Below are 141,186 nucleotides of genomic sequence, written 5' to 3'. Positions count from 1 at the left end.
CCCCCTACCAGCCTAGGAGTAGGTAACCCAGTTCTTTCCGGTCCTTTCCTCCCCATGTGCAGATGAGGAAGCTGAGGCAGCAGGAGCCAAGACATGGTCTCTGGTCATAGTAGACCAGGATTCTGTGTGGGAGAGCCAGGTGGTCCTGGGAGCAATGGCATAGCACAGCTTCCGTGGAGTCGGCATTCCAGGAGACATCAGACAGGGGCGAATGGCACACCTGAACTCCAAGTCAAGGCTGTAGACAGTGAAGCTTCCAACGTCCTCCAACACAGAGCAGAGAGCAAAGCAAATGAAATCACACACAAAACCCTAAACACAAGGAACGCACACATACATACACAGAGCTAGTATCAATACACTAGGAGTTCTTGAATGAGAAACTAGCAGAGATGCAGGAGATGGAGTAATAATGGGAATGGATGTCTCTGGGGTACCCTCAAGATGCAAATTTTGACCAAATGTGGCCTGGATAAAGCTTCCTTTCAGAGTGAGATTTCCTGTGTTTGGTATCTCAGAATTCCAGATGTGCGGAGAAATCCCCAAAGCTGCCAGAGAGAACCAGCAAGCGACCAGAGAAGGATGAAGGCTGGGTTCGAGCCAGTCCAGGGTCCCAGAGTGTCCTGAAAGAGACACGGAAGGATGTGCTCCAGGCCAACAAGAAACAATCCAGGAGGAAGGGAGGCCTGAGAACTGAGAACTCAGGAACTACCCACCAAACCCAGGGGGCCTTGCGGGGGAATAACCCACAGGATAACAAGGAGCAGACGCAAATCCAATCAGGACTTTAGAAGGTTCTGAAGAGTGCCTCCAAAAGGAATGGCATGTCTGTCTTTTATAAGAACCATAATGAAGAAGCTGGAGAGTATTGGTGATGAGGAGGATTCGGGCCGGCGTGGCTGTGCTGCACAATCAGCTGCTGCTCAGACGTGTGCGTTCCATGTCCGAGCACCAGTTTGAGTTCCGGTGGTTCCACTTCCAATCCAGCATCTTGCTAATGCACTTGGGAAGGAAACAGAAGAGGGACCAAGTCCTTGGGCCCCTGCATTCACATGGAAGACCAAGAAGCTCCTTGATCTGGTCCAGCCCTGGCTACTGTGACCATCTGGGGAGTGAATCAACAAATAGAAGGTCTTTCTCTATCGCTCCCTCTTCCTCTCTAACACTGTGCTTTCAAATAAATCTTAAAAAAAATTTCTACAACTTTGTAGGAATTGTCCACTGTCTGCTTTGCCCCAGCCTCAGATCCAATCTCCTCCATGTCTATAACGACACAGTTAAACCATCATAATAGTTAAATAATTGCAATACTCAAAATGCTGGGTTTGGGCTTAAATTTGTTTAGGATCAGCTGATTATCAAAGCACAGAAATAGCTATCCTCACGGAACGGAGTGTGCATGTTTTAAAGCTTGGTAATGTACCAAGCCCTTCAGAAAGTTCACGGAAAATGGAATTAAAAGATAGGCTTATTTTGGTGCCAAAAAAAGGAAATGTAGAGGTTTTTTGTGAATTTTTTGAAGGTCTTTCTGTAAGCCTGCAGAAACAAAAACAGTTTTAAGTGCAAATGAAGGGGTCCAGAGACTGCATATACGGGGCTGAGAGACAGCAGTGGAAGTCAGGGGTCCTGTGCTAGGGTTGGCCTGCTCTGACAGGAGGGTGTGAGTTGAGAAGCGGCGAAAGATTTAAAGATTTAAGCAGAGACTGGTTGACAGTGGGGAGCTGTAGCAAGGGCGGCTCCTGCCTTCCTTCCTCACATAGCAGGTGATTTATGGAGCACCTGCAGTGCACCAACATGTGACACTCCGGGGCCCATGGGGAACAAACGCCCAGTCCTCCTCCCCAGGGAGCTGGCAGTCTGGCACAGGTGTTTGGCACAGAGGTTAGGGCACTGCCTGGGATGCCTTCTCCCATGCTAAGTGCCTGGTTCAGGTCCCAACATCCACTTTCTGCCAGTGCCTGCCCCAAGAGGAGACAGGCGAGTAGTTGGGTCCCTGCCAGCAACAAGGGAAGGCTGGCTGGGGTTCTGGGCGGCTGGTCCTCACCTGTTCCAGTCCTGCCTGTTGCAAGTGTTTGAGCAATGAACCAGCAGACGTGAGCTCTCTGCCTGCCTCCCTCCCCATCTCTGGCTTCCAAATAAAGCAAATCCATACATGGAATTAAAAAAGATAAGCTTCCAGGCAAGGGTCTTAGACTGATATTAACTAATTTTGTAAAGGAAACTAGCACTGTCAACAGAAGTGTTGGCAAAGAGGCACATGGCACAGGTGAGTGTTCCTCTCAGGAAAAAGAGAATGCTTAAGCTGAACTCTAAAGGAGGTGAGGAGAAAGCAACAGAGAGAACAATCCCGTGGAGGGGATGGCATTGCAAAAGTCCTGTGGCACCAGAGAATCTGGCACAGAAAGAAAACTCAGACAGGAGGTTTGCCAAGAGGGAACCAATGGCAGAGACAGCAGACAAGCTCACAGGGAGGGTTAGGGAGTCGAGTCTGAACGTGCTGGGGTTGAGACCATCCAGGCCTGCTGAAATCTTGGCCACACCTTCAAGTGGCTGGCATGAGAACTGCCCAGCCACTTCCTAACTGGTTAAGAGACCACCAGTGGGGAACATCTTACCTGTAGGTTCCCGCCCAACAAGGAGGGGGCAGGGAATGCTTAAAATCCCAAGACCCTTCCTCCAACGTTTGGTGTCTCTCCTCTCCTTCTCTCAAGAGGCATCCTCCTCCTGGCTCTCTCTCGGGAGGCGTTCTCCCTTCCCTCTCCTTTCCCTGCTCACCTGGTCCCTTGACAAACAAAACTTCTCTGTCTGAAACCGATCCCAGCTTTTTATTTCTGTGTTAAGCTGAGGAAAGAACCCACCAGCCTTTTCTGGTAACAGAGGTCATTGTCACGTTCTGACGCAGCCTGGAATAAGAAAGTTTTCCTGCTCAGTCTGTGAGGCTGCTGTAACACCCCAACCTCTGAAAAAGTCCAGCACAAAACTAGAAAACTACAAGCCAACCTTGCTCTCAGTACTTAGGTGACAGTCGCAGCTAATACCTCAGCAGGTGGCATGTGGCTGTGCTTGAAAGAGAACGCCTTTGGACCACATGGGTTTCCTTTTAAGGAGGCAAGAGCGTGAAAACATTCAGAAGTCGCTTAATCAGTCCACCTCCTTAGGAACCCAGTAAAGAAACACAGAATATAGGGAAGCGGATGGTTATGGTAGCGACTCAAGAAGAGTTTAACAGCATTTAAATGCTCAAGCCTGACTCTTAAAAACCTTTCAGAACCAGACAAGCGGAGACTCCCATAGCGGGCAAGACACATTGCTGGCTCTGCGGATTCTGTGAGCACAAAGTCAGGTGCTGGTTCCTGCAGATCCGTGAGTCAGGATGTGGTTCCAACGTGTAGTTTGTGGACCAGGAAGATCAGCATCCTTGGAACTTGCTGGAAATGCCAAGGCTCTGGCCAGCCTGGGGCCTGCAGGCCAGGAACACGGACACCAGGCCTGGTGACTAGTCAGTGTGTGGGAGGCACGAGGGAGCAGCCACCTCCAGGTGGCATGGGATGAGAAAAGCAATGACCTCACTTGAAAACCGCAAGTAAGCCACAGGAAGTAATTTGAAAAATTCAGTTTCCACTTGCGCCACAAGGACTATTACAGGAAATGTTCACACCAAGTGGGACAGGTGTGCAGTGCCCCCTGGGACACCCATATTCCCATCAGGGGGGTCTGGCTTCAGCCCCAGCTCCTCCTGCAATCCAGCAGCAGATTTTTGCATGCAGGTGACAGACCTGGCCTGAGTCCAGCCTGCTGCCTTCAACCTGGCTCAGCTCTGGCTGTTATGGGCATCTAGGATTTGAAACAGCAATCAAAATCTATCTGCTTTTCAAATAAAATAAAAACCAAATGCATATTTTTAATTAAACCAAAACTTGCACTGTAAGTTGTGTGTGTGACGGGTGGCGGGGGACAGCTTTGTAGAGATAGAAGGCACACACTGCATTCTCACCCACTTAGACAGGAGGTCCCAGTGAGTCCTCGTGCATTGTGGGTAACTGATGCTATCACCACCATCACTGTTAGCACCTTGTCATCTCCCAGAATCCCTCACACACCCCTACTCCAGCCCAGACAACCCCTCATGTGCTTCTATCCAGAGATGTGCCCGCTCCCCACGCTCCTCTCTGTGCTCAGTGTGGCACGCCCGTGCCTGTGCCCATAGTGGCAGGTGCTCTGGCCAGGCACTAGATCACAACCAGCCCATCCATTCAGGACTGATGTTTGTTTGTTTTTGTAGCCAAAACAGGTGGCTGGGAGTGAGTGAACTCAGGCTCCTCTGGGCCCTGCTGCTACTTACTTCTTAGAGAACTGGCTTCCCCCACCGCAGAAGGTGACAAACACGCCTGCCTTGCTGGTCCTCTGGGGAACCTCGATTCAGGGTGCCCAGGGGGGAATATATGTTCCCAGTCAGGCAGAGGAATATGTGCTCCTAGCTAGGGCAGGGGCCCAGCGTGTGAGGGACGGGTGAAGGAGATGGGGAGGGAAGCATCACAAGACATGTGAATTTGCCCCCCAGGGACTCACATTCAACTGGAGACAGTTGCAGCCAGGAGCCAAGTTGGGGGTGGGAAGAGGGTCAGATGACACCACTGGCAACTGTGAGAAGAGGCTAAGAGGTCACCAGGCAGGGGCACCCCTGAGGGCCCTTGCCTCAGCGCCCCTGGGCAGGGTAGAGAGACGCAGGCTATTCCCACAAGCACCTGGCACTCACCATGTGCCAGGCACTGTTCGGGTCCAGGAGCCTCTTCCCAGTTCCTGCCACAGCTCACATAACTGCCCCACACTGATCCAGGCACAGGTCATGCAGGCAATCAGGGACCCGGGCCGGCCACTCTGCCATGCACTGGCAGCAGCCAGGACAAGTTAGGCTATGGTCTGAGTTATCTGGCAAATGTGCCCAATGGATGGGACAGCGCTGGCTACGGGGAGAGCTTGGTTCACACCAACCAGTGAGCTATGAGGGATTTGCGGGGCAGAGGGTGCCCGTCACCCACATCCCAGGCCCATCTGGCCATTGGAGACCCTGATGTAGGCTGCAGGAGGATCTATCCACAGGCCCTGCACTGGGGGAGGGGAGCTATTCCAGAACCCACCTGGGTCCCTGTACAGAAGGCAAGACTGACATGCACTTGCGTGTGGGGGTGCAGAGCCAGGGACAAAGGCCCATGACTTCAGTCCTGCCCTGGTCAGGGTCTATTTCCTCCATGCCAGGACCCCCGTCACACTGTGCTGCCCCTACAGCATCCCATCAGCCTGTGCCAGCAATAGTACCCCTGCCAGGGGGTGGGGCAGGTGGAGGGAGGAACCAAAGCTCAGGGGGAACCTCAGGACCAGCTCCAGGGAGCTGTGCTTGCAAACTTGCCCACCGCACTCTGCCTGGACGCAAAGGAAGACTGATCCAGCTGGCACCTCCCACACCAACTGGGAGCCGGGCGTGGACAGCCACTGCTACTCCCGAAGCTCCAGTCACCCCGCACTAGGCTGCCTGTGCTTCCCCTGGAGCCTGGGTCCCAAGGCCCTGTCAGGCACAGTCAGGAGGTGCAGCCCCAGGCCTGGAGTCTGACAGCACAGCCAGCATCTGCCCCAGCAGCACCCCTCTAGCCTGGCCTGCACCAGTAGCGGTTACTACCTCCTAGGTCTGGGCTGCCCCCAAGACATGCCCTGCCCCCCATGTCTCAGCTATACCCTGGACAGTCAGGCACCAGGGCAGATGTGCAGCTGTTGGCAGGTGCCGTCAGGGCCTGTCCTTTGCCTACAGGCATGTGTGTTGCTGAGATGTGAGCCAGGGGCCCTGTAGGACTAGGGACTCACTGCTCCAGCCAGCAGAGGGGGTGCACAGGGCTGCAGCATCCCCAGCCCAGACCAAGCTGTAGTGCATGCTGGTTCATTGCAGACTTGGGACCACAGGCTCCAACGACCCCAAGGGACAATCACGCCATCCTGGCTGCGGGTTGTGGAGAGTGGGAAGTAGTGAGCTGGGCCAGCTGACAACGACCATCTATGAACCAGAGGTAGGACAAGGAACAGAGAGCAGGCCCTCACCTGGTGCCTCTCGAAGCTGAGACAGCCTGTGGCAGCTGCTCCTGCCTGAGGCTGTGACTGTGAGACAGGTTCAAGTCCACAGGGAGAAGGTATTGTCAGACACTAGTGTGGAGCTGTCAACCCCAGAGCAGGTGGGCGGCCTCTCTGGATCTCATGGACAGACTCTGCTGCTGGGGCCTCTGTAGCATCCCAGGGTGGAAGAGATGGGAAGAGCTGGTGGCCCCTTCCCAGTAGGTCAAGGGAGGCAGGTGCAAGCCTCACAGGTACTCCACACTGGGTCTGACCTCTTGCAGAGCCATCCCTACCCCATGAGTGTAATTGGGGCCAACCCTATGCCTCCTGGGCTGAGTACATGGGTGAATGTGTGTGTTCAGTCCAGAGCTTGGTGTTTTCTTGTGTCTTCTACAATTTCCCTTGATTTATGTGCTGTCTCCAGACCCCTCCCATGGCTGTGAAGACAGACATTGAGTTCCACACAGCCAGCAAGTGCATAGTCACCCGCTGTGAGCCCCAGCTCCCCAGCCTGTGAGTCTGGGGTAAGTAGTTCACCGCACGTTGTGGCTTTGAGGCTAAATTGAAAATGTCAGCCCAAGTCCCTGCATTCAGAAGTCAGGAGTGTCCAGACACACACACATGGGCAAACACAACATATTAATATGTATATGTAAACACACAGCCTGCAAACACACACAACCACCCATGCAAACACATACAAACACACACACATGCAAATACACACACAGCCTTGGACTCACCCTGCCAGTTTTTGAAACAGCATTCACTGTGTGTGTTCCTAACACTGTGGCAAGTGTGGACCAAGGGTCCGGGACCAGGGCTGCAGTTGTCCCATCAGTGTGTGCGGTGCAGTTCCTTTAGCCTGGGCACTCTGCATGGCCCAGATTTGCCTTCTCTCTCTCGATGGACATGAACAAGTTACACGAAGCCTGTGAAATGTGTTCAAGCTGCACACACGAGGGTCCCCAAGTGGGGGCTCACACAGATGGCCAGAAGGAGGACATGAAGCTAGCTGAGACAGGGACACACAGGACCTGCCATGGGAAGCAGGGGTGAGGCTTCTCGGGTACAGCATTTAGAGGCCATGCACCCCGGCACTGATGCCTCTCTGGAGGCTGTGTTCCCGCTGTTTCCCCTCAGGCACAGCCCCAGGCTCACCTGTCTGGCCAGCCTGAGGTACCCTTTCCCACAGGTCCTCGGTCTCAGCCCTGCAGCACTGCCTGGCACAGCGACCACCAACCCCCAAGGACCTCACTGGTCTGTTCCAGCAGGACTGTCCCCACCTACACTGACCTTTACAGGTGTAACAAAGGGCTATTCTTCCTTCAAAAGCTTCTGATCACCTCCAAACAGAAAACCACCTGAATCCATGGCATGCACACACCGACACCCCCAGGACCCGACGCTGCTCACAGCCGCTCCCTGTGGGAATGGGGTGGGGGCAGGGAGCAGAGCACGGGGCCCATCCAGAGCATGTCGGAAATGCACAGTGCCAGACCTACCAGCTCCAAATCCACATATTAACCGGCTCTCCACATAACTCATGGCACTTAAACTAAAAAGAGAGAAAATACCACCGATGCCTGGGTGCTGTCCCAGAAATGGTGATCGAACAGCCACGGGTTCTGGCTGGAGTCAGGCAGGTTTGAAATCTCCCTCGATGGCAGTGATAAACAGCGAAATTTCAAGTGCGTATATCTTACTCCCTGTGGCTCTGAAAACCCCTGTCTGCCATCCATGGCAGAGCCTGTCACTCTAGGAAGACTGTTCGTCACACACTGAGCTCCTGTGTGACCTGGGTCCTGTCTAGGCTTAATGACATCACCCCTCTCTGAGCCTCAGTCTTCCCCTCCTTAAGATGGGCAGATGTGACCAGCACCAAGATGATGCACTCTCTGCCAACCACTCCTCCCCACAGCCCTAGGGGAGACCAGCAGGCCACCTTGGGACCCAGGGCTACCCTAGTCTCTTCCCAGTCCCTGAGTCTCCCTCTCCTTCCCACAGCTCACAGCCTTCTGCTGGCCAACACAGGACCCCACGGGCAAGAACAGCAGATGAAGGAATGCCTACTGTCACACCACCCAGGGACACAGAGACCTCTCCCCTCTTGGCCGTTCCCTGGGTCCCCTCTCTGGACTTAGGCCCAACCTCTCCGGCCCCACCCCTTCCTTGGCTTTGGGACCAGCGTTTCCTGGGAGAAACATGTGGAGGAGGGGCACACAGCATCAGCCAAGGCTGTACCAAGGCCCCTGCTCAGCCCCCGGGGGCCCTGGAGGGTGGCCAGCAACACGCTTGCTACACCCCACACCTGGTCACCAGCCCCATCCACCCTGCCTGGGCACCCTGCAGCCTGGGCACTGCATGCACACCTTCCAGTAGCGGGGGCAGAGCAGAAGACAGTGAGCTGTGGTGGACTCCACCCCATCTGCCGGCCGAGAGCTCTGGGGACAGCCAGAGCCTGCTGAGCAAGGAGTCAGTGCCAAGTGCTCCGTGCTGGGAGCCCTAGGTTCCACAAAGCTGAACAAGGCTCAGAGAGGTTGGCCAGAATGACCAGCAAGGTGTGCCTGGGTCTCCTGCTCTGTTAATTGTTGCCTTGGTAGTGAGCCCCTGGGTGGGAGGCATGTTCAGGTCTGCCTTGCACAGACCACCCCCACCCTCCTGTCCAGGCCTCGGACCTCAAGGCAGTCAGCCCTGGAGCACAAACACCCCCTTCCCCTGTGCTGCAGACCCCACCCAAGCAGAAGCTCCTGTCAGGCCTAGGAGCAAATCCCTGCTGTGTGCAACCCTGGCCTCAGCTTTGTCACCTGGAAAAGCAGCACAGCTATCTAGTGTCTGTCACCAGTTTTCAGAGAAAAAAGTGAAATGGGTCCTGGGGAGGCTGAGCGCTGAGCAGAGGTCGCGCTGCTCCCCCCCCCCCCCCCCCCCCCGTGGCTCAGGAATTAACTCGATCCTGGGAGTGCTGGGGTAGCAGGCTCCCCCCCCCCCCCCGCCAGGACACAGAAGGAGGGAGTCATCTGCCAGAGCCTCCCGGGACATGGCACAGTGCTGCCTCCAGGCTGCACTCCGCCTGGCACTAGGCTTCCGTCAGCTTCCCACCAAGACAGCTGCCCCAGGGTACACACCTCACTCTGGTACCCGCTAGAGGGCACCAGCCAGCCAAGACAGCACCCAGGACACACAGGGTAGGAGATTTTATTGAAGGAGATACAGAGCCAAGCTGGCGACTCTTGCCAGCCAGGCCCCTTGGCCCACCCAGGTTGCCTTCCCAGCCCCTGGACACATGGAGGCAGAATATTACCCAGCCTGGTCAGAGGGGCCAGGGGGACCTGCGGAGAATGTTCCAGGGGGTGCTGGGACGGGGAGAGGCCGGGATCAGGGAGACCCGGGGCAGCCCCACTCACACTTGTCAAGGGCCCTCATGTCCACAGCCCCGCCCCCCATCTGCTGGGAATCCCTCCATCACTTGCAGCTCTGCAACCGGGTCCTGTGGTGCTTCTCCTCCGTCAGAAGGGGGATGAAGGTATCGCTGTGTGAGAGTTTCAGGCGGCTGCCCCAGCTTGGCCCCTCCTTCCCGGCAGGTTCCGGCAGGGCTGGGATGTCCAGGTCGCTGCGGGAGCCGCCTGCCTTGCCTTCAGACGCCCCAGCTGCGCTGCTGGAGTTGAGCTCCATGAGCTCCAGCTCGTGCTTGGCCGCCGTCTCCAGGACACGCTGCTTGTTGTAGTAGCGGACAAAATTGTTGATGATGGGGTGAATGGGCAGCGCGATGGCGATGACGCCGCACAGGAAGCTGATGGCAGCATTGAGCTTGCCTAACGTGGTCTTGGGGTAGATGTCCCCGTAGCCCACAGTGGTCATGGTGATGATGGCCCACCAGAAGGACTGGGGGATGCTCTTGAACAGCGTCTCCGGGTGGCTCTGCTCCATGGTGTAGCCCAGCGCCGAGAAGACGAAGATGCCCACGGCCAGGTACATGAGCAGCAGCCCCAGCTCCTTGAAGCTGCGCTTGAGCGCATAGGTGAGGGTCTGCAGGCCTGAGGAGTGGCGCGCCAGCTTGAAGATGCGGGCGATGCGCATGATACGCAGCGCCTGCACCGCCTGCTGCACGTTGGTGAGCTCCATCATGCGCGCGCCGAGGTGCGTGAGAGTGAGGCTCACATAGAAGGGCAGGATGGCCAGCACGTCCACGATGTTCATGAAGGACAGCACAAAATGCAGCTTGTTGGGTGACGAGAAGAGGCGCAGCAGGTACTCGAGTGTGAACCAGCCGATGCATGCTGTCTCCACGTTCTCCAGCGTGGGGTGCTCCACGCGGTTGCCATCGGCGTCTAGCACCTGCAGTTCAGGGATGGTGCCCACACACATAACCACTGACGACACGAGAATGAGCAAGAAGGATAGCACGGCCACCACCCGCGCTGGCCGCGACGACTCGGGCTTCTCCAGGAATTTCCACACACGCTTCTGGCAGCCGCGCCAGCGACCCTCGGCCGCGTCCACGCCCAGGTCGTCCAAGATGAGGCGCACGCGGCGCGCGATCTCCTCCAGCTCCTCACGCCGCTCGCTCAGGTGGCTCTTGCAACAGTCGTCCAGGAAGCGCAGGTCTACCTTCCAGAAGTCCATCTCGCTCTTGAAGCAGATCGGGCAGATGCCCTTCTTCATGTGCACCTCCCCGAAGTAGTAGACCTCGATGACGCACTTGAACGCGTCCGGGTCCCGGTCAAAGTAGAACTCGCGCTTGCCGGGGTCGTAGTCGTCGCACAGCGAGAAGATGGTGTCGTAGCCGCCAGCCAAGCAGTTCACCAGCTCGGCCAGCCGCGTCTCGGGATATTGGCTGAGCAGATCTCCGTACAGCACCTGTCGCACGCCCCCCACGTTGACCACGATCTCCATGTCACTGCCCGCCGCTGCCGAGTCCTGGCTGCCAGGCTCCGGGAGGCTGCGCTCTCCGGACCCATCCATCCTCCTGTGGCGCGAGCCCTCACAGCCGGGGCTCCGCGCCCCTTGACGCTGCTGCCGCCGGGGGTTGGGGGTCGGGCGGTTGCAGCGGTGCGCGACTGCGCTCGGAGAAGCCCACTGCGGGAAGGGTGGTCAGAGCGGGCAGTCGCCGGCGGGTGCGCGCTGCGGGGGAGGCATGCGCTCGGCTGCCGAGGGGCTGCGGGTGGGCGGGCGGGCCTAGGGCGCGTCCCGGGGTGAACGCGGGGATGGGGTGCTCTCGCCCAGAGGCACTCACCCCAGACTCCCAGGCGGTGTGATCCTCCGCTGCTGCTTGGCTGCGTGCGGCAACCGGGTCCGCTCGTGGGCTGTGGGAGCCGGCTTCAGCTCTGGGGCGCGCAGGCAGGCAGGTCTGGGAGCCGCCGGACCAGCGCCGTCTGCCGAGGCGTGCGGAGAGAACTTGATTGAGCTCGCCTTGCTGAGCGGTGTCTAAACACAATAGGGATTCCAGCCTGACGTCAGGAGCGTAGCAAACTGTACCCTCTTCTGGTGAGAGTCTGCGCGGCACGCGCCCTGGTTGCCTCCGGGCCCCTTGCACACAGTCTGCCGCTGCCCTCTCCCTGGCTGCAGCAGGACACGTGGACCCCGGAGTCGGGGTCCTGGACTTGCCGGGACCGCCGACTTGCCCTCTTACGACTGCTTGGAGGAGGATGGGGACGAAAGGACTCGGCCGCCTGTTGCTGGGGGGTAGGATATGGTGCCCGATCTCGCCCTCACGCTCCCTTAAGCTGCCCTATTGGGCACTTCTCCCACGTGCTCCTGACCCTGTGAGGCGAGCATTTGAAGTCCATCCACCTCCAAGGGCAGGGGAAGCCACACAGCTAAAGACAAGAAGCGTCAGCCTGGCCACTCTCCTCCAGCACCCTGCCACCCTCATCACACACACTTTGTGACCAAGATCTGGCTGTGGCTTCCGGTCCCAGGCTGGCTTTTCTGCCCCACCCGCCTGGACCCTGGCTTGCTGGAAGCGCTCTCTGCTTCCTGCTTAGGTTGGGTCAGAGCAGGTGCATCAGCCGCGCGGTTTGTGCACTGGACACCAAGTGCTCCCCAGGGTGCTCTGGCTTGTCCTCAGCAAGTGTCTGGGAAACAAGAAGTCAGGTAACCTGTCAAGGTCACCCCAGGGAGCTGAAAGACGGGGGTCCCAGCCCAGCCCAGCAAGGGACACCTGTGAGTGGTGGCTTCTCCCCCATCACCAAGGTCACAATTACTAGAAAAGCAAGAATAAAGAAAATGAGGAATCCTAATGCGATAGTAGACCTGGAGTGCAAATACTGAAAAGGCAAATCCAGAACCCAAGCAGCAATGAGGCTCAGGTTGTGAGGGAGCATCTCCCCAGGTACCTGCCCCATTACTTGGTGGGTGTAGAGTTTACCACCCAATGGCCTGAAGCACAGCTTCCAGGCTTACCTGTGGAGTGTGACCTCCAACACGGCTAGAAGGCCGAGGGGAATACATGTGGAACATGAGCAGAAAGTCAAGGGAAATAGATGTGTCATACGGCCAATTACAGTGTCTTGGGGCGGGGATTCAGAAGAAGCCCTGCTGCCCTCTCCTTTCTTATCCTTTAAAACCTGTAAGCTGTGCATAATAACCCGGACATCCCTCACCAACTTGTCTCCAGTGGTTCTCGTGCTGGAAGGACACCATCTGCCTCACCCTTGGAGACCTCTGGACCTGGTGGCAGGCCTAAACCCCAAGACTGTGGCAGGTGGTGCTGGGTGGGAGCCTGGAGGTCAGGTGTAAGCTGCTTGCCTTGGCAGGGGATGGGCACCCAGTCAGGGGTGGAACTGGCCATCCCAAGAGCCCAGTGGGTCCAGGGCATCTGAACTGTATCTACCATCACCACTCAGTGGTTGCTAGTAAAATCTGTAGTGGATAATAGCAAATGTTTTGTCAGTGAAATTGTATAGGACAGAAAACTTCAGAGAGTATCAGACATGAGAAAAATCAGTGAGGTTCGAATCCACTCAGCCGGTGGCTGACTCTGGCTGCAGCAAGTGCTTTCAGCAAATCATGGCCCCAGCGGCAGCCGAGGCAAAGCGCAGTAGGAGATGCCAGCTGCTGTCCACAGCAGGTGCCTGTCGATGGGACACCAAAGACATGGTAAGCAGCAGGGTCTACACAGGATGGGCCACCGTGGCTGTAGGGAGGGGAGAGGTGCTCTACAATCACAGGGGAGAGAAGGCTGGGTCTCTCGTACCCTTCGAGTTCCCTGGTTATAAAATGTGTGACGTGCATGTTGTGTTTTCGTGCGTGCTTACTGATTGATGGAAGACAATAGTTGTGAATGGAGGCTTCGCCAAGCTCTCACATTCGCCGGTGGTGAGACCCTTTCCATCCCCCGCAGAAACACAAGTTTGAAGCCAGTGTTGTGGTACTATCAGGTTAAACCACTGTCTGTGACATTGGCATCTCATTTATTGAGTCCTGGCCACTCCACTTTCCACGCAGCGCCCTACTAATGCTCCTGGGAAAGCAGCATAAGATGGCCCAGGTGCTTGGGTTGCTGCACCCACGTGGGAGACCTGGCAGAAGCTCCTGGCTCCTGGGTTCAGGCTGGCCCAGTCCTGTCATCTGGGGAGTAAACCAAAGGATGAAAGATCTATCTTTCTCCTCTATGTAACTCTGTCTTTCAAATACATAAAATAAATCTTTCAGGAAAAAAAAAGGCAGGTTCAAAGTTCTCACCCCAGTGCTTGCGAATGTAAGCTATTTGGAAATTGGGTCTTTGCGGTTATAAGAGAAGATGAGTCATTCTAGGGTAGGATGTGCCCTAAATCCAATCACTGGGGCCTGTATGAGAGTCATGCATGAGAGGACACGAGACGACAGAGGTTGCAGTGATGTGGGCATGCATCTGAACATGGTGAGGATGTCAAGTCACCACCACAAGACAGGAGCCAAGTCCCAAGTTCCCAAGAGGGGCCCTGCCCAGGGGCACCTTGATGTTGGCCCTGAACCCTGGGAGCATCTGCCATTGCTGTTTGGAATCACCCAATGTGGGGCATGTGGCCACGGCAGCCCTGAAGTACTAATGCAGGGGACCCCTGCAGGGAGCTGCCTTCCTTACACTTCCCGATTTCCATCTGCAGAGTGAGTGCTGCCAGAGTGTTGCCAGTGGGTGCTGGCAACAGCTGGAGGGTATGGTGGGGACTGGGTGCCAGCCTGCACGAGAGTGGGGCTGATGCAGCTGGCAGTGTGGAGAAAGCTACGGAGATGAGGCCCACGCATTCCTCTAACCAGCAAATGTTACCAGTCCTTAGTGAGACCATGCCCCATCTTGCTTGCTGAGGCAGAGGCCACGCTCGCAGGGTGCAGCCCCATGACAGAGGTGGATGCAGGGCTGGGAGCAGACAGCAGGAGGCCTAAACAAGGGGCCCTTACCCAGCAGAGACCAAGCACTCCACCTGGGCATGTCTCACAGCAGTCTTGGCTAGCTGGCTGCGAGAGGCTCTTTGGGCTTTGAGATGTTGCTGGTGCCACAGAGGGCCAGAGATCTGATTTATGCCAGGTATACAGAGGTAGAATGCACATTCACACAAAAGGGCCACTTGGGTGAACAGTCCGGTGACTCTGGGCTATGTGCAGAGCCATGTAACATTAGCATCAAACCCCATGCCGTTTAGCCTTGGCCTCCCAAGCTCTCCCAGTAGCCCCTGGTCTAGTTCCTGTCCGCAGGTCTGTCTGTTATGGATCTTCTCGTAGGTGATGCTTGGAGCTGGATCCCACTTGTGGTTGGCAATTCCACCAAGCCAGGGTGTGCACCAGAACTTCCTTCCTTTTCATAACTGAATAGACCACCTCTGGCAGCACGTAGTCAGCATGGGCAGGTCCTGTAGAAGTGGGCAGGATGCTGAGCAGGGCAGCAGCCCACACCTGGGCTAGCAGCATCCTGGCCTCCAAGTGCTCCTCAGGGAAGTGCCCACAGACTACAGAGCAGCCCCGCCCCAGGCATCCTCTCCCCACTCCTCCACACTCAGCCTCTGCTGCCCTGCAGCGCAGAGTCAGCCTCCTCTCGGTTCCACCCCACGTGCTCCGGACTATCGCTGTCACTGTGCCCAGCTTCTGGCCCAGGTGGGAGGGGGCAGCCTGCTATACTCTGCACCATTGGAACCCAGCATCTGCAGCCCTTGGCCATCTCACGGAGCTGCACTCTGCCAGCTGCTGATGCTGGGAGCTGTGGGCTAGGCCCTCAGCAAGGGTCAGGCCAACAGAGGGAAGGTGACCTGCAAGCTGAGCAGGACTGGGCAAGGGCCACAGGGAAGTCAGTCTCCCTTCCACAGTGAGGACACAGGAATCTCCCCTTTTTGTGGGCGTGTTGTGCCCAGCCTCTGCTGAGTCTGGCAGTCTCTAAGCTGGGTCTACTGGGATTCCTGAGCCTGGAGGGATCCTCACTTGTTGCCTACCAAACCCCACTCATCCTCTTAGGCCCTGTCCATTCCAAGTGACCTGAGGTCTTTTGTCCAGTACTGTCCCCTGGCCCTATTCCAGATAGAATGTTCTTGTCTCTGTTCCCCACATTCACCCATTGAACCTCCCATAGAAATTATATTTAGAACCAAGGAGTTTAGCTCCATGGTTAGGAGAGGAGGAAGAGAGAGAATTTGGGTTCTCTCCACCAAGGAGCACCCCGAAAGAAGTGACACCTGAAACTAAGGAGCCAGCTCACAAGAACCTTCCCCGCCAGCACCTTCATCCTGGACACGCGCCTCCTGCGCCATGCGAAGACAAGCCTTCATCCTGGGCACGCGCCTCCTGCGCCATGCGAAGACAAGCCTTCATCCTGGGCACGCGCCTCCTGCACCATGCGAAGACAAGGGGTGTTGCTTCTGAAGCCGGTTCTCAACCTTGGCCTGCAGCAGCCCTGGCACACGGCAACACCGCAACACTACCCTCTCTCTTGCAACTGGGACCTCAATGCTCCTGGACACTCCCTTATGTTCCTATTCTAAAAGCCTCATTTTTTGGATGTGGGGAGGATTAAGCTGGGATTCCAGAAGGTAAAATCAACAAACAAACAAACAAACACCACATGTCCTCTGCTGGCTGAAAGTCCTGGATGTAAAACTGAAGCCTGCAGTCTGGATCCTTCTAGAATTTCCCCAAGGGTTAAACCTACAAAGAAAGTCTGGCCTTTCTGAGTGAAAACGGAAGGTGTCTTGCTGTGATGCCTTCAGCCTTTTGTCTGACGTCTATGAAATTATACCATCCCTGGCACCGTGGGGGAGGGGTGGGAGCACAGAGGCTTCTAGAAGCCAGAAAAGCTGCAGTGATTTTGCCTCCTGCGGGTTTTTCATTTAAAGACTGTTGGAAACCTTGCCCCAGTGAACTCAGTGCTATGGGAGGCTGGTTGCTGGAGCTGTGTGCCTCTTCATTGCGTGTGGCTGTTGTTCTATTTGTTGAATGATAACATTTGGGGCTCCAGAACTCTCCATTTCCATGGTGCTAATTAAAACCAGTACATGTGTGTCTAACTGGTCTGTCTAGACAGCAGGGAGATGCAAGCTGTAATCTAGTCTCTTTTTATGGACTCATCAGTTCTGCTCAGTCAAAATGTCCTTGTGTTTTGCTGATTTTAATAATGCCTTTCATTACTACTCATTTCTGCACTGTAATGGAAATTCACACTTCATTATGTGTTACGTGTACCAGGGAGCATGCAGGAGATGCCCGTGCCCAGCCTTGCCCTTGCTCCTGCCACTCCCAAGGAGGGGAACTGGTGAGCATGGTGGCTCAGTGTAGCTGCTGCCGGGGTAGACCAGTTCCCTGGACGTCCAGGGCAGCGGTGGGACAATGGGTGATGTTGGGTAGGAAATGGGGTAGATAGGAGGAGAACCTAGAAAGGAACAATCTGGAAAATTTGGGTAAAAGAAATGCCAGTTCCTAAGCTTCCTTTTGCTTTTTCAAGCCTCGGTTTTTGTCATTAGATAAAAAGAATGTGTGACCCTCCTGCTCAGTGGTGAGTTATAACCTGGGTCGTGGGTGGAGGACCGTGCATGTGACAGGGCTGCCACTGGCCCTGGATGGGTAGCAAGGTACCATGTCGGAGAATTTGACGGTGGCCACTCTTCTGGGGCCTGAGGCTGAACTGCCTGAACTTCAAACTCAACAGCCAGAGAGCAGAACAAAGGGGGGGAAGAAAAGCAAGGGCCCCTACTTGCCCCCTGGAGGGCAAATAAATAGCTGGGTGGAGGAATACTCTCTAAAACAAGTCTGTTAGCATTTTCCTTTAATTTGGTTGGAAAATTAACATATACAGTGGGTTTGCTATAGCCAGCCTTTTGTATCCATTTGTATCCGTGGATGCCACCAATACCAGAAGGAAAATATTCAGAAAAAAACAATAAGCCATGCCAAGCAAGGGCAGTTCCTTCCTGTCATTATACCCCAGATGATACAATAGAGCAAATATTTGCAGAGCATTTATCATTGTGTCCCGGGTAAGTAATCTAGAGACTGTGCAAACGCGGTGCTGTTTTCCCCAAGGTGCTTAAGACTGTGTGAGCCTTGACAGCCTCAGCAGGCCCCGAGCTGCTGTCCACTAGATGCCAAGGGGTGACCAGGATGAGCCCAGACATTCTGAAGATGTGACAGCAAGCCCTGTGTTGGTGTTGCTCCATCCCCATCATCCGAAGGCGGCATGAGTTTCGTGTAGCTATGCAACAAATCTCCACAAATGAAGCTGCTTCAACACACACACCGGCTGGTGCGATGGCTCAACAGTTCAGTCCTCGTGTTGCATGCTCCAGGATCCCATATGGGCGTTAGTTCCTCTCCTGGCCACTTCACTTCCCATCCAGCTTCCTGTTTGTGGCCCAAGAAGACAGCAGAGGATGACCCTGTACCCACAAGTGAGACCTGGAAGAAGCTTCTGGCTCCTGGCTTTGGATCAGCTCAGCTCCGGCCATTGCAGCCACCTGGGGAGTGAACCAGAGGACCAAAGGTCTTTGTCTTTCCTTCTCTGTGAATCTGATCTACCTTTCCAATAAAAATAATCTCTTTTTTTTCCTTTCTTTCATTTTTAAAAACATTATTTTTTATTTATGATGATTTTTACAGATTTTTTTGATTAGGGTGATAGGGTGAGACCATAGCTTCCACATTCTCTTTTTTCCTTCCTGTGTCTGGGGACAGGGGAAGATAAGGGGAGAAGCCACACCCAGCTTCCCCAACCACCCCAGCGTCCCCAGTGTGAAGCATGCTCCAAGGGTACTGTTCAAGAGGCTTTGATAGTTCAACAGTTCTGAATTGTTGCCGATCTTGCCACTCCAAGAATGATGAAATCTCTCCAGAATCCACTGGTTGACATAGTCCACCTTAGAGTCTCCATTTGCCCAGATATTCACTGTCAACTCTTGGCTGGGGTAGTTGATCAATTTATTCTGTCCTCCATCCTCTGTTATGGTACCAGGTATCCTCTGCAGGCTCCAATGTACTGACATATCATCCATGTCCACTGCTCCATCTAAGCCACTGAGGAGGCCCAGCTCTGACACATGCAATCCACTGTCAGACCATGGAACTCGCAATTATTTCCATGGTTGGGGTTCTGAGTCCAACAGTTCAGTTAGGGGGGATCCACAAAGAGACTTCACCTGAGGTGATCCCAGACCTGATTCTTATGTGTGCTTGCCAATGCAGGGTCTGGCATCAAATGTTGCCCCAATCAGCTTACTCACATCCTGGTGGGTGCAATTGCTGGGCCAGTTCTGTCTCCAGCCCAATCTTCTACACAGATCAGTGGGTGTTGGAGCCCAGCCTGGTCCTGCCTGCCATATACATGGCCCTCTCGCAAGCCAGTGGGAGCTGCAGCCTAGTCAGAGCAACCCATAATAACCCCCACCAGGCCTGCCCCCTCCCCTGGTTCCTGTGCTTGCCAGTATGCACAGCAGACTGGTCCAGTCTGTCCCACATTCCATTCAGCTCTCATACATGTCACTGGGCATTGAAGTCTAGTTCAATCCAACCAGCCCCACTATCACGCCCACACATGTGCTGACGGGTGTCACTCTCTGTCTAATCATGCCTGCCCCAGTCCTGGTTCTCATGCTCACCAGTCAGAGTGGCAACCCAAGAAGGAGAGGCCCACTATTTCCCTACTAGGTCCACTCCCACTCCCAGATCTTACATTCTCTAGGTGGTTCTGCAGTTTATCTTGGCAGAATTTGCGCCCCATGCCAACATCTGCCAGCCCAACCAACCCACACCCACTCTGGCATATGCATGCACCAGTAAGAACAGTCAACCCAGCCTGGCCTTTCCCTGGCCTAACTCACATGAGGTCACCAGGTGCTGTATTCCTGCCAGGTCTGGTCTGCCCCCATTCCAACTCTCTTGCTCACCACTGGGAGTGGTGGTCCAGCAGGGGAATCCCATGCAGCCCTCCTACCAGGTTTACCCTTTTCCTCTTGGGTCTCATGTATTTTGGTTGGGTGCTGTGGCCCAATCTGCCTCACCTTGGCATCTGCCAGTGGGTACTGTAGCCTGGCCCAGCCCGGCCCACCCTTAATTTCAGTTCACACTGGTGAGGGCTACAGCCTATCCCAGCCTAGCCAGCCCCCATTCCCAGCCCTCATGTGGACTGGCTTGTGTCTCAGCCCAACCCAGCCTGACCCACATTCCATTCTGGTGCTCAGATTCACCAGTGGGTGATACGAACGGGCCCAGCCTGCTTTGCCCCTGATCTGAGCCAAATGTATGTTTGTAGGTACCATTCCCTGACCTGGTTTGGGCTTCTTCCTGTTGTGGTCTTGCACTCACCTGCAGGGACTGTGTCCCAACAAAGGAGTTGTCCGAGTTCCTCCATCAGAAACTCTCCCAATGCCAGGTCTCATGCCCATCGGTGGGTCCACGGGCCAGCCCTACTTAGTTCACCTGCTGTCCTAGCTGAAACAGTGGCCTTTCCTGACCAGCCTTCACCCATTCTGGTTTTTACTGTTGGGTGCTACAGCCCAGCCAAATCTGGCCCACACCCAGACACAACTCTATATGGCTTAGCAGGGGCAGAGACCTAGCCCAGCCTGTCATACACTTACCCAGGTTCTCACAAACCCAGTCTGGCACACCATGGACCAGTCCACACTTGCACCAAGGGATACTGCAGCCATGTCCAGACCAGATAGCAGCCCCAACTTCAGCCCTTGCACTCACCAGTCAGAACCACATCCAGCCAAGGCATCCCCTTTGTTCCCCAACCAGGCGTGTTCCAAGCCATAGATCTTGTGCCTGCCAGTGTTTGCTGTGACCCAGTTTGACATAGTTCCTCACCTGTCTTGACCTTTGCCTTTGGATGCTGCAGGCTGATCTGACCCAGCCTGTCCCAGTCCCAACTCTCACTGGCGGGTGCTGGAACCTGGCCCTGCTCAGTCTACTCCCATCTCATGCAAACTAGTAGGTGTGACAGCTGAACCCCACATGATCTATGCTCCAGCCTGGTTTCTGCACTTACTGGTGATCTAGGGTTTGCTCTGCCCTGCCTGATCTGCCCCCTTTCAAAACCAACCCACATATTAGCCAACAGTTGGAGTTACCTTGCCCAGCCTGCCCAACCCCCAGACCTGGACTACATGCTCACCAACAGGAGTTATGACCCACTAGAGGAATTTCCCAAGTTCCCCCACTCGGCCCACTCCCAGACCCAGATCTCATGCATGCCAGTGGATGCTAGACTCTTGCTTAGCCTGCCCTTCCATCTTGGCCTAGTATGAGCTAGTGAATATTGCGCCCTGGCCTTCCCCACACCCTGTTTTAGGATGCACATGCAGGTGCTGCAGCCTTGACCTGCACAGACTATTCTTGGCCCCCGTACACGTGAGTGTTGGGAAGTTCCATGGTAACACCTAGTTCAGCCCATCACCAGCCCAACCCTTAAGTTAACCAGTAGGATTTATATTTTCACAGGGTTGGGCCCACACATCCCCCACAGAATCTACCCCTGAACCTGGTTCTCTTGTGTTGTTGGTTAGTGTCATGACCCTGCCTAATGTGACCCTGTTCTGACATTCAGGCAGGTACTGGCATCTAGCCCTGCTAGACAGGCCCCCAGCCTTAGCTTTTGGGTGGACTGGAGTGTGGTGGTCAGCAATGTTCCATGCTAACAAGCCCAACTCAGGACTCCCATGTGGGTTTGTGCATGAGTTTGACCCTTACAGATTTTACAGTCTCTCCCCTCTAAACCACCAGGTCTCATTCCCCTCACCAGCAAATACAGTGGCCCTGTCATTGGGTGTCCCTCAGGTTTCATTCCTCACCTATACGTACAGTGGCCTTATCCATGGATGTCCCTAGGCAGCAATTCCACACCCCCAAGACCCCAAAGCTCATTGCCAAGTGGTCAGCAGGTGAAGCCCGGTGAGGTTAGTGCTCTGTCCTCCTGCAAGCCCAGGATTCACCCGCTACTTGGCAGCAGTGGGCAGGAAACTAGCGTCCCCAGTGGAAAGCCTGACCCAGCAGATTTCAGACATCTGCCCCTTCTGAACAGACTTATCTGGACTCCTAATAAAGAAATCTTACTGAGTAGATAAATAAATAAATAAGATCCACTTCTATTAGAATGACCAAGATCCAGGTGTTGACATCATCAAATGTAGGGGAATGTGGGACCACTGGCACCCTCATTCATTGGTGGTGGGGAGGCAAAGTGGGAAAGTCACTACAGGGGACACTTTGGTGGCTTCTTACAAAACCAAGAAGATTTTTACCATAGGATCCAGCAGCCATGCTCCTTAGAATTTATTTAAATGAGTGAATAGCTATTTGCACACAAAATCCTGAATGTGGATATTTCTATCAGTTTTGTTCACAATTGTCAAAACTTGGAAGCAACAAAGGCGTCCTTCAGTGAGTGAATGAGTATGTTGATGCATCAGACAGGGGATATCACTCAATGTTATCAAGTCACGAATGAAAGTGGAGGAAGCTGAGACACGTTCTACTGAGCTGACACGCCAATCTGAGAAGCACGCAGTCTGTATGTGACTTCCTGGACGAGGCAAACCTGTGGGGTCTACGTAGAGAGCCCCTTCCATGGTTAGGGAGAAGAAGGGGGTGACAAGCAGGGCGCCAGGGACTTCCTAGGGCTGTGAGATTTCTCTTTATGATATTTAACATCCAGGGCAAATGGAATTTAAAGAAGCATTTTGGTGCAATGCTCTTGGTTGATTTTGAAGCAAGAGCAGTTCCCACCCTCAGGCATGGGTGAGGAAGCATGTTTCCTTGGCACCCATCTGACAACTGGCAGGAGAACTGGCCCTCAGGTGAAACACAGCCCTTGCAGCCATGAAGCAGGAGCTTCAGTGGGGTCCATGGTTCCCCCAGGATACAAGTTTGCCGCCAAAGATGGCAACAGCAGCGAACCCAGGACAGGAATGTCACCAAGGCACCCTGCAGCTGCTTCCTGCTGCAGATCCTACAAGAGAAGCTGAGGGCTTAGGGACACCCCTTCCAAGGGTAGAAAGCAAGAAAGAAGCAGGGTCTACACTGTTTTTTTTTTTTTAAATGAAAGCACGCATTCTGCTCCCTTCACAGAACTTGATGGCTAGTCTAGGAAGTCTGAGACCCAGAAACCAGACCTTCGGTCCAGGCGCCTCCGGGAGCACACTGCAGGGTATCCCTGAGTACAGCAGAGATCAGGAAGTACAAGAAAGACTCCAAACAGGGAAATCCTAAGGCTAGAAAGTAATTCATCCCTGCCCAATTTGCCCCCAATTCCAACCCGGGGTAGCCTGTGCCAAAGAATGTAGTTCTCTCCGCTGAAGCTGGAAAGTGACGAGCTCGCCCCTAGTGCAGAGCCTGCTATTTTCAAGGCTATTATTGCCTGTTCTCACCAGAAGGCAGGCAGGTTAGGAACACCATTCATGGGGCACTAGGCCTCACCCGGGCAGCTACAGGATGCACACCATCCTGGGGTCCAGTACACTCATTGAAGGCTCCCCATGGCCAGGCAGAAGGCAGGAAAACTCAGACGGGCTGTGGAGAGCCAGGAGTTGGGTGGCGTGACCTAGGAGAGATGGGTGTAGCTGCAACCATGCCAGGGGGAGCTGAAGGTCCAGAGAGGACAGCCACAGAAGGAGGGCAGGAGCAGTAGTTTGCGAGGGTGGATCAAGCAGAGCAGGTGTTGAGCAGATGTTAGAGGACTGCTGAACCCCTCCAGGGGCTCTTATTTCTGCCACACTTTCCTGGGGTTCTATAACGTCCAGGAGCACAGGTGAGGGGAGAATGGTGAGTGCAGGGTCCTTGTCCCGGTGTTAGGGTTAATGGAGCCAGGCTGTATCACAGGAAGGACGATGCTCCATTAACTGCAGTGCTCTTGGTTGTAGCTCTATCCACCTCCCTGGCCCTCATCCAGCCAGGGCCTTCACAAAGCCCATTTTCTAGCAGCAAATACACAGATCTCAGCCTTGGCTGCCGTCTGCCGCTTGCGCGTGAGCCACAGAGAAAGCTTCAATGTGCATCAAGAGTACCTAAGTGGCTGTGGATGGGGCTGTTGGAAGAGATGTGGATAGGAAAGGCCACTTTGCTCAGGGCGCAGCTGCAAGAAAGGATGCGTTATTGGAAACTTCAGGAAGGGCCATCTTTGTCATTAAGGGGCAAGGAACTTGGTCATATCCTGCTTAGATCCTGAGATTTTGTGAGGGATGAAATTGGATACTCACCTGAAGCTCTTTCTACAAAATGCCTTGAAGGTGTGGCCTGGCTCCTCTTGACTGCTTAAAGTGCAAGGGAAGAGCAATGGCTTCAAGCTGGAATTGTTTCTCAAAAGGGAAGCAGGGTTTGCAGGAGAGAGTAGGAGGTAGCCAATTTTGATGAGGACTTGGTATGGCTGGGTCACCTCAGGAAAAGCCTGGAGTCACTTTAGAACAGTGAGGGAGATTTGGCATCCATCCAGGACCTGCTGGCTAAGACCAAGATCCCCTCAGAGAAAGAAGTGACCTGTACAGCAGAGCAACTTCCAAGGAGGGGCCACCAGCGCCTGCACTGCCTCGGGTCACAGCGCCTGCACTCCCAGCTGCTCTGGGTGAAGCCCTGCCAGGGCCTGGGGCAGTGTGCACAGCTGGGCAGCTGTGGATGCTCCCATTGGGTTTTCAAAGGGGCTCAGGCCAAACATTGCCTCTGAATCAGAGAGAACCAGTGAAGGCAGTGCCTAGCAAGGCCATGCAGAGCCACGCCTGCAATGTCAGACTCCACACTACTTTTGTTTGGGAGCACCATGGCCATGGAGCTCCAACCAGTGAGAACTGCTGTGTGGGCTGCAGCTGGCGAAGCCAGAGGGACAGGCAGAGCTAAGGAGCTGGGTACCCTCCACCCCCGCCCACACTCCCACCATTCTGGAGGACAGAGTATCCAGGCAACGCTGAGTACAGCTGACCCATTGCCTGTGACGCTGGCATCCCATGTAGAAATGCTGGTTCAAGTCCTAGCTGTTCTGCTGGTGATCCAGCTCCCAGCTGATGTCCCTTGGAGATCAAGTGCTTGGGCTTCTGCCACCCACAGAGAAAACTTAGATGAGGTTCCAGGCTCCTGACTTTGGCCTGGAACAACCCCAGTGCTTATGGTCACTTGGGAAATGAACCAGCAGATGAAAGCTTTTTTTAATTCTCTCTCCCTCTCTCTCACTTTCTCTCCTTTCCTCCCTCCCTTTCAAATAAATAAATCAATCTTAGCAGAAAACAAAGCTGCAGTACTTGGGCTCCCTCAGTTTCGACCTGCACATCTTTCTTCACTTTCTTCACCATGCCCTGTGATTCCCTGTCAACCTGCAACCTTAAATGCCACCATCTCCAGGGAAATTGTTGCAGACACATCCAGGGCACCTCCCACCCCACCCCCCGGCAGGTGTCTGGCGTGGCTCTTTGAACTCTTGTCTGATTTGCAGACAAGCCTGTCTCCCTCTTCAGATGGTGAGCTCTTTGAGGGCAGATATCTGCTTCATCTGGCTCCTCAGCATCTAACACAGGACTCATCAGTGGATGGATGGATGATGGATGATGGGCAGATGGATGGAGAGTTGGCTGGGTGAGTATAGATGGATAGGAGGGCAGTTGGGTGACCCATGGCAAACACAATCACCGCTTACCTCCCCTTGGGCTGGCTTTATTTGCAGCAACTATGGAGATAAAGGCCACTGGGTTGTTTTTTACGGAAAATGTATTTGCCTAATTAGAAGTCAGAGTTAGAGAGGAGGAGAGAGTTTTGCTGCTTCTCCCCGCAAAAGGCCACAACTGCTGGGCCTGGCAGAAGCCAGGGGCCTGAAACTCCACCTGGGTCTCCCGCTTGGGTGGCAGGGGCCCAAGCAGGGACCCACACCATCTTCCAGTGCCTTCCCAGGAACAACATCAGGGAGCTGGATTGGAACCAGGGCAGCCGGGACTTGGTACTAGTATGAGGTGCTGGTGTTGCAGGTGGCAGTCCACACATCTGAGCAACCACACAGACCCCCAAAGCCAGTGTTTATCCATAAGCTCCTTCCACCTTAGAAGACCCACAGGAGGCGAGGGGAGCAAGATGCAAGTCCTCCCCAGAATGGGCACTGCTGTGTGGGACTTGTGGGGCTGTGGGGCTCTGACTGAAGACAACAGGGCTTCCTGGTTACCCAGGGTTCCGGCAGGCTGTTCAGAGGCCTTTGCCCAAACACAGGGCACCTGCCCTTTCCTTTCATAACCTCACTTGCTTGTTACAACCTCCAGATCATAAATTTTCTTCTGAGAAGTTAAATGTTTCCTTGAGAAACAATTTTTGCAAAGAAAGTACAGTTTCATCCCATCCGGCCAGGACTGTCAGTGACACCCTGGATCAGAGAGAAACAGCTGGGTGGGGCTCAGCGGGTGGCCGTGCAGGGACAGGGTGGTCCCTGTGGTTCCTCACCCTTGGCCAGCAGGCTCTGCTATGCCTGAGGGACACCCACACCCGCATAGGAGCAGGCTATGCAGGATGCCCCAGACTCACCAGCCTCCTACCCTCCCGCCACCACATGACGTCTGCTGAAGTATGAGAGTGCACAGCCCCCTGCAGCAATGACCACAGTCCTCATGACCTGCTCTGACCAGCCACGACTCTCTGCTGGACTCGGGGAGCATCGAACTGACCAGCAACAGTGCTCCTGGCAGGCTTCCTGCATGCCAGTTCCTGAGGACACACTGGCTGTAACTTCCACTGGACATCCCCATGTGGGATTCAGCTTCCCCAAATCTCAGATGAGGACCTTGACTTCTAACATCTAACCCCCGTGTGCTGTTGGGTCCCAAAGCATCAATTGTGCATCCCAGCAGGTGGAGAGTCTGTGTTTTCCCAAACACTTACACATTGAGGCCTGCAGTCTCTCTATGGTTGAATTCATGGGAAGGTTAGCTAAGGAAGTCCTTCAGGTTAACCTGGCAGCACAGATGTCCTTGTAAGCAGTGGCAGGAAGACGCAAGTGCAGGGACAAGCTGTGTGAGGACAATGAGAGGGAAGAGAGCAAATCAGCCAGTGCCATGATCGTGGTCCTACAGGCCCAGAACGTGTCTGTTCTAGAAGGCCCCAAGTCTGTGTTGGGGGATGGCAGGTGGGCTGACAACCCGATCCAATGTGCTTGCCTTCCAAAGGAAACCACATGGTGAAAACCCAACCAACAAACTCTGGGATTGGATTTAATATAAACTATCTGTCTTTACTGGCAGGAGGCAAATAAACTTTCAATGGAATGTAAGTCCAGGAGAGAGGCAGCACTCTCGGGTTGGACGGCAGTGGGCACGGTGTCCCCATAGCACTTGGGACACGGCAGGGAGCTCTTTCTACCAGTGTCAGCCTGGGTACTGGACCATTCTCCACAGAGCTTCCTGTGTTGGAGAAGTGGGTTAGCAGAAATTACAGCCAGCAGAAAGGCTGGAAGAAGGGAGCTGCAGCTGCAGAAGTGGCTGCGTCCATGCCCTGCTGGCATTGTCACCCATCCCCCTACTGTGTGGGTCACCCCCCATCAGCCCTTTCTTGTTCCTAGTATCCCTGGAACCAATATTGGAAGGGATATCTCTCCTTCCATGTGACCAAGTCTCTCTTTCTCTAGACAACCACGGCAAGAATCTTGAGTTTGGGGATCAGGAGAAAATGTTATCTGGGCAGATTCCCCGAGAGTCCCATTATAAAAAAATCCCCTCTGTGATCATTGCTGACTCTGTCCTGTAATCAGCCACCCACACCACCCCCAAACAGCTGGGCTTACAAATCGTTGGCTGCTTGCCTGCCTGGACGGGCTCCTTGACTCCTCAGTCATGTCACGTACGTGCTTCTAGCACGCACATGCACACACGCACACACAAATCCTAAAACCACTGGCTCCTACAAAACACTACAGGGCAGGCTTGGAAACTGTAATACCTGACCTCTGCCCTCCAGCAGGTAGGAAGGGGGTGTGGAGCATCTTGAATCCATGAAAAAGCAGCTTGAATCTGAGCAGTGCCAATGGAAGGGAGTCCATGGGAGCTCAATGAGAGCTCATCTTTCATGAGACTACGCCAAAGGCTGTGGGCGCAACAGGGAGGGCGGGGATTCAGCTAAGGGGTTGCTTAACAGGGAGAAGGAAGTTGAGCTTCTCAAAGCCATCAGCAAACCAGACTACCGAGCGAGCTCAGAGCATTCACAGTCTCCGCAGCTTGTCTGCACCAGATAAACAGCTTAACAAAGAGACCCTGATTTGGATCATTTTTAAATGGGACTGAGGTTGATTTAGCCAGTGTCTGGCTTTTGCAAAAATTACACCAATTGAGCTTTCGAGCACTCTGCTCCCCATCTCCTGGGGTAAATTGACTTTTAAATGAACGCAGCTAAATACTCAAATCTCTGTAACCAGGACGAAGACAAAAAAAAAAAAAAAAAAAAGAAAGAAAGAAAGAAAAAAAAAAGAAAAAAGAAAAAAGTGCACCTCCCTCCTACACAAGCCTTGTCAGCTTCAGAAAGAGATTTCTCTGCAGCAATTTTCAGACCAAGTGTACTGAGCTTGCTGCTGCCAGCAAGCCTGAGGCAGAGCCAGGCAGCCAGAGCCTGGCAGGGCTGGGCAAGAGGCAGTTACCAAGGAAGCCCTCCTCCAAGTCATCCTCTTTCCCAGTTCCACCCATCGTCTGCACTTGTCAAGGGAAGAGGGTTTGGTTTTTGGGTCAGAGGCCCCAGCCCATGGCTTGGGACTCCTGGTAGCTCTTCGGGATGCCAGCAGGCCACGTTATCTGTTCATCAGCCCATCCCATCACTCCCAACCGCTCCACCAGACACTGGATAAGCACTTTGTACTCTGCAGGACAACACCACAAAAGACCTGACTGCATCTGATGAGGCCCTCAAACATACACACATGAGGAGACAGCACAGGCACCTCACCGAGCAGCGGGCTGGGAGCAGAAGCTGGCCCACTGGCTCCAGAGCACCAGGAAGTCAGACCCAGGTTCACATTCAGCAGCCTGGTCTCCTCTTTAGATTTCTCACCAGCAAACTCCCAAGTCAAGTGAATGACACAGAAAATGTGTGAAATGGCTGAGCCTATTAGGCATGGACACGGAAGACATGGAGCAGGGTCAGTCCCATCCCCCTTCCCATGGGCTTCATCACCTGGGAGCCCCACACTGGCCCATATGGGCAAAAGTGGAAATCAGGGTGAAAACGCCTAGACAGAATCGAAAGTGCTTTTACTTCACATTTTACCCAAGAAGTTCATTTGTTATATGAAAGAAGCCACCGACCCCCTCCTGTCCCAATCATCCTGGCTTCCCGCTCTCTGCTGTCTTTGCCGCATGGCCTCAGCACCTGGACCCACAGTGGACATCAGTGAGAAGTCATCCACATGCACTCCTTCTAGTGTCTGCCAGGTCAGAAGAGGCCCTGCCTCCAACGTTGTGAGATTCTTCTCTCAACAATTGCCAGGTGCTATTGAGGACAGAGGTTTACCTGCTGCGCTAGATCCAAACACCAGAGAGAAAAACAAACAAAAAACGCCTTGCCTCTGGACCACACAGAGAAGAAGGGCCATGGGATTTCTTCAGCCTTATTTGTGATAGCCAATGTAATGATGCTGCGAAGGTGACAATGATGCTGGATTTGCAGAGAAGGAGACAGAGTTAGAAGGGGATGTGACCATACACCCAAGACCAAGGGTGTGATAGATTGAATTTGTCTCCCAAATAAGATGTGCTGAAGTCCTGACTCCTAATCCCCCAAAGAGTGGCCCTATTTGCATATGAGTCTTTGCGACTGAGTCAAGTTGAGTGGGATGATTAGGGTGGGCCATGATGCAACAGGATCAGTGTCCTTAAGGCCAGGAAAAATGCAGACCAGAGCCTGGCAACCAGATACAAGACAACGTGAAAATTGAGAAGAGGCCTCAACAGGTGTTTCCCTAGCACTTTCAGGAAGAGCAAACACCTTGAAATCAGACATCTGTCCCTGACCTAGGAAGCAATACATGTTTGGTATTGAACTCACTTTGTTCACAGTCTCCTGTGACAGCTGTTCAAGGAGACAACCAAGGAAGAATTCACAGTGTCATATCAGTAGAGGTAGAAAAAGAATTTGACAAAATGTAACACTCTTGATGAAAATGCTCGGCTAGGAACGGAGGGCCGCTTCCTCAGGTTAAAGAAGATCTACGAAAAAACCCTGAATCAGAATAGCTAACACTATGTTAAAGGGAAGGAACAAAGTTTGAGGACTGATGTTCCTAACTTAAGACTTACTATGTTGGGCCTGGTGTGATAGCCTAGAGGCTGAAACCCTTGCATTGCATGCACCAGGATCCCCTGTGGGTGCCAGTTCATATCCTGGCCACTACACTTCCCATCCAGCTCCCTGTTTATGGCCTGGGAAAACAGCAGAGGATGGCTCAAAGCCTTGGGACCCTGCATCTGTGTGGGAGGCCCGGAAGAAGCTCTTAGCTCCTGATTTTGGATCATTTCAGCTCCAACCATTGTGGCCACTTGGGGAGTAAACCAGCAGATGGAAGATCTTTGTCTCTCCACCTCTAAGTAAATCTGTTTTTCCAATAAAAATAAATAAATATTCTTAAAGACTTACTATAAAGCCCCAGGAATAAGACAGTGGTATTGGTGCAAAACTAGACCAGTGGAGAACTAAGACCGACAAGACAGCATTACAAAAGAACAAAGTTTGGGTATATTGATCCCTGTTCTGCCATTGTAACAAAAAGCTTGTGGTTGGGTAATTGAAGTTTGTAATGTCAAGAGATTGTTTGGTGGCCCATGGAAGTCTAAGGCTGATGGCCCACATCCGGTAAGGGTATTCTCACTGGCAGACACCCGTGGCAGCGCAGGGCATCACAAGGAAGGGACAGGAATGTGTGTGTTTCTGTCCCTTCTCCCAAAGCCTCTAGCATCCAGTGCTGCGGATCTCTCCCCCACATGGCCTCATGCAATGACACTCACCTCCCATAGCCCCCTCCTCTAAACACTGTTTCGGGCTCCCTTTCCTCCCTTGCATGGCAAGTAAACTCCAACATGACTCTCAGAAGGGACAGACCATAATCAAGCTAGGAGATGCCAGCCACCGTTTAGAATTTTAAGACTTACATACAGCATGGATGTGAAGACAGCATCAATTGATGGAATCAAACAAAGAATTCAGAAATAGAACCATGTTTCTCATACATGATATGTTGAATTTTAACTAAAAATACAAAGGAAATTTAAGGTAAAGGATAAATCTTTTCAACAGATGATGCAAAAACAATTGTCTACACACACACAAAAAGAAAACTTCAACTCCACACCTCATACCATATACAAAAACTAAATGCATCACAGGCCTTAGTATAAACCTAGATCCACAAAATTCTGTCAAAACAGAGAAAATGTTTCTGACTTGAGAATCAGGCAAAATTTTAATTAAGATGCAAAAATCAGTAATTGAATTAGGAAATAAAAACTGAATTTTATACAAATTAAAAACTTCTCACGGATGGTGTGTGGTATAGTAGGTTAGGCTGCCGTCTTTAACACCAGCATCTCATATGGGCCCCGGTTCATGTCCCAAGGGCTTCTCTTCTGACCCAGCTCCTTGATCACGGCCTGGAAAGGGCAGAGGGGCTTGGGCCCCTGTTGTGCATCTGAGAGACCCAGGAGATACTACTGGGTCCAACTTAGAATGGCTCAGTCATGGTCATTGCAACCATCTGGGGAGTAAACCAGTGGATGGAAGACCTCTATCTTTCCCTTTCTCTTTAACTCTACCTTTCAAATAAATCAATAAATCTTAAAAAAAAAAAAAAAAGAGGGAAAGAGAAGGGAAGAAAGCAACAAGTTCTTTCAAAAGCAAATAAGAAAATGAAAATTCACACACTGGGAGAAAAAATTAATAAAGATGTGTCTGATCTACAATTACATCCAAAATACTTTCTAATATTGAAATTCAAGAAGTCGAGCTAACTTTGAAAAGACGCTTTACTGAACAGGAGTCACATAGGGCCATCTTCAGTGAAACCCCATGGCCCGACAAGAAGCATGGCTAGAAATGAAGTCAAGAGAGGAAATGCTGACAGGTGGAACACTCAGACCACCCTGGGAGACAGCCAGCAGCTATGAGAACCCTAACCTCAGCGCAGCCCGCCCCGCAAGCCACCCACTCCACCGGCAGAGAAAACAGGCATCGTGAGAGCCGCGAGAGACCACCTCGAGCAGTGCCTGGCAAATGGGATGAAAGGATTTTATTTTGGTGCAAAAATACTGAAATCTGTTCACTGGTTTTTCATAACCTGCATTTCCCACAAACCTTTTGAAGGCTTCCAGGATGTGGAAACAGCTGGGATGCCCTTCTGCAGTGTACAGATGAGTACCGCATAGGGCATACTACCCAGCAATAACACATGAACTGCCGACATGCACAACCCAAGCCCTGCTTGCGAACGCATGATGCTAAGTGAAAGGCATGAGACATGGGAAGCTACCACGTAATCTCACTGGTCTGCCACGCAGAGAACAGCAAAGCAGGGGCAACAGAAATCCAACCCCTGGTAGCCAGACGAACTTCCAGGCACTGAGAGAAACTTCTGGGGCTCCTCAGACTAGTCTGTCTGGGCCTGGGGGCACTTCCCAAGTATCTGTCTTCACTAAGTTTTATCAAGCTATGCTCCTACATTTTGTGATATATGTCACATTTCGACGGTTTTCTGACTTTGAAACTTTTAAGTATTGTCATCACTGTATTCAGAGCCTGTTTCCTACCTTGTTTTTTAAACAGGAGCTCACCATTAAAATGAGAGAAAAGGAAGATTATTTATACCAATTTATTTTTATTAAGACATGACTAAACAGTATATTTTGGTATGGAGAAAGCTATAAATACAGACACTCCCATAGCACATGATGCACATTGGAGTTGCCGGGGAATTTTTAGAGTCCCTTCCTCCATAACAGCCCCTGGTGCAGACTGAGGAATTGGAAAGCTACAGCTGTTGTGAGCAAGATCCTGTTGTGTGTCACCGCAGCCGCAGGAGGTGGCCCGGCCCAGGCTGCTTTTCCTACAGATGACTGTGTCTGTCCTAAAAGGAGCAGACAGAGTTCAAGAGCTTGCTGAGGGTCACACAGCACGACCGTGGCAAACCCCTCTTCCTGGTTGGAGGAAGCTGTGAACTGTTCTGAGCCCGCTCTCCAAAAATGGCAAAGTGGAGAGCACAGGCGGGAGGAGGGTGCCTTGCCATGTGCCCAGGTGAGGAAGAATGGAGCAGCGGGCAGAACGGCTGTTTGCAGACCTGTGCTCTATTCCGGGTGCTCTCCACAGCCCACAGGAGCTGAGGGGCCATCTCCAGCTTGACTGTGCCTGTGAGGGAGCGAGGGCTCAGGTGGGACTGCCCTGAGGACAAAGCTGGGCGGGCGACGAACAGGACAAAGCCCCAGGGAGGCAGACATGGCTGGACCACCCTCACTCACCGAGCTTCAGGGCCAGTCAGAACAGCCAGGGAAGGGGGAGGCCAGGAACTGGAGCCCTGTGGACGCTGCCCTGCTCAGGAGCCAGCCCTTCCCCCAGGCAGCTGGGAGATAAAACCCACTCCCCGTGGGCCTCCCTGCCAGGGAGGTGCCAGGCTCCTTCCAGGCTGCAAGGCCCTCACCGGCCACCTTGCTCCCCCAGGCTCTGAGCACCCAGTCTGCAGCCCTCGGGGTCAGGGACCATTTCTGACAAGAATTCCTAGGAGCAGAACAAGCTCTGGGGGGAATCTTGGGTTCAATAAACTGCTAAGGACTGAATGGTGTCCCAGTCCGAGTGCTTAGGTTCTGACCCCAGTACCTCTGACTGCTAGAAGCTGTAATTAGTGAAATTAACATGATGTCACTGTGGCCTAGACAGTTAAGCAGTTTTCTGCAGGGCCAGCATCCCATATGAATGTCCATTGGCATCTGGGCTGCTCCACTTGTGACCCAGCTCCCTGCTAATGTGCCTGGATAAGCAGCAGGGGATGGTTCAAGTCCTTGGGCCCCTGCACTCACATGGGAGAACTGGAAGCAGCTCTGGGTTCCTGGCGTCAGCATGGCACAGCCCAGGTCATTGTAGTCATTTGGTGAGTGATTCAGTAGATGCAAATTCTTTCTGTCTTTCAAATACATAAATAAATCTTGAGAGAAACACAAAGAAAAGGTGGCATCCCAGGAGTAGGGTGGGCCCTGCAGGTGAGTCCACCGGGAACAGAGGCAGAAGCATGCCTGCATTGCTGGTTCAGTCTGGCCTCCGCCCTTCGATCCTGGGCAATGTGCTGGGGCTGTGCAAGTCTGTCTGCTTGTCTACACACAAGACATACTGGGAAGACTTTTGTGAAAACAAAGTCATGCAAAACAGATGCCAGACATCTGATGGGGAAATGGAATTGTGTCAATAGTGCTGTTTTGATTGGTGTTTGGGGGAGTATCTTGCCAACTGGACTGAGGGCTGGGTGAGGGCCAGGAGGGTGCGCCGTTGAGTGGGTGGGCAGTTGTGTCTGGGTCTGCTTGCTAGCTTCTGCAGGGAGCCCAGCAGATGCTGATGTGCCTTGCAGCAGCTGCCACTTACCCCACTCCACCCCACACCCAGAGCAGCTCCACCTGGCTGCTGAGCCCTGTGGTGGGCTTTTCCACACCATGCTGAGACAACAGCGATGAGTCTGGGACCTTGAGCTGGGTTCTGAGTCAGGAGGAAGCAAGCACACGGGCAGCATCCCCCCAAAGCACTCTACTCACTATGCACCCTTACATGGGTGCCCAGGAGCTCAGCAGGTAGCATTTCCTGTCTCAGAAAGTCCTTGTCACTTGTTTCAGCATGTTGCAGACTCCTGCACCAGAGCCCCTTAAAAGGGCACAGTGGGAGGTCAGGCAGGTGGGGAGGGCTGAGAGCCATGGGGGAGGGACTCCCCCCCTTGCACTCTGTATCTCTTCCCTGCCCCAACGTGCTGGCAGAACCCCTTTACAAAGCCTCGCATCCTCCATCCTAGGTGGGCACAGAGCACGTACCACTCAAACAAGCTCTGGAACACAACAGGACAGCATGGAGAATACATGCTGCACTAGGGAACCTACAATAGCACCAGCTAAGTGACCAGGACAAAGACGTAAATATGACAGCCAAAGCTGACTTTTCTAACAGCCAGAGATGACTTCTATTCCATGTGGTTATTCAGGGAACTGGGTTCCTTCTGCCTTGTTCTTTCCTAACTGAGCTGCAGCTTGTTTGTAAAGTACAGAATCCTGAAGGATGGCCTGATCAGATTTTAGATCTGTGTGTATTGTGTTTATTTATCTACAATATGTAAATGTAGATAAACACACGTGCTGCTGTAACCACATCCATGCCTGAGCAGCCACCATGCAGATCAAGACACTGAGCTCTCCCAGCACTTAATTCCTCTTGGACCCAGGGCTGGCTTTGTGGTGCAGTGAGCTAAGCTGATGCCTGCAGTGCCGGCACATTTCATATCAGAGGGCCAGGGTGAGTCTCTATGGGTCTCCTTCTGATTCAGCTTCCTGTTGATGTGCCTGGGAGTGCAGCAGATGACGGCCCAAGTGTTTGGAAGAGGAGAGGGAGGACACAGGAAGTGGCCCAACTTCCTGATAAACGATGAGCTCTTCACATTGTACATCTTGTGTCTGCCACACTCCATGAGTCAGCTCTTGTCATGTGGTACTAGGGCTGTGAGGGCAGTTAATGCAAATGGTCTCTTCCGGGCAACTGCGTGTGCTGAAAGTATTCACAAGGCTCTACTAGAAGAAGAAGTAGGAGAGAAGGGATTCCTGTGGCATCGCATTCACAGAGCCAGCCACCACCCCTGCCATGCTCTTGCTTCCTCAGTGGGCAGGCTGCCGCCCACTGCGTGCCAGGTCCCCTGCATCTGGCGGGCTCAGGCCACAGAAGCCAGGAGAGTGACGGGATGAGCCCTGATCCTTCAACATGTTAATGCTGCCTGCCAAGGGGCACGTGCTGCAGGGCGCCATGGTGGGATCTACTCTCCAACTCAGCCCTGCCAACCCGGCACATTTGATTAGGTGCCCAGCAGGCCCTCTCCTGCCAACACCAGGGATTGCAGGTGAAGCTCTCCTATCACAGACTTTAGTACATGGTCACTCAGGAATCTACCAAAATTGATTGTCTGACTTTAGCCGGTCTCCATGGAGCACTGCAAGAGACCAACTGGACAAGTTAATCCTAAACAAACTCACCCTTCCCCTAAAGGGACAATTATTAGTAAGCACCATGTGAGCTTACTTTCTGTAGTGAAGGCAGCCAGACCCAGCGCAGTAGCCTAGCAGCTAAAGTCCTTGCCTTGCAGGTGCTGGATCTCATATGGACACTGGTTCTAATCCCAGCAGGCCTGCTTCCCATCCAGCTCTCTGCTTGTGACCTGGGAAGGCAGTTGAGGATGGCTCAAAGCCTTGGGACCCTGTACCTGCATGAGAGACATGGAAGAAGTTTCTGGCGGCTTTGGATCAGCTCAGCTCTGACCGTTGTGGCCACTTGGGGAGTGAATCAATGGACGAAAGATCTTCCTCTCCATATCTCCTCCTTTCTGTATATCTAACCTTCCAACAAATAGCAGCTTATAGTGAGGACAGTCAAGAAAATAAGCCACATGGGGCACAATCTCTGACAGAAGTGTGAAGGCAATGCTCTGGACCTGGGGTTTCCATGCACTAAAAGCACTCGAAGGGACCCGGAAAGAAGGGAGGGGCTCTTCAGTGCTGGGACTAGGGCACAGACCGGAGGGAGAGCTGGGGACGGCCTGAGCTTGACACGATAGGGGCAATACATCCCTTAACAAACAAACATGATATGGGCAGAGTAGAAACGCACTTCTTAAAACATCTCTGATGCAGGTTTCTCCTCATCAGTACGACATACAGCTCAACCACCTGCCTCCAGAGTTCAAGCATAAAGGCCGACTCCTGGGTTACAGCATCTTCACCATCTGATATCATGAAGACCCAAGTTGGTCAAGAACGCTATCTTCCAAAAGTGCTACATGGCAAATACTTGGTTTTAAAATTAAAAGGAGTGGTAGGTGTTTGGCTTAGTAGTTAAGACTTTGCTTAGGATGCCTACACCCTGTATCAGAATACCTGGGCTTGAGTTATACAGCCGTGCTCCCGGTCCCATCGTGGAGAGGCCCATCCTGGAGAGCAGCAGGTGATGCCTCAAGTGACCGCAGCCCTGCCTCCCATGTAGCAGACCCCATTTGAGACCCCAGCTCTCTCAGCTTTAAGTAGGCCCAGCCCTAGCACCAGGAATGAACCAGCAGATAAGACTTCTCTATTAGTTATTTAAAACAGTTAAAGGTCTAGTTCTTACATTATCACACACAGCTAATTCCTGTAGCCTGTTCTCTTACCGTGAGCTGAAAACACCAGACGCAACAAGGTGCTTTAGAAGGTTTATTCCGGCGGGGCAGGAATGGGATGGAGGTGGTGGGAAGGCGAAGAAGGGGGAGAAAGGGAGCGGGCCGGAAGGAGAAGAGAGAGAGGCAGAGCTGCACCTGGGGCCTTTATGCCATTCAGGTGAGCCCATAAAGTGTGGGGAGCAGGGACTGGGAGGGATTGAGGGCAGGCCCAAGGGGATTGGTGCCCGAGACTGTCACAGGTGATTGCCTAAGGATGATTGGTAAGTGAACAGAATTGGGGACCTGACCCAGGAGAGACTGGGGGTGGGATTCTCAGGTGGAATGCCTGACTGGTGGACGGCTGGACTGGCGCGAATTTCGTGAGCTGTGAGGAAGAGGAAATGGCTTGGGTCCAGGGTGGGATATTCAAATAATTCCTCACATTCCTCCCTTTTGTTATATTTAAAGGAAAAGGGGCATTGTTCTCTATGGCTTCTTCAAGCTGAGTTTTCTCTTGGCAGTGCTTTGCAGCCTTGTGGGAGGAATGGAAGGTGGAGGGATGCTCCTAGTCCTGCAAAAGAAACTGGTTAATGGTTTGATTAGAAAAAAATTTTTTTTTTTTACATTTGAGTGGATGACACAGGAATGAAGGGAAAGATGGCTTTTGAAAAGATGGCCTTGTTGTACTTCGGTCATTGATTATTCACTACCTCCACGTGGTCAACATCGACAAGGTAGCTTCACCAGGAACCAGAGACCCCGGCTGCCTATATCCTATCTAACTCCTCACATTTCCAAACAGAGGAATGGACCCCCAACTGCTGGTAGGGAAAAGGGCGGCGACCTCTCTAGCTGCCTGACGTCACACTTTCCAGAACGTGTCCCTGTTGTTTAACGATGCCTGACTATGCCTCCCCAGTGGAACATGCATCTGGGTAAAGGCAGTGTGGGATGCCTGCTCCCACACTGGAGGGCCTAAGCTGGAGTCCTGGCTCAGCTCCCAATCACGGCTTCCTGATCATTCCTGGCCTGGGAGGCAGCTCACTTATGTCCCTGCTTCCTCCTGGCTCAGCTCTGACTGGCATAGGCACTTAGAGTCAACCTGCAAATGGAAGATCTAGGTTTTCCTGCCCCCTGGAAAAGAAAAAACTTTATTTCAATTTTACTAAAATACATTTTAATTACATATATAAGTAGGATCACTGAAAATGGAAGGATTAGATGATGCTGTGAAAATACAGCAATTTCACTTTGACTCCAGGCCAAGCTGCCTGTAGGCAAGACTTCAGGCACAGAGGCAAGAAAGCCCGCAGGCTGGCTCCCAGGAGCAGGGCACAGGAGGTGTTGACGCCATTAGCTGCCACTCACAGACCACCTGCCTCAGTCTCCCTGTCAGTAAAATGGGCCCAAGAGAAAAAGGCTCAGGAAAGGCCCTTTCAGCTCTGTTCTCAAGAGGCCCAATTTTTCTCTACATTTCCCATGCGCTCCTCTGATCCCTCATGTGTGGGCCAGCATGTGCCCACCAAGTGTCTCCCCATCACTCAGTCCACTTACAATCCAGCACTGAAGCTGACATCACTCTAAAAGGTCCTGAGTGTAAGGGATGCAGGATGGCTGGTGGTTGCCCAGGCTGCCACGACAAATCCCCATCAATAGCAGAATGGAGGACCTTGTGGCTCTGGGCTGGTGGCCCCTCGTAGAGTGCGGGGAGGCCACACCAGGCCTGCAGAAGCTGGGAATCCCTGAGTGGCCTCCATCTCCGCCTCTGTCCTCATGCGGCCTGCTCTCCTGTGTGTGCCTCCCGTTCCCTCTGCCCTTATAAGGACCTGCCAGTCGCTGGATGGAGGGCCACCTGAACCCAGGAACATCCATCTTGGCCTGGCCATGTCTGCCCTGTGCTATTCCAAATAAGGTGCTGGAGGTTGGGGCTTCCTTCAGTTCCTGGGGTGCATGGTTCAACTCACAGCAGGCAGCGGACAGAGGGAGAGAAGAAAAGAAATGGGGCCTTGGCCACGGCCCAGGCGCTGGGCTTAGCACACACTGGGCTTAGCACACACTGCCTATTCCTATGAGATTCCAGCAACGCTGTGGCATGGAGATTATCACCCTTGGTTTGGAGGTGAGCAAACCAAGGCTCCAACAGATCAGGTGACCTTCCCAAGTCCACAGAACGATTGAGGGACACAGGTAAAATTCTACCCTGGGCCAGCCAGACCTGAGGGATGTTCAACCCAACCAGGCTGCTTCGCCCCACCATGTGACGTGCCAACAAGTTCCCGCTGCCCAGCCAGGCCTGAGAAGCTGGGCCCTGAAGATGCCTCTCCCAGCCCCTGGCCCCAAGCACCTGCCCTCCTGGTGCAGAGTTAGAGCAGCCAAGGGGCCCCCGATTCTTGCAGAGGTGTCTGTTGTCAATGGAATTCTGCCACTCGCTGGGAGCAGCACGAGGGGTTCAGAAGTAGCTCCATGACTCACGGGGACCTGGAATGGCCGCCCGGAGGACACCAAAACAGGGCATGATCATGAGCAGATGCATAGCTGGACGCTGAGCTGGCATCAGATGAGGCGCCAGGGACTTAGTGCAGGAATTCCAGCACCCCCCCACCTGGGGCAGCTCTCCCGGATGGGTGAGCCAGCCAGGCCCAGCAGGGCTGCCTCCTGGGATCACCTTCTGTGCAGCAGCAGAAGCTGTGAGACCCCTCTCCAGGGAGCATGGACTCAAGATCGTAAATATGAACCCAAGCTGCAGGCAGTAACCCCCTCCCCGCCACCTCTCTCCTATAAGCTCCAAAGCCAGGGAGTGGGGAGAGCCAAGCACACCCTGGAAATCCACTGGCAAGCATGCACCTGCTAGTATATATCATTGAGCACATTCGAGCCTGCAGACAGGGACCAAGGGCAGGGTTTTTTTCAAGGGTGAACTGAGCAAGGCCAAGCCTTGAACAGGGCAGGGTACCCGGCAGAGCAGGCAGACAGCAAACAGCAGCATCGTCACCCACCCCCAGAGGCCCCACCTGCTCCTTTCAGAGCCTGCCAAGTGCACAGCAGGCCCAAGACCCGGGTGACCCCTGCCTAGGCCCAGTCTAGCCCACAAGGCAAAGAAAACCTGGGAACCAACATTTCTTGAACACTCTAGACAGGCACCCTTCTTCCCACCCTGTGCCCAGCCACCCTATTTTGTGAAAAGAGACAGAGAGAGAGAGGAGGAGGCTGTGGCCGACAGCTGTGACACTGTCTGGCTGTGTGGGGCCAGGAAAAGCTCTCCCTCTCTGGTGACCATGCTAATGGCTGAGGGTCCTCCCCCTGATGTAATATATCCCATTCAGCACACACTTTGAGAGGGAGAGAGAGAAAGCCCTGCCCCCACTGTTCTTGCATTAACCTGCTCCATGGCTCCCTTTACCATACTCAGTTCCAAGCAGCAGGGAGTGTGCCCACCTTGGCCTCCGTTGCATCCGCAGTGCCCATCACATAGCAAGTGCTCAGTCACCCTCTGGTGACTCATCCCCCACAAGCCTGGCTTGATCGGGAGCCGCCATGCAAGGAGAGGCTGTGCACTACATGCCAGAAGTGGACAGAGTGTTTCTCCCTCATGGTGTTTGTTGTGGTTCATCCCAATAACTCAATGTCAGGGAGTGCTGTGGGCTAAGGAGTTGATTAGCGCTCATTGGGCTGGGCAGGAAGAGGAACTGGACTTGCAGCTAAAAACACCTAGACTAATTGGACTCATCTGTATTCAATTTCCTGGCTCAGTTAGGACTGGGGGTAAGAGTATATAAGGAGAGGTGAAGAAGCAATAGAGACTTCGGAGAGACTTCTACCATCACTGGTGTCCTGTTGGTCCCTATCCCCGTTACTGGTTCTGTTAGAGCAAGGGAGTGCTGTGTTCCCAGGAGACAAGGACAGAGCCCTAACGAGACTCTGCTGTGTGTGAACTTGGGAAAGCAGAGCCTGGGACAGGTGACCCCAATCCCAGCCTACAGGCAGCTCAAGCTCTTCACCTGCAAAGAGCAGACAGCCAAGAGTGGGCATTCGGGAACGGGTGGGGAAGGAAGGGACGACCTCTCGCTGAGGACCGTAGGTGGCAGGTGGAATCCTTGTGTTCTGCAGACGCTGTGCATTATGCCAGCTCGGCAAGGGATGACCTTGTTACACCAGGAAGTGGCCTCCCCAAAGGGCTTGGTTATTTCTTCTAGGGCCCTCTGCTGCTCAGTAGGTCAGACTGGTCTATCCCTGCAGACTCAACCATTGACACTTGCTACAGAGAACTGCGTGCCCCCCACCCCGGGGACTGTATTGGAGAGAGGCCCGGAAGGATATGATTAAGCCCCATGAGGTCCTAGGGCACAGCCAAAGAGACATGCTGTATCACCCAGCATGAGACACAGTGCGAAGGCAGTTATTGGGAGTCAGGAGGGGAGCCTTAGCCAGCATCCTGACATCAGGCCTCACTCTTCAAGGCTGTGAGAAAGCCACCTGCTGTTGTGTAATCCACCTGCTAGCTATGGCAACCTTAGGTGACACTGTGGCCTGTACTAACAAGCACAAGGCTTTTCCCACACTGCATACATAGCTCAGCATTGAATGCAACAAGCTCTAAGGACTCGTTTTCCCATTGCTCAGTCTTTGGGAAAGAGAGAGAGTGCTTCAATGTCTTCGTCAAGTGTATAGACTAGATGCGACCTGGAACCTGTGGTTTCACTTCTTCATAAAGGATTTATGGAGCACAAGGGCTCCTCAGTAGCTCCCAGAATCCCCTAGGGCCATTCTCTCCGCCTTCCCCACCTGCAGCCACCACAAATGCCTTAGCCTTCATCAGCGCTCTCCTAGCCACAGCTGTCTCACCGCTTCCAGAAACTTCTGCCTTGCCAAGTGGCCCTCCCACCTCCAGGTAGCACCAAGCATGGCACAGCACAGCTGTGATCTAGACCAGGATAGGAAGGAGCCGTCATCTCTCCAGCCTCACCCATAACCACCCTGGAGGAGGTGGGGGCTGTCACCCGACTGCTGAGTGACAGCCGTCCTGGCCTCCAGGGCCCACGCTGATGCCACAGCTACACCTCCTGTTCTGTTCAGTGCAAGCACAAATGTTGGAATTAATTTTGTTAATAAGTGAATCAAGTCATGGGCAAGCAATTACATGCAAGATGACAACTAAACAATGAGAGCTATTTAAACATCAGCCAGAGAGAGAGGTGACACAAAAATGAGGGGGAGGTAGGGGTGGAAGAGGAGGAGCAGAAGAAGGATCGAAGGGAGGAGGGTGCATTTCCACTCCTGTCTACCGTCGCCCAGCCCCCGCATCACCAAGGCCCCTGATGACCGTGACTCAGCTCCATGCTCACTTGCGTCCCTTGTGGGGGATGGTGCAGCTAGAACTGGCTGAGCTGCTGGGACTCACAGGGCCCCGCCCCCGTCAGAGCCACCTGGAGTGTCACTACACCTTGTCACAGCTCCATGCTGCGAGGGAACAGCACAGTCTGGCAGTGGGGAGGAGGTGGTCCACTTGTCTGCAGGGTCAACCACTCTGGTTGTTTCCCAGCCAAAGCGACCTTGACCCCAGGTCCTGAACACACACCCCATCCTGTCACACTCTAGACTTGTTGGTATTCTAGGGGCACACAAGATGTAGGGGCACACAAGACGGGCCAAGCAGGTCTGAAGGGCACCTTGTCACTCAGAAGCTGTTCTGGTACATGCCCAGCCACACCCCCGACAAGAAGGCACTGCCACTCATTCCATCTTTTGGGAAAGCACAGTGAGTCCAGGAAGTCCAGGGACCAGGATCTGAGCTCAAATCTTCCTGGCTCCAAATTCAGTCTTCTTCCAGCCTCTCCCAGATGGGTCTGGGTGCCAAGCGAGGCCCCTGGTTTGGACACACAATCGAGTCTGTACGAGCCTGGACAGGCTTGGAGCTGGACACATGTTGGATCTGCTCTGACTCTATGGGAGCTGTGTGCTCTGAGAGTCACAAGCTGCACCTGTTTCTGAGCCCAATCAGAAACTAGTGAAGGGATGCCTGGGACGAGCCTTGCATCTTGCTCAGTCATGAAAGTATTCATCCGCACCACCAAGGTCAAGGTCACCGTGACAGGAACTAGAATGGGGAGCTCAAGTTTATGCTGCAAGCTCCACATCCCTCTCCACCCCAGACATTCTCTCTTTACACTCTGCTCTGCTGAGGGTCCCCATCTCCATCCTCACAAAGCCTGCACATCTCCAACAACAACAACAAAAAAACTGAAAATGCATTTGATGAAGCTCAGTAAAGAATAGAAAGGAGCCCAGGCTCTCGCCAGCCTCAGTTCCTTCAAAGCAAGTTTTCGCAGCTTGCGGCAGCACACCCTTCTTCAAACGTGAAAACGGCCCCACCTTCTCAGCAGATGGAAAACCAGAAATGGAGCCTCTGTTCTACAGTCTGAAGTGTTTCATAAAGCATCCCACTGGAAATAGAAATGCTTTGCTTTTTACCAAAACACTCAAAACCACTCATTGCTGAGCTCTGTGCATGATCTTTTTTTGTTATTATATAGAGATGTGAGACCAAAGGAAATCATAAAGACTTATATGGTTTTTCTTAGAAAGTTTTTTTCTCCAATATCTAATTATACCATTCAAACCCAACTTCATTGTCTTCTAAATATCTAAGTGGTTTAATAATAGAATTGCTTCATTAATTCTGATCCATGCTTGGAAACCACTATAAAACAAGTAGCTGCAGGTTTGTGCGTTTCTGAGTTCTAAACACCTATGAACTTGACAGTGCTGAGTTACTCAGAGTGGATGCCAGTCCTGGTGGTTCAGACACCCATGACCCCAACTGAAGTACCCCGATTCAGTAACTGGCCCCAACCCTGGCCTCAAACCCAGCTCTGGCTCTGACCCCGGCCCTGCCCTGGCTCAGCCCTGGCCTTAATCCCTGCCTTGACCCCGACCCTGGCCCCAACTCAGGCACCTGACTTGCACTTTCTGCTGACGCAGACCTTGGGGGACAGCCCTGGTGCAATTGGGTCCCTGCACTGCCCCACCCCCGCCCCACCAGTGGAAGACCTAAATTAATTCCCAGTTTCCAGGGAGTAAAACAGTGGGTAAAAGTGTGTGCACTCTCTCTCTTTCTCCCCCTGCTTGTTTATTTACTGTAGCCCTTGGGCTGTGTAGGATTTGTCCTGACCCCTCTGCACACTCCCCACCAGCCCCACTTCCTCCCTGAAAGCAGCCCCATCCTCCAATTGGATGGTGCCAGCTCTGGGGCACCCAGGCCCTCCTGCCACTCTGTTCACTCAGCTGCAGCCGCAGCTGGCTCCTCCTTCCTCCTTCCATACAGTTAGTCCTGCGCCCACCAGGAGGAAGAGGAGGGTTTGGCTATGTGAGGCCCAGTGCCAATGCCCTTTGCTGGGCCGCTGTGTGCTCTTCCTGCCCTTGGAATGATTCTGGAAACCCAGTGTGCTTCCCAGGGGTGGCCTTGGCTCGGGGCACAAATAGGGACAGGCTTCTCTACAGAAGGGTTCCATGTCAGTCACACTCTGTCCATCTGGGTCAGAAGTCCGCAGGGACAGCTCAACCCAGCTGAGGCAGGGAAAGGGGGAGTTCCAGGATGCACAAACCATGGGGTCACGGCCTGCCCCAGCCAAATCACCCGGAGGCCCTTCCAGCTCCACTCTCATCCCGTTCCAGGCACCACCCCCACAATGCCAGGCTACCTCTGGCTCCCCACGAGCTTGTCAAAATCTTCCCACCTCTGCAGGTCAAGTGGGGGCTCCTGGGGTTCAGACCCACTCTGCCCTTCCCCCAGCTTCCCACACAAGCTGCCCAGAAGACCACTCAGTCACCCTCCAGCCCACCTGCAATGCCTCCTCCAGTCTCTCTTTTCCAAGCGCAAAGGCCGATCACATTCCACTGCCCTCCGGATTCTGCCCCCAGCACCTGCTGGATGTGCCACTCTGACATTGCCCGCTGTGGGCCGTGTGCCCTGAGCCGCGGGAGCTGCATGAGAGCTGCTTCCCTCTAACTTCCCCTTGGGGCCCAGGCTTGGTAGACTCCAGACACACAGACAGTTTGCACTGCTTGCTCGAGGCAGACTTGGTCCTCCTCTCGGCATGGGCGAATTCTGTCATACCCCACAAGCCAACTTTCTCCTCTGCAGGATGGAGGGAGGCTGTGATCCTGCACCCCACCACGGGACATACCAAATGGGAGAGCTTGTGTGTGCTTGGCATAACCTTATCAGATGTAAAGGGGTCACCTGTTCCCCCCTCGGAACAGTGAAGAAAATCACTGCAACACGGGAGGCAGTCGCTGGCTGGCACCACTGGAGGCGATTTGGGGAGGAGTGGTTACTAAGAAACATGAGGCTCTGGTAACCTTGGCAACCATAGGTAAGAGGATCGCACTGCCTGCATGCGCTGTGTTCCATTCTTAACTCCTCCTCCCGACTGTAGTGATTCATCTGTCAGACATGGCATCTCCCAGTGCCCAGCAGGGCCTGGCACTGGCCTGGAGAAGCCACTCTTGGCCAAAGGGGCCCAGGCTGGCTACAGAAGGACACAGGTGATTTGTGGCTTCTGACATTGCCGTGAGATGCTGCAGGTGGCTCCTGGTGCGGAGGAGGTGGGCTGCTTCCCTTCTCCTGCTGTGTGCTAGCCCTGGGCACCACTGCGTCCCCCTGCTCCCACCGCCAGCAGGCCAGGGAGCAAACACTTCCTAAGGAGATCAAAGTTGTATCAGGTGAATCCTGGTTAGCAATTACAAGCACAGAGCAGTTCCTGGGTGCAGCCAGCTCTGCCCGGAAGGCACGGGAAGAACTTGTAAATGCAAGATGTTTGGACCATTGTTTTTACTGAGTGTGAGTAAGCACAAGAGGTGTCAGAAGATAGACACAGGCGTGTAGGCTGTGTAGACCACCTGTGCCACAAATACCCACGCCACAACCCAGTTTAAGAACCGGAAGACGGGGCCTGTGCTGTGGTACAACTCATGTTACAGTGCCGGTTTGAGTTACAGCTGTTCCACTTTTGGTACTGTGGCAGAGTGGGTCAAGCCACCACCTATGACACGGACATCCCACATGAGAGCACTGGTTCAAGTCCCAGCCGCTCTGCTCCCAGTCCAGATCCCTGCTAATGTGCCTGGTTTGTTTCTCAGCACATTTCTTAACAGAGCAAGATAGCCCAAGTACTCTGAGATCTGGAGTTCCAGAATCCTGATTTCAGCCTGGTGCCGCCTGGCTTTGTGGCCATTTAGGGAGGAAACTGTTGGGCAGAAGATATTGCTCAGAGAGAGAGAGAGAGAGAGAGAGAGAGAGAGTGTGTGTGTGTGTGTGTGTGTGTGTGTGTGTCATTCTGGTTTGCAAATAAGCAAAAATCTTTTACAAAGTTGAAGGAGCCAGCAGGTGGCGAGAGCTCGTGCAGCCACCTTTGCGCTTCTCCGTGTCCTGAGCGGTGGCTTGCGTTCCGTTGCTGTGCCTCATGGTTTGATCATGTCTGTGCCCCAGAGACACAGTGAACTCTGAACCTCATAGGAATGGACTAAAGTAGACTCCTCCGTCTCCAGCTGCTGTTTAGCTTCTTCGCTGTGTGTCCTTGGGTGTCTCCTTCTTGGCCACCAGACGATGCCGCTGTGTTGTTGGTAGAGCTTTCTCTGGAACGTGAGCCCAGAAGCAGAGCTGCTAGAAAGCAAGCTGAGTTCTGGAATCTTTAGTGTCACTGGGTAAGGCCAGATTGCCATCCCAGGAGTTTGTGCCAATTTAGATTCCTGCCAGCGATGGTCAGATTTGTGGATTCACCTCACATCTCTTTAATGCACAAAACTCTTAATATTAGTATTGAATTTACTCATCATTAACTTGTACTTCTTTATATCTTAAGACCTTTTCATTTGAGATTGTAAAAAAATGCTACATGACCTTGAAGCTTTACAATCTTGTCTTTAATAGCCGGAATTGATTTTTGATTTGACTTCTTTTTTCCCCATGTGATCTTTTATCTCCACCGCATTCATTGAAAAATGCAAGTCTCCCAACAACCCATCACTTGTTGTTTTGCCAACAGTAGCCTTTCTGCAGTGTCCACTCTGTTTCTATGCTTACAGTTTGCTTTGTGCTTCATTATGTCCCTGGCCTTTGTCTCAGTTACGTTCCGTTTTTATGAAATGCTGTTGCCTGGTGGGGCTGGACTACCCACTTTGTTTTTCTTATATCTATCTTGACTATTTTTGGCCAGTTTTTCTCCCAAGGCATTTGGGGTCAGCTTGTCAAATCACACACTTACACACACATACAAATACATTGGAGTTTTAAACCACATAGAATCAAGTGGGTAGATAGGTGGATTTATAAACATTAGCACCTATACTAACTTCAAACATTTTGTTGTGTCAATGCATATAACTTGCCATTTATTTAGTTATTCTTACATGTTTTTCAGTAACATTCTATCATTTTGTCCACTTTGGTTTGACATATGAGAATCCATCAAGAAGTTCATGGAAGTTGAAGGGGAAAGGCAGTGTGAGGGTGGCCTCCCCTGTCTGAGAGTGGTGGGATTTCAGTCCTGGCTCCTCTCCCAATTCCAGCTGCCCGCCAGTGCTCACCTTGCAAAGCAGCAGGTATTACTGCAATGATCTGAATCCACGACGCCCACATCAGAGACTCCGACTGAGTTCTGGGCTCCACACTTTGTCTTGGTGCAACTCTGGCTACAGCACGCATTTAGGGAGTGAACCAGAAGGTTAAAAGAGCCCCTCCGCTTATCTCCCCCTCCCTCTGTGTGCGTGTGTTTCTGTGTCCACTTCTCTGTGTCTCTCCCTTCACATCCAAGGCTAACATGCATCCTCTGGGAAACCTCAAAGCCCTCTCTCATACTTGTTGGTGTCATCCTTGCACTTGATATTTAGGATGCTACATGTATTTTATCTTTTGTACATGTATTTTATCTGTATACAATTTTTATTCTTTGCTTAACATTTTTGTTTTTTCTTAACAACTTCTTGCCCATCTCTGTTTACATCTCAGATGGAAGCACCCAGAAATATCCCTCTCCTTTAGAATGCCCCCTCAGTGGGGATGAATACATAATAAACTCCCTTGGTTCCTTTTATGCTGAAATGTAGACTTACTTTTCAGCCTGTAAAGCTCTGTATTTTCAGCCCTTGTTCCCAGCACACACACAGTGTCTGTCCACTTGTGCCTTCCATTGCTGTTTTCAGGAAGCCAGTTACGCCCTTTCACAAATGGTGCTGAAACACAGAGTGAATCCTCTCAACCACGAGGCCAAAGCAAAGACTTGGACAGAGTGCGAAAGGGAAGTCTTCATAGCCACATGAGGGGATGACAAAGATGGGGGCGGAGCTGATCCACGTGTCAGCCACATCAGGCAGCCAAGATGCTGCAGTGCTGAGGGACTCCCGAGCGATCCCCAAAGAACACCCCATCTACAATCCACCCACCTTTCGAGTCAGCCAGGAGGAGGGGGCCACCAAGCCTCAGGCAAATCACCTGACAAAGTGCAAGACAGCCAAGGCCACACCCTCCCCTGGCCTGGCAGGCCGGAGGAGCCCTTGACCAGTCTCTGATGCTAAGGCTTTGGGTGTGACCCACAACAAGATCAGCTGATGGGATCCCAGCATGATCAACTCTTCCACCATTTATCTGAGGTAGGTAAAAACGGGAGGGAGCAGAGGGGAGTAGCAGAGAGAGGAGCAGGAGGGACAGGGAGTCTGCTAGTGTAGACAGTCCCTGTTTTGCCCCTTCTCTTCCACATCCCCGCCTGCAGTGTCTTCTTCTTGCCTTTGGAGTACTGCGGTTCCGGCGTGAGCTGATCTGGTCTCTTCCTGATGACAATGTTGGCACTGGGATGGGGGGAGAGGGAGCAGCAGGTGAGCCAGCCATTACTCCATCACTGGCAATTCACCAGACCTAAGGCTCAGAGGATTGAGATGTACCAGTGATGACCCTGCGTTTTCAGCTTGGAATTTCCTGTTGCCACAATAAAGGAACAATCAATCAAGAGATGGCTCCATTAGGGCCAGATTGCGTTAGAACGTCTAACGGAGAGCTGAGCTATTGGGCCCCGAGGTCAGAAATATCCCGTAGGAAGTCAAGCGGGGCTACAGGTCTTGCATGGGCTGGCGGGAAAGTCAGGAAGCCGGTCCTCAGATCTGCCCCGCTACAGGCTGCCTAGAGCCCACCTGCCAATGCCCAGCTCACAGTGAGTCAATGGGGAAGATGAGAAAAGACTCCAGAAAATTCATCTGTACCTCAAAATCATAGAACCCAGGATCCATCTGGAGCAATGATCTACCAGTGTATAGTGTATGTGTGTGTGTGTGTGTATGCAGCCCATCAATAAAGCCATGTGCATCCTAGGTAAATGACTTAAAACGGAGGTTGTAACTATTGAATGTGATGATACCCCATGACACGTATGTTCCACCAAATACATCAGAGACTGAACACAAAAACAAGAGACAAGAGACAGTAATACAAACCCCAGCCTGGAGATGGGTGCCCACACCCATTTAATACAAGCGAGTGGCGCACAGAAGCTGGATGATCATGGCGGTAGGAGTAAGTAAATGCAGAGGCGCAAGAAGAAGCTGTGCCAGGAGACAACAGCAGCTGACCCCCCAGTTCAGGCAAGGGCCAGGGCTGCCTGCCGAACCCTGGGGAACAGGGATCCCTGCTGTGCCATGCCTCCCTCCTGGCTGCTCACTAGCCATTCTGAGCTTTTCTTTCTCGCTCCTCCTCTGGCTTACTCCACCCTGTACTACCTGCTGTCCAGGTCTCAGGGTGTGCCCTTCCTGCTGGGCTAGGCATGCCTGCTCTCCTAATCTTAGGTCCGCTGGAAAAAGCTGAGCACCCCCTTTCCTGGGGCCTGCCAATCTTTGCCCATCATGGTCATGTTTGGGAGGAAAGGCCCCTCCTCGTGGAAGGCTCTGTTCAGCTTTTTAGATGACAGGATAAGCAGAGCGCAGAAAGACAGCCAAGGACTTGGTGCTGGAGAGCTTGACATGACAACTGGAAAAACCCAGAACTATACCTGCTTCAGACAGCTGCCGGTAACAGACAAGCAGTTGGTACACCATCCTCCTGACAGGCTCGGCGGGAAAGTGTGTGTGTTTATATCTCAGGAAACCAAGAACCAGAAAGATGCCAAGCTCTGGGCAGCACACCTGCCCATGACGCCACCAGGACCGGGACCCCATGTCATGTGTGGTCTTCTCATCCCTTCATTTTTTCCCCACAGTGGGGAGGGCTGAATTCACACCCAAGTTTAGCAGCAGGGATATTGTTAGGGCTCTCATACTCAGTAATTACCAGATAAAACAGCCATGACTTCAATACCATATTTAATTTTCATAAATAGTTGGCTTTTATTGCATATGAATACAAATGCCCATTACACTAACCAGATACCTAGAATTAGAAAATAGGACTTCAAAGCCACTGAAACATCCACCGGTGTATAATTATTCACTGCCTACAGACTTTATTTTTTTTTAATCATCACAAGGAACAGGAACAATTACGCTGGCATGATTACTCTGCTATTAAGTCACCATTGTGTTTCAGTCACACAATTAACAAATTTCCTTCCTGATTGAAGCCGAAATGTCAATCAAGATTGATTGGAGTTCAGGGTCAACCAGAGGAAAGCATACAATGTAAGTTGGGCTCTGGTTAAACAAACCTCAAAACCAGCAGCATAGAATGTTAGAAGTTGGCATGTTGTCCTGGACCGTCTACAAAGTAAGTGTGAATTCCACAGGGAGGCAGGTTAGCTGCCACTGCCTAGACTCGGCCTGGAACACAGATCAGAGTGAACAAAAGCAGAGAACTGGAAGCTCAGATGCTGCCATACATGGAGTGGAAAGCTGGCACAGGTGAGCCTTTAGCCCAGGGCTTAAGATGCCCGTGTCCCCTGTCAGAGCGCCTGAGTCTCAGCCCCAGCTTCCCACTCTAACTTCCGCTGCCGTGGACCTGCAGACCACAGTGGTGACTCCGGTAACCAGCCTGCACCACTGCATGGACAAGGTGGACAAGGTAACCTGGCCAAAACAGTGAGAATTGATGTGCAGTCACAGACACGTCTTTCAGGTGGAAAAACTGATTAGGAATAGTTAGCAAGTATAACTCAAAGGCAGTGTGTTGAGGTTTCCACTGAAGGCTTGATGGATCTTTCTGGAAGTTCCTACAAGAACTACCAAGCCATGTGCCTGAACTGGAATCTCCTGGGAAAGTCAAGTCATGGGAATGAAGAAGGGAAATAGCTCCATGTCTTGCTGTTGGAGACAGGCAGTGTGATTTCAGCTCTCAGTATCCAAGCCCAGCTGGGGTAGCCATTCCATTTCCCCTGGCTGCAGTCGGGGTGGTGGTCAGGCAGAGTCTGAAGCCTGCCAGGCATGGCCGTGAGAGGACAGATGGGAAGGTTTCTCTAAGGTCTGCTCTGGTTACTTTCTTCAAGCATGGCTTTCTGGGACAAGCCACTGCCCCAAGGGCTTGACACACTCCAAGGGCAGAACGAGCTTCCTGCTGGGGTGGTAAGTGGTAAGGACACACCAGCTGACCGCTAGCTCTGCCTGCAAACCCCAGGAACTGGCCCTACTGACACTGCTCTTGCCGGGGGATTAGAGGTGCAGGCGATACTCAGGACGGGCTGCTGTGAGCTGGGTCCCCCACCCTGAGCCCCAAGCCTCCTGTTCTGTGTGTTAAGGGCTGGGCTTGGGATCTGCCCATGTCCCATCTCCTTAAACAGTAACTGATGCCCTCAGTGGGTTCTGAGCTCCCAGGCCCTAATGACTGTCCTTCACGGAGAATGAGAACCATAAAATAGACAGCCAGATAAAGCCAGATAAAGATCATTGGCTACTGGGGTAGAATTACTAAGAGGAGAACCAAAAAAAAAAAAAAAATTTTTTTTTTTAATGTGTAATGGCAAACTCACCTAAAATAGGAAATTGACCCCCCCCCAAAAATGATTTACAAGAAGCAGAAAGCCTCTTAAAGAATAGGAAGAGCCATTGATGTATCTAGACACTTCTCCAAAAGAAGATACTCAGATTGCCAAAAGACCCAGACAGGTGTGCAGTCACCTGGGAGATGCAAATCGAAGTTACAATATCACTTCACGCTTGACACAATGACAGTGTTGGTGAGGATGTGGAGAAGTTAGAATACTTCATGTGCTGCTGGTGGAAATAAAATGGGCACTCACTGTGAAAAACAACACATTCCTACAAAAAATGCAAGATAAAATGACCGTTTGGTCCATCAAGTCCATTGCTAGGTATATATCCAAAACAATTGAAGGCCAGCCCCAAACAGACATTTGCACACTCAGGATCACAGTCACCAGAAGACAAAAACAACCTGAGCATCCGTCATGGATGAAAACATCAGCCAAGTATGAGCTGTCTGTGCCAGGGCACCCTGCGCAGCCTCCAGCTCTGATCTGTTTCTGCTCACGACACTTCTGACAACAAATTTGTGGGTTTTTCCACATCAGTCGTCCAGCTCCCCAGACATCAAACTGGAGGTACAATGATGTACACAGGGCCAGGGCCCAGTCCCCCAACTTCAGAACAGTCCCAGTTTGTGACCTAGGCTTTATTTGAGGGGGAGAGAGAGAAAGCGCGCATGACTGCCATCTACTGGTTTATTCTCTGAAATTCGGCCATCACCAGATTTGGGCTGGGTCAGATTTGAGCCAAGAACTCAGTCCAGGTCTCCTGTCCCAGTGGGAGGAACCCAACTGTTCGATCTGGGATCACCATCAACAGGAAGCTAGAGTCAGGAACCAGAGGTGGGGATGAACTCAGATCCTCTGGTATGAAACGTGGGCATCTTAGCTGGTGTCTGACCTGGTGGCTACACCCCTGGCCCACAGCCTGTTCTCTGACCCTGTCCTATGCCCTGGGAAGTACAACATCCGGCACAGCTCCAGGGACTCAGGAAGCTGTGGTTTTACTACTACTGGTTCCTGGTAAAAGATACAAGTTGGGACCAGCCAGTAAGAAATGCACAGGCCAAGGGGAGGGTGGGACACAGGGGATCTAACCCTCCGTGGGCATGCCACCCTCCCAGCAGCTCAACTGCTCACCAGACACCTGCTATCCTCAGAGACACAGTGAACTAAACTGCCAGCCAGCCCCCGTGCTTCTCCCCTCCCCAGAGAGATTAGGAGCCCCTCACTCCAGCCTCTGTCTTCCCTGTGACCTGCACTCATCCTGAAACTGCCTGGGGACACGCCCCTCCACCAGCCACCAAGCGTCTCTTCGGTACAGGAGAGGCATGTGTCACACTGGACAGTGTAGGGTCTTGGAGAGTCCTGACTCAAAAACTAGTAATTAAGACCAAGCACTACAGTAAAAGACACCCCTGCCACCCCTAGTAGTTCTTAGTGCATTTTAGGAGTTCCATGCCAGGCACTGGGGACAAAGGACCTTATTATTGCAGCACTATATCAACAGCCCCGAGGAGAAAGGAAATGCCGACACAGCAAACATTGCGTGAATGCGACTTAGACATTCTACGCTGAGCGAAGCCAGCCGGTTACCGGAGGACTAACAGGGGAGACTCCACTTACGAGGCGCCTAGAGAGACAAATCCACACACACAGAACACAGCGATGACGGCCAAGGGCAAGGAGGGACGGGCAGTCATCTTCACAAGTGTGCAGGGGGCTGGCATCATGGCAGAACAGGGTGCTGCTTCGGGTCCCAGCTGCTCTGCTTGTAGTAGCTTCCTGGAAGGCAGCAGCGACCTCGACCTAGCTTAAGTCCCCCTACCCTTGGTGTCCACCCTCGGTCATTTCCCATTGGTGACCTCCTCTCTGCTCCTTGGGTACACATCCCTGCAAGTCCCTGTCCTTCTCTGACTTAAGTCCAATCTCTCCCCGTTGTAGAACTGAGCCCTACACAGTGGCCTAAGTCTTGTTGCTGTTCTAACAGGGGTCAGGTCTTTTATTTTTCCCTTTAATCTAATCTCATCAGATGTTAATATTTAAATACATTATATAAATGCTACTTAGCAGCTTATTTTAAAGACAGACAGGAATCTTCCATCCACTGATTCACTCCACAAATAATGGTAGCAGATGGAGTTGGGCGAAGCCTAACCAGGAGCCAGGAGTGACACCCAGGTCTCCTGCATGGGTCAGGCAGGGAATTGGACACGTGAGCCACCGTTAGCTGCTTCCCAGGCCATTAGCAGGAAGCTGGAGCAGGGGTAGCCAGGCCCCAAACAGCATTCCAGCCCAACAGGGCATCGTAAGCAGCAGGTGCATAATTTGTGTGTCAGTTACAGCTCCCTAGAGTTGCTTTTGTTTGTTTTTTAAGATCTGAATGAAACAAGATTATCCAAAGGTGGCTAACTGCTGACACTGGCAATGGGTATGTGAGAAGCCATTGTTTCATTCTGTCCACTTTCACGTTAAAACCTCTGTCAGAGAAAGTGAGACACTGGAAGGGCCTCCTGCCTGCGCTACCCTCAGGGCACTGACAGTGAAGGCAGGAGCCCATCTGGCACAGCGTGCACCACCCAGGTTTCTCAGGACAGGCGGGGGTCGCCATGAACTGTCATCTCCTTCGTGTGGAACTCAGAGGAATGTGGCTTGCCCAGGATCACACAGGCTGGGCAGCTGGGCTGAGACCAAGCCCAGAGCTCCTAGCTGGGCCCCAGATGGCCCCACAGCACCTGCCACTGACACCATGGTCCCCCGGCAGTGGAGACAGCCCCAGAAGGGCGGCCTTGCATAGCCTCCCGGTGAGCTTTTGTGCCTGAGAATTCAGAAAGCGCTTCCAGCCGGGAATTTGCAACCCGTGATTAGCCTAGTGATTGGCAGTACTTGCCTGTTGTCGCCATGGTTATGTCTAACTCAGCTCCCCTCGCGTCCCACGGGCACAAACATGAGGCTATCGGCACCCTGGGGCTTTTACAAGGAGCAATCACCACTGTGCCAGCAGAGTGCGTTTCCTGGCATCCTGAGCCATGGCCACGTGTGCGGAGTGTGGCCCCTCGAGGACAGGCTGGCGGCCACCTGGCTGCCTCCCCAGCACCGTGGAGCAGGTTGTGACGGGGATGGAGGGGACTCCTCCACAGGCAGCAAAGAGCAGCAAGCGCCCAGTCAACACTCGACTTTTTCATTAACATCATTATTTCAATTATCATTGCACTCATGTTGTTTTCAATTGATACACAAAAGAGCACATTCATGCAGCTGTCATGTCTCCAGGCATGTGCGTGTTAGGCAATGTTCAAGGAAGCCATGTGTCGTGGCTCAACTATGTGGCTACATTAGGTGTCGGTGAGCTGGAAGTTCCTACGCTGCCCGGTGCAATGCTGTCCCCCTTCCTATCAAACAAGACACCCCGCTCCCGGGTGCACCTGTTTCATCCGGGGTTCTAAAAGACAGAGACATCATGAGAATATGAAAGTTAAGCTCCACATGGCATGTGTGCCCAAAAAGAGGCCAACCCTGGGGAGAGGACAGCAGGTCCTGGTCAGGCAGCATCTCTCCCGCCCCCCGAAGAGCCCTCCGGCCCCTCGCCAGGCGCGCCTCTGTGGGGCAGCACACACCTGGCTGAAGGCTCTCTCTCCCTCACCTTGTCTCTTTCTCTCTCCCTCATCCCCTCTTTTTCTCTTCCTTACTCTCTCTCTTTTTAACCTCCTCTCTCCCTTCTCTCCCCCCTCAATGTGACATACTCTTCTTTTTTTTAAAATTTTTTTTTAAATTTGAAAGTCAGATATGCAGAGGAGGAGATAACAGAGAGGAAGATCTTCTATCCGTTGACTCACTCCCCAAGTGGTCACAAAGGCCAGAGCTGTGTCAATCCAAAGCCAGGAGCCCAGACCCTGTTCCAGGTCTCCCACGTGGGTGCAGGGTTCCAAGGCTTTGGGCCATCCTCAATTGCTTTCCCAGGCCACAGTCAGGGAGCTGAATGGGAAGTGTGGTTGCTGGGATTAGAACCAGTACCCATATAGGATTCCAACACATGCAAGGTGAGGACTTTAGCCACTAGGCTACCAGACTGGGCCCTAAGTCCTCTTCTTGTTGTACATCTGTGTAAATGGCTACATTCATAATTCTCAATATTGTTGATGACAAGTACCTAGGAGAAGGTGAGCACATACCCACAGCCACTGCAGTAGGCATCGCCTCGCTCCTTTGTTGTCTCTGCCATGACAGTCCCCTCCCCCCGAATCCCTTATTCTAGCAATCTGGGGGCCTGAAGTGTAGTGGTGCTGCTGAGCCATGAGCACCGGAACTGGTTCTGTGCAGCTGTACCTCGGTGCTCCCTGACCGGCCTCCCCTCACCCCCCTCTGGACTCCAGCCAGCTCTGGGAGCCTGCACTGCGCTCAGACGCACTCTGAGATAGATCGGCCTCTGGCTCCCGTGGCACCTGCAGCGCTTGCTTTTCACGCCGCACTCAGCATGATGCCCTGCGCTTCCATCCACACTGCTGTGACAGCGTTTCACTCTTCCCAGCTAACTTGTATCCCACTGTGTATATGACCACGTGTGCTCTATCTGTGCGTGGACACTCGGGTTGTTTCCACACCTTAGCTGCGATAAACACGGGAGTACCGAGTCCTTGGCAGACTGACTTCAAATCCTGGACATAGATATCCAGAAGGGAGAAGGCTGAATTGCAGGGCAGCTCTGTGTTTTCCATGATAGCTGTGCTATTTTATTACACACTCACAGACAGTGTGTGAGGGGTTCTGTTCCTTTACATGCTTTCCAACGCAATCTTTCATCTCCTTGCAGAATTTACTCTAAATATGTTTTTCTTTATTTCCTTGAAAGAAGGGGAGAAAAACTTAAAGTGGGAGAGAGCGTGTGTGTTCCTTCTACTGATTCACTTCCCCAAATACCCAGAACATCCAAGGTTAGGCCAGGGCAAAGCCAGGAGCTCAGAACCCCGCCACACCTCCCACATGCGTGGCAGGACCCACGCATTCAAGCCACCATCTACTATTTCCCCGAATGCATCAACAGGAAGCTGGATTACCAGCAGAGTAGCTGGGACCCTACTGCAGGCATGTGTCCCGAGCGGCTGCTTAACCCACAGCACCACGACATCACCCTCTGATTTCTTGTTCTGAATATGGGTGATGGGCAGCTATCTTGTCAATTCTCCAGACCCTCACCCTCCCAGAGTCTGACTTATGCAGGACACAAGAGACAAAGAACCTGAGCAAAAAGCCCGAGAGGCATTCCCGCAGCTGCCCTTGAATGTGGATCTTTTCCCACTCCCTGAATTCAAACACCTAAGTTTGCACCCCAGAACTGCCACTGCTGGCTGTGTGAACCTGGGCAGGCACGGCTGCTTGAACCCTCGGGTTGCCAGTATTGAAGGCTGAGCAGCAGCCTGGGGCCTGAGCGTCTTAGCTGTGGTGTTGGGGAGGCTGGTGGTGGTAGGGGGTCCTGGAGCTGCTTAATTCAGCACAGAGGGTGTGTGTGCGTGTGTGCACACATGGATGGACACACACATACACACAAGCTCATGAAGATAGTGCCTTCTCCAGGAAACAGGCAGTGCTAAAGGGCCAGTACATGGAACAGCCTCATCCCATAGCCACACAGCAGCTGCTGGGTGGGGGGTGCTCTGCCAGGGGCTGCAGACCGTCCCAGCACCAAGCAGGACATCTGCTGGGCGGGCCACAGAGCCAGCCACACAAGGCCCTCGGGACTAGAGGCATGCATAGGCCCGCCTGAGCACCTGAAACACGAGACCAGCCCAGGTGGAGGGTTTCCTGCGAAGCCAGCACCACCGCCAATCCTTGGCAGGCCTACTCCAGAGCCTTCCAGATGTCTGCTCCAACCACCAGGCCCCACTCTCCAACGCCTCTGCTCCTGCACACAGCCCAGCACCTCCTCTCTCACAGCATACCTGAGCATTCACTAATCCCAGAACAACTGGAATATCAGATCATCTTTCTTCCAGGGCAAGGAGAACTTCCTGACCGTGAGCCAAGAGATGACTGCATAGAGTCTATCTAACACAGCAAAGAAAATGATTTTTTCTTTTTTTTTTCAAAAGAGTTTAATATGAAAGAGAGCTGAAGTTGTCTATTTTGCCATTGTTACATCAACTTCCGTGAGCACCTACTGTGTGCAAGTTCCAGGGCTTGTGGCCGAGCGCTTGCTCCAGACAGGGCTGAAAAACAGTGGGTGGTGAGAGCGCCCTCTGGTGGACGGCCAAGGCAGTGGCGAAGGGAGGGAAGAGGGAGCAGGGCCTGAATCCCGAGCAAGCAGCCTGGGGTCCGGAGCAGCTCACAGCCCTAAAGCAGTCCTTGTGGGGCCAGGCTCTGCGACTGGGTGGACGCGGGACTAGCACAGGACCAGGCGTCTCACGAGGAACCTGGGCAAGGAGAGGGCTGCATTCGACGTGCGCTGGGGGCTGTTAGGCTGGCTGGGCCCTGGCTGGAAGGACTTGGACAGGAAGGCAAGTGGGGGCCAGGAGCAGGATCTCGGAAGGACCCTTCGAGGCTGAGTCCCCGTGTGGCCCCTGAGAGCAGGCCCGGAACGGCTGCACCCTGCCCTAGAGCTGACTCCAGCCTCGCCACCGGAAGAGAACCATACCCCGGCGCTCCTGGGGTGTTCTGAGAAGGGCCCCGGTGCAGGAGGAAGGAGGGGTCCTATAGCGCTTCCCACACCGCCCCCATTTTAGAAGCTACTCAGCCGGAGCTTGGGCTACCGCAGCCAGCGCTGATGGGGGAGGCTCTGCGGAGGGAGGGGAGCGGGCCCGTTGCAGCCTCGGCTGGGAGGACCGATGGTCCCTGCAGCAAATCCTGCCGATGGCACAGGCTCCCGGCTCATTTCCTTGCCAGGACCGCGTTCTCCCCCAGCTCCGCCTCCCGTGGACTGGGAACTCAGGTGAAGATCCACCTGCCTGATCAATACCGGTCCCCCACGACCTGGACATTCAAACCAGCGTGTCATTTTCACCCATCAGCTGGCAAACTCAGAGACATTCTAGAACGCGGTGTTCCTGTGTAATTCGGTCTCACAGCTAGAACGCTTGCCCGGTAGAGAGAGCGCACACGCTGTCGCTAGGAGACGGCCAGTGAGTAAACACCCAGCCTGCTATTATTATTTCAGGGACTCATACCTAACGGGGACTTTCTGATCATCTCCCAGCACATCGCACACCCAGGCATTCCTGCGCCTCTCTGGCGTGCTCCCCTGGGAGCTCCTGAAATACCCAGTGAGCCCCCATGGTGCCCTCCATCAGGGCCGGGTGAGCATGAGGCCAAAGAGGCATGAGGCAGCTGCCCAGAAGGCCATGCTAAGGGTGCTGGCGCTGGGAGCAAGGCCACTTCCCGCGTGGCATCAGAGGGCCCTGGCTTGTCCCTCTCCTGCTCCAGTCCCACCCACTGCCTGTGCCACCCAGCATGCCTTCAGGCCTTGCTTGGTACCACCACAGGGCTTTCCAAGCCTGTCTGCAGCTTACCCTTCAGGCCCAGACATCCAACTTCCACGGGCCTAGATCCTCCCAGTACCCACAGCCTCTCCCACCTGCTCCTGCCCCCTACTGCAAAGCAGGCTGCCTTCCCATGTGCTTCCTGAACCATCGCCTACATCCTCATCACCCCCTGCCCTCTCGGCTCCCACAGCACCTGTTGTGCGCACAGGCTGTATCTGAGGCATCCAGCACTGGCACCAGGACCCAGTGCCTCACTGTGGCGGCTCAGTGCCCCCCAGGCACGGGCAGGAATGCAGGAGCAACAAACTCCCTCCAAGGGAAGATGGTCTGGCAAATTTACCGGAACTGGAAACGTGTCTGCCCTGTGCCTCAAGGAATACATTCCAGACAAGCCTTCCTTGTCTGGAATGAGGGTAGCTGCCCCATCATCTGTTGACAGCAAGAGAATGAGACAGCCTCCGTGGCCATCGGGCGGAGGGGACTGAGCACAGCCAGCTGCGCTGGGGCAGTGTCCGAGGCCATGAAAGCATCAAGGCGGCTCTCTGTCAACTGATACAGAATGACTTGCAAGGCCTATAAATTACTAAGTACAGAAGAGCGAGTGCCATGAGCTCCAACAGAGGCAGTATACACAGAACCATACACCATACAAGGTTGACTCTGCTCCTGGGCTCACACCGTCCCTGGAGAGGAACAGTGACTGCGGTGGCTGCTAAGGAAGGGAGCTTGGGCGTGAGGGCAAGAGGGAACTTCCAGGTCCCTGTCCACACCCTGTCCCAGCCAAGTGCTTTATGCTGAGCGGGACCTTCCTTGCCCCATAAAGCCGAGCCCGGCCAGGCATGCGCAGGGCACTCAGCAGCCTCTGGGTAGCTGGTCCCCTCTCTACAACTCTCCAGGGACTATGCACCATGAGAATGTCCCAGGGTAGTCACTGTGTGTGCTTGCAACATGGCAGTCAGGAGAGTTCTCAGAGCCTCCTTCCCAAAGCCCGGGGTCTGCCTGCCTAAAACAGCAACAGGACACGTGTGTGTGTGTGTGTGTGTGTGTGTCTGGAGCTGAGAGCCACCCGACACTCTTCAGAGGGCAGGCAGAGGTCCTCGGTGCTACACCTGCACCTGCACACCCAGCCACCATTTTATCGCAGTGTAGTTGGATTTCTGCACCTGCCTTCATCTCAAGGATGCTAAGGAGGGCTCCAAGTCTCCCCTGCTGCCTGTCAGAGGCCTCAGCTGCTCCTCAGGGGCCCACCCGTTGCCCCCCACAGAGTCCTCCTGTAGATGACACCTTTGTCACTAGAAGGTAAGGCCACTAGGCAATCGATGCTGTCCACAGCTGGGTTTGCTGACTGAATTCGTGAATGAAGGCAGGGCAGCTCCCATTACAGCCCCTCCTCATCTACAGATTCTGATTCCAAGGATACCTGTGGTCCAGGCACGTGGTGCCACCTGGGAAGGGATGCAGAGCCCCCACCTCTCCCAGGGAGACTCCTGCACTCACCCTGTCAGCTCCCAGCCCTCAGCCCACCCCAGTCTCCCTGGCGCTGAGTGGAGGGCAGGCTTGGGCACCCCGCCTGGCACCTTGGACGTCAGTCAGTGCTGCCTGGGGCTTCCACTGACATGCAGACAACAGAACATGAGGTCTTCAGCACTCTGTGGACCAGATACAGGCACATCCAGGGAACCCAGCAACCGCAGGAGTTCTGGGACAAAACCACAACTGCTCTGTTCCCCCCTCCCAGTCCCACTTGGGTTCCGGCCCCCATATCAGCAGGTGCCTGTGCTGTCCCTGAGCAGGCAGCAGGGAGAGCAAGAGCCCACACTTCTGCTAGCCTGGTCCAAAGCCAAGGTCACTGGGAGCCTTTGGGCAGGTGCAACAGGCCCCTGGTTCCTGGCCTTGCCTTCCTGCTGTGGCAAGCGGTCCAAGCACTCGGGCCTTGCCGCGACCTGAAGCCATCACCAGGCTTTCCCATACCACCTTCACTCTCACTGCACCTCACCTTTTTCCTCCCCTCATTTTTTCTTTCCCTTGATATCCTTGTGTTTGTCTCAGTCTTACCCCACCATCTTGACAGACCGCCTACCTCACTGCTAAGGACTTGTGGGGCATACCGAGATATTTTGTCTCTCCCGGCCCTGACCTTGGACATCATTCCTCTTGGGGGAAGGGTCACCCTGGGGACAGAGGTGAGAGACAGAGCCACGCTCTTGATCAAACTGCTTCTAGAAGATTTTCCCAACATCAAAATTCAGGCAGGTTTATTGTTTCACTCTCACGAGCAAACTTTAATAGCAAGTATCTGGCCGAGGGCAGACTCTAAGGTAGACTGTGTCAGCCAACGACCTTGGAAGGATTTCCTCATCCTTGGAGCAACAATATCAACAGCATCGCAGAACTGTCTAAACCACTTGGGCTGAATCTTTGGAACATGCTCCACATCAGGGACCCTACGATGATGTGGAGTGGCCGTGCCCCATCCTGGTACCGATGCAGCTAAACTGTTGGGAGTGGCCATCTCCTCTACTTTCCTCTGCTCCCCCAGACACAGGAAGAAAAAAAAATGGAAGTAATTGTATCATCTACTTTCCCCCATTCCTTGACCTTTGCCATCTTAATTGGTGGTCCACATGGGCATGCATCCTTCTCAACTAGGTAAGCATCATCTAAAATAAAATAAATTTATTTAAAAAGAAAGAAAAATAAACTTACAGGTATGTGGACAAAAAAAAAAAAGAAAGAAAGAAAAAAGAAAAAAGAAGACCTGACACAGTAGCCTGATGGCTAATGTCCTCACCCTGAATGCACCGGGATCCCATGTGGGTGCCGGTTCTAATTCCAGCAGCCCCGCTTCCCCTGCTTGTGGCCTGGGAAAGCAGTTGAAGATGGCCCAGGACCTTGGGACCCTGCACCTACGTGGGAGACCCAGGAGAAGCTCCTGGCTTTGGATCGGCGCAGCTCCAGCTGTTGCGGTTACTTGGGGATTTAGTCAGCAAATGGAAGATCTTCCTCTCTGTCCCTCCTCTCTGTATATCTGACTTTCTATTAAAAATAAAATAAATCTTAAAAGAAGAAAGAAAGAAAGAAAGAAAGAAAGAAAGAAAGAAAGAAAGAAAGAAAGAAAGAAAGAAAGAAAGGAAAGAAAGAAAGAAAGAAAGGAAAGAAAGAAAGAAAGAAAGAAAGAAAGAAAGAAAGAAAGAAAGAAAGAAAGAAAGAAAGAAAGAAAGAAAGATAACCACAGTGCCCCACAGCCCCAATCCTGCCTTGAAGTGGGGGCTCTAGTCTGAGGTCATCATGGTACCTACAGCTGCTGTCCTGGGGTCTGGGGAGACAGCTGACTTGGAGGGTCAGGTTGCCTTGAATATGGCAGAGTACCAGGAAGCAAGGCACCCACGTTCACTGAGTCATGCACGCTATAGGCCAGGCAAATGTCCAGTCCACACCCAGGCCAGGGCTTCCATGACTACGGGGTCCACTTCTTCCGGTAGTCCCTCCAGGAAGCTGTACCCAAGAGTCCTTCAAACCCAGATCAGAGGACGCTTCCTTCTTTTCGGCCCTAATCAGGGGCCCTGGGCTGGAGGCCCCTGCAGCAGAATCAGTGGACAAGGAAGGGGAAGCATGATGTAGGTTTCAGACACAGCCATCATCCATGTTGGCCAGCATCTACGACCAGTTAACACAAAATTCTGAGGGCCAGCACAGTGGCTCAATTGACTAATCTTCCATCTACCAGTAGCAGGATCCCATATGGGCACCAGTTCATGTCCCAGCTGCTCTACTTCCCATCTAGTTCTCTGCGTGCAGTCTGGGAAAGCAGTCGAGGACGGCCCAAAGCCTTGAGACCCTGTACCTGCATCGAAGACCGGAAGAGGGCCCTGGCATCTGACTTTGGATTAGCTCAGCTCTGGCAGTTGGGGTAGTTTGAGGAGTGAACTGTCGCTTGGGAGATCTTTCTGTCTCCTCTCTGTAAATCTGCCTTTCCAATAAAAATTAATAAATCTTAAAAAATAAAAAAGCAGAACGCTGGGAGGCACGTGTCAGAGAGCCCAGCCTCACCTCGCCAACACACAACAGCCTGTGCAACCCAGAGCTGCAGTTTAGGGCAACCCCACCATGCAACTTGGCCTGACTACAAGCGCTTGACGCTGCCGGCCACGGGCCTTCAGCGCCCTCTACTGGAGGCCACCTGGCATCTCAAAGGAGGCTTTGCTAGCTGTACCCCGGCTCGTTTTGATATACAGCCATTTGCGCAAGTGTGACAGGTACACATAACAAGTGCCCCACTCAGATTCTGCGAACTGGCCCAAGTGACCGGGAGTTCCCCTTGTGACAGGTTCCAGGCATTATGCTCGTGATTGTGACGGGGTCTGGCCAGAAAGTCTGCAACTGCAGTTGCAGCACGTTCCACAGGCACCAGTTAGAAGACATCCCAGGCATCCTGTCAGATGTGGAATGCCTGGTAGACCAGCTGAATGCTTTGATTTATCCCTGAATCTGCAGAATGAGTTTCAGGGCTACCTCGTGCTTGTGACCAGGAAGAGGGCGTGGAACAGGGGCAGGACCAGGGCCAGGAGGTGATCCTAGCTCAGAAACCCCCGGAATCTGTGAGACCCCACTCAGGTTCCCACTGTGCAAGACAACAGCATCAGTGAGCAGAGAGCTGTGCTGCTGGGTAGGGCTGTCCACTGGTGCTGCTACAGGGAGGGACCGCAGGCTCATGGTGTAACCAGAGGCTGCTCAGGGCACCTGAATCTGCTCCAGCTGACACAGTGTGCCAGGCTACTGAGAAGTCTGCCAAGTGGCCCAGCTCTGCCCTCCGTCATGAGGCTGCCATGTAAAATGCAGGATTTGTATCTGCACGTTGCAGGGTTATAAGCACAAGTGTGGTTGAGGTGTGCTTTGAGGGTGTTCCCTGAAGGTGCGTGCCTTGGGGACTGTAAGAGACGGGGCACAGGGGGAGGTCAGAGGTCACTGGAGTCCCACAGCCTGAGAATGGGTTCTTCCCAGCCAGCTGTTACCAGAGAGCAAGCCTGGCCCCTTCCACTCTCTGGCTTCCTGTCTCGTCCATGACTTTTCAGCACATCTGCCGCAGAACCATCGGGGGCCCTCAGCAGAGGTCGAGCCTCCAAAACTAAGAGCAAGCTTGCCCTCTCCTCTCCCAGCCTCAGGAATCCTGTTGCAGCACCAGACTGCATTAAACAGACTAACACTGCCACCGTGCCCCGGGAGGCATTCACTGCAGAGGGAGGGCGGCCAGTGCAGTTTGTCCATGGCTAGCCGAATAGCTCTCCAGGGGGCAGGATAACCCTCAGAAACTGATCAGGACAGATCCTGCCACCAGTCAGAAGGTCCTGGTGATAGGAGTGAACTCTGCCCCCGATGGTGCAACGCTGCTGCCCTGGCCACAGGGCTCCAGGTCAGGACTGAGTGGCCACGAGTAGCTGCAGGGCCAGTCAGCATGCAGACCGCTGCCTGCAAGTTCACACTCATTCACACTCACTCTGTTGGCATAAAGTAAAAGGAATCTCGGAGAGAAAGAACTGCGTGTGCAGGATTGTTTCTGTGTGAGTTTGAAACACCGCAGCTCCCTTCTCATCCCCCACCCACAGACCCTCCCTGGGAGAACTGGGTGGAGCTGAGTGAGCGCAAGGACCAGGCTGAGGGATGGTGAGAGGCAGGGCCATGGAGAAAGGAAGGCTGCGAGGAGGTGCGCCCCGCAGAGCTGTGCCACAACTCTGTTCCCAGGGCACATTTCCTCTTGAGTGACCATCCAGGTGTCGCTGGAGAGAGGCGCACATTTCCAGCGCGCCCTGCACAAGTGGACGTCGCGAGGCCGGGGGCAGTTCTGTCCAGGCTAGCAGGAGGCCGCATTCTGCTTATTTACCCTGACGGATTCAGATGTCTGGGACAGCATTGCTCTGCCTGCAGGGGATGCATGCGGGCTTGGGGATCTGCAGGCCCTGGAAGGTGCTAGCCACGGCTGCGAAGGAGCTGGAGGCTGACTTCCCCGCTGGTCTGTGTACCTCCAGACACACAACCACCACCACCCTGCTAACTAAGAGGACCTTGACCCTTAGGCCAGAACTTGGCACGGGCATGGGTAGTCTTGCAAATACACACAGTTCTACCAGTCCCAACAAACTTGTCTGGCCAAGACCAACGCAGAACTGATAAGCACGGAGGTCTGTGGCATTTCATTCACTTATACCTTTATTCCTTACAAGCTTCCTCCATTCATTTCCCCAGATCTTGTGAGAAGCTGAGAACTTAGACTTGACAAGGTCATGACCACTGAATCAGGTTGTGCCTTGAGCACTGGAGGAGGCAGACACAAGCATTGCACATGTGTAGGAAGTCAGTGGCACAGGGGCTGGTGAAGACCGGAGGAGGGACAGCTCTTCCACCTGCTGGGGCCAGGGCAACAGGCTTCCCGGAAGGAGCGGCACATGGTCTTAGACTTAAGTTCAAGGTGTGACTTCCCTCCCAATTCCAGCCTCATGTTGACATACATCCTGGAAAGTAGCCGGGATCTTGCCATCCACAAGAAAGACCTACACTGAGTTCCCAGGAGCTCCTATGGGTGTCTGGGGAAGGAATCAGCAGGTGGGAGATTTCATATGTCTCCATTAACGCACACGTGGACATGAGGACATGAGGCAGGTCCTGGTCTTTTGTTTGGAGGGCATTCAGTCAGCATCCTTGGTATTATGGTTTAAAGTCACAGGCGGTGGGGGGCAGAAGGAAAGCTCTGAACAGGATGAAACCCAGCTGCTCAGAAGAGAGGGAAACCACCCAGGAGGCCAGGTGCTCCAGAGACCTCAGGTTCGAGCAGCTGCTTAGGGAACCCCAGGAGTCACACACCAGGGACTGGTCCTCCAGGGATCCCGGAAGAGACAGTACTCAGTTGGATGAGAAGGAGCAGAACTGGCTCTTACAACAAGCCCACCCAGGAGAGCCGTGCTCGTCTTTTCATGCCGGTGGAGGCCTTGGGACCTCATGGCCCTCTCCTGCGCTGGCCAGGAAGGGTTAGCGGGGCCCTGTAAGCCACCTGGGTGGCTCACTCCCACAGTATGGCTGCTGCACAACGGGAGGGCAGCATAAACGCTAGGTGGGTGTGATAGGTCAGGCCCCCAGCGAGTGGCTGAGATGAAGGCTTTGCTGCCGGAAGTTCAGTAACACCTCGATGAAGAAGCAAGGAGGAGACAGCCCGGCAGAAGCTGCGTTGCGAAGTCGTAGCCCTCAGAAGGAGCCCCTGAGGTTCCCCAGTGAGCTTCGAGCTGGGGAGATAAAGAGCTAGCCCTTCCCAGACCCAAGTTAACCAGACACCAAACATGGACCACAGGAAGGAGGTGCAGCCCTGGGCAGTGAATGTCCCCAGGGCCTGGGGGAGTGAGGGTCTCACCCAGGGAGGGCACTGTGTGGCACCCACCCCCATGGTGCCCATCCTTGGAGGGAGGCAATGCTGTCAGCTCTGAGAGGTGACTGCAAAGCTTCAGGTGAGTGTGGTCCTCTGGATGGTGGCACCTGTGGGGAAAGGGACCAGTGTCAACAGATTCTTAACATCCTCTGCTGCTAGAGCGAGCAGGATTTGCTGGCAAGCATTGGCAAGTGCTGATGGAAGTAAAATGCACTAAGACTCGGCCGAGCAAGACCCATGTAGGGTGGGTGAGTTCTGGTCTCTTGCATACAGCAGCAGCAGAACTTTACCCGTGAAACAAGCAAGCTGAGACAAGGTGACGCACAGACCACCGCCACCGTGGAACAGCAGCTGAGTCACATTATCAATCAGATGATCACAAACCAACCCCAGGCTGCGGGGGTTCCAGGAGCAGCTCCAGGCCAACATCGGGGCTCAGGGCTGCGTGAACGCATACAGGGAGCGACAGGGAGCGGCAGGGAGCGGCAGGGAGCCAAGGCCTTGCTCTGACCACAGGGGGCTTTGCTCACGGACCCTAGACCGGCCAGAGACCCATAACCAAGATTCACACCCACGCTCTCAGAGGGACCCTCACGGTCGCTCTGCTTTTAATGGCTCCCAGCCTTGCGGTCTGCTTGGGACCGTAAATCAAGGCTGAGGGACAGCCAACGGCTCCCGGGCCTGCCTCACTGCCTGGCGTGAGGGGCAGCGATGCTGGCACTGTGCTGAATGTCCACTCGTAAAGTGCCTGACAAGGAGCAGAGGCCCACTTACCTCTGTTTGCTGTACTGCCTGCAAAACCACTCACTGTGACTACCCTTGGCTCGGATCTCTGACGCTACAGAAACAACACTGCGGAGAAGTAAGTGCTGGCTCTCCTGCAAGACCTCCCTGCTGGAAGTTTGTTTGGTGTGGTGTAAGTTCACCAGCTGCTGAAGGCAGCACCTGCCCAGGAAGACTGGAGAGCCTGGCCTCTGATTCCAGGCCAGCCCCTCTGACTCCTCTGCCTCACCTCCAGCTCCATTCATGTTGTGGGGTGGCCTGCCAGGCCCCATGGCATGTGAAAATCAGTAACCTGGACCTTGTTCTCCACCAGCTTCTTCTGGGTAGGAGCACAGGAAGCTGGTGAGGTCCTGGTTAATTTCAGCTGAGAGGAAACAGGAATGAAAAGGAAGGAGGCTATGAAGGACAAGAAGTACTGCGGTCACCAGGAGCATGGAAAGGCCATTCCAGTCCCTGGACAAACGTATTTTTTATTATTATTTTCTTATTTGTACTAGAAATACAGATTTACAGAGAGAGAAATCTTCTATCTGCTGGTTTACTCCCCAAGTGGCCACAATGGCCATAGCTAAGATGATCTGAAACCAGGAGCCAGGAGCTTCCTCTGGGTCTCCCATGTGGGTACAGAGTCCCAAGGCTTTGGGCCGTCCTCGACTGCTTTCCTAGGCCACAAGCAGGGAGCTAGACGGGAAGTGGGGCAACCGAGACACGAACCAGTGCCTATATGGGATCCTGGCACTTGTAAGGAGAGGACTGATCAATGAGCCACCGTGCTGGGCTCGATGGATAAACTTGTAGTTCCTTATTAGAAGGCTCGAACTCCCCAGGCCCCTGACACTGTCCTCCCGGGGGGGTGGGGGCGGTCTGGGTCCTGTGACTTACCCACTGACTGTTTCCAGGCCGTCAGCTGGCGGGGTCCTCTCCCTGACTCTCACAATGCTCACTCTTGGAATCCAGCTTCCAGAAGAGAGAAGGCACCCCAAAATCTCCGTGGGAAGAGGCCTGGGAAGAAGCCCCTGGAAGCCCAAGCCGAGGGCCCATCCGGCAGCCTTGGAACCACGTGTATGACTCTGGACTTCTGAAGCAGGAGAACAGCAACATCAAGCTTGCAGGAGTGCTGTGAAGATACACAGTGCAACCCATCTGAGCAAGACCACTGGGAGCAAAGCTGCTGATCTGCAGGGTGAGGCTTCCTGGCTTGCTGCCCCGCAGGGGCCCCTCCGAGGCCCTCATCTCCCCAAACGAGGCAGGAGTGTGTGTGATGTGAGTGAGGCGCCATCTACAGGGAGCTGCATCAGTCTGGACTACAAAGCCGACTCCGGTTCTTATCCTGCGTCCTGTGATTTGAACAGGATTTGGCTCCCCAACTCATGCAGACAGATGTCTACACCCCAAGTCGTGGCTCTGTGGTACTAGAAACCTTGATCTGGTTAGGATGTTCCTGAGACAGGCCTGGTGGAAGGCCTCAGGTGATTCTTTTGTTTTGCTTTCAAGATTTTTAATTTTTTTATTCGAGCAGAGTAGCAGAGAGAAGGGAAACCACTCCCCAAATGACTGCAATGGCTGGAGCTGGGCTAATCCAAAGCCAGGAGCCAGGAGCTTCTTCCGGGTCTCATACGTGGGTGCAGGCTGTCCTCAACTGCTTTCCCAGACACCAAGCCAGGAGCTAGATGGGAAGCAGAGCTTCCAGGATTAGAACCGCCACCCATATGAGATCCCAGCATGTTCAAGGCAGGACTTTAGCCATGAGGCTACCGCACCAGGCCCATCCTTGTGGATGGGCTGCAGGTAGAGGCTTAGCTTGTTATGTCACTGCACTGGCCCCGAGAAGATGATTCTCGTGGGTGGGCTGCAGGTGGAGGACTGAGCCCAGCTGTATGCAGGCCCAGCTGTACGCAGTCTGTTGCTCTGCTGCTGCCAGCCTACAGCCTCACTCAACAGCCAAACCAGGGAGGCCGAGCTGGTCCTGAGCCAGAACAAAGCTCCTTCCTGCACCTGGAGCCTGCCTGCATGTGGCAGTGGGAAGCTAACCCCCATGGAAAGTTAAAGCAAATGTGCAGCGTTGTGCCCTGAGAGCACTGGGTAGGACCTGCAGGCTGCTCCTCCGAGGCCCCGAGGCTCAGGCCCTTCAGCCAGGCAGCTCCTACCTGTCCTGACTCCACTCCAATAGCCAAGTCTAACAGTGTGGGCCGTAGTTCTGGGGTCTTGCGTTGATCAGCAAAGCATGTTGTGTAGACACCTTGCAAACATCCACCTCCTCCTCTTTCCTCGTCCTGCTTGTCTTTTCCCCTCTCTTATCACTCTCAGCCTGGCATCCTTCTCTTACCCACTCCCATCAAGGACAATCACTGGCAATCCCATGTTGCATCCAGCTCCTGCCTTGGTTAATGCCCCCAACAAGTAGAGCAAACTCCATCTGTTCACAGCAGCTAACATGGGAAGCCACTCCCATGTCCAGTGACAGTTGACAGATAAATAAAATATAGTCTGCCCAAGCCATGCAGTACTACACTAGTCTTCCGACAGAAGGACATGCTGACACAAGAGCAAACCCTAAGGAGGCCATGCTAGGGGAAGCCCATCACAGAGGGCAGATACTGTCAGATTCCATTTACAGGAATAGCTGGGGTAGTCCAATTCAGATATAGAGAAAATAGAACAGCGGTTTCCAGGAGCCAGGAGAAGGGATTGCAAGTTACCACTGAACAGGGAAGGAGTTTTAATCTGGGTGGCGGGAAAGGTCTGGAGATGAGTGGAGGTGAGACTGCACTCACCTGTCATACCAAGAATGGTCAAAATGGTGCCTTCTGCATCTTTGTCATGATCTTCAAGGCTGTGGTTTCCTGTCCCTACTCAGAGTGAGGCCCTAGGAAGCCTGAGCCCCAAGCCTCAGATTTAATGAGAAGGTACTGAGAGGGGTCGATGTACCCAAGCACCTATGGGATATGTGTGTGTCCCCTGGCCGGCTGTCCCAGCTGCCACATTGGGTCATCACCCCAGGATTCTGCACCACGAAAACGTGAAGCCCTGGGCTAGCCCTGTGTCCATTAAGGATAAGGCTAAACAGCTGTGACAAACTAGTCTGAGAAAGAGTCACTCTCGGGCAGGCTTGTGGTGCATCAGGGTAAGCTAACATTCCATAGCAGAATGCCAGTTCAAGTCCTGCCCCTGTTATGCCATTCAGCTCTCCTCTGATGCAAGTGGGAGGCAGCAGATGGTGGCCCAAGGATTTGGGCTCCTGCCAAGACCTAGATGGAGTTCCTGGCTCCTGGCTGGCCCAGCCATGACTGCTGTCGCTATCCGGGGAGTAAACCAGTAAATAGAAGACCTCTCCCCACCTCTTCTCTCCTCCCACCCCCTCTCTTCCCCTCTTTTCTCCTCTCCTTTCTTTTTCTACCTTTTAAATAAATGAATAAATAAATCTCTATAATTTTTCACCTAGAATCCGATTTCTTTCTAAAGAAACAACTACGCAGCATATCACCCAGGTGAGCAGGCAGCACTGGTCATTCTAGCAATGGTCTCATAGTCATTCTAGACTCAATTTACTTTCATGTCACCAGTCCAGCATTTCTACAGCCACTGTGGAGGTGGGCCTAGTGTCCTGCTAAACTAAAATGCTTACTGCTTAAACTTTTTATAACAGAACATTAGGAGGTAGAAAGTCTCATGAACAAATGGATGAATCCTAAGGAAATAATCAAGAAACACAATAAGAGGAAAACTCCAATTGAAAGTGCTCCTGTTGAATGCCAGGGGCCTTTTCTCCCAAGGTGCTGCAGCCACACTGAGGCATGGCTTCACACAGACATCAGTCCCCGGACAGGGCAGGCCCCTCTGGACTCTGTCCCCATGCAGGCCCACTGGGCCTATAAAGTTGTAGTCACTCTCAGTCTCCTCAGTGGGAAAAACGACAATTCCATGATGATTGCTGGTTGAGTTGTGTCCCCTGATCCTTGACCCCAAATGTGTGGAAGTCCTAACTCCCAGGGTCTCCAAGCGTGAGCTGCTTTGGAACTGGATTCATTACAGGTGTCACCAGTTAAGACAGTGTCACACCGAAGCATTTGGGCTCTTAATCCCATGAGTGGTATTCTTACAGAAGCAGAGGAGAAGAGATACAGAAGGAGGCAGAAAGTGAAATGATGCATCTTCAAGACAAGGAATAGCAAAGCTCCTGGAAAACCCCAGAAGCTAGATGAGGCATGGAAGGGAGCCCCACCCTGCACCCATGTGGGAGACCCAGAAGAAGCTCCTGACTCCTAGCTTCAGGTTGGCTCAGCTCTAGCCATTGCAGTCACTTGGGAAGTGAATCAGTGGACAGAAGATCTTCCTCTCTGTCTCCCCTCCTCTCTGTATATCTGACTTTCCAACAAAAACTAAAAATAAATCTTTAAAAAAAGTCTCCTTTCACACATTTAACAGTTCTTTAAAGTATCCAAAAATCCCATCTTGCAGTTGTTTAAAGATTTACTTTATTTTTATCTGAAAGGCAGATTTTACAGAGGAGAGAGAGAAAAGGTCTTCTATCCACCACTGACTCACTCCCCAAATGGCCGCAACAGCCAGAGCTGAGCTTATCAAAGCCTGGAGCCAGGAGCTTTTCCTGGGCCTCTTACATGGCTGCAGAGTCACAGGGACTTGGGCCATCTTCTGCTGCTTTCCCTGCAACATTAGCAGGGAGCTGGGTCAGAAGTGGAGCAGCCAGGACACGAACCAGCACCCATATGGAATGCTGGCATAATACACAGAAGCTTAGCCTATTGCACCATGGTGCCAGCCTCCTAGTTATTTTTAAATAGAAAAAATACATATTAACATTACATGTAGTTACAATGCTGTTCAATGGAATCTCAGAACCTCTTACTCTTATCTAGCCAGTACTCCCTCTTGCCAGGCTCTGGTAACTACCATTTTATTTTTAACTTCTGTGAGTTCACCTTTCTTTAAACCTCATGTGCTAGTGAGACCATATGATACTTGTCCTTCTGGGCTTGACTTCATTCTCTTACCGTATGTCCTCGGGTTCCACTGTGCTGCTGTACATCAGATGCCCATGTCTATGGTGGGGTAGTATTCTGCTGTATGCATGGATCGCATTTTTTTAAAATCTATTTACTTTTATTGCAAAATCAGATATATAGAGAGGAAGATCTTCCCTCCCATGATTTACTCCCCAAACGGCCACAATGGCCGGAGCTGTGCCGATCCAAAGCCAGGAGCCAGGAGCTTCTTCCAGGTCTCCCACGCGGGTGCAGGGTCCCAAGGCTTTGGGCCGTCCTCTATTGCTTTCCCAGGCCACAAGCAGGGAGCGGATGGGAAGTGGAGCTGCCAGGATTAGAACCGGTGACCATATGGGATCCTGGCATGTTCAAGGCGAGGACTTTGGTCGCTAAGCCACCACACCGGGCCCATGAATCACATTTTCTTTGTCCATTAGATGGACGCTTAGCTTATCTCCATTGTCTTGGTTCCTTGTGACTTGTGCTGCAATAGTCCTGCATGTAGGTGCCTCTGAGAGGTGGGGTGTATTTCCTTTGGGCATACATCCAGGAATGAGACTGCTAAATCATTTTCTGGGGAAGCTCCAGGAAAAGATGGTTGCACTTTCAAGCTTTTCCACCACCTCATGAGCTAGGGTACAATGACCACTCTGTCCATTGACAAATACAAACACTGAGGCCCAAAGAAACCAGGTGCCTGGGGCCAGTGCTTTGACTCAACTAGCTAGTTCTGCATCTGTAAGGGCAACATCCCACATGACTGCTCCACCATCCAGCTCCTTGCTTGTGGCCTGGACAAGCAGTGGAGGATGACCCAAGGCCTTGGGATCCTACACCCGTATGGGAGACCTGGAAGAAACTCCTGCCTCACAGCTTTGGATCAGCACAGCTCTGGCCATTGTGGCCATTTGTGAAGTGAGCCAGTGGATGAAAAGCCTTCTCTCTATGGCTCATTCTCTCTCTCAGTAAATTTGCCTTTCCAATAAAAAAAAATAGCAACAACAACAACAACAACAGGTGCCTGAGTTCTCACGGCTGATCAACAACTGTGAGGACCTGGAGGCAGGCGATCTAGCAGCAGAGGCCAGACACTTCCCTAGTCCCTGCCCAATTGCAGGCTGCAATTAGCTCACCTCCAAGGCGACAGGATGCTGCCACCAACCCCACCCGGGTCCCAGGCCCCAGAGATAGGCACTTCTCCCTGCATAAAGGCCTACAGAGAGCTCTGCTGGGTCTTAGTAAGAGTGTCTACAAAGCCAGAGAGAGAAAAGGCCATGGACACATACCTGACAGTTCTCAGGAAGCCACCCAACTGTGCCCAGGTGACAATGTGTGCCACCCAGCCTTGCCCCTTCAAGGGGACCCACGATGGTGCAGGCAGGGCAGAAGCCCCAAGTCCCACATTGGGTATTCTCCTGTTTATGGACACTTGGGTAGCTTCCATCCTCAACTTGATGAGAGAAGTTCTGAGACCACTCAGCTTCCTGAGCATCCAGAGACCACTTTCAAGGTTCCAGCTTAAAGCTCAGCTTAGACAGATACAACTGTGACAAGTTCAGCAAAAGATCCATGCAAATCCCACGTATGATCCGTAGATCACTTGGTGAGTTATACACAGACAAAAGGAGTCTGAGAAATGACTAAATAACTGGCTGGCTGTGGAGGTAGGTGTTGGGAGCACAAGAGTCACCAGGACAAGGTGAGCTTTTCAGTATTATTTGCGGTAATCTAGAATGCTCTGCTGCTTCCTCAATGAAATGTGAACAAAGCTCTGGCTGCAGACCCCAGGAAAGGGTCCCTGTTGGCTCACTCACTCACTTAGCTGCTGTCCATCGAATATCTTGTGTTGTCAGGCACTGACACTGGATCCTAGCAATGCAAAGGTGATTAAGAGACATTCCTGTGTCTCGAGGAATTCACAGTCTAACGGGCAAGGCAAGTAAATTAAAAAGCCCTACAATAAAGGCATTAAAAAATTCTGTGAGGTGACATAATAAAGAGGCAACACCCTGCTGCGGGGCCCTGGCGTGCAGGGATTCTCAGGGTGAGCCGGGATGGGCCAAGGCACACAGCGTGCTTGATGAATCCTGCCAGCCCCTGCAGCAGGGCTCTGGGACGCCCTCTGCACACCAAGCTGACTACTCTCCCTCTAATACCAGGATGACTTTTAAGAACAGAAAGTTAAAACAGTCAAACTTCCTCAGAGTCTAGAATTTTGTGGCTCTGCAGGTGCTCACTTAGAAGGCAGTGGACCAGGGCTGGATGACTGAGACTGCTCCTGGCTGCAGACTAGGCCCATCAAACACCAGCCCCAGGCCATTGTTCCAGAAAAGCAGAGGTGGCAACAGTGAGATGCTCTCAAGATCACAAAGTGTTCAACAAAGCCTCCATCACCAACCAGAAAATAAGCCAGGCAAGTAATGAGGAAGAAAGAACAGTTCAGAACATTGATAACCTTTCAAGGCCAATGAACAAAATTGTAACTCAAACTCCCACAAGTCAAGTGGTTCATGATGATAATGACACATAAGTCTGTGTATGCTTCTCTCAGAATTTTTCTTTTTTTAAGACTTATTTTTATGTGAAAGGTAGATTTGCACAGAAAAGACAAGAGAAGTCTTCCATCTTCTGGTTCACTCCCTAAATGGCCACAATGGCCAACGCTGGGCCAGTCTGAGACCAAGGGCCTGGAGTTTCTTCTGGGTCTCCCTCATGAGTGTAGGGGCTCAAGCACTTAGGCTATCCTCTACTGCTTTCCCAGGCCATGAGCAGGAAGCTGGATTTGGGAAAGGAGCAGCCAGGACTCAAACTGGTGTCTATGTGACATGCCAGCACTTCAGGCAGAGGCTTAACCTGTTGTGCCATGGTGCTGGTCCCTCCTCTTTTTGAAAGATTTATTTATTTGAAAGGCAGAGTGACAGAGGAGAGAAAACACCTCAATCTATTGATTCACTCCTCAAAACCCTGCAACATCTCAGATTGAGCTGAGTCAAAGCCAGGAGTCAGGAACTCCAACCAGGTCTCTCACATGAGTTGCAAGCACTTGGCCCGGCCTCCTCTGCCTTCCAGAAGCATTAACAAGGAACTGGATCCGAGTGGAGGTGGGACTCAGTTGCAACATGGGATGTAGGTGCCCCAAGCATCGTCTTAACATGCAGTGCCACGATGCTGACACACTCCCGCAGAAGTTTCCTCTGTGAGTTAGGCTGTGTTGAGAATCACCAGAGCTTTCTTTTCTCCATTTCCTTAGGATTTATGGCTCCCCAGCTGAGTGACTTGCTCATCTCTCCCTGACCCACTGCGTCCCTCCACTCTGAGAGAAGGCAGGTGGCAGTGGGCTAGCGGATGTCTCCAGGGGACATGCTCAGGTCCTCACACATACTCACAAGTGAAGGAATGGCCCATCACCCAGCCTTGCCTCTTCTCAAACTGTGGAGGATTCTGACAGGCAGGGTGCAGGGTACCGGCTTCTGAACAATGGATGGCAGGAACAAAGGCCTGGAGACAGAACAGAGCAGGCCATCGTTTCTGCTTCAAGCTGACACTCATTTCATTTCTTTTCTTTTTTACATGTTAACATAGTTGATCAAAGTAGGATGACTCAAGGGTTAAGAAATGGGTGTGATCATTGTTTCCAAATATTCTATTTCTCCTTCCTGTTTCAGGGTGGGGGAGGGGGCAGATAAGGGGAGAAGCCATTCCCAGCCTCCCAACTGCCCCAATACCCAGTATCAGCCACCTGATACCAACCCAGGGTCCCAATGTGGTGCACCCTCTGAGGGTTCTGCCCAGGTAGTTTGTTGTCGATCTTGCCAATCCAAGGATGAAGGATGTCCATTGGCTGACACAGTTGACCTAAGTCTTTATTCACTCAGATATTTGTTGTCATCTTTGGGGGTCTAGCATGGTTATCACCTGGTCCTTCTCTCTGGGGCAGTTCCTTTGGTGGTGTTCATGTCGCCCAGGAGGGCAGGGACAGTTTCCAGCAAACCCTGAAGTCTACTCAGAGTGAAGGAACGTACCCAGTGGATAAAGATATGCTTCTTCAACACAGCTCAGAGGCTCAGTCCGATCAAGAGGCTGATCCTGACCTCAGAGTCAGGGGGCCCAAGCCCTCACAGTCAGCTGGGCAAGGTCCCACTGCTGGGACAGCAACCCCGGCCCTGGGGGCCTCTCTGCCTGGGCAGTGAGCAGCTGCCTTCCGGGCCATGGCTACAGACACAGCTGCAGGGAGAGACACCCACAGACCCTGCCAGTTCTGCTCAGAACCCACACAGCCCACATTCCCTGGGGCAAATAGGACCCTGGAACTCCTGTGCTGCACCACAGGTAACCACAAAACCCAACTGTGTTCTGTGAGGTCAACATGCCAGGCCTAAAAGGACCACGAAGGTGGGTCCAGCTGATAAAGACATCATGCGGAGTACACGTCAGGCAAAGAGGAGAGCGGGCGGGCACAGCTGGTGTCTCCAGCCATGGAGTGCCCAAGACTGTGACTGTACCCAACTCCACTGTACTGTTAATGGAAACGGGGCAAAGTGGCAAACTTGACAAGGATGCAGAACAAGCAAGAGAGGAGGTTTCTCCCTGGCAGATGGCACAGGGGCGAGCCCGGGAAGGAGGACAGATAGGCTCTGCTCTGAGCAGCAGGCTGCCCGGCTACCACAGGGACAGTCTCTCCCTGCTCCATCACGAGCAGCGTCTCCGGCCCCGAGCACATCGCAGTGGCCATGAGGCGACCGCAGAGAGACTCATTTGCCTGACCAACCTCCCAAGTGTCACTTCCTCCCAGAAAGCCCCCTACAAAGCCCCCACTGCGTCTAGCCCGCCAGCCCATGCAGTGCGAGTACTAGCAGTTTTACGTATGAAGCAGCAGGGGTGAGCAGTCCAGACCGCAGGCCACCAGGAAGGGCCCTCGGGGGTCTATGGGGGCGAGAGCACGGCTATGTGCCCCGACGAGGGCCCCTCGTCCCGTTTTATTCCCTGAGGCACGTGTTTGGCAAGTGTCTACTGAACTAACGACCCGGCCTCAAGAGCAATTAATGTCACTCAACAAAGTCTTAGGCACACCAAGGGGCTCAAGAGCAGTGGCTGGACGTCGGGAGAAAGAGAAGGGCACGAGACGAGGCCGAGTTGAGGGCGGGGATACGGAACGCGAGATGAGGAGACCCCACGGCAGGCCTCCCCCGAGAGCCCAGGCAGGACTCGCGACGCCGGTAGGATTGGAGCGCAGCGCCACCAGCCCCGCCTGCCGCCGCCGCCCCCGGGAAAAAAACCAAACCCGTAACCTCTACCCGGCCGCCTCCCATTGGCACCGCGGGTGAGCGAAGGCCGCCTCGACCAATGAGCCGCGGCCACGGCACGGCGGTGCCCTTCCGGCCCGCCCCCACGCGGCCGCCGCGCCGCCCGCCGCACTGGCTTGGGCGGGCAGTGAGCGTGGGGGCGCGGCAGAGCTGAGGCGGCAGCAGCGGCGAGGACGGCGGCCGGTGGCGCTCGGCATGGCTCACCTGGGGCTTGGTAGGCGGGGGCAGGCCTGGGAGGCTCGGGAACATCCCGTTCGGCGGGCCGCGGCCGGAAGATGGCCGGCGAAGCAGCCCTGGCCCGTGGGTGGGCGGCTGGGCCACTCCGGGCAGCGACGGCGCCCCTCGGGCGGTGTGGGAGCTTGGGCCTGGGATGCAGGGAAGGAAGGGGCCGCTGCAGCCCTACCGGGGAGCGAACTCGTGGCCGGGGGTGGAAGCGCGGACTCGAGGCCCGCACCTGACCGGATCCTGGGGGCGCTGGGCTTCGGGGGCCTCGTGGGTCGGCCCTGCCCGCGTGAGTGTGGCCGGGGCGGCGCGGTGCTCCCCGCTGCTCTGCCCTGAGCCTACTTTGGAAACTCGGGGGCCAACCCCCACCCCTCCGGTGGGGTCGGACTCCCCAGCACCGGAGTGGAACCCGGGCGCCGGGGAATTGGGTCGATTCTGGTTTGGGGGACCCTGGCGGGCCAACTGGAGGGTCCCACGTCCTCCCTGGCTCGCCTTGGCCACGCCCAGGCGCCACTCGGCATCCTCGCTGCCCGCCCCTCTCTTCCCCTCTGTCAGCACCTGTGTGACCCGGGCAGGCGACTTAACCTCTCTGGGCCGGTGCGTTTTCCGCTGTGCGGAACACCCGTGGGGGTGTTGCGGGGAGTTGTCGAGTTGATGCGTCTTCCAGGTGTGGGGGTGCGGATAAATATGTGCTTTAAGGTTGTCGAGAGCTTAGGTGAAGGATTTTGGAGTCCGTTGAGCTGCCGGTGAGTGCCCAGGAAGCTGCAGGTGTTGCTTCTTCAGTTAACTCTCCCCCGACCAGCAGGTGTGAGGCAGAGATGTTACCGATGTTTCCGGTAGCTGCCTGCATTCTGGACCTGGCGTGCCCCCTTGCCCTGCAGTGCTCGCCATCCTCCCGGGGCAGTCGATAGTTCTAGGAACAGAACTTTATGAGTCAGTACTGACCCACTTTGTCATCTTCCATGAGCCCCAGGATTTTGCTTTTCTTGGGGGATTTCATGGGGCAGTGATTATTGACTGCCTTTATATCATCAAGATTGAGATATCTTTCATCTGCTCATTCAGAGTAGACTGATTTTCTCATAACCACGCAAGGTGGTGCTGTGGTGTGGAGGGTTTTGTGAGAACTAGGCAAAATTCAAAGACCCAATTCCATCATCATGCATGTCGCACTCGGGGTGGCGCGCCATGGGTGACCTTGTGTGGGGGAAAGCACCTTCCTGGCTGGGCGATTCCTGGGGCACCCTTTGGCAGTTCCAGTCTACTTGGGTACCCCGTTGCCTGCTGACCGCACTGAAGAACTAATTATTCCCAGCAATGCTCCTTGGGATTCTCTGGACGAGCTTAGCCATACGGGTTACATAAGTGTGTCTGTTCCATTCTCCATATGTGACCTCAGGCAAACAAGCCTTCTGGGCCTGGGCTTCCCGGACCGGAAAGCAGGCATGGTGGTTGAGCCCTGAGAGGCTGAGGAGGGAGTACTAGATAGAACATGGAAACCGGTGTTGTGCCCCGCCCCCAGAAGTAAATTAAATACCCTGGCTTGTGAGGTGTGGTACAGACAGTTCCAAACTGGTCTGCGACCACCTGGGCAGGGCTTGCTCTGAAGGTGAGGGGCTGGCGAGGGGCCGGGAGTACAAGGCGCTGAGCTGATAGTGCAAAATGGAACGCAGTGAGACTTCACATGGGCAGCCTGGCACCATCGTTTAAAATCCCCAAGAATTTTCTAATTCTAGAAGTTTCACATTTGACTCAGTCTGCTGAGCAAATACACATTTATCTGAGTTTTTATTAAGAAATGCATTGCTTTTGAAGTTGTAGAGCTGACCCAGGCCAGGCTTTGCGCTTACTCAGAGTTTGAGCTGGTCGCTGAACAACATACTTCAGGTAATTATGTACCTGTAGATTTTTTCGTAACCACATTTTAAAAAAAGCAAAGGACATCTGAAGTGAATTTTTACATGTATTTATTTACTCAGCACATCTTAAATGTTTTCAACCTGTAATTAACACAAAGATATCAGTGAATGGAGTTGCTGTTACCATGGCTTTACCCGGTCTTTGAGTGTGGCCCTGCTGGACAGCAGGCCTGGGAGGCAGCAGCCTGCCTCTCCCCACTGTCAGCACACCCAGTCACCTCTGTTAGCTCGTCTTTGAGTCTTTCCTGATGTGACTCCCACTAGCACCGGTTACTCTTCCCATCCCCACACCTCTTAGTCATCCCCACAACCCCTCAGTGGCTTCTCGTCACTCTAGCAGTCTTCCCTGTTAGGTCATAAGCTGTTATAGTCACGTGTCTGCAATTCACTTGAAGTATTCTTGAATTGTGTGATGGTTTACCAGGCTGTGGCGTGCTGAACCATTTTCTCTGGGCACACAGCTTCATGGGAAAAGCTTGGGAATGGGATCAGAGGTGGTCACTGGCTGTGGTTCCTTGCTCACCCTGTGCTGATAACTGCCACTGAGCAAGGCTGTGGGAAGTCAGGGGAGCTGATGAAGCTAAGGCATCTGTGCCCTCCTTCTGGGGGATATTAACCGTGGGGTTGTTCCTAACAGTGGAGAACCTCTTTGAGATGGCCCATACACACTCCGCTCTAAAGAATCCACAGTCTCGTAGTCCACTTCAGCGGATTAAAAGGAAAGCTCGGAGCTTTGCTAAGAGGAAAAGAGAGAGATAGAGATTTCTCTAAGCCATCTGTTTCAGCCTCAAGGCCAGCATCATGCACACGGGAAAACATTCCTGTGGAAGTCGGGAGAAACCCAAGGTTCCTCAGTGTTTATCATTGTCCTGGGGGTGATCAGGAAGCATGCTAAAGGATATAAATATTGATAGTGTGCTCGTTCAGAAATTGAGTTCTTAAGAGACTAGTTCAGAGTTTGCTTTTCTTTATGGTTATTATAAATTACATTGAGTTTCTTAGAGTGGCCAGAAGCAATACCCTTGATCTGCAGTGAGGGTAAGTCGTGCTGTTAGCGATGCAGCTGGCATGGGGATCAGTTGGTCCATTGGTGAAGCCGCCTGCACCCCTACTGGAGGGTCTGCGTCAGTATTGACGACAGCTGTTGGCCCCAGACCTTGGTTGGCAGTAACAGCTCAGTCATTGGGTTTCTGCCATGTGTAGGAGACAGGTGGAGTGCCTTGGCCCCAGCTATCACCCAGTCCAGACCCTGCCTCTGTGGGCCCAGGGGAGTTGTCTGAGATGGGTGCTCACTTGTCATCTGCTTTGATCTCCCTCTGCCTCTCAATTAAAACATCCTACTAGTACAGCAGACCATGTGCTGCATCTGGGAGATGGACCATGGGAAACTGCACTTCGTTCCTTTGTGGTGAGAGCTTGATAGTGTGCTGTGGGTAGAAATGAAATACTGGCCCGAAACAGTCTCTGTTCAGTGTTCCTGTCCATGTAATGACAGTAGGTAAGAACACTGCGGCTCCAGAAAGGAGGCTGAGCACAGCCTGCTACTGGACGCTGCACGGGGGCTTGGGCTGGAGGCCCGAGAGGTCATTCTGATGGCGTGTGTGTCTGTCCCTCCAGGGCTGGTGAGCTGCACCTTATTTCTTGCTGTGAATGGTCTGTACTCCTCTAGCGATGACGTCATTGAATTAACCCCATCCAACTTCAACCGGGAAGTCATTCAGAGTGACAGTCTATGGCTTGTAGAATTCTATGCTCCATGGTAAGTAGGCTGACACATGCAGACAGTTCTGGTACACCATAAAATTAGAAAAATGCTATATAAAAATTAATTTTATCTAGCTTACAATTTGCTTTAAAAGTAGGAGAGATGGGAACATCCACAAAATGTTGAATCTGTTAAAAGTCATCAAGATTGGGCCCGGCGGGTGGCGCAAGTGGTTAAGGTCCTTGCCTTGCATGCCTGGGATCCCATATGGGCGCCGGTTCTAATCCCAGCAGCCCCTCTTCCCATCCAGCTCCCTGCTTGTGGCCTGGGAAAGCAGTCAAGGACAGCCCAAAGCTTTGGGACCCTGTACCCATGTGGGAGACCCGGAAGAAGTTCCTGGCTCCTGGTTTCAGATTGGCATAGCATTGGCTGTTGCGCTCACTTGGGGAGTGAATCATCGGAGGGAAGATCTTCCTCTCTGTCTCTCCTCTCTGTATATCTGCCTTTCCAATAAAAATAAAATAAATCTTAAAAAAAAAATTTTAAAAATAAAGTCATCAAGATTGAATCGGGATAAAAGGTCGTTAAAGCAGCTAGTTGTTATAAGAACGATAAAAGGAAGAACCTTATCGTTTAAGATTAATTTGTTTCTGTGGGAAAGGAAGAGAAGAAGCATGCCTAAGTGTGCAAGCCAGGTCTGGGCCAGGCTGGAGCCAGGAGCTACATCTGGGTCTCCCACAGGAGTGGTAGGGCCCACACAGTTAGGTCATCTTCTGCTGGCATCCCTGGCACATTAACAGGAAGCTGGATCAGGAAGCAGAGAAGCCAGGACTTGAATCAGCACTCCGATATGATGTAACCCACAGTGCTACACCACCAGCCCCTGAAACCTTGTCATTTTTAAGGTCTCTGCTTATGATGAGGAAAGTGGGATAAAGGTGAGAAAACAGTCTTTTGGGGCTGGGTATTTGGCACAGCGTTTGAGATGCAGCCTGCATCCCGTGTCAGAGTGCCCTGGTTGGAGTCCTGGCTCCGCCTCCGGTCCAGCTGCCAGCTCACCTGCAGCCTTGATGAGCCCACCAAGCACTTGATCACAGCACCCAAGTAGGAGACTCCCTCTTCCTCCCTCCTCCTCCTCTCTCTACCTCTACCTCTGTCTCTTATTTGCCCCTCAAATTAATTTTTTTTTTAAATAAAATGATACCAGGCAGCTTAATTGAAAAAGCAAAATTGGGATCCAGTAGGTGATTACTTATTCTACTGGGAGAATTTCACTTCATGATGTTGCAGGTTAGAAAATGTCTAGTGATGAGGCCAGAGCTTATGGCACAGTGTTAAGCTGCCACCTGAAACATTGGCGTCCTGTTTGGATGCTTGGATGCAGATTGGAGTCCCAGCTGCCCCACCTCTGATCCAGCTCCATGCTAGTGCTCCTGGGGAGCCAGCAGAGGATGGCCCAAGATCTTGGGTACTGCACCCATGTGGGAGCTCTAGAAAAACTCCTGGCTGCTTGTTTCGGCCTGCCCTGGCTGCTCTGCTTGTTTGGGGAATGAACCAACAGATGGAAGATCTTTTTTTCTCTCTTTTTTTTTTGAAGGGAGGGGTGAAGAGAATGTTTAGCACAGGCACTTGTGGCCTCCTTCTGTGACGGCCTCGTTTGGCAGTGCACGGAGGCTTTGTGTTCCTGGGATGGAGGTTCCACAGGTATTAAATAAAGCCTAGAGCCACAGAGAAAGCCTAGAAAATGGAAATGCAATTGGTGAAGGACTGAGTCAGTCTCTGTGTGGTGATATGATTGAATGTCCCTTATCCCAGGTGGTTGGGAGTCGAAGTGTTTCAGACCTGGGCAGTTTGGGATGCTGCAGTATTTGCATAGGCTTTATTGGCTGAACATCCCTAATCAGAACTCAGCATGTTTAAAGTTTCTGAGGAAGAGGCTTAGATTTTGGAGTTTCAGGTTAGGGCTGTGTACTTCTTGCTGAATAGTCGGTGCCTACAGCCAGTTGCTGATCCAGCCATTTCAACTGCATTTCAAAGGTATCTCCAGCTACAGAAGTTAATTCATAGGGATTTTCAAATTAAGCCACAGATTTTAAACACCAATTTCAGCAAATGATCCTGTGCAAGAAACAGAATGAATCACCCCTTCCCCTTCCTTTGCTTAAGAGCCTGACTCGGTCAAACTACTGCTCTTTTTAAAAAGTTCTTAAAATTGGGTCCAGCGCGGTGGCACAAGTGGCTAAGTCCTCGCCTTGCACGCCCAGGATCCCATATGGGTGCTGGTTCTATCTCGGCAGCCCTGCTTCCCTTCCAGCTCCCTGCCTGTGGCCTGGGAAAGCAGTCAAGGACAGCCCAAAGCTTTGGGACCCTGCACCCATGTGGCGTGGGAGACCCGGAAGAGGCTCCTGGCTTCGGATCGGCATAGCATTGGCCGTTGCACTCACTTGGGGAGTGAAACATCGGACGGAAGATCTTCCTCTCTGTCTCTCCTCTCTGTATATCCGCCTTTCCAATAAAAAAATAAAAAGTTCTTAAAATTGGCATTTATTTGAAAGGCAGAGAGACAGTGAGAGATGTTCCCCCCCAGACGCCTGCAGTAGCCCACGCTGGGCAAAACCAGAGCCAGGAGCCAGCTCAGCCTGGGTCTTCTCCTTGGGTGCTGTGACCAAGCGCTCAACAGACTCATCACGGCTGCCTTCCAGGGTGCAGGTTAACCAGCAGCTGTGTGGGAGGCGGAGCCAGGACTCCAACCTGGGCACTCTGACTCGGGATGCAGTTAAACATTAGTGAAAATGAAGTTATCTTCCCCAATGCAAGTCCTTGACAACACCCATCCCCCCCCCCCCCCCCCACACACACACACTATAAATTTTTAGCCTCCAGTCCTGTGGACATTTGGGCCCGGGTGGAGCATGTATTAGGGTTATGGGGTATTTGATCAGGGGACACTTGATCCTGCCATCATGGGAGGGGTGTGTGCACTCACGATGTCTCACTTAAGTTACGCTTTGCTGCATAGGCTGAGGTTAAAGGGCCATGGGGCTCCAAGCATTCCCCAGGCACCCAAGTGTACTGCACATGGCAGGTAGAAGCAGCCTTGCCATGAGGCTCAGAGAGAACTGGCTTTGTGGAGTGGGGTGTAGCTCCTGATGGGCAGGGAATGTAGTGGGGGCAGTTCGTGTTGTGTCTGGCCCTGGTGGAGAGCGATAAGGAGGTAAGTTTCTTCTCAGTCTCCATCCTGTCCTTGTAGACATAAGCATGCGCCTGTGTTCAGTGCGAGCCAGTTACACACAGTTCTCTATAGAACGTATTCCTGCTGGTGCTGGCACATGCTTCTTGCTTGTCAAGTCCTTGGAGACCTGAGAATTTGTTTAAGAAAATGCAACAAGTTATCTGAATAAATAAATTGTGGTATTAATATACAATGAATGTTACACGGCTTAGGAGCCATCTGTCCTCCTCCTGCCTTGGTGCATGGCAGGGACATGACAAGGATCTGACTGTGGTATACTGGGTATGATTTTAAGTCCTAAGACCTACAAGTTTAGGGTGTTCTTTGTCTTCCCTCCCTCCCTGCTTCTCATACATATCAACTCGAGCACACTTACCACACTTGCACACACACCCATGCCTCTCAACTTACTAGGTTTACTAACTTGAATTTGTAAGTACATTTTAAACTGTGAAAGCAGCTGTGGTAGTGTTTAAACGAAGGAGACCTAGGCTAGCTGCATCGTGTATGAAATGAAAAGATTAGTTTACATCTGGAATTCGTCACCTTTAGGGTATAGGGTTTGTGGGCTCCAAGGCAGGTGTTTAATCCAGCATTTAGGGTGCTTGCATCTGCCAGCGAGTGCTTGGTTCAGCTCTAAGCCCTGGCTCAGGCCTCCAGCTTGCAGTGCGTGCAGGCTCTAGGGGCAGCAGGTGATTGGTTGCTGCCACTGCTGGAAGACTTCAGTTGAGTTTCCTGGTTTCCAGCTCAAGCTTCCCTAACCATTGCAGCCATATGAGCTATATACTTTTTTTTTTTTTTTTTTTTTTGAGATTTGTTTTTGTTGGAAAGGCAGATTTACAGAGTGGAGGAAAGAGATTTTCCATCCACTGTTTCACTCCCCAGGAGACCACAACTGCCAGAGCTGAGCAGAGTGGGAGCCAGGAGTTTCTTCCAGGTCTCCCACACGGGTACAGGGTTCCCAGGCCACAAGCAGGGAGCTGGACGAGAAGTGGAGCAGCCAGGCACAAACCAGCACCCATATGGGATGCCAGCACTTGAGAGAAAGTGGAGGATTAGTCTGTTGAGCCATGACCCCAGCCCCAGCCGTGTGGGTTATTAACCAGCTAGTGGGAGACCTATCAATCAATGTCTTCTCTCTCTCAAATGAAAAATTAGAGTTCAGGTTCTTTCTCTAGGAACTGTCGTTCCTTGGGACCCAGGAATGCTTTTTTGCCAGCCTTGTGTAAGCTGCATATATGAACAGACCTGATCGATGCTAAAGACAGTGTTCAGGTGTGGGGTTATTTAAGCTTGGGAATGTGATTTAATGGGTCAGTCATTTGAATGATAGTGTGATCACTGTCAATAATAGAATGCCCTTGCAGTCATTGTGGGGTCTTTTTTTGGGGGGGGGGAAAGTCAGATATACAGAGAGGAGGAGAGACAGAGAGGAACATCTTTCATCCGATGATTCACTCCCCAAGTGAGCGCAACAGCCGATGCTGTGCCGATCCGAAGCCAGGAGCCAGGAACTTCTTCCGGGTCTCCCACATGGGTGCAGGGTCCCAAAGCTTTGGGCCATCCTTGACTGCTTTCCCAGGCCACAAGCAGCGAGCTGGAAGGGAAGTGGAGCTGCTGGGATTAGAACCAGCACCCATATGGGATCCTGGTATGTTCAAGGTGAGGACTTTAGCCGCTAGGCCACGCCGCCAGGCCCATGTGGGGCCTTTTCTTGTCCTGTCCTCCAAGCCACTGGGAGGCTCTCTTAAACTGTGGTTTGAGAGTTTTACTGTGGATTGAGTTTTTCACCTTATTTCTGTTTCTTCCCGCGCCAAAAAAAAAGGTGTGGCCACTGCCAAAGATTAACACCAGAATGGAAGAAAGCAGCAACTGCATTGAAAGTAAGTTTCTGAAATGGCCACATTCCTCTGGGCATGTTCAAGTAAAATTGTGGATGGATTTAATATGCATTAAGAAGCTGATTTGCATATTGCGATTCAAAAACTGTAAATTTTTTTTTTTTTACTTATTTATTTGAGAGGCAGAGCGTGCTCCCATCAGCTAATTCACACCTCAGATACCCACACCAGCCCCGAGGCTGATGCCTTATTACTAGGAACTCGGCAGGAGCCAGAGCTGGGCTCAGCCCACTTGTATTGCATGTGTGGTAACCCGGGGGCCAGGCGCCCGCCTCCACCTTCCCTGTTTATGTTGTCTGCACTTGACATTTCTCGGGCAAATGTTGAAACTGGTCTTAGCTTTGCTGATTGTGGGAGCTACAGAATCTCTTCCGCAGACCTCGTGCATTGCCTTGACATTCTCACCTGTTCTCAAGGCTAACGCCCTCATAGAATCTATTTGTAAACTGCACCCTGCCTTTTACTACCTTTCTTTTTTACATGAATAAGATGATGGATCTGTATTACATCTTGTTCTGGTAAAAGAAAAGATAGGTAAGTGGAGCTGGCATTGGCACGGTGGTTCAGTTGCCAGTTGAGGCCAGCGCATCCTGTGTCCAAGTGCCTGGCTGCAGTCCAGCCCCCGCCACCAGCTCGTCTGCTGATGCACACCGGGAGGCAGCAAGCGTCAGGGAGACCTAGATCAGCTTTGACTTGGCCCAGCCCTAGTGGGGGTGGAGGGAACATTTGAGAAGTAAACCAGAAAAAATCTCTCTCTGGGTGGTTTGTTTACCTTTCAAATTAAAAAAAGATTAATGAAACTGGAGACTATGTGTTTCCACAGGATGTTGTCAAAGTTGGTGCCGTTGATGCAGACAAGCATCAGTCGCTGGGTGGCCAGTATGGTGTGCAGGGCTTTCCTACCATCAAGATTTTTGGATCCAACAAGAACAGACCAGAAGATTATCAGGGTGAGTGTTTTCCTGACGCTCTACACCTGGTGGGCCAGAAGGCAGGATTCCGGAACCTCCGGCCTGTTTCTGTGTGGATTTCCTTATGTATGGGGTGGTGCAATGAGACCCCTACCCGGTGTTCGGAGTGCAGAGAGCAAGCGGAGAAGCGCTCTTTTGTCCATTGGTTCTCCACAGATGGCCACAGTGGCCAGGCTGGGCCTAGCAGTTCCATCTCTGTCTCCTGCATGGCTATCAGGGAGCCAAGTACTTTGGCCGTCTTCCAATGTCTTCCCAAGCACCTTTTCAGGAAATTGGCCTGGAAACAGAGTGGCTAGGACTAAAACTGGTGCTGTCAACATAGGATGCTGGGTGTGACGGGTGTTTTGACATGTTGTGCCATAGCACTACTGGCCCTGAAATCTGAAAGATCAAATGTGCCATTGAGGCCTCTGTTGTGCCCTGGACCTGTGCTACCCTTTTGTCTCTCTTGCTCCAACACTTAATGTTTTATAAAGACAAACTGTTTTCTTGCTCTGACCTCTTCACTTTACTGTTAGAACACAGATCTAGCACTTCAGCATGAAAGACCTTATTTATTTCTTCAAAAATTCCATTTATTTATTTGAAAGAGAGGGAAAGACAGATCTTTCATCCGCCAGTTCACCTGCCAAATGGCAGCAACGACCACGAGCTCTGTCCAGGGTCTTCCGTGTGGATGCAGGGGCCAAGCTCTTGGCCATCAACTGCTGCACTGGGCCAGCCAGGACACACTGACACCATATGGAATGCTGGCAGTGAGGGCCTTATATTCATGTACCATGTAACTATTTGAGCTGTTGACAAAAGATGCGAGGGGTTCTGTCTGGTTTTTAGATGATTAAATTGTGGATGTTTGTTAGGAGTCACTGAGGCACCTAACAATAGAATTCTGCCTTCAGACTTCCAAGGCGAGTGTCACATCAGTCGCATGGAAAGGTTCTCTCGGGGTTATCACAGATATCACAGATGGTCCTAATCCAAGTTCTGGGTGTGGTACCTTTGCATGGTTAGCTTGATAACCTCGTGAAGATTGTAACCTGGAACATCGAGGTGAGTGTCGTGTCTCCTTGGCTTGCCTCATGTGAGCATTCTGTGCAGTGGAGCTGAGACGGTTCTGCCACACAGGGAGAGCAGTGTGAGTTGCACTTGGTTGCCTGGAGTCAGACTGCCAGGAGCCAGGAGTGCAGTTTGTAGTGTGCGCTCAGCAGGCAGCCACGGTCAGCTTGCAGAGCCCCTCACCACTTCATCACCCTGAGCTTGCTGCTTATCTGTAAGATGGGGATGTGGAACCCCACTTGAGGCTATAGAAGCTTAACTGACTGGTACGTGTAAGACAGATGAGACAAATACTGGGTGAGCATCAAGACATCTGTCACCTCACCAAGGAGGGGTCAGATCTCTGGAGATGAGGCCTTCGGCACAGCATTTTGTTCAGACTTCCCAGCTCTAAGGCACTGAAAATGATCAGTTATGTTTTTGAGTTAATGGCCTGGAGCTGCTTCTGGGCTTCCCATGTTGGTCCAGGGACCCAAGCACTTGGGCCATCTTCCACTGCTTTCCTAGGTGCATCAACAGGGAGCTGGGCTGGAAGTGGAGCAGTTGGGACTTAAAATGGCACTCATAGGGGATGCCAGCATTGCAGGGGCAGCTTAACCCACTATACCACAATTGAGTTGTAAAACATAGTTGTTACTTCTTATATTATGGGTCAATTCAGGTCAGCTGTTTTCAGCAAGAGAGAAAAGGTGGGAGGGCAGGCAGAGGCTTTTGATGCTTATGTTCCCATCAAGGCTCTGGGTTTGAGTCTTGGTGCTTGCCTGCATTCCAAGCTGCTGCCAGGGCATACCCTGGGAGGTAAGGGTGCTGTCTTGAGAGTTGCCTTCCCACCAGGTGTAATTCCTAGAGCACATGTGCTCTCGAGGCGCATGCTCTGTCAGTGCCTGTGTTGCTGCAGGTGTTTAACCTATCATGGTTGGGAAAGTGCAAGTGTGCAGGTCGCCTCAGGCAGGCACACAGGCTGAAGGCCAGGCCGGGGACTGCCTGTCTTTGCCTGACGCTCCCTTGCCTTCCTGTAGGTGGCAGGACAGGCGAAGCTATCGTGGACGCAGCCCTCAGCGCTCTGCGCCAGCTTGTGAAGGACCGCCTCGGGGGCAGGAGCAGCAGCTACAGCTCTGGAAAACAAGTAAGGCTTCATAGTGTCAGTGTGTGATGTGTGTCCGGATCTTGAATCCCGAGTATAGACTCCTTGTAGAATATAGTTTTAAATTGGTGAACTTCCCACTAACAAGTAATCCCTGAGACCCAGAGGGAGTCAGCCGACAGTGGTCTGTATGGCCACCTTGGGATCTCCCTTCCCTTAGCCAGTCTGGCCACGACTGCAGTACAAGCACAGATGGGCTTCTGAGGCCCGGGCTGACGTGCAGGGGTTAGGAGTGCCGAGACTAAAGGGGCTGCATGTGTGAGCTGGGCTGTGGGACCCCGTGTCCTTGGTGACTGCAGAGGGGGCAGGGTCGGGTACCTGCTCCAGATCCATGGAATTTGGACTGGTTCCTCCTGCCTTGATGTGTGGCAGTGAGCCAATTGTACATCCATGGACAGGCAGGCAGGAAGGACTTCCTGCTCCTTGCTCTGGTATTGTTTGTTTATTTGAGAGGCAGATGGCGAGCTGCCATCCCCCAAATGTCCACATCAATTGGCTGGGTCAGGGGCAAACACAGCCGGGGCTCCCATGTGGGTGCAGGAAGCTGATTTCTTGCGGGGTCTGCATTAGGAAGCAAGTCAGACACGCCAGTAGGATGCACAGGCATCCTAACCACAGTTCCTAGAGTGGTATTCTACATGCCTTACACAACATGTGAAGCTTACCCATGATGTGTTTAGTGAGAAGGTATTGAATCTTGGGCATATGTGTGGTGGTGTCTGACGCCGAGGCAGCGTAAAGCTCGCTTTGTCCTGCAGCTTACCCAGGGTGGACACTGCTGCCTTTAATTTCAGCTCAGACATGGACAGTTGCCCGGACCCTGCCCTAGGACATTTAGGAATACCCTCAATTAGAATAACAGTTTGCTGTTCACGAAAGAAAAGGTGAATGTGCTGTGCAGAGAAAACAGAACACGGTTGTTTTTGTCCACGTGGTGTTTGACCTTGCGTGTCATGCATGACAGGGGAGAAGCGATGGTTCAAGTAAGAAGGACGTGATTGAGCTGACGGATGACAGCTTTGATGAGAATGTCCTCGATAGTGAAGACATCTGGATGGTGGAGTTCTATGCTCCTTGGTGTGGACACTGCAAAAAGTAAGTGGACACTGCCGTCCACCTATTTAGTTCCAGTGTTTTGGTCCGGCTCACTGTGAAAGTGCTGCTAGAGATGGTTATGCCGAGGTCTCCAGGGTGAACGTCAAATCCTGTGCTGGGACCAAGGGCATGTTTGGTCATGTTTCAGAGCTGAGTAGGTTTCCAGATCTGGGGGTGCTGAGGGGCCAGGAGGCAACAGTGATGGGTGGTATTGTGTTTGTGTTGAGCTGTGGGAAATAGCTGGGGCTCGGACAGAAAGGTTTCTGCTGCAGGTTGAAAGGCACTTGGCAATGCAAATATTTTCCTACAGTCTAGAGCCAGAATGGGCCGCTGCAGCGACTGAGGTGAAAGAGCAGACCAAAGGGAAAGTGAAGCTCGCAGCTGTGGATGCCACGGTCAATCAGCTACTGTCCAGCAGATACGGGGTAAGTGTCCAAGAGGCGCTGGCCTTGGCCGCAAGAGTGGGCTGTCCTGAGCACGTGCCTTGTCACTTGAACTGTGCCCAGGCCCAGGGACAGCCTGACAACTTGGCAGTCAGGTTCCCTGCTTAGTGGGCCTCAGTGAGGAGCCACTCCATGACATAACGTTCAGTTTTCTGTGCAGTGGTCTTAGGAAGCAGAAAGATTGTGGTACGTGTGTGTATGTAATTCGATTTTACTTTTCTAATAGATTAGGGGATTTCCTACAATCAAGATTTTTCAGAAGGGCGAATCTCCCGTGGACTATGATGGTGGGAGGACGAGGTCCGACATAGTGTCTCGGGCCATGGACTTGTTCTCAGATAACGCTCCGCCTCCTGAGCTGCTGGAGGTAAGTAAGGCTTTGCCGTCTGACAGAGGAATCGAACCAGTAATCCCTGTCTAGATGAGCAACTTTTTAAATTATTTTTTATTTATTTATTTATTATTGGAAAGGCAGATTTATAGAGAGAAGCAGAGACAGAGAAAGATCTTCCATCCTCTGGTTCACTCCTGAGTGGCCGCAACGGCTAGAACTGAACTGCTCTGAAGCCAGGAGCTTCTTCTAGGTGCCCCTCACTGGTACAATCCTTTGGGCCATCCTTGACTGCTTTCCCAGGCCACAAGCAGGGAGCTGGATGGGAAGTGGAGTACCCGGGACATGAACCAGCACCTATATGGGATCTCGGCACATGCAAAGCGAGGAGTTAACCACTAGGCTATTGTGCTAGGCCCAGAAACTACTCTTTGAAGTGATTTTATGCTTCCAGAGAGAGGGGAAAAACCTGATAAATGGCTTCCTTTCGTAACTTTGAAAATGAAAATAATTGACCCATGAGCAAGGGTGCACCTAGGCTTTACAATAGACTGGAACAGGCTCACGTTTGCTGAGCACCTGGCCCGGTAAGGGGCTCCAAGGGCCTGTTCTGGTGCTGCTCCATAGCTTTTGTCCTTTAGTTCTCACATGCACTACATTTTACGTATGAGGAAACAGGCATGGAAGGTCTCCACTACCAACATGAACATGTGCAGATGACCTGTCTTCTGGCTGAAGCAGCACCAAGCTGTGCCCAGCCACATGATGCCAGGTCTCTGCTAGTGCCTCAGCCCCACCACAGCGGTGGCTTAGGGTGACGCCCGCGCATCCATAGAGCAGCACAGCTGAGGAGCTGTCCAGTGGGAGTGCCCACCGTGGGAGCTGCGCCTGCAGCCTCTTACCTGTCGCCCATCCGGCCCCACAGATCGTAAACGAGGACATCGCCAAGAAGGCGTGTGAGGAGCACCAGCTGTGCATTGTGGCGGTGCTGCCCCACATCCTTGACACAGGTGAGACACAGCCTGCTCCCTCAGCCCTGCTGTGCTGGGGCTCAGGCCGCCTCCTAAATGCGCTGTCTCAAAACCAGGAGCTGTGGGCAGGAATTCATATTTGGAAGTTCTTCTGAAGTTGGCAGATAAATACAAAAAGAAGATGTGGGGGTAAGTGACTGGGCTTCCTGTCCTGTCCTGGGAGGGGCAGGGCTCGGGGTGGAGCCCTCCAAGCGTCCGCAGCCTGTGCTCTCGCTCTGGCCTCTCCCCTGTTGGGGTTTGGTAGAAGGTAACCCAGCGTGGAGCTCTTACGTAGGAGACTGCTCTGCCCCAGGGCATTTGGCTGCTCCAAGGGGTCATTCCCGTGGATGGGTTCCAGGCCAACAGGCAAACACATCCCTTCTGGTGCTGCTGACTCAGGGACAGCCTTGAGCGATAGGTCAGACAGAAGTGGAAATGGGGTCCCTTACCCATTCCTGAGAGAGGGCTGCATCTGTGTCCCTTCCTGTGGATCTTCTCACTTCCCATCCTCAAGCCCCACAGCTCTCCCATGTGCTGCTCATGTGGCCTCACTCCTCTTTTAGCTCAACAAATGTTTATTATGTTCCTTCCCAACACAGGAGTAGGCCAGGCAGCCCAGTCGGTGCTGCTGGGATTGGAGGTCAGAAGATGGGGAATTGTTTTCAATGGAGGATGTTTTGGGGACTGGGAACAGCACCGTCATAGATGGGCAGTTGGTCCATGGTGAACTTCTGGAGTTGCACTTGGGACGCATGAGGGACGAACTAGTCAGGAGTACATCCCAGCTAGGTTACTTGGCAGCCTGATCTTTTGTTTTTGTTTCTGCATTCACTTCACTCCACAAAATATATAAGGGGTAATCTTTTGATCTTCCGACCTGGTAGTCAGATTCCAGCTAATCTGAAAGACATCTTTGCAGTGAAACACGTCTGCTTTTCCAGGTGGCTGTGGACAGAAGCTGGCGCCCAGGCAGAGCTGGAGACGGCACTGGGGATCGGCGGGTTCGGGTACCCCGCCATGGCGGCCATCAATTCCCGCAAGATGAAGTTTGCTCTGCTGAAGGGCTCTTTCAGTGAGCAGGGCATTAACGAGTTTCTCAGGTGATGGCTTGGTCCTTTGACTTTGTTATTGCTTGTCTGACTGGGTCGGTTGTGGTTTTTGGTGTGAAACAAGCGTGTAAATCAGGCAGTAAGTGCAGTGTTGATAAATCATCCTGCTGTTTGAAATCATCTTGTGCTTCGTTCTCTTCTGGGTGACATTCAGCATGGTGGGTGAACTCAACCACCCTGCTTGCCACCCCTGTCCCTGGCATCAGGCTCCTTGTCATTCTCAAACAGGCTTTCTCCCTAATGCCTCCCCGGCATGCCCTGTGAATGCTGAACTCGGAGGACACGGTTCCCGTAACTGGGCACTTGGCTGAGGAATGTGGTCATTTGGAAATGGGTGTGCTGCACTACCCACGGTGTGCAAACAGTGTTCTCAGGCTGAGGAGCTCCTTTCCAGCTCTCTCTCTCAAGCAGACTTAATCCTCCTTCAGGCAAATACAAGGCTTGGGGAGGCCTTAAGGAGATTTTGTTACTCAGTTCTTGCTTTCTTCCTCATTCACTTCTCTGCTGCTGTGTTCAGCTGACAAAAGGTGGTTGGGGGATATGAATAATGAATGCTAAGAATGCTGTCTGAGAGCCTGCACTGCTGCTGCTGCCACTGCCAGCCTGGCACACTACTGGAGTCCCCCTGGCACGGTCGGGTGCCCTGAATGGTGGCCTGGGGAGTGACCGGGTGGGAGGGGGGCAGTGTCCTCAGCCCGGGCCGTGTTTGCTGTTGGTGGTCTGACTTGAGGCAGGGACCAGCTCTCCTCACCAGCTTGCTGAGGGACTGGCTCCTGGAAGGGTGGTGGGTCCCCAGGAAGGGCCTGGGGAATGCCTTGGGCAGAGCAGGCACCTCTGCTGGCTGTTGTTCCCCTCCTGAGCAGATAGGCAGCTGTGTGCTTGGGACCAGAGGTTGCAGTCAAGGGCTTGTTGTAAACCTGGCTTAGAATTGCCTAGAAGGGGTTTATTAGAATTGGTAAAATAGGACATCCAGTGTATATTTTAGAGTGGCTTTTCTATTCCCATGTTTCCTTAGTATTTTAACAAATGGACCCAGAGTAATACGTTTTTTCTTTTTATTTGTCTTTTTAAAAATGTTAAGGAGACTCAGATATGTACAAAATAGGCAAGGCTAATGGACTTCTGTACTTACTATTTTCAACTTCAGTTGCTAACTAATAGTCAGACTTGAACTTGTGGCCTGCATTTTGGTGGCTGTTAGGTGAACTCCAAGATCCAGGCTAGTGTGGGTTTGTGATGTTTTTCAAATCCGATTTTGATGGACTCAGCAGACATGCCACCGTGGGCCAGTGGGGATGCTGGTAATGTGGGCTGTGCAGGTGCAGTCGCAGTCTTAAAGGATGCACGGCCCATGCTCTAACCTGACTGGTGGCTTGCCTGGACTCACTGCACTGTAGCAAAACAAGCTGTGCTGACCCTGACTGTCTGGATGTGGTGCAGAAGCCAGCAAGGGGCACTGTCCTGGCTCCCAGGAGGTGGCGGCAGTGCCTGCACCCGCACACCCTCGGGAGAGGCAGTTTGCTCATCTCATCTACAGGCCATCCTAAGCGCTGCCTTTGGTCCCTTTCCTCACAGGGAGCTGTCCTTCGGGCGGGGCTCCACAGCTCCCGTGGGAGGCGGAGTCTTCCCCGCCATCAGTGTGCGAGAGCCCTGGGATGGCCAGGACGGCGTGGTGAGTATAGGGAGGCCACACAGCGGGGGTGGGCGGCCCTGGCAGTCAGTCCTTGCCGTCACATTAGCCGGGGCACACCAGGTGCAGGAGTGATCCTGGAGCCATCCTAGGCATCCCTTCTCAAAGCCATGTGCCAGTCCATGTTCCTGCCAGACAACAGGTAAATTTCAGTAGATTATTTTGCTGATCATCATCCCTTAGGGGAAACATTTAAACATTTGCTTTGTCTTAGAGAAAACTTTAGCCTTGAGCGTAGCATTCATTCTGTGCGATTCTGTCCTCCTTTCTCAGTAAGATGGGGGTCCCGTGGCTTTTAGCTCTATAGATGGAGATGATGCCATACTATGTGAAGATTGTGTCTGAGTTCTCAGCTTTTCCATCTGTGGTAACAGGTGCAGGGTAAAAGCAGGTGCCGGATGGAGAGGGCTGCTTGTGGTAGGAGCCTTCTCATGGCTTGGCCGAGGAGGCGGGAGGCCCCTGGGTGCCTCCTGAGCGGGTCTGATGAATGGTTTTCTGCCTGCAGCTGCCTGTGGAGGACGACATTGACCTCAGCGATGTGGAGCTCGACGACTTGGAGAAAGATGAGCTGTGAGCACCGCGACCGGGCTTCAAGCACGTTCCTTTTCTTGGGAGCAGATTTTTCCATGCAGTGAATGAGCATTCTTAGAACCAGACAAGTCTACCAGTGGCCTTTCTCCAAGAAGTAGCTCTTGATCGGTCATTCAAAACACTGCACCAGTGAACTTTTGCATCTCAAGAAAACACTGAAAAATTCTATGAATTGTTGTAGCCAGTGAATTGGAGTGAATTCTGTCGTATAATATGTTGAAGTGAACAGGGCTGTTAACACCTTCCCTCCCTGACTGCTGCTGGAATGTTCTTGGAGGCTGTTTCTTACACATAGGGTTTTTTTTTTTAATGTGATTCCTTCATTTGAATATTAATGGCTTTTTCCATTAAAGAATAAAACAATATTTTGGACAGTGCTGATAAACGTATGAAATGAGTGTCCACCTCAAATCCAGCATCTGATGTTTAGCCAGCAAGTTGACAGCCCTGACATATTTCCTGCCCAGTGTTTGAACACGTGGAAGCCAGAGCTCCGGACACCACTGAGGCCCGCCAGGCAGCTGCGTGGGACGGCGCCTCCCACCTTGTCTGGGACTGGAGCAGGCTGTCCAGGTGGCTCTGGGCTCTGTTAGCACACACGTTCACACGAGAGCTAGGACAGGCAGGCTCCCGCCCTGCGGGCAGTGCTCAGCACTGTGAAATGGTGACGGTTCCCGCTCAGAACATGGGCATTCAAAGGACTGAGCATTTTATTGTAACTTAAAAAAAAATAAATATGAGTGTAAGGAACTCCTGTGAGCCAGTTCTCTGAACATCCGAATCCTGCAGGCCTGTATGACTGCTGAGCAGCCCTGAGGTCCACGTGCGCCTGGACGGTGCTGCCGGCCGCCCTTCTAGTCAAGGAGGCCGAGGTCGATGTGGAAGTAGACGTAAGGGAAGTAGTCCTGGTTACTGAGCTGCAGGCCAGGGATCTCCACAGAGGCCTGCAAGAGGAGACGGGCCTGAGCGCCACCCGCACTTGCCCCAGCCCCACCTGCCTGGGCTCTTGTGGAATGGAGGCTGGCAGCAGGCTGCAACCACCTCTCTCTCTCTCTTTTTTTTTTTTTTGGTGAAAATACTTCTCAAGCCAAGCACCTGCCCACCCTGCAGTAGCACAAACATCTCTGGGCCTCTAGCTGCATGCAGGAGACTGGCAGCAGCGACTTAGCCAAGCACCTGCCCGCCCTGCAGCAGCACGGTCACCTTGGGGCCTCTACCTACATCCAGGAGACTGGCAGCAGCGACTTGGTCCAGGTGTCTGAAGACAGAGTTGAGGACCTCCCGAAGGCGCTTGGTGGCCGACTTCTTGTGAGGCTGCAGGAGGACTGCCTGGAAGTTCACGGGCAGCCCGTACCTTTGCAGACAGACAAGACAACATTAGGGCACTGCTCCCAAGTGCAGACCCTGGAGAATTAGCCCGGCGGTCATGGGAAAGCTCAGAGTGGCTGCCAGAGCAGAGTGCCTGCCTGCAGGGCCAGCCTTCCTGCCTCTGGGTGCTTGGCTAAAGCCCCACACTGTTACTCTGCTCTTGTCCACTAAAGGAGAGCGACAGCCTGGTCAGGCTTGGGATCCCTGGGCTGAGGGGATGGACAAGACAGAATGTCGCAGAGATGCCCAAGTCATGAATCCCACAGGCCTGTAGCAGACCCATGTTGGGGTCCACTGTCTGCTGCTGCATCCTATCCACATTTGAGAGGCCCCAGGGCCCAGTGTTCGTGCTAGGCCTGCCTTGCCAGCCTCTGTTGGCACTCCTGAGGTTTCCCATGAGCCCTGAGCTTCATCGAGTTGCGTTAACAGCAGTGGCCAAATTGACAGCCTCCTTGTTTTGTTCTCTGGGATCAGCCAGGGGAACATGAGCAGTGAGGTGGCCATACCCTCACCCTCTCCCTTGCCTGGTCTACAGACACAGGCCCTTCAGCTGGGGACATGCAATGAGGGGGTCTCCAGGCAGAGTTTGTTAAACAAGAAGGGGCAATCCAGCTGCCAGTGTGTTCTCCCAGGGACTCAGGCCCCTGTGCTGGCTTCTCTGCAGTCACTTCATCAGGACCTGGTGGGCTCTCCCACAATGAAGGTCCAGACCTCGGCCCCTGTCTCGGTGTCCCGACTCCAGCCATTTCCAGGTCCACTCCCCCTCTGGCTCACTCCCAGCGGCCAGTGTTCTCCCATGCTTGCTCTCAGGGCCCTACCCCATGCCATCCATGCCTGGACAACTTGGGGCTTGTCCCAGGTGAAGTCCCAGTGCCCCCGGGCTCCTGGTACTCTGCTGCTTGTCTTCCTGAACATCCACTCGGACCCATTCTGCTAGCCCCCAGTGACTTCCCAATACCTGTCCCCACCAAGACCTCACCTCACAGAGACCCTTCCTGCTTGGCATTCCCCCTGGCTCAGGCCCTGCCCACGTCATCCTCTGCCCCCAGGCCTGGAGGGGGAGACAGCCTGGCGGTACTGGGAGTTCCCCTTCCCACAACAAGACCAGATACAGGAAAGCTACTACAGAGACCCAGCATGCCCAACCACACTGGAAGTGGCTGTGTGCTCTGGGTTGGCTAGGCTGCACCCCGCCCCCCCACCTGGCACTGCCAGGATCTTGAGGGCTGTGTGCATGCGAGGCCCAGCAGGGTGAGGGTGCAGGTGTGTGTGGGGCAAAGAATGAGGAAGCAGGCTCAGATCTGTGCTTGATCAAGCTACACTGACAGCCCCGAGGACAAGGACTTGGAGGTGAGGATGAAGAGGCTATAGCAGCACTTGGGCAGGCAGGCCCCGGAGAGAACTGAAGACGGAGGGGCTGGGTTTGTCCAAGCCGACCCTGAGTTTGGGGTCTGCTGGTGGGAGGATGGGGAGAGGAGCCCATGGGAGCTGGTGGCACCCTGTGGGGGGTGTGCTGGGAGGGACAGGTCTGGGTGCTGGCCAGCTAGGCACAATGCTGCCCCTGGGGCCAAGGGACGCCAGACAAGTTCAAAACTGGGCAGAAGAGCTTGAGCCACAGAACACTTCCTGTTTGAGTCCATTTTCATTAAAAATGTAGTAAAACCTGTGTATTATTGTTAAAACCCTCAACAGCTAGAAGGGCACATACCAGGAAACCAGTGTGTTTCCTCTTGAGGTTAAAAGTACAGAGGTGCCTCACTACACATGCTTAGCCGTTGCTTCGGAAGTCTGCAGACCTGCTGCTTCTGTTTAGAAAAGGCACGGCAGGGCGGGACGGGCTCTGCTACAGGTAGCTTGGGGTCTTCTTTCTGGGCTGACCACTCACCACACACCTGAGCACAGACTCCACGAACACTCGCAGGGCTTTGATGTGGATCCAGGCAATGAAGGCCTCACTGAAGTTCACCTTGAGCCAGCGCAGCAGGGGGCCCTGCAGAGACAGGGCAGCTGGTCACTCCTGGTCCATGGCCACCCAAGTGGGGGCTGGGGTGTGGACGGAGCACCCTGAGCTGAACAGCAGCGCCTAGGAGGCAGCAGAAGCAGTATCGGTGGACCAAGACCTGAGCGAGCCTCAGAAACACCGTGTCCAGGATGCAGGGCACCGAGCAAGCCAAGTGGGGCAGCCAGCCGGCTCAGGCCAGTGGACACCACGCACCCGGCATGGGGACTGTCGGCAGGTGCCTAACAGGCATCTGACACTGCACAGCCAAGAAGCCCATCTTCTCAGAAGGCCCTGCCCCAGCCACTAGTGCCAGGGGCCATGCCAGCCCATCTCACATGACCCCCGCAGCTGCCACTGAGGCAGGTGGAGCCAGACCCCGCAACCTCTGGTGCCCATGTTCGTCAGGGGTGAGACCAGGGCAGTCCAGGGGGGCACAGCTGAGCTGCCCGACCACCATAACCAGTAGCCAGAGCCCTGCGCATCACCAGCTCAGCCACCTGCAGCAAAGGCAGCCTGGCCCACAAGCACCAGGACAGCCCCGCAAATGCACAGGAAGGCGGGAGTGGGGGCTCCTCGGATCGACAAGCTCCAAAGCCGTATCAGACCCCAGGAGAGGCAAGGCGTTCCCAGAAGCAGCCTGGGCTGGCGGAAGATGCGAGCTTGGGACCCCCAGGCTCCCGGAGGTGTTGCTTACCTCGCCCTCGCCCTCACTCTCTCTGTCGCTGTGCCCCGCAGCTGGCCTATCGGGGTTCCCTAGCGGGGTTACCTTAACCTTGTGGTCCGGGAAGGTAGAGGATCCCTTTTTAAGAGCAACACAGGAAGTTTGCTAAAGGTACAGAAATGATTTATTAATCTCTTGGCAAACAAGCATCTCAAACAAACACTTCAAAGCAATCTCTGGAATCCTGGCCCACCCAGGGAGCCCTCTGCGCTGACCGGGCCAGGGCTGTAAGCACAGAGCCAGTACTACATCATCACTGCCCCCTCATGCCCTGTGCGGCCATGGTCAGGGCCATGGTCACCAGCAGACAGGGACAACACGGGGAGCCGCAGAAGCAGCCCTGCATGCAGACTTCCTGGTGCTGGCCGTGGCACCATGCAGGGCCTAGCCAGGGCCATGGTTACAACGCCTCCCGGCCCACCACTGTGGCTGCAATCGCAGCTAAGGCCCTGCACTGGTCTCCAAGTACACAGAGCCCTCCAGCTCCTCAAGCCCTCCCAGCCCCTTGGATTGACAGGCACTTCTCGGATATGAGATGCTCCCAGGCGCCTGCTTCCAGGCTATAACAAACACCCCAGCTGGCAGCCGTACTCCTGGGGCAGAAGGCAGGTTCCCTGATCATGGAAGGCCTGGCAGACCTCGCCCCTGCTATGCCACCTTCTTGCCAGCTGGAGGCCTCTGAAAGCTGCTGGGCTCTAGCCCCATGCAAATACCAGGGAGACTGAAGCTGAAGGCATCAGGGAGAGGCCCTGCTGCAGAGAAGAGCTGGGGACTCCTGGCAGGGCAGGGCTCAGGGGAGCCACCCTGGGGAAAACATGGCTGTGGCTGTGGCCACTGTTGGGAGGATCCCCCAGGGCTCAGGGGCCTGGCCCCCCTCCCCGGGACTCTCAGGAGCAGGTGTCCACACCCATCATGCGCCTGTGTCCTTGGGTTCAGCTTTGGGGGTGGGGAAGAGGAATCCCCAGGAAGCATTCAGACGTCATCCACCGTCCCCTTCCTAAGGGGACACAGACTAGAACCACAGGGGCCCCAAGTGCTCATTTGTGCTCACTTCCAGGGAGGGGGCTTTGGCCCCTAATCCTCGCAGAGGGACATGGGCTGAGAGCCAGGCGGATCCCTAAGCTGTCATCCCCCACAGCAGGAGGGCCGGGCAAACACTCTGCCACACTGAAGCACTTGACCCGGTACCCTACCTGCCTCCCACAGGCACGCTCACCACTGCATGTTCACATACACACTGTTCTTGGAGAGAGCTGGAAGGCATTCTACTTACTCATCCTGCCCTTCTTTGCATGGCTGGAGGCCGATGCCATGGGAGGGGGAGCCGAGTTGGCCCACCGCAAGGACAGGCCCCTCCCTTGTGGCTGAGCTCAGCCCAGCGTGCAGTAAGGAGTGACCTTCCCTGAGCCATGCTGCCTGTCCCCATCAGAAACAGGCCCCGGTGACCTCTCTGCCCTGTGACCTGTCCCAAGAGGGCATGGTCATGGCTGGAAGTCTCCATGCTAAGGAGCCAGGGAGGAAAGGCAGGTACTGCTGACACCTGGAAGCCCACGGCCAGGGACAGGCACTGCAAATGGTGCTCACACTGCAAGCCCCACCATCCAGCCGTAGCCCAGGCAGCATCGCCATGCCCCACCCTCCATGGAAGGCGCCAACACCCTGGGCACCTCAGCTGATCTGTATCCCTCTTGCCCTCCTCTTCCAGGGACTCCACTCTGGCAGCCCCAATGGGGAGGGGCTTGGACCCCGTTGCAGTGGTGGGCTCCAGGGACGGGCTGCGGGCTGGGGTGGGGGGCTGTACTCACATACTGTTGCTTCTTATCAGACAGCAGCCGGGTCATCTCGTCCCTCTCCCTTTTGATCTCGTTCTCATCATAGTAGAACTCACGCACAGTGAACCTTCCGAGCCAGAACCAGGACTTGGCACCAAGAAGCTTCCAGGCAGAGCAGAGACCCCCTCCCCAACCCGCCAAGGCATACCAGCCAGACCCCACTCCCACCCACCCACACTCGCTCCCCCAGGAGCCAGCGCCACCTCATCCTCACTTGTTTTCTTTCGCTTTGATTTTGAAATCATCAATCACTTTCCGAAACAGAGTCACGGTGAAGAGGCCGCCCTCACCGTCCTCGGCAATCAGCCTGTCGGGAGAGGCATTCACCCACTGGAGCCAGGGTCACACCCCTGGCCACGCTGCACCCAGGGCAGCCCCTGGCATTTCCTAACCCGGGCTTGTCCCTTCACACCCCCTCCAGGCTGGGTCCTCGGCGCTCCTCCCTGCCCCCATGATAACTGGGTCACAGTGAGGCTCATTTGGAATAAGCTCCAATGCCTCCCCAGGCATTGTATCTGCTGTATCACAAAGTCCCAGCTGGACAACCCACCTAGCCACTCAGCATCCCCAACAACATAATATGGGTCCAGGGATTGGAGGAAGACCCTGACAATGGGTGTCCTTGGGCCCAGGACGTGTCCCCTGCGTATGCTGGCCTAGTCACCTTCCCTGCCTGGAGGAGCAGATCACCTCAGATCACCTGTGTGCTCACCCTCTGACAACGCAGGGCCTGAGGACTCTAGCCCAAGAGGCAGAGCCACCTGCTGAGCCCAGCTCCATGGTGCTTGGCATACCTGGGACACAAATGCCCGGAGGGCCACTCCAGCTGACCCCCTGCAAACCCCGCTCCTTCTCCTCCTCTCTGCAGACCAATTGCCAACTGCCACCATTTTTCCCTGTGACCCCAGGCTGTGGCCATCCTGTTCTCTATACCCCTCGGCTTAGCTACTGACAACCTCCTGGGAGAGCCCAGCTGCCAGCAGGTGCCCCAGGAAGAAGCCTCCAGGGAGGTCAGGTGGGCAGGCTGCCATCCAGTATGTGGTAAGGCAGGAGCATGGGCAGGCCCAATCGGAGTGCTCTTCAAACCACAACAAATTCAGATGTGCACAACACTACACTGGCAGCAGCCAGCCCACCTAAACTATCAGGCAATTGACACACAGGTGACAACTCCCTCCCAGGGCACAGACTGCAGGCCCGCAGGGTCAACATCCCAGTGGACACAGCCATGACCCATGCCTTCCTGCCCTGATCCCTACAGGTCACCCACTGAGACGGCCTTTGTGTCCTGCAGGTGGCCAGTTCCCAGGCAGTCACTGGAGCCAGGTACACACGAGACCCCAGCACCAAGCTAAGAATGAGAGGCAGAGGGTGCAGAATGGTCCTGGTGCCTCATACCCAGGGCATCTGCCCTCCCCAATCCACTCCTAGGGTTACCTGGGGCATGCCCCACTTACTTGGTCGACCGAGGGACCACCATGTCCGAGAGGGATTCATAGGTTTTCTGCCATTGCATGTAGCTTGGTCTGCAAGAAGCAGGCACCGTTGAGGGATCTGGGCAGCCAGCACCAACACCCCTCCCACTCTAAGTGAGCAGGGGCAGGCCTGAAAGGAGCCCTGATATCCCGAAGCCCTGCTGTGGCTGCAGTGAGTCCCTGCCAGGACAGGCTGAAAGGGGCGAGAGGGATGGGCTGGGCTGCAGCAGGATGAGCTCGAGCTAGCTTCCCTGTACGGGAGCCTGACAAGAAATGACTGGGAGGCTCCAGGCCCACAGCAGGTGTACGGTAAGCAGTGGCTTCTACCACTGCTGCAATAACTCCGTCTGCCCAGGGGCCCCAGCAGGAACACCGCTTCCCTGAAGTCAGGCCAGAGGGGGCTGCTCTGCCTCGCCCCCCAGACTCCGACGGAAGGCGAGACTGCTAGCCACTGGGGCTACCCGGCTCTTCAGCGACAGGCCAATGCTCCTGCCCCTTCCCACCCACATACTTGGGGACGATGACCAGCAGTGTGATGAGGTACTCAGAATCCAACACGAAGTCTTCCTTGCTCACGATGTCGCTCAGAGTCCGAGTGAATAGGTTCCCCCTGAAAGGGACAGGGACCAAGGGCCTGTGGTCAGCCACCACTCCCACTGGCCCTGGCTGTTGGCCCACCCTGTGCAGCCACCTCCTCCCCTCCCTCCCCTCTGTGGATGGGAGCTTGGCAGGGACCCAGGTGCTATCACCAGGCATGGGAGGGGCTGCAGAACCCAACACCAGCATGCCCTGCTGTGCCCTGGCGCGAGCCACCCGCTGCCGGTGGTGAGCCAGTGGCTCAAGAGCCTCAGGTGTCAGTGCCGGCAGCCTCAGCCGAGATGGGCCCTGAGAGATCAGGCTCACTTTACAGACTCTTTGGTTCCGCAGCCAGGAGACACCCGTCCCAAGCAGCCTCGCACAGGGACCCCAGGAATGAAGGTCCTGGGCCAAGCAGGGGGTGCTGCTCTAATGACCATTCACAGTTAGCGCCCATGGTCTGGCTGTTGGCACCAAACACAGCATTTGCACCCAGCTGGGACAGTCCGCCTCTCCATCAAGTCCTCATGTGTTCACCCAAGACCAAGGGCAGGATCCCAGCTCCCAGAGACGCTCAGGCGGAGGGTGCACGCTTGCCTGGTTGCCCCCTGACTGCTTCCTGCACTACATGGCAGTGGACAGGACCCCAGAGCTGCTGCAGGCATGTCCATGTCCTCCATGGACCTCAGCATCCTTCTCTGCTTTCTTCCACAAGCCCAGTACGAGGCCGCTTTTCAGGCGTGTGCTGAGTCAGTACCAGGGGCTGCTTTTTGCTGCTGTCTGCACCCTGATGGCTTAGTGCAGCTCCAGGGCACAGTCGGAGTTTGCCAAGCACACACCACCCGGTCACGCCCTGCATGCGCCTCACGCCATGGAGCACCGAGTACCCCAGGGTGATTCTCCAGGGCTTTGAGTGGGCAGCCCTCAGGGCTGGCACCGGGCTGCATGACAGCCTGACCTGCCCCAAGGCCTTCACACAGGGTTCTCATCTGCCTGGCCCACACCCCAGGTGTTCTGTGAAGTCAGGCAACCCACCTCGAGGGTCCCTTGAGGTGGAGGACACTTGGAGCTGCCTCCTCCACGTTTGCCCCGCCCAGGCCCCTGCAGCTTCCCCTTGCACACCCCCAGCCACAGGGCGCTCACCACCACCCAGAGAACCCCCACCACAGACAACCCACTTTCTCACTGATGCAGCATTTGGCTCCCTTCGAGCAACTGGGGAAGGTGCCAGGGTCCCTGAAGCTCCTGTGCCCCAGGTTTCAGGGCCCACAGTGCACTCTGCTTCTCTCCGAGGGCCAGGCCTGGACATCCCACCCTCCCGGGAGAGCGTCCATGGGAGGAAAGGAAGGGCAGCAGCTCAAGTGCTGGATGGGAAGCGGGGGGCATGTATGGACCAGAAGCATCACATTCTCCTCCAGGTGCCTCCAGAGAGGTGCAACCAACCACCTCAGCATCTGGCCCTGTCTCTACATACAGTCTTCTCTGCACATAGCCCTGGACACAGCCCTCTCTGCACATGGCCCTCTCTGCACACGGCCCCGTCCCTGCACATGGCCCTCTCTGCACACAGCCTTCTCTGCACACAGCCCAATCCTGCACATGGCCCTCTCTGCACACAGCCCAATCCTGCACATGGCCCTCTCTGCACATAGCCCTCTCTGCACACAGCCCTCTCTGCACACGGCCCCGTCCCTGCACACAGCCCTCTCTGCACACAGCCCTATCCTGCACATGACCCTCTCTGCACACAGCCCTCTCTGCATACAGCCCGATCCTGCACAGGACCCTCTGCACACAGCCCTCTCTGCACACAGCCCGATCCTGCACAGTACCCTCTGCATACAGCCCTCTCTGCACACAGCCCTATCCTGCACAGGGCTCTTTCTGTCTCACTGTCACTCCTGTGCATGGGCATAGACTCCTAGGACCCCAGTGATGGGAAAGGGGAATGCAAGGCCAAGAGCAAGACTCAGATACGTACATGGATTTCTTCTCCAGGTTCTCCAGGGTGGCCTTGAGGGTGCTGTAGGCAGCCGTGCGGGACTTCAGGTCAGTCTCAATCTGCGCCAGTTGCTGCATGGGAAAGGAGACAGCCCTGGTGACCGTGAGCATGGAGGCGGCAGGCAGAGCTCACCCCATGGCTACAGACTGCTTATGGAGTTCGAAGTAAAGCAGCAGCTCCAGCCAGGGGTCCAGGCGGGCTCAGGGCGAAGCCCCTACCCTACACTTGTGCCCAAGGAATCACAGCCAGAGTAAGCCAAGTCCAAGCAGATTGTACAGCAGACCCAGCTTGGGGTAGTCCTCAGGACGGTGACAGCTGTAGGTAGAGCACCCCAAGTCGGTTCTTCTGTGAGTCCTGCCCACAGGGAGTGCCCCCCACTACCTCGCTAGGGCTCCAGCTGCTATCACGAACCCCCAAAGCACAGCATCCCTGGTAAGGATCACCTGCAGCCCAAGAGCCTCACTAGGTCAATGCCCATACGGATGCCCTGACCACGTGCTAAGCCACGTGTTCCCGCCTCCATGAGGCCCTCCTGGGCCCTAGGGCTGTGTATCACTTCACGGGCAGAGGGCCAGGTGGGAACAGATGTGGTGCAGCTGGCGGCCACTGCCGCATGGTGGGAGGCAGGGATTGCAACTTGCGATAAGCATGCTGGGCAGACCAGCGGGCTCAGTCTGACCATGTCCCTGCAGGAGGACCCACTCTCAGCCAGCACCAACTGCATGACAAAGTCAAGGGCACCAGCTCAAGTCCTAGCTACTCCACTTCCACCCCAGCTCCCTTCCTAGAGCCTAGAAAACCAGCAGAGGATGTTCAAGCCATGACTTGCACCTGCGTGGGAGACCTGGCTTCAGGACGGCTCAGCTCTGGCCTTTGTGGCCATTTGCGGAGTGAACCAGTGGATAGAAGAGCTGTCTGTCTCTCCTTCTCTAAATCTGCCTTTCAAATAAAAATAAACAAAACTTTAAAAAAATGATACAACTTCATAACTAGACTATACAAAGTACTTGACAAAAAGTCTTGTGACTAGATGAACTTTGAATTTTTTTAGACTTTGCAACATTTGAATATTTGCATAAATAAATAAATAAAGAGTTCTCTGGGAACAGGACCTAAGTCTAAACATGAAACTCACGCATGTGTCCTAAGTTACACTCATGAAGGTGATCTTACACACACCTCCAGGACACCTGTGTGTTGAATGCAACCCCCTCACATGAGGTCAGGTGAGTCATTTTCCACCTTTGAAGTCATGTCTTTGAAGTCAAGTCTGTCCCTACTGATTTCAAATTGATTTCAGATTCAGGTGTTCCCATTAGAGATGTGCAACTGTACCAGGCAACTCTACGATGCAGCCACACAGTATACAGGACCACAGCCAGATGCCACAGGCCGCTATGCTGTGCCAGCCAGCTCTGCTGTGCGACCACACAACGTTCCCCGTGCTGCCCAGCCAAGCCCAGCACCCCACACCACGGTGCAGCATCAAGAACAGGAAGTGGATACGGGTACAACGTATGGAAAGTGTTTTCCAAACTATTCTAATTTCCTTTTATAAAAAGAAAAAAAAATGATAAAGTCACTTGACTTCCTTGTTTTCCTGATTTTACCAGAAGTCAACAGACAGCAGCTCAGGGACCTGGGGCTTGAAACTGCAGTCCCCACCGCACATATGGCCTGGCTGGTGACCCGACACCAGCTCGCTAACCGCGCTGGGCTCAATGTTCAAAGAGCCATAGGGAGGTAACACAGGCATTCGTGGATAGATTCAGTCTCCTCGGGCAGAAAACAAAGCAGGAGCTAGGCGTGCCCCATGCATGCTCCCAGTGCCTGGGGGCAGTGCTGAGAGCACCAGGACCCAGGGCCACTGCCTCTGCTGCCTCTGAGCCTCGAGCCTCATGACTCACAACTCAGTCCTCTGCCCCTCCTCACCTGGGGTCAGGGACCTGGAGCTCCCAGCTGCCCCTGCAGGCTGAGAGCATGCCTGCCATGTGATCAAAGCCTGGGTCCTCCCTCCCCACACTCCCCGCTGGCTGACCAGTTACTCTGGGCTGCCCCCAACTCAAGCCTCCTGCACAGCCACTCTCTGCCCCCACCATCAGGTGCACAGGCTAAGGAGGGGCTTTCCTGCTGGAACTCAGGGCAGCTGGCCTGGGTCAGTCCACAAGGAACTCCATGATTCTGGATCTGGGGAAGGGGCATTGGCTACACACTCTGCCAGAAGCCACACCTGGCACAGGTGCCTTTTGGAATCACTGTCCAATTGTCCCAGGCGGGGCCTACCCCTTGTGAGGCAAGCAGCACTCACCCAGGGAACTTCACCTGGATTCCCCGGTCTCCTGGTCCCACCTCTCCAGGGGCCTGGCAGCTGGTGCCCTGCCTGGGCTCGGGGAGGACATCCAGAAGCCCCCCAAGTCTTTGATCCTGGCACTCTGGGATGCACTCCCAACTGCAGGCTGGTAGGGGAGGACGGTGAGGGCTCAGGGTGTGATGGCAGCAGGGACAGGCGAGGAGGGCCAAAGGTCACCCTCTCCAGGAACCTGTGCTGTGGGGCTGTACTGCCCCCTTGCAGGAACTGCAGACGAGCAGACAGCTGACTGGGGAGCTTGAGCAATGAGCTGACTCAACGGACTCCACTGAAGCCAGACCAGGCACTCAAGGGGTAAGGCAGGGTAGAGCTAAACTCCCCAACATTTGAGGGCTCAACTCCCAACTGCCATAGTGTGGGGTATCCCGGAGGAGAGGGATGGGAAGCATGGGGGAGCCCAGTTCTGTCCAGAGCTGCCCAGAAACCCCAAGGCCGGATGCTGCCCAGGCACAGCAGAGGCCACACCCCAGAAACCCAGAGTCCCCATGGCAGCCTCTGCAGACCACGTGGCCAGGATCTACTTCTGCCCTCAGAGGCCGAGGTCCCCAGAGAGCACCCCTCTCACCTTTGCCAGAGTGTCCACCACACCCGCCAGTGGCTGCTTCACGGGGTACTTGGCCATGTCCCATTCGAAGTGAGTCACAAAGGATGTGAGGTCCACTGGAAGAACAAAGACATAGCTCACCCAAGAGAAGGGGTCTCCGTCTCTTCACACAGCCAAGCACGGGCCTGGCCACCCATGGAGGCAACCAGTAGATGCCAACGGGCAGACCCAGGGTTCCAAGGGGGAACGCACTGCCCAGGGGTGACAGCACCCATGCCCCTCTCCACACCACAGGAACAGGCCAGGCCAGGAGTCCTGCAGCAGGTGCACCACGGGACTGCCACCCAGGATTGTACAGTATGTCCAGCCATCAGGCCAACTTGGCATTCACCAGCCGTCTGGGCCACGTCGCCCTCTGGGTACCATGCTGTTTCAGGGTTCCTCAAAGGCAGGCTGGAGAACACGTAGCCAGGACCCATCACAAGTCCCTTCTGAACCCAGCACTGGATGTCTCCAGCCTGCACTGTCAAGTTCACAGCAGGCATTGTGAGTATCAGCAAAACCTTTCAGCGGGGGCAGCTCTCCCCACAGGACTAGATGCTGGAGAACTAACCAGGCCTAACCCTGCTTGGCTTCTGAGATGGGAGGAAACGGACAGTCAGGGTGCTGTGGCCACAGATTCAGCCTGAACCCTTCCCAGTGAGCACAAGGCACTACCTTGCTTTTCCCCATTTCTTTCCCCACCAACAAAAGCCCTCACCTCAAGGTGTTTCTGCCCCACCATGAGAGGCAATGCAGCAAGCAGAGTGGAGTTCAGAGACACGCAGCATGCAACAGATCATGTGCAAGTTCGTAACCAGCTGGGCCCCCTTCCCTGAGCTTGGGGAGCCCCAACCCGTGCCTGCTCCAGCATCCTCACTGAGCCTGCTTCAATGCACCTGCTCCAAGGTCAAGAGCTGATGCCGCAGGTGTTCCTAGCTGCAGGAGCTGCTAGAATCCTCCCAGCAACCTAAGGGGTCTCCCTCACGGGTGGGCTTCCAGCCTCAGCTCCGTGCCAGCCTGTGCTTCCCAGCACATCACCATGCACACAGCCCCTGCCCTACTGGGCATTGGACACCCTCCCCTGCACCCCCTGCACACCCGACTCCAAGATCTCAGCTTGCTAGGAGACCACCAGGCAAACAAGAGCCTCCAGCAAGTTGTGATGGAGAGGGTGGGAGCTGGGAGGACGCAGGCCGGCGCAGCTGCCCCCAGGAAGTGTTCTGCAGCCTCGCTGAGACAGAGGCCAGAAGCAACAGAGCTGACACAGGACCTGTGTCAAAGGGTACAGTGTCAGGCAGATAGCACTTGCAGTGCCAAGTGTTCCAGAGGGGGCTGGGCAGCAGGACCAGGACCTGCTGAGGGTCATCATCAGGGTTGTGCCTACAACTCCCATCCTGCATCACTGTCAATACCACTCCATGCCCACTCAGACAGCAGTGCTGGATGGGCCACCACCCAGTTCCTCACGGTGCCGGCATACCCTGCAGGTTTCCTCTATGGCTGCTGCAGAAACAAACTGAAGAAAGGTGGCGTGGAGGGGCATGAGGGGCTGACAGGGAGGGGGGACACACTGTTGAAGGAGCAGTGGGGGGCCATGGCAAGGCCCCACTGGGGAGGAGGCTGGATACGCAGGCTGGGGACACGAGAGGGACACGCACTATGCCAGGTAGCCACAGAGCAGGCAGCAGGGACAGCGCAGAGGTGAGAAGAGAGGAGTTCGGCAAGGGACAGGCTGGGGCTGGCATGTGGGCGGACAAGCGCCAGAGGAGTAGACTAGGAGGGGATGGACCTGGGACAGAGCCACCTACTCCACGCCTTACACTCACGGAAGGCAGGGAGGCTGACAGCTCCTGTGGGGGAGGGTGTGTGAGTCACTCATTTAAGTCACTGCTCATCTCCATTAAGTACTCTCATTATCCCCACTCCACAGATGCGACACTCCAACACAGCGAGTTACATAACCAACACCACTATACAAGCCGCGCAGTCTAGATGTCACCCTTGCTGGCAGGCAGAGGGCACCGTGCTTGCCTTCCACGCTGAGTCCACGTGAGGGTGCTAAGGGGACTAAGCTGTGCCCTGCTTGAGAGTCATGCTCAGAAACTGCCCAGATTGCCCAAGCGGGAAGAATTGAGTTTCTACATTGACATCACTGATGGTGAGTCAGGGCCTGGGTACCTCTAAGGCACGGAGGGCGGGGCCTCAGCCCAACAGGCCTCATGTCCTTAGACAAAAGGGCATGATGGAGCTGGGCTGTGCTCTGTCCGCCAGCACAGTCCAGGGAAGGCCAATGGGGACCTGGCAAGAAGGCTACCCTCTGCACCACACAGGCCAGGCAGGCACCTGACCTTGCACTTGTGGCCTCCAGATGGGCCTCTGCTGCTCAGCTTCTCACATGAGGGTGTAGGGGACTCCACCCAAGCAGGCCAAGGCCAATTTGGTATCAGTCCTGGCACTGTGACATCACAGATACAGCCAGGTCTAGGGATAACGATCGGTGATGGCTAGATGCTAACAGGGACTGTGGTCAGAGGCTGGACAGGACAGTTCCAGGGGTGGGGGCCTCCTGCAGCACACAGCAACCTGAACCCCACTGTGGGCAGGTGTCGGGCAAGCACCACACCGTGGGCTGAGATACCATATCAGGGCAGCCACAAGGATGGACATGGGCCTCCCTGGCAAAGCTCCCAGCCACACCAAGTCACATGAGGCTCCTCCCTGCTGCCTGGGTCCTTCAGCATCCAGGGTTTGGGGAACCCGGCTCCGGGAGGCCGTTGAGCTCTGTGATGTGGGGACAATGTGTGGCCACTGTTCAGCTTCTCCACAGGGGTAGAGCCTGTGTGTCCTGGAGCCCAACACAGCACCCAGCAGAGAAGGGCCTTTAAAACATTCAGCTTGATGACCAGGTGGCTGCTGTGACTGGCATGGCAAGGTTGCTGAGGGCCCAGGCCAAGCCCTGGTCTCATGTGTTCCAGTGTCCTGCCCTCTCAGGGCGTCACCCTCTCCCCTCCACAAGTTCTGACAGCTCCACCACAGGTGGCCCAACCCCAGCATGGCACAGAGGGCACCGTGGGCCTGGACTTCAGGCTGCATGTCTGAGCCACACCACCTCCCAGGGTCCAGTGCATGCCCAGGCCTGATGGACTCTTAGCACAGTCCAAGGGGATACTGGATCAGGCAGGAGCTACTGAAGTTTGTAACTGCAACCCCTCCCTCTCCTCATCTTGTCCCAGAACCAGATACTGAACCTTGGCCCAGGGCACACTTGCAAGGGCCCTCCGCCCCCTCCACACAGGTGTCAGGGATCCAATGCCATGCAGGGACTATGCGCCACCCCTCCCCTACCCTCCTGTCTCTTCACTGCAGAGAAAGATGGGCCTGGCCACTCCTGTCCAGGATAAGAAGTCAGGAAGCCTGGTCCTCAGAAGGGCCCAAGAGGAAACCATCACTTGGATGCCAAAGGGACACACACAATACACAGCCCACACCTGCTTAGCCCAGCATTCTTAAGTAAAAGCAAGGCCAGGCAACAGACCGGAGTCCAAAGAAACCTAACAGCTGACTGGGTGATCATTACTAACTCCATAAAGGGCCAGACTGAGCCACTCACCCAAGCCATGGCACGTTGCCCAGGCAGCTCATGGTTGTCCTAAATTGCCCTGGAGGAGGTGACCGAGATCCCACCTGGAATGGCAGTGAGCTCCCCTGGATGACCCTGTCAGTCATCTGGCCAGGCCTGCCATTTGGATCACATCCAGAAGGTCTAGAAAGGTCTCAACACCATAGGACTTGTCCCAGCCTTCAACAAGCCACCAGGACCTGGGCTGGCACAGGTGGCACCAGGGTCTTGGCCTGGGACTGCTTCACAGAACCTGCTCTGGAAACTGCAGCCCCAGAAGTGGTTGGCACCCAACTTGGAGGAGGCCTCAAGGAAATGAAACAAGAGATAGCCAGCTCTCAGAGTTGCAGCCGTATGTCTGGGGACAGCCACCACATAGCAGCATCTGGCATTACACAACACTATTTTGAGCAGAAGGTGCACATCATGGGCACTCTTAAATGCAGTGTAAACGCTCATGTTCTAAACATCAATTCCTTATATGTAGAAAAAGTAGGCGTGGGCTCAAGTCCTGACTCCACTCGCCCTATGCCCCCAGGGATGCTGCAGTAATGGGTCAGATGTTGGGTCCCTGCTGACCACGTGGGAGATCCAGACTGAAGTCCAGAATCTTGGCTTCTAACTGGCCTAACCCTGGCTCAGCACTTGCAGAATATCTTACTCCATCTTCCCACACCTTTCTTTTTGCTTTCCAAATAAAGCGAAAATAAATAAGTAAATAGATTTTTAAAAAGATGTCATTTGCCATTAAAAGAAGGAAAGGAGGGAGGGTAACAGCGTTCCTTGTGTTAGATCGGCCCTTCACTCTACAGGCAGACAAGCTGCCTTGTGGGAAACAGATCAGTTGGACACCTGGCCAAAAAAATTTTTTTTCTTAGAATGAACAGCAAATAGCAGGGTAACATGCGGACTGCATTTGGGGAACTGTTTGGTAACTTCTCACCCATATGAACTTCTCTTGGCCCTAACATCATGCCCGTGTTTCATACCATCATTGGAGTGGAATGAAGAACACCAGAGGCACATGGCCCCTTCTCACGCTCACACCTGGCATGCCCAAGGCCACACAGAGCAAAGCTGGGCAGATGAGCTGCTGGAAGGAAGGGACCTGAGGACCACCATCAAGGTGAGCAGCAGATGCATGCCAGGACACACAAGTTCACCTGCAGCTCCACATGGCCAGAGCTCTCCCACATGCTGGTGACACACTGAACTGCCTGAGAAAGTCAGGGAAAGAAACAGAACTCTGGCCGCCTGAGTTGCACCGACATCATTATTAGACAATGAAGATATTCCTTGAGAAATTGCTGCACCCTGATCACTGCACTTCCCTGACCAAACAGATGCCCCACCTTCCCAGGGACATGCAGGGTCACACTGAGCACACACAGCAAGCTGGGCACAACCTACTCTTTAAGCATTTCATTTTTTCCTTCAGACCTGCAATGCAAGAAGGTGGAGTATTAGGCACACAAAGCCAAGTCCAAAGATGGGAGCATGCATGTTCCCACCAGTCCACTCAAACAAGCAGAAGCAAAGCATCAGTCACACTCATTTAGATATCTCCAAGCACAACAGTACTGCTGAGTGCAGAGTGCACAGCTTTGCCCAACTTGCTAGTTCAGAACTTTCACTGACAACTGGTGAGGGCTCCAGCCAGTGCACAACCCCACAGACAAGCCATCCCATCACTTACCTCCATTGGCCAGGAGATTCTCCTGGACTTTTCCCTTTGAGTCTTCCAGGACTTCCAGCACACTCTGAGCCATTCTCTTTATGAGACTTTTGGAAGAGAAGAAAAAGACAGTGAGAGCAGGAAGCAGCAGGACACGGTGCCACCTTGGGGAATGATGGGCAATGCAGGCAGAGGGCCTATGAAGGGGCATGGTTTTTGAACCAGTAATTCCACTTCTGGGAAAAACGTCTCAAGGAAGCAGGGCAAACAGAAAAGCCTTTCTGAATTAAAAGAGGTGTTTTGCAGCATAGCTGGTGTGAGTCTAATCGGGAAAGTGTGACAATAGGGGATTGTTCAAGTTGACGATGGTACAGTTACTCAGGGGTTACCCAGCTGCCATGGAAAACGAGGTCGACAAAGAACTCCTGATATGGAGGAGCAAGGCATGCACTACATCAGGTGGAGATAACCAGGACACTCAGTGACAGGCGGCTGCATGGAAACCTCCTGGCTTTCTGCATTTCCTATTATGATCCTGTGCTGTATTTGTAACTAAAAAGCCAGACTGGATGGAGGCTTAGGAAAGCATGATAAAAGGAAAGAACAGGATGTGGGGTAAAAAGCCTCAAATGTGTCCTGACTGTGATGTTGCTCAAATGTGTGATTTTGGCTAAGTGGATTTACTTTCTCCAGACCTCAGTTTTCCACACCTATAAAAGTCAGATACTGCCCACAGTGAGGACTGCTGGCAGCACTAAGGTAAATAATCAGGCATTGGTCTTGCAGCATCAAGCAGAGGCTGCTTCAGGAAGCTGACCAGTCACGAATCCAACTGGAACACAGGCCTAGCCAGGATCAAGATGCTCAGGTCAGAGGGGCCTAATCTTTGCCGCAGGCCCATTTATACATCTCACAGCTCCTACCAGGCAGATGCTGTTTGCAGAGCAGGGACCCAGCTCCTTAATCAAGGTCACCTCCTGTGGTAGACTCAGAGCTCAAAGCCACAGACACAGAAACAGAGTCAGAGAAACAACTGGAAAGGCCTCTAGCAAAAGCAAGGAAGCAGGACAAGTACTGTGGCGAGGTAGGCTTGAGGCTCTGGGATTAAGTCTGGCCCAGCCTAGCAGCTGCAGCCATTTTGGGAGTGACCCAGTGGATGGACGATCTCTCAGTCTCTTGCTGTGCCTTTCTAATACATAAATCAATCTTCAAAAAGGAAAGAGAGAGAGAGTGCAGCATGGTAGCCTAGTGGTTAATCCCTCACCTTTAATGCTCTGGAATCCCAATCCCAACTGCTCTACTTCCCATCCAGCTCCATGCTTGTGGGCTGGGAAAGCAATAGAGGACAGCCCAAAGCCTTGGGACCCTGCACCATGTGAGAGGCCCGGAACAAGCTCCTGGCTCCTGGCTTTGGATCAGCTCAGCTCTGGCCATTGCGGTCACGTGGGGAGTGTACCAGTAGACAGAATATCTTTCTGTCTCTTCTCTTTGTAGATCTACCTTTACCATAAAAATAAATAAATCTTAACTAAAAAATCTAACGGATGGTCCAAAGCCTTGGGACCCTGCACCTGCATGGGAGACCCGGAAGACACTCTGGACTCCTGACTTTGGATCGACTCAGTTCTGGCCATTGAGGCCACTTGGGGAGTGAATCATCTGATGGAAGATCTTCCCTTCTGTCTCTCTTCCTCTCTGTAAATCTGACTTTCCAATTAAAAAAAAAATAAATCTTTTTAAAAAACAGATGCATTATTTACACACACAATTACAGAGAGAGAGGACAGATACACACACATGTGCATGCATACGCATACACACAGATTCATCTTCCACCCCCTGGTTTATTTTCCTAATGACTGAAATGGCCAGGGACTAGGCCAGGCTGAAACCAGGAGCCAGGAGCTTCTTCCAGCTCTCTCACATGCATAGCAGGAAGCCCAAGCACTTAGTCCATCTTCTGCTGCTTTCCCAGGCACATTAACAGGGAGCTGGATCAAAAGTGGAACAACCAGGACTCAGCTCCCTGCTCACACAGACTGAGGAACCTATGAATCCATGTGCTGGTTTGTTGTTGTTCGTTTTTGGTTTGTTGTTGTTGTTGTTGTTGTGGTTGGTTGGTTTTCTGGGTTTTGTTTTTTAAGGATGCATCAATTTATTTGAAAGTCAGATTCATAGACAGAGAAGAAGAGACAGAGCAAGATTGTCCATCTTCTATTCATGTCCCAAATAGCCACAAGAGCTAGGCTGAGCCAAGTTGAAGCCAAGAGCTTTATCTGCACCCCCTGGGTGGGTAGCAGGGACTGAAGCAATTTGGCTGTTCTCTGCTGCTTTCCCAGCCACAGTATCGGGGAGCTAGATTGGAAGTGGAGCAGCCAGGACACAAACCAGCACAAGTCACAGCTTTCCTGCTGTACCATAATGCTGGCCCCAATATGGCATGTTTAGTTTACCTTTCTCATGATGCCGACCACACCAAACACCTTTTCAAATAGCACCAGTGTTTCCTCTTTCCTGTTTACTGCCCAGTGGTTCCACGCAAGGCTGCCCTAACTAATGCCTGCTAGTGGACGGTTGCTTGGGCTCTTTTTGCCAGGACACTGCAGTGACATCAACGCCCTGCCCACCTGTGCAGTTGCTAAGAGACCTCTGGGGCAGAGCTGTAACAAGGCCACATCGCCTCTAATACAGGAGCCCATGGACGTGCCCATTGATGCCATGTGGAAATGCTTGCTTCCTGAAACCTTCGCCAATGTGGATACTGTGCATTTCTTTGAATCCTGCCAATCTGATAGCTGAAAAATTATATCTCCTGGCTGTCCTGATTCGCATTTCTTTGATCCTCAGGAGACTGGACACCTTGTCTTGTGTTCGTGGACTCCACAAATGGCTGTTCTCTTCCCCCTGTAGGTGGTAAGTGCAGCTGCTCAGCTGGTTTTTTTTTTTTTTTTTTAACTGGCTTGTCTATCTGTTTTCAAATTTTATTGATTGATAGGAGTTCTGGGTGCTTAAGAGACTCAGTTCTGGAGACAACACTTTGAGCTGGACGGTACCTGCAGCCTGAGAGTGTGCAAAGTCACCTGGCCACGAGCAGGAGGCTGACCTTGTGTCCGTACATTTCTCTCTCTGTAAATCTGACTTTCCGATAAAAATGAATAAAGTCTTGAGAGAAAAAGAAAGACCAACCAGGAGAAGCAGCAGTATACACCTTGGACAAGAGCCTAATTTCTTGTAGGCTCAGGTGGAGGGGTCTCCCCTAGAGTGCATTACCAGAGTTCACCTGGGGCGGGGAGGGAGGGAAGCAGCCAATGAGATCAAGTGAAGGAGGCTTTCACAAAATACTTAACCTGAACTCTTCAGACACCTGTGTGCCGTGAAAGTCAGGGAAAGCCTAAACATGGTCCATCCTGAAGGAGGCTTAAGGAGCCATGGCAAGTCATTGAAAAAGATAAGAGGCTGCTCCCAAGATCACCACCATCTGAGAAAATGTGAGATTGCCCTGGGCTGGAAAGCACACCGCAAAGATGGCGGTGACAGCCAGGTGGCCCTGCACGCATAATGTTGATGGCCACACTGAGATGACCCAAGAAGATGTTCTGGCTTTTAGGAAGCATACACGCCTCTGCAGACTTAACAGATGCGTCTGCAGCTCAGTTCCAGACTCCAGGAAGACATGGGGCCAAGGGAACGCTGACGTGCTGCGGAAGACACAGGAACTCTTTTCCCGCGTCTTGCACACTTTCCTGGGATTTTGAAATCACATTGAAATGAACAGTGTAAAAACTGCTGGCCATGGGCAGGATGTGATTTTGCTTTTCCGGTATGATTTCAGTGTCTACATAACGATGCCTGAAGGAAGGGGCACCAAGCTGGCAACACTGGTCCTGGGGTCCCTGCAATCTATGCATTGACACATTCTACGGTATTCCTCGTGTAAGCAGAAAGTAGAAGTAAATTAAAATACAAATGAAACAAATAAAGCACAGCAATATTAAAACAAGGGGACAACCCAAGCACTCATGGAGAGATGACAGATTTCTGGATAAACCCAGTGTGATCTACCCCACACTGCCGCATCACGCAGTCTTAGGAGGGGTAGAAACGCCAAGTGCTATAATACCTTGAGGCCACCAAGCTGGGCAAAGTAACCCAGGAACAAAAGCACAAAGCCTGCGGGATCCCACACACAGACAGAACACAGACGGGTGGCTGCCCAGGGCTGGGCCAGGACATGACAGAGTCAAACATATAGAATCTCAGTTTGGAGGCCAGAATTGTGCCGTATGTACTGGGTTAAAGCACCATCTGCAATCCCAGCATCCCACATGGGCCCAAGTTTGTGAATCGGCTACTCCACTTCCCATCCAGCTTCCTGCTGACATGCCTGGGAAGGCAGCAGAGGATGGCTGAAGTGCCTGGATTCCCAGCACCCAAGTGGGAGACCCAGATGAAGCTGCTGGCTCCTGTCTTCTGCCGTTACAACTATCTGGGGAGTGAACCAGAGAATGGAAGATGTCTCCCTCTGTCTCTCCCCGTCTCTCTGTCTCTGCTTCTCTCTGATTGGGCAGTGCACACGGACAGGAAGTGTTCAAGACATCTCCTGACATTGCCAGCAGCAACTCCCCTTCTAGAATTCCTTCCTTCGGCTACCCTGACTCCCATGTTGCAAGGTCAGCTGACACCACACGGCTGTAGCCAGCAGGAAGCCAATATCTCAATGTCATCAGCCAGAGACCCACAGGACACAGGATCACAACAAGTCTCTTCCAGAGGCCTCCCGTGCATAGCCACAAGAACACGAGCTTCCCACAGCAGGCAGGCAGAGCCAATCGCCAGCAGTATCTGCAGTGAGAATCATGTCTAGACAAAAAAAAAAAAAAAAAAGGCAAAATTTTAAAAGCACGTGCACATTTGTGTACACATAGAACAATCTGGAAGTGTCAACAACAGGGTCAGGTGTGGATTCTGAAAAATAACAAGCGTGTGTCCATGATAACAAGCTAATCATGGCCACTGAAATCAACAAAGCAACGATTGCATAAAGGAACAGGTGAGTGGCGTGCTCTGTGGGCCCTGCCCTTCACTTTGGCAGTCATTGAGGAGGCCAAGGGGGAGACTGAGTCATATGCAGTGGGAGGAATGTAGGCCTGTCCCAGCTGTGAGGCAGCACACGCAGGAAGCACCAGCTGGACAGCCAGTACCCAGGGCCTGGGCAGAGGCGTTAGGTGACACCTGTCTGCAACCAGGGGCTGGGGCCCCTCATGGCTTTGCTGACTTCTGGACTGTGGGATAAAGGATGACTTTGGGGTGGGGGACAGGGAATGGCTCTGGCCCAGGAAACAGAATACCCTAAAATCTGCCTCTTTTTGTGCTTCCACAGCCAGGAAACTTCTGCTCACTGGGGCCCTAAGGTTCTACCCCACCTTGGGACAGGTGGTGGATAGGGACATCTGGGCAGGTAACTGGCACCTCCTGATCCTGGCAGGAAAGGCACAGGTACCAGCTGAACCTGAAAGGGGACGGCAGCCTCTCCATCCACCTGATTCCATTGATCCAGGAACACAGAAGCTTCCTGAAAGGCACCAAGGCAGAGTCTCCAGAAGGTTCTACTCCCAAAGCTGTGCACCAGTCTGCCTGAGTTTGTAGGGCTGCTCAGCATGCCCATCTTTCACCAGGGCTTCAGCTCCAGTGACGTCCTTTGCTTGTGGGAAAAGAGGCACAGGGGTCACTCAGGTACTCTCAGCCAGATGTAAGCACCCAGGTTCAAGGACATGTCTAAGAGACACAAAGGCACTGCTCAGGGGTTTCTGGACAATTCCAGCAAAATGTAGGTGAGAGTTGGATTGCTCATGTGGAAGGAAGACAGGGTTGGGATCAATGTCAGGGCATGAAAGCAAGAAGAACCGAAGAACCGCAACTTTCACCCAAATACTTTCTACAGGTGCAGTGAGAATCATGTCTTGGCCAAAAAAAAAAGGCAAAATTTTAAAAGCGCATGCACATTTGTGTACACATAGAACAATCTGCAAGTGTCAACAGCAGGGGTCAGGTGTGGATTCTGAAAAAAAAAAAGTGGCCGAAGCCACTTCACAGAGCACAAGCTGGTCCAGGCCCATCCCGGCCCTGCCTCTGCAGCAGGTGCGCATCCGTCCCTGCTGGGTGCCCAGGGTCTCCTGGTCTGTCTGGATGGGAGGAGCGCATCAGAGTGCTCCACCCCCGCCCTCTGACTCACGGAGCCCCAGGCACCTCACCCCAGCCTTTGTCCCTCTTCTTCCTCCTGGACACAGGACAATGGAATCGACATGCCTGGCAGCCAAGTCATCAGGAAAATGTGCCCAGAGAGCGGTTATGGGACTTTCCTTACAAAGACAAAGATCTGATGGGGCTCGGCTTGGGGGGACTCCTGGGCATAAGCAGGGCTGGGCTTCAAGTTCAAGCTGTGGGAAATTGGACATCTGGGGAGAAGGGATCTCACTCTGCACATCCCCCCTTAAGAAGCACTCAGCAAAGCACCCTGGTCACAGACACATGGCAACACAGGGCTCGGTTCCCCTTAACCATGGCCCAGCTTTATAATTCCTAGTCCTCCTTTTGCAAATCCCGTCGGCCCTTGAGCCAACATGCTCCTTGCAGGCCGGGCGGGGGAGGGGGACTGGCACAAGAAGCGACACTGCAGTGGAACAGCCAGGCAGCCCTGCAGCATCTAGTTGGGAAAGTCCTGAAAACTGGCCAAAAAGTCTATCTACCCAGCTGCCCCGCCACTGAGTGCCACTCGCAGCTGGACACATCATGTCAAGGACACCCCCTGGAGGAGTGTGACTTGCAGCCCACCCAGGGAATGCCTGAGCAAAGACCAGGCAGAGGCAACACACAGAAATACAACTACCAACAGCCAACTACAAGATGTAACACATTGGGGCAAAACGTGTTGCACAGCACTTTAAGCTGCCACATGCAATGCTGGCATCCCATATCTGAGCGCTGATTTGAGTCCTGGCTGCTGTGCCATGATCCAGCTTTCTGCCAAGGAAAGGAAGGGAGCAGAAGATGGTGCAAGCACTAAGACCCCTGCCACCCAGGTTTTACTCTCGCTTTACAAAACCACATATCACCCCTCTTGCCAGGTAAAACGACAAAGAGGATGGCGAAGGAGAAGGCGAGCCTTCCTGCAACTTGATGGAAGCAACTTAGTAAGACATACAAGGGACTTGCAAACCAACCAGATGCAAAGAATTAGGCAACGAAGCTAGTTAATCACAAAATTAGTCTCCTAAAGGGGCAAAGATAACTGCTTGCTGTAGTGGGCTAATGAGAGCAGAATGAAACACTTCTAAAACACACTCTGCCCATTGAGATCACAGATGGAAGGGCCTTCAGAACCCAAAGCGGTGGAAGGATCTGCCAAGTCCCCCAGCCCCACAGGGGCCGACCAGGTCTCACAAGCCCGGCAGGCCACCCCCAGGTGCCTGCCTCATCTTTAGAAGAATAAACCGGATGTTAGAGCAGTATGCTTTGGCCTAGCGGCTAAAGTCCTCACCTTAAATGCACCGGGATCCCATATGGGCACCGGTTCTAATCCCAGCAGCTCCACTTCCCATCCAGCTCCCTGCCTGTGACCTGGGAAAGCAGTCGAGGACAGCCCAAAGCCTTGGGACCCTGCACCCGTGTGGGAGACCTGGAAGAGGCTCCTGGTTCCCGGCTTCGGATCGGTGCAGTACCGGCCATTGTGCTCACTTGGGGAGTGACTCATCGGACGGAAGATGTTCCTCTCTCTCTCTCTCTCCTCTTCTCTGTATATCTGACTTTGCAATAAAAATAAATAAATCTTAAAAAAAAAAAAAAAAAAAGACCAGCATGCTTGTGAAACCTTGCGTCATCCACACACCTCATTCTCTCATTCTGCTTGTGCTGAGTTTACTCTGGTGCTGTTGAAAGGCAGAACAAGTGAAGTGAAAGAGCCAGAGAAGGAAGGCCTTCCAGTTGCTGGTTCATAGCAGGTGGGAGGCAGCAGCCTGGAACTCCAGTAGGTGGCAGGGACTCACAAGCTGCCCCCTTAGGACGTTCATTACCTGGAAGCTGGATTGGAAGTAGAACGGCCAAGACTTCCAGCAACAGCTGAATGCACTGTGCCATGATGCCTACCACATGCTCTAAGGAGTTCATGTACTGTTATTGTAGTAAGTAATAAGAAGAAAGCGGGGATGGGTGCCATTGGACAGCAGGTTAATCTGCTGTCTGCCACGTCATCATCTCATATGGACACCAGCTCCAATTCCAGCTCCAATTCTAATCCAGTTCCCTCTGAATGCACTTGGACCAGCCCTGGCTGCTGTGACAATCTGGGGAATGAGCAAGCGGATAGAAGCTCTCTCTCCCACTCCCAACTCTCTACCTCTCTCTCTTCTATAATTGTGCCTTTCAAACAAGTAAATAAATCTTTAGAAAAAAAAAAGAAGAAAGCAATAGCCTGCATAGGCAAACATCGCCCCATCCTGCAGAGACCACAGGCCAGAGAATCAGAGATTCTTCTGTGGCCCATGAATACACTCTTGGATTTTATTTGCTTATGTTTATTTGAAAGGCAGAATTACAGAGAGACACAGAAAGAAATAGAGTAAAAAAAGAGATTTTCCATCCACTGCTTCACTCTCCAATGGCTGCAGCTGAGCTGATCCAAAATCAGGAAGCAGGTCACCGCCTCAGGGGCCAAAGGAGTTGGGCCATCCTCCACTGCTGTCCCAGACACATTAGCAGGGAGTCAGAAGGGAAGTGAAGAAGCGTGCATAAACCGGGAATGAGAGAGACCTGGGAGGGAAATAGCGGGCGCCTCCCTCTTGGGTTACCACTCCCACAAGAGGGCATGAAAACTAGGACAGGGGCTGGGATGGCTAGACAGAGAGGCACTCAACAATATCCATGAGGGCTGGATAGTGGAGCTGGTTAGATGGAACTAACCTTCTATACTCACAGACATGTACGAGAGCCAAATGGGATGTGGGACAGACTGGACTAGTCTGCTACACATACTGGCAAACCAGGGTAGGGGACAGGCCTGGTGGGGGTTATTGTGGGTCACCCTGACTAAGCTGCAGCTCCCGTTGGTTTATGCGAGGGCCGAGTATGTGCTGGGCAGAACCAGGCTGGACTGCAACACCCATTGGTTACAGTGGAAGTCAGGACTGAAAACAGAACCAACCCAGCAATTGCAACCACCAGCTGATCAGGGCGATGGACTGTTCCAGGCCCTGTGCTTGCTAGAACACACAAGAATCTGTTCTGGGATCACCTCAAAGTTTCTTTGTGGATCTCCCCAATCGAAATGCCAGATGCAGAACCCTAACCAAGAAAAGACAGAAGACAGAACAGGTCAATCAACCACTTCAGCTATGTGTTGGCAGCGAAATACTGGGCAAATGGAGACTCTATGATGGACTGAGTCAATCAGTAGATTCTTCAATGACCTCATCGTGCTCGGAGTGGCGAGACTGACAGCGATTCATAACTGGTGAACTATCAAAACCACTTGAGCAAGTATCTCAGAGCATGCCCCACATCAGGGACTTGGGGTGGGTGGGAAAACGGGTGGGGCTTTTCCCTCAACACCCCCCTTTAACGTAGATACATGAAGGATACAATATGGAAATAATAGTCTTACCCACTTCCCTATAGCCCTTGAACCTTTTTACCCTTTTTAACTAACTACATAAAGATTGCAAAAAATACAATTTAAAAAGTCAGATTTACAGAAAAAAAAAAAAAAAGAACAGAGCTGGCAGCCCCACCTGACATCACCACCTCTTCCCAAGCACCCCGTCCCTGCCTCATCCTCACTTCACAGTGTGGCTCCCAAAATGCCATCAGAGCCATGTCCTGGGTCCTGCCCCTGGGTTTCCTCCCATGACCTCCTGCCCGGCTTCCCCACTGACCCCAATCTGATCCCTCATGCCCACCTCTGCCACTGTAGCCAGAGAAATTTTCCCATACATACACAGCCTAGTATGTCACTATGCTGCTTAAACAGCAGCCATGGGACTAGAAGCCCAATACTAACGCTCAAATTTCTTGGATACCATCTAGAACAGCCAGCATTTCACGCAAGAGAAATATCAGTCAGTTAGCAACTCTCCAGCCCTGACCCAGCAACACACGGCACTTCCTATGCTCCCACAAATGCACCAGGTCCCGGGTGTGCACCAGGCAGCGTCCTCAAGAGACAATGATGAACAAGGCACTTGCTTGCTTCCTAGGCACTCCAGCAGGCATCGCACAGTGCCCGACAGGCACCCAAAGTGCAGGCTTCCTCACCCCACTCACCAAGGAGATCCCTGAAGATTTAGTCATCGCTCCACCACTGGCCCCAGCAAAAATGCAGCAGCACCTGGAAATCTCTCAGCTGCTCTGCGGACCTGGCTCAACAAGACACAGCGGAGGGCGGCTGCGCCGTGCTCTAAGAGGCTAGGACACCGCTTGCAGCACAACATCCCATAGGGGAGCCAGGTTGAGTCCCAGCATCAAGGCTGTGTCTTTACTCATCCACTCCATCTCCCAGAACACGAGCCTCTCAAAGAACAAACTTTTAAAAATCTCAATATTCTCTGTTGTGTCAAATAGTAAGCATCCCGTGCACCTGCGATACCTGGAGCAGGTCCCTCCCTGGGGCCTCAAGCACCATCTAGTCCTCCTCCTGTCCACACCCATCCCAAACGGCAGGAAATCAGTCCACAAGTATAGTGTCCAGGGAAAGGGCACACCCACGGGTCAGGTACCCAGGGCACCAGCTACCACCAAGGTTCGGTATTTACTCAACAGAAAAGACAATGTCTTCTGCCTCTACTGCACTGAAGTCTTCATGAAAGCTCCACCTTGAAGGAGCAACAGGTTAGAAGCCAAACGCCCCCCTGCAGCTAGCAGGTGCAACTGCAGCTTCCTTGGGACCTACCAGCGGAAAGTAACAACAGCCAGCGGGAAAGGAGCACTGCTCACACTCCCAACAACAAGGGCAACTCTGAGAATGAGCTAGGAGTGGGAAAACCCCGCCAGGAAGTGCGCATGTGGCGTCCTTCCATTTGCACAAAAAATCCGGAAAATGCTGACAGTCCCCTGCAGCAGGAGGCAGATCCGTTCAGATCAACCAGAGCCCCAGACGCAAGGGGTTTTTCATTCTCTTGACTTGGTGATGGCTTCATAGGTTTCTGTGTTCAAACTCATCAAGCGATCATAAGCCTTAAAATTCTGCCATTATTTCACATTGTTTATATCTCTGTTAAGCCATTTCAAAACCAAAAATCAGGGGCCAGCATTGTGGCTCAGCATGTGAAGCCACCACTTGTGACACCAGTATCCTGTACTGGCATGCCGGCTTAAATTCCAGCTGCTTCACTTCTGATCCGGGTGTCTGCTAACGCTGCTGCAAAGACAGCAAGTGTTCCTGCCACATGTGTGGGAAACCCGGATGGAATTCCTGGCTTTGGGGGCTTTCAGCCTGGCATAGCCCCAGCCATTGTGGCCAAATCTGGAGTGAACTAGGAAACAGACACTCTGTCTCTCCCTTTTGGTTTCTCTGTCCTTCAAATAAATAAAATAAAACTGTAAAAACCTTAAATAGAAATACAAATTGATACTACCCTGAAGTGGTACTTGCACCTATGAGGAAAGAGCCAACACAGTTAGCAAAGCTCCGCCCAATCACTGGCGGCCAGGCTGACCCATCAGTACACTGCAAAATACAGCTGGTGCTACACAGCTAAAATACCCCAGGACACAAGGCCTGCCTCTGAGCGTTCAACCTGCAGATACTCCTGCACACGTCCACAACAACACAACAGGTACACACGGTGTGCAAGAACACAGACGGACGTCAATAACCAACGGCCACCTCCTGGGACGGGCAGCTCCTGCTGGAGAGCCAGCAGCTTAAAAAGGGAAAAAGCTCTCTCCGCTTGGGTGGGGGAGAATCCCCCCAGATTTACGTGTTTCAAAAACAAAAAGCAAATCAGCCTACATGAAGTATGATTCTGTTTTTTAAGAGAGAAGACATAGGGCCCAGTGGCATGGCCTAGCGGCTAAACTCCTCACCTTGAATGCGCCGGAATCCCATATGGGCACCGGTTCTAATCCCGGCAGCTCCACTTCCCATCCAGCTCCCTGCCTGTGCCTGGGAAAACAGTTGAGGATAGCCCAAAGCCTTGGGACCCTGCACCCATGTGGGAGACCTGGAGGAAGTCCCTGGCTCCTGGCTTCAGATCGGCACAGCACTGGCCGTTGCGGTCACTTGGGGAGTGACTCATCGGACGGAAGATGTTCCTCTCTCTCTCTCCTCTTCTCTGTATATCTGACTTTGTAAAAAACATAAATGGGGCCTGGCGCGGTGGCGCAAGTGGTTAAAGGTCCTCACCTTGCACCCCTGGGATCCCATATGGGCGCCGGTTCTAATCCCGGCAGCCCCGCTTCCCTTCCAGCTCCCTGCCTGTGGCCTGGGAAAGCAGTCGAGGACGGCCCAAAGCTTTGGGAACCTTCACCCACGTGGGAGACCCGGAAGAGGCTCCTGGCTTCGGATTGGCATAGTATCGGCCCGTTGCGCTCACTTGGGGAGTGAATCATCGGATGGAAGATCTTCCTCTCTGTCTCTCCTCTCTGTATATCCGCCTTTCCAATGAAAAAATAATAAAAATAAATCTTTAAAAAAAAAACATAAATAAATCTTAGAGAGAGAAGACACAAAAATGCATGCTGCTGTTGTCTTGTGTTTGTATAGACAAGCCCAGGCACACTGGGACTCCAGCAGGGGAAGGCATAAGGGAGATTGCTCCTCCCAGAGCCTCTGATGCTGCTTCACCCGATCACAGGAAACAAAAACTTTCCAGTAGTGCACAGGACAAAAGGAACCCGTAGCATCAGCTCTTAGAAACACTTCAGAGTTATAGGGCAGGCTCTGGGCACTGCAGCCAAGACCCCACCTGGGCGGCTCCTGTCCCACACGGAGTGCGGGGATTCGAGTCCCTGCTCCTAGCTCCACTCCCTACTCCAGCTTCCTGATCAGGCCCACTCAGGAGGCAGTAGGTGATGGCCAAAGGCCTTGGATCTCCACCACCCTCGTCAGAGATCGAAAACAAGTTCCAGGTTCCAGGCCTCAGCCTGGCGCAGCCCTGTCTGCTGTGGGTATTTAGAGACTGCCCACCTTTCAAATAAAAATGAAAATAAATGCATGAATGTTTTAAATTCCTGTAAATTAAAAAGGAGAAGAAGCAGGTTGTTAGGATGGAAACAGACAGTGGTGTGGACTGGGATGTGACGGCCTGTGGTGCCTCAAGCTCCCCTCGCCCCAGCAGCACCAGAGAGCCCTCACTCAGAATGCACCTCCCTGGCACATGCCCCACACCTGCCCAGTCAGAATCCCTGCAGCGAGTACCCTGGGACCCCAGGTCCCAACGGTAACAGCCCCCAGGTCAACGGTCAACAAAGATTCACCCAGCACCAGCTACGCAGTCCCTGTTCTCCTGGAGTTTCTATGCCAACAGAAGGAGCAGAGGGAGAAGTGGTGGCATGTGGGATGCGGAGAATGAAAACAGGCTGACCCAGAGGGAGTGGGATGGCAGGCTGTCTGGAGGAGGTGGCCTTCCAGCTGAGATCTGGGTGGTGAAGAGGAGAAACTCAGCCAGGCCAGGATGCTCAGGGAACTGAGGACAGACTCAGAGCAGGTGGAGGCAGGTGGCTGAGAGCAGCAGGCCAGCAAAATCAAGAGCCTGGATTTTTTCTCCCAGTTTCTTCTCTTAAAATGTGAGTGTGTGTGTGTTTACTTACTTTTAAAAGGCAGAGCTACAGAGAAAAAACAAGAAGGTTACTGTCCACTGGTTCACTCTCCAAATAGCCACACAGCTAGTGCTGAGCCAGGCTGAAGCCAGGAACCAAGATTTCCATCTGGGTCTCCCACATTGGGTGCAGGGCCCAAGCACTCGAGCCTTCCTCCCCTGCTTTCTCAGGTGTGTTAGCAGGGATCTGGATCAGAAGCAGAGCAGCTGGGACTCTAACTGTGCCCGTATGGGATGCCAGCATAATCGGTGGTGGCTTAGCCTGCTGCACCACAATGAGGGAGCCTGGGTTTTATATCGAAGGCAGGAGAAAGCCACAGGAGAGTTTTCAGCAAGGGTCATGTGATATGGTTCTCGAAAAAAAAAATCATTCCAGCAGGAGTGTTCAGAGACATGAAAATGGAGCAAGGGGATGTGGAGATGACCAAGTCTGATGCAAAATTACAGCAACGCAGCAAAGGCAGCTTAGATGGAGGTTAAGGATCCTGGACAGGTGGAAGAGGGGGGCACACAGGGCTCTGCCACTACTGACATCTCACACGGAAGGCTGGACGGGGAAGGGCTTCCCAGGACACGTGCCTGAGAACCAGGAGCTATAGCCCAAGGAGAACCTTTGACCAAGTTGGGAAAGATCCCCAAGCCCTGGAAAGAAGACCACGCAGGGCGTTTCATCCACTAAAAACAGCACTCAGGACACGTGGTCCACATAAGCCAACATCCAGGAATGACTGGCAATGGTGGCCCCCAAAACTATCAAAAACAAGGACCATTTAAACGTTTGCTATTGGCTAGGGCTGGGAGAGTGCCAAGGCAGTGCCCTAAGTGAAGGCTGCTGGGCTGAGGTCGGGCGCCCAGAGCACCTGGGCAGGGTCCAGGATGAGCGGCCTCTGATGAGGTGAGTTTCACAACGTGGCCTCAGGCTGGTGCTTACTCCATGCACACCATGCCTAAAGTGGCTGGTCCACATTCCTTCCTGCCCTGCTGATCAGACTCCAGGTTGGGAGAGTGCTGTACGGGAAGCCTGGCAGATACTGGGTCACCTAAGGCGATACAGAGGCTGCCCTGCCCAGCAGTGCCTGCACTGAGGGACAGTGACTGGGGAGGCAGTGGACAGGTGCTCATTGCCATAAGAACCAGGGTGGGGAAATCATTACAGCCAGGCCCTTGGGAGCGGAATGACTCCCTTGCACAAGTGATTTTTGCCCTTTGGACATTCATCTCACCCATCAGTCAATGGCAGTTCCCAAAATAAGGAAACAACACACACCAGGTAGTGCGGAACTCAACACAAACACAACCACACACGGCAGTGCTGACGAACGAGGAGCCGGGGCTACCATACTGCTTAAAGGCAAGCTCCCAGACATCTCCAACTTGCCATCTCCGTCACTGCCAAGCATTCCTCTGGAACACAAACTCACGGGATAAAGCAACGAAAGCGAACAGAGGGTGAGCTCGTTCTTGGCCTACAACACGACCCCATGGCTAGGAAACATAATACGCTGTAAAACCACAGAAGCATTGGGAAATGCAGTGCCTTGACAGGTGGCGGAATGAAACGAGGTACTGTGTAGCGATGGTAACACTTAGCAAATATGGTGACAGAAGCATATCGCTTCAAACTGAACCGCAAAGAATTCAAATGCTTAGAGGCAGGCACGAGACTGGGCAGAGAAAACTGGAACCGAAGAACTGAGTCAGTGTGAGTGAGCAAGGCTGGGAAAGCAGCCACAACCGTAAGAGCGTCATTTTCAGCACGATCCCCACTGAAGCTGAACCGCTGCTTCACACCAAGTTCTGCCCCACATACTCAGCGTAAGTTTGCCTTTTATCTCTTCGTGGTAGAAATCTCACAGTAAAGTCTTAAAATGTGTAAATATTTGGACTGGATTCCAATTGTGTCTCTGTGTGTATACATTTTGTTTGTTTTACCAAGGCAAGAAATAAACAAAATTCTACTGGTGGAGCTGTACGGGGAGAAGAGCCGGAGTTCAAGCACTTTTTTTTAATGCCATTTGATGTTTCTAAATGTGTAACTGTTTTGCTTAATGTCCACAATAATAATCCAAGTAATGGCTGAGACAGGAGTGAGACATCTTTAAATGTCTGCATTCAAAGTCACTCTGGCGGGCAGGTGCTGGGCACAACCTGCACGCCCTGTGGGAGTGCCTGGGTTGAGTCCAGCTCTACTCCAACGCCACCTTCCTGCTAATGCAAGCCCTGGGAAGCAGCAGGGGAAGGCTCAACGATTTGGGTTCCTGCCTTGCATGTGGGAAACCTGCATTGAGTTCCAATCTCTTGGCAGTAGCCTGGCCCAGCCCAGCTGCTGTGGGTATTTGTGGAGTGAATCAGTTGAAGGAAGGTGTCCGTTCCTCTGTATTCCAAATGGAAAGAAAACAGTTCTGCCCAGCACGGGGACAGCCATGTGTCTTCCCTGCGGCCCGGGATTTGCAGGCCTGCCAGGGCAGGGGAACATATAGGGCATAACAGCAAGCTGGCAGACCAGAGCTCTGCTCCACCCCGTTGCCCCCACCCACCCTTCTCTTTCTAGGAGCTTCTTGGGCACCTGCTTCCTCATGGGGGCAGATGAAGGGTTTGGATTAGTTCTGCAGGGCTTGCCAAGCTCCATGTGACCCAGGACTCTTTTATTCATTCATTCATTCAGGCAAGTGGATAGGCCAGCTGTCATCAAGTCCCTGTGTTGTAACAGGTGCTGGGGCTCTGACTGAAGGTAGTCAATGGGCCCTGCAGAGCTTCCTGCCCAGCAGGGAAGACAAACATTGCCCAAACTACCACTGGGAAGGTTCCAGCCCGCTATAGGCAGGGGAGGCTGGGGGATACCTGAGGCTTCTGGGGGACAAAGAGAGTGCAAGGACTGGAAAAGGCCTGAGTCCCTGACAGAGAGCAGAGGCAGCTCACACGCTCTGACGCAGCATTGTCAGGAAGCTGGAAGCAACCCAGCAAGCACGCGGCACAAGCCGGCACTGCAGTGCCCGGCAGCACAACCTGGGTCCAACGAGCTAGCCTGAGCCAAGGATGGAGGCCTGTGACCCTGGAGAACAACCCTGCAAAGAACCCACTTGCTGGCATCACTCAGCAGACAGCCACACTGCCAATTCTCCATCAGCCAATCCTCAGCCGACCTCAGGGGGCCGTTGGGTAAAAGAAAAGCCAGCGGCTGCTGCTCCGTAAAGCTGGGCCAACTGACAGTCAGCATGCATGTGCCACGAGGAGCAGCCCTGGCGCTGAGAAAACGGAGAATGCAGCCGGTGCTGCATACAGACTTGCAGACTGTGCTGAATGTCAGCAGTGGTGGACTTCTGGGCAGGTGGAATCCCGGGGCTCATAAGTGCTCATGTCAACATGCAGGAAATTAGCCGAGGCAGCAGACAGGGGATAAATCAAGAGAGAATAGGGAAGCTTTCATAAGCAGAAGCTGCCTTCCAGCTACATGGAAAAACACTCTAGTGCCCGAGTAAATAAATAATAAAAGGATACGGAAACAATACACCTTGAACACTCCCATCCGTCCCTTCTCTCCTGGGCAGAAGTGGTGCCGACAGGTTGAGGCAGCCTGGGTCATGGAACCAGCTCTTCTTTATTGATCTAATAATACTGGAGCAGATTTCAAAGAATTGGGGAGGACATTTTCAAGAACAGAAGCTGGTCTCAACTGATTCGTCTGCCCCATGGTTTTGTCCCCAAGCTCTGCTATTAACTCTGGGGACACTCTTCTGACCCTGGACTGCACACAAGCTTGAAGGCAGAATTTGGGGGATTCTTTCATAGCCCGAATTTATCATTCTCCCCAGCTAGGAAAGCCCCGAGAATATCTTCCCACAAGGAAAACTAAACAATGTCGGGTGAATTTCATGCTTCCCACACGTAGTCCCTATTTTTGAAAACAATTTAATTCACACAGGCTCAACAGCATATTTCACAATGGCAGCTGTGACCTGGCTTGTGCAAGCACTGGTGTGTTTTTCTTCAACATATGCTACACCTCCATCACAAGCACCTGCTGCAACAAACAGGTGCCAACAAACAGGAACGTGTGAGAGCGGAAAAGAAAACTCAGCAACAAACTACGGTGGAGACAAGAGTCATCTCAGAACACAGGCTCTCAGAGCAAGTGACAAGGAGGTGGGAAGACGGCCTGAGCAGAGACGACCGCAGACCCACTGATTAGACACAAAATGTTCAAGTACTGTCATTCTCAGCTGGCAAGGCAAGGGAGAGCTCACACTTCTGAAAGCTGAGCGGCCCCTCTGCACTGTCACTGTGTGCCAGGGCTGTCCAGGAGAAATGAAACAGTCACCTGTGTTGGCACACTGGCCATAGTAACACCCGTCAGAGTCCCTGCCATGGGCTTGGGACATTGGATTATGCGGTCCCCACTGTCTTCTCCATCAGACCATGAGCTGTATACCAAACCTGTTACACCTGCCTGGTGCAGAGCGACCTAAGGAAGAGGCTGTCACCTGGCATCAAATAATTTCTCTGAGAGTGTCAGCAGCCCTGGGATTCGAACATTCCAGACTTTGCCGGGATCCCCCAGATTCTTACTTGAATGCAGAGAGGGGGTCACTGTGGCCAGTTTACATGTCTTGGAAGCTGCAGGCTGCTAGGTGAGGAGGACTGCCCACTGGAGAGCAAGTTCACGCCCACACTAAGCATGCACGTGCAGCTGACCACCAGCGCCCCCATGCTGGGAACATGACAGAACAATACAGAAAGCCCAAATTTCTGCCCAAGGCACCTGTTTCAGTATTAACAATTCTCCACATTTGCTTATTGAAATTGCTTATTACACATGTTCCTTACAAATGCACTGGAAAAGCTGGAAGCAGCCATAGCAGCATTCCCTTGGGAAGAGGGAAAGGACGTGCTCCAGACCCCACAGCGTTCGGGAGCAGAGAGGAGCGCTGGTCTGAGCACTGCACTGAGGACTTAGTCCTGGCCTGCTATGACTGTTTCAATTGTAGATACTTTTTAATGGCATGAAAATACTTGTTAAACAACAGATTTTCAGCTGTAGCAAAGCAAGACTTTGTTGTTATTATTACTTAAGAACTGCCTTCTGTGGAGACAGTGGTCCACGAGCCTAGAGGTGAGGCTCTGCACCTGCACCTGAGGCCAGCACTGAAGTATCGCAGGGAATGCTACTGACTGTGACGCTGGCATCCCCATGTGGGCACCAGTTCGAGTCCCAACTGCTCTGTTTCCAATCTAGCTCCCTGCCACAGGCCTGGGAAAAACTGTGGAAAGTGATCAAGGTCCTTGGATCCCTGCTACCCATGTGAGAGGTCCAGATGGAGCTCCTGGCTCCTAGCTTCTGATAGCTTCAGCCCTGTCATTGCAGCCAACTGTGAAGTACATGTAAGATCTCTGTATCTGTCCCTCCATCTCTGTTGCTCTGTCTTTCAAAGGAAAAAAAAAAAGAATTCAAAAGGTGAAGGAAAACCAAGTTACAAAACACACTGTGGCCTTACTTTTATTACAATTTGTGTGAATAACATGTTAAAACAATTGTAAGTACTGATTGCAAACACCATTAACTATGGTTATGTCTGAGTGACATAATTTCCTTTTTCATGCTACTCAACGATCTACAAATTGTTATGGCTGAACAGTGATCTTAAGATATGAGCAGACCCCCAGCCAGTTTTGGTGGAAGTGCCAATGGGAGCTGACCCCGCTGGGAGGGAACTTTGACCGGCAGGTACTCTGTAGCCAGCATCCCCACTTTTCATTATTCCACTCCTGCAGGTGCACAGAGCAGCAGCGAAGGGACATGAAAAGACAAGGACATTCCAAACAGATGAGGCCACAGCGAGGATGGGAACCATGCACTTGGGGACTGACATAAAGCTGCCTCTAAGAGCCGTGATGAAAAATAGCAGGCAAGATGCAGAAGGCATGCCTGTCTACCATCGCTTTCAAGGTCACATGCATACTTACTGGCACACAGGCAGGCGACCCTTGGAGGGCTCGCCTGGGAATTTGCATAATCATTGCCTTGAAAGGAGGGATGAGAGAGGGGAGAGAGCAGAACTGAGTTTCACTGTGTATCTTTCCTTTTGTAAGGTGAATTTTTTGTTTGTTTTTTTTACTAATTGCCTATGTTGCAAAAACACAGCCTTGTTGGGGAAACACCACAGTCTCCCATGAGGCTTCAGCTTCGCATGACCTTCTGGGCCACAGGCAGCCCTTGGAAAATGCCGCCTCTGGCAACTGAAACTGCAGGAGGCACCTGGCAGGTTCTTGCCGACCCCACCCGGCCCCCCAGGCAGATCCACCTGCGAGTCCCCGGATTTTCAGTCTTGGGTTGACACAGGTTCTGTACAGCCATAGCAGGAACCTTGTGTCCTCTGACCACAAGGTGGAATGCTCACTTGTATGCAGTAAACAAAACAAAAAAAAATTACCTTTCAGCAAAGGAGTCCAGTTTCCCCAGCTCGTCAGAGAGACCCACGAGGGAATCCAAGGTCCCCACCTAGACAGATCAGAAAGAAGTCAGGGGTCCACAGAAGTGAGGAGGGGGGCCACAGCCTGGCCACAACACAGGTGACTCCGACGCATCTGCAGCTGGCTGCTCTCGGCCAACAGCAAGCTCTTGATGCAGGAGTCTTTTGATAAACTCGCAGCTTGCCACAGGAGGGTCTGTTAGGTCACTCCTTGGCGCTGGCTCCCTGTGCTCTTACAATGGCTGTCTCCTATCTGCGTGATGGATCCAGAGATGCCCGAGCGAGCAAGGTCAACAAGCCGTTGTTTCTAAAAGTCTTTCCTCTCCCGGGTCACCACAGCTTGCCTTTCCCGTTCTATTGGGGACAGCAGGCCTGCTACCCACTCCGCCCTTCACCATTGCCTTCCTCTGTTTGCAGGGTCCACGACCTGCTCTTCAGGTTTGGGAGCCGTTGCAAGATTATACCCAGCTCAGATTATACCCAAAGGTCTGTTCTCCCAATCAGAAAGGTCCATTTAGTACCATAAGATAACCTCAAGCAGATCCTCAAGAGGAATTGGAAAACGGTGGCGCCCTGGGCGCCTCCAGCAGGTTGAAGTTCACGCACCATGCTTTCTGCAGCTCTGTGCCCTGGGGAGCCTCACACCAGCAAAATGACAAGTGGCTGCCTGACTTCCTGGCCCTCACGGTGCCCTTTGAGCAAGCAAGCAGCGCAGGCTGTACAAGGGGACCTGGTCTGGGTTCAGAGCCTGAGGCAGCCACGCACCAACTCTGCCATCTTCCCAGGTGACGGACCTGGCTGCCCACACCCAGCTGTTGGCAGATGCAGCAGCCTCCCTAACTGCAGGGAGAATCCAGACTTTAGTGGGGATTAGCCAGCTGTAATTTCTGAGGCCTGCCTCTGCCGCCCCTAGGATGCGCTGCACCTGTGTGGCTCTACCCCAGCTGCTGCTTCCCCAAGACCCTCTGCGTCTTCCTCAAGTGTCTGTTCCCCGTTAAGGGACAGGACCACACACACCTTGCCTCTCTTCAACAAGTATCCCATGTTATCAGATCAGGTTGGGGGAGGGGGCATTACCTCCAGCCCCTGCTCTCCAGCTAAACTGGAGGCCTTCTGGTCCCGCCACTCTGCATCCAATGCTACAGTGCAACCACAGGCTGAACACACCCCAAGCCTGCCTGTCTCAGCTCCAGGCTGGAGTTCTTAGATGGTGGTGAGTGTGGGTGACACCCTACCATCTTCTTTGAAGCCCCCACCCAGGACCTTGTCACCAGTGTGATGGGAACAGTCCAAGGTCACATGTGCTGCAGCAAATCCAGGGCAACAGAACCAACTTCTGCTCCGGGTCCCCTTAGCTATAGATTTGTCCCAGCTCCCTCACTCTCACCTGCTACCTTCCTTCCGGGTAGACCTGCCATCTCCATCCCTCCCTCCTCCACAGCCGGCTTCTCTCCTCTTCCTCCCCCTCTCCCCCCAGGGGATGTACCTTGAAGTCAGGAATAACGAATTTCGTGTTGTAGGACAGGTTGGACTTGGATGTCACGGTATTCATCCTCTCCAGGGCTTGGAGATTCTCCTTATCGCCGGGGGCTGATATCAACCAGAACTCGGACATGGTCCAGTCTCCTCAGCTGCAATCACTGGCGACCCCCGGCGGGCGGGCGCAGAGAGACGGCGGCGTGGGGGGTGGGGGAGCGGAGTCAGAGCGCGCTCTGCCCCGATCCTCCCTTACAGCAGGCGCCCTCTCCCGACCCCTTCCCCGGCCTCGCCCACCTCCCAGCTCAAAGCCCTCGCCTCCAACGACGCCGTCTGTCCATTCAAAGCGCCGCGCTTATCTGAACCCAGAGGCCATAGGATCTCCGGAGCCCCGCAGCTCCACCACCCCAGGGTGGCTGGGGCCGGTTTGAAGGGCAGAGAAGGAGGAAGGACCACGTCCTCTCCCCATCCCCTCTCCCTCCGGCGCCCAAAGCCGGCGCTGGGCAACCGCTGGACAGGCCTGCCCGGGTCTTCTTTCCAAGATGCACCATGAGGGACGCAGGAAGGGGGGGGGGGAGCCACAGAAGCCTCACAGCGGGCTGCACCCGCCGCACCTGAGCCTGATTTCAGCCTGACAAACTTCAGACGAACTATTCTCTCAAAAAGCGAAAAGAGGAAAGAGGCCTCCAGGCTCCTCATCCCTCAGCGCAAGGAGTGCGCCCCGCCAAACCCGCTGACTGCCCACGGGCCCCGGACTCAGAACGGTCCCAAAGGCCACTCGCAAGGTCGTTCGGACGCGCCCACCCTCGTTCCTTAGCGGCCCTAGGCCTCGCGGAGTGCGTCTCTGGACCAGGGAGGAAAACAGGGTTTAAATATACATATATATATCGTGCGAGATTTCCCCCAGGGGCCGTTTCTCCTCTGGACTCGAATCTCTCTGAGCCCACCTTAGGCAGGCCAAACGCAGCTCCTTTCCGCCGCCAGAGCCCCGCGCGGCGCCGGGGAGATGCCACCTGCCAGATCCACGAAACGCGCGGAGAGTGGCCGCTGGCTGCCCACGACCCACTCCAGAAGGCTCGGGCGTCGGTCTCCGGGGACGCGCCCCCAGCCTCGTGAGGACCCCGCAGCCCGGACCCCAACCCCGCTGCGCGTCCTTACCCGGAGCGGCGGGGCGCGCAGGGCCGGAATGCTCGGCCGGCTCCCGGGAGGCAGCGGCTTCTGCGGCCCCGCGCGCTCCGCCCCGCCTTTTATCCCAGGCGCGGCAGGCGGCCCCCGCCCCGCCGGGCATTTGCATACGAGCCGCCAGCCTCCCCGAGTCCCACCAGGTTGGAACCCCGGACCCAGGGAGCAGACGCGGGGCGTCGTGCGGCGGGCTACGGGCAGGCAACGAGCAGCTAGCCAGCTGGGCCCCGAGGTTTCAAGCGCCCCCAGGCCCACCGCTCCGCCGAGTCCGTGCGGGGTGGAGCCTGGGAAGACGCGCGGGAGACCCCACCCCGGCGCCCTGCCGCGTTTCCTCGGGAGTCACCTGCGCGCGGCTGTTCCCGAGGACCGAGTCCGAGACAGGGGTTGCCGTGTGGAAAGCGACGCAACAGGTTCCCCGACACTGTGGAACGCACCTGCAGAGGGAAACGAAGCCCTTCCCGTCGGCGTGGGCGCGGGTCGCTCAGGAAACTCCCCGGCGCGCCCCCACGCCGTGGCCGCGGCTGCGGGGCTGCGCGGGATCGGGGATGGGTGCGGCTCGCAGCCTGGGGCGATATTAGCCGGCGGTCAACCCCGAGACCCTTTGCTCTGGCCTGCGGGAGACGCCAGGGCACCTGTGACCCACGGCTTCCCAGGTGCTGCCCAGGGAACAGCCTCGCCCTCCCGAGTAGGGCGAATTCCTCATCTGTCCCCCTGAGTCTTGGGGATGCTGTCGGATCCGAAGGGATAGTGCTGGGCCCCCCAGCCCCGCACGCGGCGGCACTAGAAGCCCCAGACCCAGACTCTGAGGTCAGGAAGCGCTGGGACTGACAGACGGATCCACACCTGCGCCGCACACCACTGTCACCATTAGTCAGTCGGCCCTTGCGACACCTTGCGACAAGGGAGGGAGGACTCCTGAAACCCGAGGATGTGGAAACCTGGGTGCAGGTAGAGGGCGTGGCCAGCTGGGAGCGGAGCCAGGTGGGCTCCCCTGGGCTTGAAGCTGGGGGCAGATCTTGCTTAGGGACACACCCCGGGCTGGCCAAGAACGCTGGCCTCGTGGTGCTGGGTCACACAACTGGCTTTAGTCAAGCTAATGTCTTTGTCCCTGGCTCACGCCGAGGGAGCAGCTGTGTCCCTTCCATCACTTCCAAGTTCAGGACCCTGAACCTGGCTTTTGGCAGCCTGGCCAGCACGCTTAGTTTAGTGACTGTCCTCTTCCATCCTTAAGCCTGACCCCTCTCCCTGCTTTATTTCATGAAGAATCGGAGCCAAAAAACGTGAGGACCCCTTCGGTCCTGCTGTCCTCAGATTCCCGACACAGAATCTAAAAACTTTATTCATCAGAACTTGCAGTAGCTTGGGCCTTTGGAGTTCCTTTGCCTTTCCCAAGCGATTTCTCTCTCTCTCTCTCTCTCTCTCTCTGTCTCTCTCTGTCTCTCTCGATTTATTATTTTTAAAAGATTTTTTTATTATTATTTCTTGCGAAGTCAGATATACAGAGAGAAGGAGAGACAGAAAGGAAGATCTTCCCTCCAATGATTCACTCCCCAAGCAGCTGCAACAGCCGAGCTGAGCTGATCAGAAGCCAGGAGCCAGGAGCTCCTTCCTGGTCTCCCATGTGAGTGTAGGGTTGGGTTTGTCCTCGACTGCTTTCCCAGGCCACAGGCAGGGAGCTGAATAGGAAGCAGGGCTGCTGGGAACAAAACCATATGGGATCCTGACGCGTTCAAGGCAAGGACTTTAGCTGCTAGGCTATTGCACCGCCTTCTCAAGCAATTTCTTATTGGTGTCTTGTTTTGCTGAATGTAAAAGTAGTTCCACATTTCTTATAAAGAATTGGGAAAGCAGAAAAATATACAGAAGAAAGTTCAAATAACCTGCAAAATTTCACAATCTGAAAATAAGCAATATCAACACTCAGATTCTCTTGTGACTTTTAATGCATATGCATGAGTATGGCTGTGTCCTTGGTTGAGGAATGGAGCTGACAGGTGTATAATAAAGTGTGGCATCCTGCTGTTGTCTGTTTTTAGAGATTAAAAAAAAATAACAGATGTATCTTATCTGTAAGGGACAATGCAGCGTTATCAGACATTGGCCACAGCTCAGAAGTTGAGTCATATTCAAAGCCAAATAAAGATGCTTTGTTGGACAGCTGAGAGAGAGGCTTGCCCAGATGGCAAGATGTGCAGTTCTCAAATATAGTGGTCAGCTGTGAGATGCTGGGTGCTCTTCCTGCCACTTTCCCTGCAAAGTGAGACGGATCTTTAATACAAAGACATTGGTGCAAAGTCACCAGGAAGTTGTGGCACCTGCCACCTCTTCATCTTGGAACATCATAACACAACATCCTGCAATGGAAGGAAAGTGTTTTCCCTCTATCACCAGAGGCTGCACTTCATTTCTGTTCTCTCCTGACACAACCCCAACCTATCTGAACCTGCTGCTGAAAACCTCTGTGGGCATTGATCACTGCTTCAAAATACTGCCCGGGCTATGAAACACACACACAACCGTGTTCCTAATGAATCCTACCTCCTCCTGAGAACAAAGGCAGGGAGCGAATGCCACCATGGGCCTTGTGTCCTCCTAGGCTGATGAACTTGAGAGTGCCTAAATGTGGCATGTGCCAGGCATTGAGACACAAGGCCTGTGCAGGAGAGAGCCTGGGCTGGTGACAGGCCCAGCAGGATGAGGGGCGGGCGGAGGGCATTTCTCTAGAAACAGCTCAGCAGGAGGGAAACCTGTGAGCAGTGCTGTCCCAAGGCACTGTAAGAACAGATCGGCCTTTTGTGAGAACAGATGGGTCTGTGCAGCTGGACAATCAGATAAGCTGTCACCCTCCCTGAGATCCAGGTTCGTGGCTGAGCCTGCCCGCCTTTCAGCGTGAGGCTGAGAGCAGAGAACACTCCTGGAGAGAGCCCCCAGTGAAGTGCCCGGCACTTCTCGCTCCCTCTACCTCTCCAAGTCGCTCTTCAGGGTTTCACATGTCTGGGCTGGCACGTTATAGCTATTAAAAAAAATTTTTTTTTTCTCCTAAGTAACTAGAAAGTACTTTGATCTATGTTTTCTCTTTCAGTTAAAAAAAAATCCTTCTCGTGACTTTAACACAGTCATCAGCCATCATTATGGTTGTCATTTTTTGAGAGAAAACATAAGGTGTGGGAATTCTCGTGGCATCTCTACCCGAAGGTCCACAGTCAAGGAGAAACCCCGCCCTCATTTGACCAGGCTCCCGCCCACCCATCCACCTGTGCCTACAAGGCCCTGTGGCCGGGTGCAACAATAAACTTGAGTTTGAGTTCAGACTACAGCCAAGTTAAAAGCCATGAATGCAAAACATGGGGCAGGTTGGTGGCGCACGCATGAGGAAGCAGAAACACTCCAGAAATGCCCTGAGGAGGAAATAGGCCCAAGGAGACAAGTCACCTGGCCCCGAGCACAGTCAAGGGCAGATATATGAATGTATGTTTTGAATTGAACACACCAAGTTCAACACTCAAGATTTATTTATTTCACTTTACATAAACTTGACTTGAAATAACCCTATAAATACTGAGCACCAGTTGGTAGCTCGCTCTGCATGGCAGTGTGAGCAAATCTGACACTGCTCCCTGGTATCTCCTTGACTCCAATGGATACACGCCAGGAGCCAGGATTCTCCCACAGAAGAGGGAATCTCAAAAATGGGGAAGAATCTGGAAAGAGTCCTGAGCTACTGGGTGGTCATTGTGGTTGGGCAACGGCCTACGTGATAGAGAGAGAGAGGGAGAGAGAGAGAAAGAAGGC

At 53.3% G+C, this 141,186-nt stretch overlaps 3 protein-coding genes across 6 annotated transcripts; 1 reads left to right on the top strand and 2 right to left on the bottom strand.

Moving 5' to 3' along the window:
• Positions 1-9,531: 9,531 nt before the first annotated feature.
• On the bottom strand, positions 9,532-11,061 carry KCNF1 (potassium voltage-gated channel modifier subfamily F member 1). Its single transcript, XM_040993921.1, has one exon. The coding sequence runs from the start codon at positions 11,059-11,061 to the stop codon at positions 9,562-9,564; it is 1,500 nt and encodes a 499-aa protein (XP_040849855.1). The 3' UTR covers positions 9,532-9,561.
• Positions 11,062-77,966: 66,905 nt separating this feature from the next.
• On the top strand, positions 77,967-96,614 carry PDIA6 (protein disulfide isomerase family A member 6). 2 transcript variants are annotated; one of them, XM_040992826.1, is made up of 13 exons: positions 77,967-78,032; positions 81,577-81,718; positions 86,722-86,779; positions 87,621-87,747; positions 89,844-89,950; positions 90,933-91,063; positions 91,374-91,488; positions 91,733-91,873; positions 92,763-92,847; positions 92,925-92,997; positions 93,789-93,947; positions 95,532-95,628; positions 96,152-96,614. In XM_040992826.1, the coding sequence occupies exons 1-13, from the start codon at positions 78,014-78,016 to the stop codon at positions 96,218-96,220; spliced, it is 1,323 nt and encodes a 440-aa protein (XP_040848760.1). In that variant the 5' UTR covers positions 77,967-78,013; the 3' UTR covers positions 96,221-96,614. The 2 variants fall into 2 exon arrangements, with proteins under 2 accessions (XP_040848760.1, XP_040848759.1); XM_040992825.1 differs by lacking the exon at positions 77,967-78,032 and having other exon boundaries at positions 81,552-81,718.
• Positions 96,615-97,091: 477 nt separating this feature from the next.
• ATP6V1C2 (ATPase H+ transporting V1 subunit C2) lies at positions 97,092-136,359 on the bottom strand. Of its 3 annotated transcripts, XM_040992828.1 has the most exons (14): positions 136,223-136,351; positions 134,698-134,765; positions 114,483-114,568; positions 114,197-114,226; positions 109,147-109,241; positions 106,193-106,284; positions 104,147-104,245; positions 103,618-103,686; positions 102,375-102,467; positions 102,134-102,227; positions 100,302-100,433; positions 99,498-99,595; positions 97,459-97,591; positions 97,092-97,181 (listed from the first exon to the last, which is right to left on the bottom strand). In XM_040992828.1, exons 1-14 carry the CDS (start codon positions 136,349-136,351, stop codon positions 97,092-97,094), a joined length of 1,308 nt encoding a protein of 435 aa, XP_040848762.1. The 3 variants fall into 3 exon arrangements, with proteins under 3 accessions (XP_040848762.1, XP_040848761.1, XP_040848763.1); XM_040992827.1 differs by lacking the exon at positions 114,197-114,226; XM_040992829.1 differs by lacking the exons at positions 100,302-100,433; positions 114,197-114,226 and having other exon boundaries at positions 136,223-136,359.
• Positions 136,360-141,186: the final 4,827 nt, after the last annotated feature.

Source organism: Ochotona curzoniae, unplaced genomic scaffold, assembly GCF_017591425.1.
Source record: "Ochotona curzoniae isolate NIBS_2020 unplaced genomic scaffold, NIBS_Ocur_1.0 contig_883, whole genome shotgun sequence".
Taxonomy (NCBI): domain Eukaryota; kingdom Metazoa; phylum Chordata; class Mammalia; order Lagomorpha; family Ochotonidae; genus Ochotona; species Ochotona curzoniae.
Note: the sequence above shows the minus strand (reverse complement) of the source record. Positions and strands in the feature narration are given on the sequence as shown.

Bases quoted from the DNA above. Each gene is read 5' to 3' on its own strand.
- KCNF1 (XM_040993921.1), bottom strand. From the start codon at position 11,061: ATGGATGGGTCCGGAGAGCGCAGCCTCCCGGAGCCTGGCAGCCAGGAC.
- PDIA6 (XM_040992825.1), top strand. From the start codon at position 81,552: ATGGCGTGTGTGTCTGTCCCTCCAGGGCTGGTGAGCTGCACCTTATTT. The intron at 91,874-92,762 runs GTAAGTAAGGCT...CCGGCCCCACAG, and splicing joins CGCCTCCTGAGCTGCTGGAG to ATCGTAAACGAGGACATCGC. The intron at 95,629-96,151 runs GTGAGTATAGGG...TTCTGCCTGCAG, and splicing joins GGGATGGCCAGGACGGCGTG to CTGCCTGTGGAGGACGACAT.
- ATP6V1C2 (XM_040992828.1), bottom strand. From the start codon at position 136,351: ATGTCCGAGTTCTGGTTGATATCAGCCCCCGGCGATAAGGAGAATCTC. The intron at 134,766-136,222 runs GTACATCCCCTG...TGATCTGTCTAG, and splicing joins TCGTTATTCCTGACTTCAAG to GTGGGGACCTTGGATTCCCT. The intron at 102,468-103,617 runs GTAAGTGGGGCA...CTCTCCCGACAG, and splicing joins GTGGTCCCTCGGTCGACCAA to GCTGATTGCCGAGGACGGTG.